The sequence below is a fragment of the Adiantum capillus-veneris genome, chromosome 22 (assembly GCF_014529385.1).
Source record: "Adiantum capillus-veneris isolate H3 chromosome 22, ASM1452938v2, whole genome shotgun sequence".
Taxonomy (NCBI): Eukaryota; Viridiplantae; Streptophyta; class Polypodiopsida; order Polypodiales; family Pteridaceae; genus Adiantum; species Adiantum capillus-veneris.
Genome location: NC_140952.1, coordinates 15,677,537 through 15,821,715, shown reverse-complemented (window position 1 = coordinate 15,821,715; position 144,179 = coordinate 15,677,537). Strand labels below are relative to the sequence as shown.

General features: G+C 43.0%; 1 protein-coding gene across 1 annotated transcript; it reads left to right on the top strand.

The window, feature by feature from the left end:
• Nucleotides 1–80,759: 80,759 nt before the first annotated feature.
• Nucleotides 80,760–142,051, top strand: LOC147428959 (pre-mRNA-processing protein 40A-like). Its single transcript, XM_086494960.1, has 22 exons — nucleotides 80,760–81,013; nucleotides 95,392–95,471; nucleotides 95,543–95,596; nucleotides 95,683–96,084; nucleotides 96,167–96,349; nucleotides 96,472–96,548; nucleotides 96,694–96,763; nucleotides 97,661–97,713; nucleotides 97,807–97,864; nucleotides 99,352–99,635; nucleotides 99,719–99,824; nucleotides 136,732–136,839; nucleotides 136,913–136,981; nucleotides 137,056–137,133; nucleotides 137,195–137,281; nucleotides 137,367–137,401; nucleotides 140,696–140,801; nucleotides 140,882–140,962; nucleotides 141,041–141,133; nucleotides 141,221–141,274; nucleotides 141,824–141,951; nucleotides 142,048–142,051. Exons 1-22 carry the CDS (start codon nucleotides 80,923–80,925, stop codon nucleotides 142,049–142,051), a joined length of 2,301 nt encoding a protein of 766 aa, XP_086351086.1. The 5' UTR covers nucleotides 80,760–80,922.
• The last annotated feature ends 2,128 nt before the right edge of the window (nucleotides 142,052–144,179 follow it).

The window sequence follows — 144,179 nt, the reverse complement described above, 5'->3', positions numbered from 1 at the left end:
AACGGGTTCAATGAGATACGATATAACCTACACTTTTCAAATACCTTCCGCAAACATGATAGATGTTCTTTCCAAGAAGAGTAAACACAAAGGTCGTCTAAGAAAGCTTCACAAAACTCTCTCAAATATTCTTTAAAAGCAGTGTTTATTAATCGTTGGAATGTAGCAGGGGCATTTGTTAAGCCAAAATCCATCACACGAAATGCAAACACGCCACATTCTGTGATAAAGGCAGTTTTAGCTTGGTCCTCTAGTGCTATCGTGATTTGGTTGTAGCCTGAGTACCCATCTAGAAAGCTATAAGCTTCCTTGCCTGCAACTCTTTCGAGTACATGTTCGGAATATGGTAGGGGGTAATGGTCTCTTCTAGTAGCTGCATTAACTTTTTTGAGGTCCACGCACACCCTGAGTTTTCCATTCTTTTTTGGCACGATAACTATTGGAGACACCCATTCAGAGTGTTCAATAGGATATATGAACCCACATTTGATAAGCTTTTCTAGTTCTTCTTGAATGATCTTTGAGTACTTAGGATTCATCGAGTAGGGTCTTTGTTGTACGGGCTTCGCAGTGCTAATCATAGGGATCGTATGTTGGACCACAGAAGGTGGAACACCTTTCATATCATGGTATGTCCAAGTGAATATGTCCTTGAATTCCTTGAGAAGCTCTTTGAGGACCGCCTCTTCAACTTCTGTGAGGTCTTGGGCAATAAAAACAGGTTTTGATTCTTCACTGGGGTCGGCTAATTCTATTTCTTTAACTATTGCCGGACCATCATAGATTCCATTATTCCCATCGATAGGTATTCTTTGGGCTTTTGTGTACACAACCTTTGCTTCCCCTGTGGTGTAAGATTTGAAATGTTCTGGTACAGGATGCAAGTCTGTGGATTCTAGTTGTGCTTTGGTCTGTGCTTCCATTTCTGCTTTCTTGTGTTGTCGAGCTAACTCTTGGTTTTGACGCCTCCTTGCAGTGCGGCTAAACTGTCACCCAATATCATCCAAAGAGAGATAGAGTGAGAAAAAAAGGAGGGGGTTTAGTAGGGAGGTAAAAATGGAGGTGCTGGCTAAATAATGATGAGAGAGAGAGAGAGAGTATACAAAAGAATCTACGACTTTCTCTTCTTTTGATACGGGGCTATCATACTAGCTCTACTCTCTTGTTTATTACTCAATCTTCAAAGGTCCCCCTTCTTGGGGATGTTGATCTATAATTTTAAATGAATGACTCGAACCTAAGTGCATGAATACATGGCTCTATCAACATTTGAGTAGCCACTGGCACAGGAGTTTCCGTTGTAGCATGTATGCACTTTGCTTGTTAAAAAGTTTCTCCCCCTGCCCCACCCAGGCTCCTTCTGCCTACCCTCTATCATTAGTGGAGTAACCATTGGTGTAGCAATTGCTGCTACGACGTGTATGCACGTTGCACATTTTTAAAAAACGTTGCTCCCCTAGTCCACATGGGCTCCTCCCATCTGCCCCCAATGCATGCCTGCCACTTGCACCAAACCTTTCTCTTACCCTTTCCTTTCTTCTTCAACCAGAAGCAGATCCGCATGAAATTCCCACTAATGAGCATTTTCAAAATCGTGGTCACATACTGACATGTTGTAGAAGGCCGGAACAACCTCTAACAAGTGGGTGAAGAATACCAAAGTCTTCCAGAAGAGGTAACTGGAGAGTTCTAATGGTCACTGACAAATCACAGTCAGTCAGACACTAGTTCGAGGACCTATAAATAGGACCCACTATTCATTTTTTGGGTGACATTTTCATACCTTGTAATCATGCGCTCTCTCTCTTCTTGAGCATTTTGATCTTTGGATCTCTTGTAATCCCAAAGTTATGTTACTGTATCTGAAGCCATTCACTAGCATACTTTGTACTTTCCAATGTTTATACCAGTTGTACTCTGATCAACCTTCTAAATATAATACCAGCTCTAGTCTCTGTGTCTCTTGTCATTTTATTTCTAATATTGTCTTCTAGTATTTTGAAGTCTCATCTGATCCTTCTAAGTCTGACATCACTAACTTTAATTACCAACCTGAAATAGCTGTCTGAACATATCCAGCTCATTGCATTTTGGCAATCACGATGGTTTGAGCTAAGCTGCTCTAAGACAGACCAAATACCTCCCAGCTAGTATTAGAGCTATTGCAGGTCAGCGATGCCTCTCAAAAGAAGCACATGAGGGCGATGACTAGTCACTCAATTCATGGAAAACCTAGATCAATGTAAGGGTGCATGCCATATTGGTCATGCACGAGGTGCTGCCCATTTGTGCACTAATCTTATTCTTTAATATCTAAAGCAATAAGGAGTAGTGGTAGTTATCCATTACACCTCCACCCACATCAAATGTACTCTCTCTTGCACCTCCACTCCTGCATCCACACGCGCACGCATTTGCTTCGCATCACAAGTGGTATCAGAGCACGATGGCTCTCTCATGGCACAAGCTGTAGTTATCCACTATAGCTTCACCCACACCAAATGTATTCTCTCCTCCACTACTACACCCACACGCGCACGCATTTGCTTTTCCTCACAAGTGGTATCAAAGCACAATGTCTCTCTCGTGGCACGTGCACAAGCTATGTCCTTGAGCTAAGGCTCAAGGCCTTACAACAAGTGGAAATTGCATAGTTTTGTGTAGCAGTTCGACTCTCTACCTTTGAAGCTCTTGAAAATAGCATTGATTTTGATTAATGCTAAGAGCCCCCTGTAGATTGCACTATAGTAGCAACATTGGCAAGGTTTGGATCTTTGCATATTTTGGAGCTTTGCAGATTGTGTTAATTTCCTCAGGAGGGACTACAAAAAGCTAATAAGTAGCATTTTTAATTCTAACACTAAGGCAACAACTTTAAAAGATAGAGCTACACAAGACATTGCAACAAGGTGTTAAATTTTAACACTTAATGATTTTGTAGAATAGTGCTACAGAGAAAACCATCGTTGGCATTTTCTCGACACTACATTGTGTGTGTGTGTGTGTGTGTGTGTGTGTGTGTGTGTGTGTGTGTGTGTGTGTGTGTGTGTGTGTGTGTGTGTGTGTGTGTGTGTGTGTGTGTGAGAGAGAGAGAGAGAGAGAGAGAGAGAGAGTTTTCTCAGCCATGCATGTGAAGAGAGAGAGAGAGAGAAGATATTACTGCTTCTTCGACATCAATTTCATCTCTTTGACTCTAGATATATGACATCCATTCTCCAACATCGACACGCACAGAGTGTGTGTGCCCACTCGGCTTCATCCCCGCATCAGCTTTGATTTCTAGCATCGAGTCTCATCAACATTGGTTTTTGACATCGACTCTACTTGCTTTTAGTTTCGGCATAGGTTCTTCCCAACATCTCTGACATTTTCGACATCAACTTTTATGGCATCGACATCACTCTCAGACACAAACAGGATTTGATGTATGTCTTTTCTGGCTTACATTTGCATACACCTGTGGATTTCACTTGATTCCATGATTCGTAGCGTGAGCCAAACTTTGCTTGATTAGTGGGACACGAACAGATTCTACTTTTTGTGCTTACGGTCTCTTGAGAGATGCGGTTTCTTGAGCACGCTGCTTGGAAGCGTAGATTCGGCATCGATATTATAGGTGGTTTTATTAGTGGAGATCCGATCGTTGATTGTTCTTTGGTTGAGGCGTAGCGTTCTGCATTGACATTACATGTGGAGTTTTATAGGTTTACAGGTTTTTAGATACGCATAGGTATAGCGTCTTCTAGGCGATTTTGGCAATCATTTTTGGCAACAATTCTTTTGCGGATGGTTATGCATTGACATATACATACTTCTTTTGAGCACATACAGTGCCATTGAGCTCTTTTGGGAGCAGATATCCCCACAAAGATTTGTCTATTGTATGCAGCAATTTTTTGGCACCTGTTTGTGCGTGGTTTTCTTGCTAGCACTAGAAAATGCAACATACTCACCCTTAGTGGTGGAAGACAATGTGCAATTTTGGAGACATGCTCTCCAAGAGTTTGTCGCTCTAGCAAACAAGAAAATGTAGCCATATGTGGATCTCCTAGTGTCCACACAATCCACATAATTTGGATCAGTGTATTTGACTATGGATACATCACTGTTCCCAAAGCATAAGCACTTGTTGGCTGAACCCTTGATGTATCTCAAGATACGTTTCACTGCTCCCAATGCTTTTTTCTTGGATTTTCTATATACCTGGTGACCACTCCTATTGCAAATGTAATATCTGGTCACGTGCTAACCATTGCGAACATGAGACTTCTAACTACCAAAGAATATAGCACCTTTTCCATCTCTGCTTTTTCAGCATCCGACTTGCGACAATCATTCTTGCTAAGTTTTACATATGCAGCCATTGGGGTACTCAATTCTTTCCCCCTTGCATGTTAAAATGTTGCAAGACCTTGTGAATATACTCTTCCTGTGATAGTTCAAGTATTCCATACTTACAATCTCTCTTGATATGTATACCAAGAAAATATGTGCATCACCCAAATCTTTCATGGCTTAAGGTATCCTTGAGAAGTGCAATCTCATCCTTTGAATTTTTTGCTATAATCCTACCATCCATGTAAAAGATGAGAATGATAAGGGAGCCATCGTTCAACCTCCTTGTGTTTAATTAGTGATCCTCTTGGCTCCTTACATAACCTTGGGATTGGATGTACCTATCAAACTTGATGTACCATTGCCTTGAGCCTTACTTTAGTCCATACAAATATTTCTTACGTCTACACACTAGTTCTACCCTTGTTGACTTCTCAGGCTTGATCTCAAAACCTTCAAGTTGCTTCATGTAGACATCTTCCTGAAGATCCCTCTAAAAGAATGTCATCTTCACATCCATTCGAACCAATTCCATGTCCTCAGTGGCTACTAAACCAAGCACAAGACGTAGTGTAGTCATCTTGACTACTCAAGAAAAAATCTCGTCCGCAATCTATGCCTTTCTTCTGCGTGAAGCCTTTAGCAACCAATCTAGCCTTATACTTAGGCTAGGGATCTTCTACGTGTACTTTGTTGGGGTATAAAGCCCAATGTGGTCGCCCAGGTAAGTGGGCGGCCCGCCAGGTATGTACACATATTCTTTTGTAAAAACCTAATAAGAACTCACTATGCTCTACACATTATAGTAGAGCGAGTTCACCATATCGTCGTGCTCTTCTTCTCGCACTCTCTCTCGCGTCGTACTTCCGCTCGTACTCCTTCAACTGGTATCAGAGCTCACATCGAGGCTCGGGGCAGCACTGCAGGAAGCTAGAGTCACCAGCTCAGATTGGAGTGAAATTTGACAGGCAAAGACACGGCCCCAAATCTTGTGGGAAAGCGTGTAGGGCTTGGTGTGCTCAGAATTTCATTCTGAGGTCATCTCGGTTATCGTTCGGCTTCGACAAAGTTCTGCGCAGGCCATTTTCAACTACGTGGTCTCAGCAGGTGCAGATCCGACTGTGCAAATTTGGGGTTTTCGGCTTACGAGTGCAGGTGCTGAGGATATCCGCACTCCCAGAGTGCTAATTTGTGGCTATCTACACATCGAAGGACGGCTCACAGTTCTTGGAGGCGTGTCACATACGACACGGGTGCATCTACACACAGACTGTAGGCGACATCCACTAGTTCATCAGGTAGCTTGTGTTTGCTGCTTGATATTCCAGATTTCATCTTGACATTGCATGTACTTCCACATGGGATGTATTGTCAGAGATGATGTATGTCTGTTGAGGGTTTGCTGGCTGTGAGTTACGCAGCAAACAACCGCCGCAGCGGTTACAGCATACAGTGGGAAATTTGTGGATGTATGACTTTGTGGGAAGTCTATGTACTGTCAGATTTACTGCAGCCTTTGTTGAGGGTCGAGTGAGGTTTTATTGAGCTGGGGGATTCTCGAATGTTGAGATCCTTTCGGTGATACAGGTCTTGGAGCGATCCCTCGAGCACCCTTAGATAGGCAGCTAGGATGTATTGACTGTGAGTTAAACAGTTGGGATTGCATCTTTGCTTTACTACCGTTGAGGCATTGTCGCAGTCTATGCTTACAGGACAGTCAGAGACAGTACAGGTGCAGGACAGGTTTACCCACAGCTTACAGTGTCAGAGAGACAGTGTTTTTAAGCTGTTTTTGGTCTGTTTTGTAGTACACCAGAGCCATTTTACATAGGAGACTCTGCCAAAATTTCTGCAGAATCTGAAGCTTTCTTGGTTCATTTGACAGGTTGATATTGGTTCAGAGGTCAGTTTACAAGGGAAACTCTGCCGAATTTTTCCCATGAAAGTAAACTACTGTGAAGCGTAGCTATGGCTGGATCACCGGACACTGCTCTTTACAATATCAAGAAGCTGGATGGAACCAATTTCCCATTGTGGAAGCAGCAGATTTGGCACGTGTTGGTACAAAAGAAGCAGATAAAACCTATAAAGCTCAAGGGGATAAAACCAGAAGATATGGACGAAGATGAATGGAGCGAAATGGATGAATTGGCACTTTCTACCATTATGCTGACTTTGGCAGAAAGCTTATACTTCAATGTAGCAGACGAGATGTCGGCTTATCAAGCATGGTTAAAGCTGAGTGATCTTTATGAGAAGCAGAGTGCAGCTTCACAGGTATACTGGCTTAAGAAGCTTGTTGACTTGAAGATGAAAGAAGGGACACCTATGTCCAATCATCTGAATGAATTCAACACAATCTATAGTCAGTTGTCAGCTCAAGGTGTCAAGTTTGATGAACCTGTTAGAACTATGTTCCTGTTGATCACATTGCCGAAAAGTTGGGACACTTTTCGCACAGCTTTGAGTAATTCTGCACCTCCATATGGTTTGAACATAGCAGGTGTAGAAGGAAGTCTGCTTACTGAAGAAACCAATAGAAAGACAATGGAAAAAGGCAAAGGAACAGCCTTAGTTGTCAGGGGAAGGACCAAAGAAAAGTACAAAGGTGGAAAGAGGAATCAGTCTCGTAGCAAGTCCCGCAGTGCTAAAGGCAAGAGTGAAAAAGAATGCTACCATTGTGGCAAGAAGGGTCACATGAAACGAGACTGCAGAGAATGGAAAACAGAAAAAGGCAAAGAGAAAGCTGAAGACCATGGTGAGAAGAACAGGTCCTCAGTGAAGATTCAAGAAATAAATGTGACAAACACTGTTGTAGAGGATGACAGTCTAGTGTCAGGATACATCTACTTCTTGAAGAATACAATGGACTCAGCTCTTCTTACAGCATCTGATGGAAATGCTCTGAGTGACTGGATTATAGACTCAGGGGCATCACTTCATGTGTCTCCAAACAAGGGGTGGTTTACCTCTTATGTGACCACTAAAGATCATGTTTGGCTAGGCAATGGGCAGACATGTGAGATCTTAGGTGTTGGAGATGTTCAATTGAAGTTTCAGAATGGCTCTTCTTTCACGCTGAAGAATGTGAGATATGTTCCCGCAATTACAAAGAGCTTGATCAGCACAGGTTTACTTGATGATGCTGGCTACGTCACCACTTTTGGACAGAACATGTGGAAGATATCCAAGGGTTCTATGACAGTAGCACATGGAGTAAAGTCTGGAGGACTTTACATGATTTATGTATCAAATGTCTCTAAAAATGTAATCAATGTAACCGAGCAGCCGAACGTTTCTTTGTGGCATAGCCGGTTAGGACATATGTCCAAGAAGGGAATGGAAATCTTGTCTCGTTCTGGTTATTTGCCTAGCTTTTCATTTAATGATTTTGAATTCTGTGAACATTGTCTGTATGGTAAGCAAACACAGCAGCCACATAAGCATAGAAGCAGTAGAAGAGATACACAGTTGCACTTGTTCATAGTGATTTGTGTGGACCTATGCCTAACCTATCTCTAGGGGGAGCTTCTTACTTTATGACATTTATAGATGATTACTCGAGGAAAGTATGGGTTTACTTTCTCAAGCACAAGGATGAAGCGTTGAGTGTTTTCAAAACGTTTGTGACACTTGTGGAGAATCAGAGTGGCAAGAAGCTTAAATGCTTACGCACTGACAATGGTGAAGAGTATGTTTCAAAGGCCTTTCAGGACTTTTGTGAGTCAAAAGGTATAAAACGTGAACTTTCTGCTCCTTACAATCCTCCTCAAAATGGTGTTGCTGAGAGGATGAATAGGACCATACAAGAGAAGGTCAGAAGTATGTTGTCTAATGCACAGCTGCCAAATGGGTTTTGGGCTGAAGCTGTATCAACAGCTGTTCATCTTGTAAATAGATCTCCTAGAAAGGTTTTGGAGAAGGATTCAGTGCCAGAGATGGTATGGTCAGGCAAAATGCCCCCATACAAGCATCTCAGAGTCTTTGGCTGTGAGGCATATACTCACGTTCCAAAGGAATTTAGGAACAAACTTGAGCCAAAGAGTAGAAAGTGCATCTTTCTAGGCTATGGTAATTCTGGTGAGATGGGGTACAGACTTTGGGATCCCGAATCCAGAAAGATTGTCCGCAGCAATGATGTTCACTTTAATGAATCCAAAAGAAGAGTTGTCTTCCAAGAAGATGGACCTGCACGTGCAAGACAAAATGTCAGGGCTCAAGAGGAGCAAGGATAGGATAGATTGGAACCACAGGTTGTGGCCGAGCCTGAGCCACCTATTGTGCGTGGATCTGGATGTGTCACGCGACCTCCTGATAGGTTTGTTCCATCTATGAACTATGTCATGTTGACTGATTGCAATGAGCCTTCATGTTACAAGGAAGCAGTGCAAATGAAGGACTCCGGGAATTGGCAATTGGCCATGCAGTCAGAGATGACAGCTCTGCATAAAAACCAGACATGGAAGCTAGTTAAATTACCACAGGGCAAAAAGGCTCTACCTTGTAAATGGGTTTACAGGTATAAGATCACCACTCATGATAGTCAGCCAAAGTACAAAGCAAGGCTTGTTGCCAAGGGCTTTAAGCAAGAACAAGGCATTGACTTTGATGAAGTCTTCTCTCCGGTGGTCAAGATGACTACATTGAGATGCTTTCTTGCATTGGTTGCCATATTAGATTTGGTGTTGCACCAAATGGATGTCAAGACAACGTTCTTGCATGGTGATTTAGATGTGGAAATTTACATGCAGCAGCCAGAAGGGTTTGTTGAGAAAGGCAAAGAAGATTGGGTATGCCAGTTGTTAAAGAGTCTTTATGGCTTAAAACAATCACCGAGGGCATGGTACCATAAATTCCACAAGTTTATGCTTTCTCAAGGCTAAAAACGTAGTGAGTTCGATCACTGTCTATATACAAAGAAGGCTAAGGATGGTAGTTGGCTGATCCTTATTTTGTATGTGGGTGACATGTTGATTGCTGTCAAGCACTTGGAAGAAATTTCAGCTTTGAAGTCAAAGATGGAAAAATCATTTGACATGAAAGATATGGGTGAGGCAAGTCATATACTTGGTATGCGCATTGAGAGAGATAGATCAAAGAAGTTGATTTGGTTATCTCAAACAGAGTATATTGACAAGGTTTTGCAACATTTCAATATGGAGAAGGGAAAGGCACTGAGTGTTCCATTGCCACCATATGTGAAACTTAGCAAACAAGATTGTCCTGTGTCTGAGGAAGAACAGGCTGAAATGGATAAGATTCCATATGCGTCTGCAGTGGGTAGTTAGATGTATGCAATGATTGCTACTCGCCCAAACATTGCCTTTGCAGTGGGAGTATTAAGTCGATACATGTCAAACCCAGACAAGAAACATTGGGAGGCAGTGAAAGGAATATTGAGATACCTGAAAGCTACAAAGAGTATGCGTATATGCTATGGGAGTCAGGAGCTAAGTGTAAAGGGTTTTACAGACTCAGATTATGCAGGTGACTCAGACAATCGAAGGTCTACTTCAGGGTATGTCTTTACATTGGCTGGTGGAGCAGTATCATGGCGTTCTAGATTACAAGATTGTATTACTCAGTCTACTACACAGGCTGAATATGTTGCAGCATCAGAGGCATGCAAAGAATCAGTTTGGCTTAATCGACTAGTAACATATTTGGGAATCAAAGAAGAGATGCCTGTGTTATATTGTGATAGTCAAAGTGCTATACAATTGGCTCGCAATCCAGTTTATCACTCAAAGACAAAGCATGTGGATGTGAAGTATCATTTCATCAGGGAAATGCTCGAGGATAAGCAACTTCAGCTTGTCAAAGTTCACACCACAGAAAATCCTGCTGATCTACTTACAAAAGGACTTCCCTCAGAGAGCTTTGCGCATTTTCGCAAGCAGTTAGGTGTAGGGTAGTACATCACTTCTCTACATCTCTTGTATATTAGCTTGTATAGTAGCTTCTCTCACACTTAAAGTACCACATTGGACTTTAAGTGGGAGGTTGTTGGGGTATAAAGCCCAATGTGGTCGCCCAGGTAAGTGGGCGGGCCGCCAGGTATGTACACATATTCTTTTGTAAAAACCTAATAAGAACTCACTATCCTCTACACATTACAGTAGAGCGAGTTCACCATATCGTCGTGCTCTTCTTCTCGCACTCTCTCTCGCGTTGCACTTCCGCTCGTACTCCTTCATTTTGTACAGTGGGGATTGAGATTTTTCTCCCCGTGCAGAGGAGACTCTTCCATATTTTCCCCGCGAGTCAACCATATGCGTTCTTGCCACTTTTGAGTGGTTACAATTAGTGATTCTGCTACACTTTGTTTTGAGTTTTTGCTCCTATTATGAGGGAAGCTCTACCAAAATTCTCCCACATTTTTTGCCATAAATATTTGGTGATTTTCTTGAGTTATGCCTGCTATAAGTGCTTCAAAGAGGGAAGACTACTACATAAAGAAGTTCAATGGCACCAATTTTGTGATTTGGAAGTAGTGTATGCTTGATGTTATGGTCAACAAGGGCCTGGAAGTGCCATTGAAAGAGCTTAGAGAGCATGCTTACACTGATGATCAATGGGAAAATTTGGATGCACGTGTTATAGCCACAATTAGATTACATCTTGGTGAGACCATATTCTTCATGATTATGGGCAAGACTACAACACAAGAGTTTTGGGATTCTCTATGTGAAGCTTGGGATCAAAAGAGTCTTGACGTGGAGCATCCGTCAGCCGATGTACTTGTTTTCACTTTTGATTTGAGTCTTGATGTGTTATTGGCTGTTGACAAGTGTTATTGTTAAGGCGGTTACGCCGCTAGCGAAAGCTAAATAGCGAGAACTCAACCAACAACAGAATTTGTCAGACGAGGACGGAGCTTGACCCGCAGGCGCATGGAAACAACTAGGTGGGTGTCAAATCACCTACTCGACCTTCTAACGACAATCACTACTAAGGAAATCAAATCTAAGTTCTAAAATACGCAAGTGACTGAAATCCGTACTACGAACGAATGCTATACGAAACAGGATCTAGAATCGTTGAATCGATTTCAAACTCAAGGGGAAGTCTATACACTAGGTAAGAACAACACCCTAAAGACTTGAACTGCAAAATCAACCTATAACCACTCCGTGCGGTAAACGCGTATGAAGACAGGCCGAAAAATACAGGTGATCGAAACTTGACCCCAATGATACCAATGTGTAGCTCTACTCGTTGTGGTTCTATAGATGTGCTGCACGCTCCATTCCGACACACGAGTTGGAAGAAAACTCACACCGAAGCTCGTAGGAACTTACCACACATAGAAGCCGATAGCGCGCACTCTTGGTATCTGTGCGTAGCTCTCGCCGTTGCTAACACAATGGCGGTGTCGCTTCTCCAATGGCGGCTCCGTAACTCGCGTAGCAAGCAGATAAGACTCTCTCTCTCTCTCTCTCTCTCTCTCTCTCTCTCTCTCTCTCTCTCTCTCTCTCTCTCTCTCTCTCTCTCTCTCTCTCTCTCTCTCTCTCTCTCTCTCTCAGACACAGTCACGGCGCTCAAAAACTCACTTTGATTAATAATCTGAATCTTCTTAGGTTACAAAAACTTTGGCTTATATACCTCAGCCTTGGAGGTGAGAACATCTCTAACTAATTACATCAGCAAGTGAAATTACTTCGGGATTACAAGCTGGAAACTCAATTGAGTCCCGTTACTTAATGAATGGCTCAAATCAAAATCAATGTCGAAAAGACATTTATTACAATCAATGGTTACAAAATGATGAGTGTGAGCAAAAATGTGGGTGTGATCCTCTGCTGGCTCAACACTCCCCCCCTCCGTGTTCATGTCGTCCCTGACATGACTTTTATGCTAGGTCAATAAAGTCCTGTCGTCTTGAGCATGTGCAAATGTGATTCGTATCATAGGTTGCCGATGGTCAAGGTTGGGCCGAATATTTTGCTTTCGTGGGTGAAAAAGCCGGTGTAGAAAGCTTCTTCGAATGTTTGCATGTGGAAGCTAGGCAAAAACATAATCCTTTGGTATAGGAGGTGTAACACTTTTGGAGAAGGCTGCAATGAAAGATCGTACATCATATCAGTCACTGTGTTGGCCGTCGATAGTAGACTCGAGGTTGTGGCTTTATCTGGCGCGAACACTTCAATGCAAGCTAAGAGAGTCCTGCAGATTTTCTTGAGCATCTGACATGAAAGGTCAGGAGAGCCAGTAAAGAGCTTGATGGTGCCCGTTAGGGTTTTCACCATGTAGGCTTTACCTATTCTCTCTCCTGCCTTTGGTCCTGGCATCCTGGGATAATTAAGCCAACTTGGCTTCTTTTCTGCAATCTTGCCATGCTCTTTCCAGTTTCTGACTCTTGGCACCGGGCAGAAGGTTGCATCCTCTCGAATCTCCTTTGGTGCCTCTACCAAGTAGATGAGGTAGGCTGGGTATTTGTTCAGCCAACCTTTCCTCCATCTAGGTTGTGAATCTACTATCTTCTTTGATTGTTCCTCCTTTGTGATGTCGCCTTCGTAAAGAGCGACATACTGCTCCTCCTCTATTCTCTTTTTCGTCTTTAGCACTTCAAATTTCATCAAAGGGAAAGGCAGGCTGGGTTGCATCCACTGTTCATGGAGCACTTTTGTGTCAAGTCCCTGAAGTCTAATGGAGATTAGGAGTCTCCTCTCCCATTCCATTTCCGCCTTGGCACTCTTCTCTGCTGACTTTTCTATTTGGTCATGGAGCCTTTGTTCTTCTTCTTCAGTGATTCTTGAAGTCGAGGCCACCTCTTGAGCTAGGGCTGGATCTTCAATTGTGGTTGCCTCTCCAGTTTCTGGTAGCTCTATGGCTGCTCCACCTGATTCTTCGTGTGGTGTCTTTGTTGCTCTTGTAGATCTTGGAGTTGTTTGCGGAGGGCCTCATTCTCTGTCCGTAGTGTTTGATTTTCTAATGTGAGCCTCTCCTCTGCGGCCAATGATCCCTCCGCAATGTGCAACCTTTGCACTTGCTCTAATCTCAGCTCTCTTTGTAAGCTTCGGACCTGGTCTTCCAAAGCTGGTATGATAACTCCCTCTTGTTCGGTTCCTGCTCTGCTAGCTCTAGGGGTAGTCCTGAGTCTAGTGATTGTTCTTTCTTGGAGCTCGACTCTCTCCCTTAGCTCAATGAGCTCATCCTTAGCCGCCTCTAAGTCATCCTCTATCCGCTCCCTTGCTTCCTGTGCACTTGTTACTTCTCTTGAAGCCTCGGCTAGCTGGAGTATCAAGCCGTCTCTCTCGTTTTCTGCGTCATAGAGTGATGCTTTATGACTTTCAGATTCAGTCATAGCATTCTCTAATTTCCTCTGCAACTCCGCTTCCCTTTGTTTGGCTGTCTCCATCTCTACTTCCTTTGCCTTGGATCTTTCTTTTATCTTGCTGAGCAGTTCATACACCATGTGCATGTCTTTTTCATCTTCATCTGTCAACTCTAAAGCTCTTTCTGCCCCCACCTCCACTGGCTTTGGCTCTTCTAGTACGTTCGGTTCGTCCAGTTTCTCTTCACTTTCTTTTTTACTCTTTGTCTTTTCCTCCGTCCCTCTCCGTTCAACTTGTTTTTGTAGGGTGATCCCATAAACTGCCTCAAGGGCCTCTTCTTCGCTGTATCCTATAGCTACCAGATCCTCATAATCATTTCTCTTTTGCTGAACTGGATCTATCTTCTTTTCTTTGGTCTCGGCCTCTGGCTTTTCCAAATCATCTGTGTCCACCTCTACTGTGGTCTCCTCCACAATTTTTTCCGTCTTCTTCGGGCTTGGTACATCAGTCATAGAGGGATATCTGTCCTCAGCTTCCTTGGCTTTCCCTTTGTCGGCTTGCCCGTCTATCTCTTGAGGCTTAGTAGACTCATCTACTTTCCTTTTTCCCTTGTCGTCTTTTTTCAGCTCAGCTTTTAATTGTTGTACCTCCTCTTCAGTGTATGGCTCGACAGGTTGCTACTCCAGAATAGCCTCTGACTCCTCATAAGCTTTAATATATTGATCGTATTGATCAATATGTGGCCTAGCTGAGCTAGTTTCGACTTAAGTGGGGTCTGGAACCCACTTTTCTTCAAAGTCACCCTTTAGAGCTCTTTCCGCTCTAAACTGTTCCACTAGTCTTTCCATTCTTGCCGCTTTCTGACTTTTGGTTTGCTTGGGAGCAACCTTCTTCTTTACTTTCTTCTTAAGCGGCTCGTCCACATCCTCTTCAGGTTCTGAAACTATTTCTAGCTTCCGGCGTGCTCTTGTGGATGCCCTCTTGGATATTTCGGGTTGTTCTTCCTCCTCGTCGGCCTCTCTAAGCCACTCATTCTGGGAGGGAACCTTTGGCCACTGATCTCTAGCTCCAATAGCTTCATAAGCTATTCTTGTCAGAATTTCCGCTCCTCCTATGTACTTTGGCTTCTCGTTGCGCATGGCAATTACTTGCTCGTGGATGTGTTGAGAGTAATTCACCTCTTTTGGCATATTGCTCTTTAATGCCCATGTGATGGTGGTCGCAATGGCATGGGGTGGTGTCGTATACTTTTGCGGTCTTTTACTGCAAACATGGAGAAACTGGTTGTACAGTCGGCAAAGGGTTGCCGCTCTTGGGTCAACCATATCTCCATAGGTTGCATTCTGTTTCTTGGGCCCATAGACCTCTATGGCCTCCCTTCTTTCCCTGACAGAGCTCCCTTTGTTGTGCAGCTTCAATGCGTCTGCAATGAGCTGTGGAGTGATCTGTACTTCTACTTTCTCTCCATCCATGGCTGTCAATGTGGCTTTTCCATCCTTCTGAATGGATGTTGCCAGCTCGTACACTCTTCTTTTATCCACACCTGATGGTCTCGAGGCGAAGAAACTGTGCAAGTCTACCCTTTCCAGGTACCTGCTGATGTCTTCTGACCTGCTATAATCTACCAATTCATGTGGGATCATCGGTACATCCACCGCTTGCCCTTGAGGATCTCTAAAAGTCCCCTGGTAGATCTTTATTCCCTCTTTCTCCAATACTGCTTCCTCCACCCAAGTTTTTGTTGGCTTGAGGGTTTCTTCTGGAATGTCAAAGGGTTCCGCTTCTGCAAGAGCATCTTTGATTGTCGGTCTTTTTCTCTTCGTTGCCGATGACTTGGCGGAATCCATGGATCCTGTAACTCCAATTTCAGAAGTTAGCATCTTTTTAGTACTGAAAGCCGAAATGAAGCTTTTAACTATCCAAATGACTTGAAAATTGAAACATGAGCTATTCAGGGCCTAGGTGAAAAAATATGCAAAATGGGCTCAAAATCATGCTGGAGACATCATACGCGTATGATGTCTTTTGTGTCAAAATGACTTCATATTGGTTGTGCTTGTAGCTGATAGTGTATTTATGAGTATCATATGCTTGGATTTGAGTTTGGATCCCATTTGGTCAAGTTTTGGCCAATTTAGTCCAGTTCCGGCTCTTGGCAAAATTTTGAAAGGGAATTGGATTTTATGATCCAAATTGGATAAAACTTGGTGGTTCACTTTCAAATGGCATGTAGATCACTTCTGTTTGGTGGTTGAAGCCCTGAGGTGCCAAAATCACATAGTGAGACATTATACGCGTATGATGTCTTTTAGTGTATTTTTGGATCAAATTTCTCTAGAAGCTTGGATTTGGCTTTAGATAGGCTTATTCAGTGGATTTATGAAGTTTGGATAGATTTTGGGCTAAAAATGGCTCTGGAGACATCATACGCGTATGATGTCTTTTTCATCAATTTTGCATGGGATTGGTTCTGTGGACTCCCCATGTACTAGTGAAGGACTATATCTACTCAAATCTTGGTTTGGACTTGAGTATGTTGGATTTGGGCCAAAAATAGGCTTTAGGTGAAAGATTTTCCTTCAATTGGGCTAATGGGGTGATCCTCTTGACCAAATGGTTCCAAATTTCATATGTAGCATGTATTAGATATATATAATGGATGTATGATGACAAATGAGCAGTTTTGGCTTTGTAAGTGCAAATAGACATCATACGCGTATGATGTCTTTTGTGTCAAAATGGTGCTTTTTGGTTCCAGATAGCTTGTAGATGTGTTGATCAACAATCCTACAAAGTTTCAATGAGTTTGGAGTTATTTTGATAAAATTAGGACCAAAAATCAATTTTATGGCCTACTTTGCGTCTTTTTGGTTTTCCTTGGGTTTTCTAACTCCAATTCCCATGATACTTGGTTCATAGGATGTGATTAACATGTGGAATGAGGCTATGCACTCAAATGTTGAAATGGATGTGAAATTCATGTTGTGAGACATCATACGCGTATGATGTCTTTTATTGAAATGTTGGTCTTTTTGTGCAAAGAATGCTTTGTGCTAGTGCCCTAAGCCCTGCTAACTAGTTTCCAACTTAAAAAGTCATCAGTTTAGCTAAAAAGCCCCCTTATAGGCATTTCAGTCTCCGAAGTCGTCTTTTTGCCTTGGAGTTGAATTTCTTCAACTTTTCTTCTCGAGAGTTGCATTTCCAGCTCATTGGATATGTTGTGAAGCCATCTATTTGGTTGGACTTGACTTTGGCTCCCCGTTCTCCATCTTTCTCCTTTTGGTTGCCCGAAAGCGTCTTTTTCACCATCGGTAAGTGAATCAGCTTTCTTTTGGGTTTTGCTTGCAAACATAAGTCATCCATGTATATTTGAAGCTGCTTGTGAAGTTTCATTTCATTCGGTCGTCAATTTCAGCCGTTATGCCAAAATGACGCTTTGTGTGTTCGCAGCCAAATCGGTTGTTCCGACCTACTTTTGGTGGTCCAAACCTAGAGATACTCCATGGTTGCATTGCCCTCAATGTTGTTAAGCTTCCTGAGAAGTTTTGTGTCGTTTCGACAATTTTTTCCTGTTTGCCTCTTGCAGGCTCTGTTGACCTAGGGTTTTTTCAGTCGTTCTTTCTCGAGCTTTGAGTGTTAGAAACCCATCTTCTATACTAGGGTAACCCACCTATAAGTTCTTGCAAGGTTTGGTTAGGCGGTTGTGCCACTACCTAGCGTTCTTCCCCATTCCCCGTCTGCTCTTGTTTCTTGGTTTTGGTCAGTTTTCGCGACAAAAGTTAATGATAATCATCAAAAGCTTATGGCAACGAGTCTACCTCTCATGTCTGGTGTCCTCTGAGCTCTCGTAGCATTCGTAGAAAGCTGTAGAAGGTTGGATGCTCCTGTGTGCTCTTTGCTCTCTCCAAGAAGGTAATAGTGGAAATGAGCTTAAAAGTGATGTGAAAAATACTTAACTTCGGACTTCCCGGATCACTTGTTACCAAATTTGACATGTGCTCCTATCTCGTCGTGAAATGCACTTTAAGATTTGAAATTTCTCAATTTGGACTCCGTTTGACCTGTTTCTGAGAAATTTGTCCACTTGCCAAAATTCTGTCATTTCGGGCTTTCCGTAACTTTTCCCGAATTGTACTCAATTTTTACCATGGGTTGCCCTTGTCATTAGGATCATCACCATCTATTCTTTTCTTTTTTCCGATCTCATTTCACCTGCTTTTTTATTTTTCTTTTACTTTTATTAAGAAAATTATAAAAAATAAAGGAAAATAGCAAATTGAAGCCAAAAAATTCCAAACATACACGATAAATAGCTGGTAACCCTGTGTATATGAATATACACTTATTTGTGATTTCTGGACTTGGATTACCACTTTTTCCACTTTTTAGCTCCAAAAACACTCTTATTTAGTGATATTTACACGTCTAGAGACCCAAATTCATCATTTGATCTCTTCTTGTTGCAAAACAAGGTATATAAGGGCATAAATATTATCAATATCCGCAATCAAACATAAAAATTGCAAAATCATGTAAGACACTGCCCTTGTAATATAATTTTTGTTTTTCTTTGTTTTTGTCGCTTGTAGCTGCTTTGTAACTCCTGTATACCTGTATACCTCCCCCCCTCCTAGTCTGAGTCCTCCCGGACGACTATGAAGTGTCTGTGGGCGAAGCATTGTAGTTGTTTTGGTCATAAGTTCCCAATGCAATTGTAGAGCGATGATACAACAGTCTTTCCAATAAAGCTGCTCTTTGTTTGATTGAAGGATTGGTGGTCGGGTTTTGGGTTGGTTTTGGCACTTCGGTAGTAGAATCAGTAGATGGATTCTTCTTTACTTGTTGTTCTTTTTTACAATCCAAATCTGCTTCCGCTTCGCTTGTGCTTGCCACAAACTCTTTGCGACCCAAACCTGCTTTGTTCTTTGTGTTGATTTCCTCGACTTGAAATACCTAGGAGTTTCCGTTGATTGTACTGAAGGGAGTTCCTGTTTACAAATCTTTGGGATCCAAATTTGCTTGCTATAGCTTTATGCCGTCATGAACTTCTTTGGAATCCAGATCTGTTTCACTGTCCTTGATTGTCTGGAATCACTCTGTTGTCTGGTATTGAAGACTCTGTTTTCCACCTTTGTGTTCTCTGGCACAACCTTTTTTGGTCTCCATACCAACTTTGACTCCGTTTTTTCCCAAGGTTGAGCTGTTATATTATTGCTTGTCTTCCTTATCCAGTGTTGAGAATTCCTCGCCACAGAGTAATATAGAAACTTTTGGTTGCCATTGCTTCTTCTTTTTCTCTGGTTGTTGTTTACCTTTGTCTTTGGATTCGTCCTTTGGAGTTGGCTCTTCTCCTTTGGTGAACTTAACTGATTGACTTTCACCTTCGTATTTGATAAGCACTGATTTAGAACTCCAGTCAATCATTGCATTGTATTGCTTCTGCCATGGTTGTCCTAGCAATAATGGATGTTGTGTAGCTTGGTCTTCAACCACGTAAAACATATGAGGATACACATACTGGTTAATCTGTATATGTAAAACTGTGCATCCGATAGTTTTGATTGAATTCTCAGAGTAACTCTTTAACTCTTGCTTGGCAGTTTGCAATTTAGTGTCATTTGTCAATTGTCTATACAAACTGAGTGAAAGTAGGTTAGTTTGAGCTCCTGAATCCAATAGTGCTCTGGCTTTGATTTGGTTGGTTCCTACTTTGCATTCAATGATGGGTTCTTCTTTGTCATTATCCATTTCTGTTATACTGACTGCGTTTATTCGTATTGCTCCTTCATTGCGCTGTTTCTGACGTAGTAGTCTTCTTTTCTCCATTCTTTCCTTCGCCTCGGCTTGCGCTTCCTCCACAATCTTTTTCTTTTTCTGGACACGCAGCTTTTCTTGATGTATTTTGAGAAGCATGTCTTGGGTTAGCGGCAAAAGATACTTTTTCACTCTGCATCCACTAATCCAATTGGGCATTTCTTCTCCGTCTAATGTAGCAAGCTTGACGGCTCCACTTGGTGATAGATCTTTAATCACCAGAGGTCCCATCCCTCGCTTTTTAAGCTTCTTAGCATGCTGTTTCAGAGTGTAAACTAGGACATAGTCCCCAACCTTAAACTCTTTAGTCCGCACATGCTTATCAAAAAATTCCTTTTGTCGCCTTTTTTGAGCGTAGATAGAAGCTACTGCTTTTAGGCGAAGCTCGTCTAGCTTTTCCAGGTCATCTATTCTATCAGAAAGCTCGTGCCCTGTCCACTCTAGATCCTTAGCCACCCTTAAGGTTGAAATCAAGAATTCTATTGGTAAGATAGCATTTAGCCCAAAAACCATGTTATATGGGGTCGTTCCTATTGATGTTTTATATGCTACCCTATATGCCCATAATGTTGAATGCAACTTCTGGTCCCAGTCAGTTCTCGACTCAGATACAATCTTCGTAAGGACCGTGCATATGGTTTTGTTTGTTGCTTCAGCTTGTCCGTTTGCTTGTGGATGATACGGGGCTGATTTCCTATGGATTACCATGAATTCATCTAGAAGGATCTCTATCACTTCATTTATAAAATGTGTGCCTCGATCACTCACAATTTCTATTGGCAATCCATATCGTACAAAGACGTATTCATATAGAAATTGTGCCGTGGTCCTGGCATCTGCTTTTTGAGTTGCCTTTGCTTCGACCCACTTTGTTAGATAGTCTGTAGCCACAACGATGTATTGTGCATGAGTCTTATATGCAGGAGGTGAAATGGGTCCGACATAATCAATCCCCCATTTTGCAAAAGCTCTTGCCCCCATCATTGGTCTAAGCGGCATATCATCTCTTTTAAGTGGTACTTTGGTCCGCTGACAGTCATCACACCGTTTAACGTATTCCTCAGCGTCCATATGTAATGTTGGCCACCATATTCCTGCGGCTAAGACAAGTTTTGTTGTCTTATCACCTGAGAAATGGCCTCCACCTACTCCTCCATGAGCTTGCTCCAGGATTATCACATACTCAGACTCTGATGCGCAAATCCTAAGCTGGTTGTCTTTACCTCTCTTATAGAGTTGATCTCCTATTAAAGCGTAATCTCTAGCTTCTGTCTCTACAGATTTCTGACGAGCTTTTGACGTTCCTTCTGGGAAAGTTCTATTTGTGAGATATTCAACAATATACTGACTCCATTCCGGAGCGATCATTATCTGATATAATGTCGAATACTCTGCTGGCGGTTTTGATGAACATACAATACATACAGTGACATATTCATGTACGCTTTCTTTCATTCCTGGCCAATAGACTCCCAATTGTAACAAATTCCTATATGTGTTCCTTCTTGAACAATGAAATGCACATTCCTGAACATGTGCTTCGCGCAGATATATATTATATTCCTCAGGATTGATGCATAGTCGTAAAACATGATCATTTCCCAATTGATACAACCTTCCTGCAACCAATTGAAGATTCTTGGATTGCTGAATAGCAATATGTTTCTGGTTGTATTCTCTTCTATCAAACTCTCCTCCATAGGTTAATAGGCTTTTGAGACCACTTCGGTATCATTTCTATGTTGAACAAGTACGCGTCTGGCATGTCGTCATCTACTCCTATAGGGTCTTCTCCATTCGTCAATCGCGAAAGATGATCAGCTCTAAGATGTGTTTTTCCTTTCTTTACTACTACCGTGAAGTCGAATTCCAGTAAGATAATGAACCATCTCACTATTCTCCCGGTATTGCATGGTTTATTCACTAGGTAGAGCAAGGCTTGGTGATCCGTAAAAAACACAAACTTGTTGGCTAGAAGATAATGCCGAAATTTCTTCACAGCATATATCATTCCTAATCCCTCTCGCTCTGTTGTGGTGTAATTCTTCTCTGCATTGTTGAGCTGTCGACTGGCGTAACAGATAGGAAAATCCATGTTTCCTTCTTCTGGCTGAGCCAGAATGCATCCTATTGCATATGCCGAAGCATCTATATGCACATGGAATATCTTCTCCCAATCTGGTGATTTCAAGACTGGAGCAGTAATGAGTGCCTCTTTCAATTTCTTGAATGATTCCTCACACTCCTCTGTCCATTCAAAGTTCACTATTAGCCTGTAAAGTGGTTGGCCTATTATAGCGTACATGTAAATGAATCGTCTATAATATCCGCAATGTCCCATAAAGCTCTGTACTTGTTTCGCATTGGTTGGTCTAGGCATATCCACTATAACTTTTATCTTCTCTAAATCCGTGGATATTCCGTTTTGTGAGACAATATGTCCCAGAATTCTGCCCTGTCGGACCATAAACACACATTTCTCAGGATTGAGACAAATGCGATATGTCCTACATTTCTCAAATACTTTTCTTAGGTGTTCTAGATGCTCATCTCTCAGAAGAGAATGTACACATAAGTCATCCATGTATATTTCTAGAAACAACCTTAAGTATTCTTTGAAAGCATGCGTCATCAGCCTCTGGAAGGTTGCGGGAGCATTGGTTAGACCAAAAGGCATAACCCGATAAGCATAAATTCCCCACTCCGTTGCAAAAGCTGTTTTATGTTGATCTTCCGGTGCTATGGCTAGCTGGTTATATCCTGAAAAACCATCAAGAAAGGAGTATGTTGTTTTCCCTGATACACGCTCTAGAACATGATCAGTTATCGGCAGGGGATAATTGTCCCTGATTGTTGCAGCATTCACTTTCTTTAAGTTGACACACACTCGGAGTTTTCCGTTCTTCTTGGGTACCACCACAATCGGAGATACCCAATCGGTGTGTTCAATCTCGTATATGAATTCAGCTTCCATTAGCTTATCTATCTCTTCTTTGATTCGCTTAGCAAACGTATCATTATATGTGTATGGTCTCTGTCTGCTAGGCTTTGCGTCTTGTTTTAGTGGGATTGTGTGTTGGCATATCGATGGGTCAACTCCCTTTAAGTCCTTATAAGACCATGCAAACACATCCCTGTACTCTCTGAGAAGACTCAAAAGTCTCTCTTCCTCGCCTGGAGACAAATCTGTGGCTATGTACACCGGTCTAGGTGTCTCACCTGGAGCTGCTAAATCAACTTTTTTTGCATCCTCCGGTCCGTCATAAGATTCGTTCTCCCTTCTCTCTCGAATAGGTTGGGTTAATACCACCTTCCTATCCTCTATTGTGAATTTCCTGTAGTGAGAGGGAACATCCATGTTTTCCTTGATTTTGGCGTTTTCGTCCTCTCCACTCTCAATTTCTGTCGTCCAAACTTCTTTCAGAGTTTTCTTGAGCTCTCTGTACTTGTTTCTACGTTCTAACTTGGACTCCGTGTGTTCTCTGTTGCGCTTGTTCTTTTCTGATTTTTCTGTTTCAGTTTTCGTTCCATTCCTTTGAACTTGATTTCTTGAGCCTCTTTTGTCTTTTCGTAAGCTCTTTTGATCATTGCCTCTCATTCTTCCAGAAATCTTGTCCTTAACACAATCTTCCGCCTTTACTAGCATTAGGAATTGATTTTTTCCTCTTATTCTAGGCATCGGATTGGTTCTAACCCCCTTTGTTTTTCTCTTTGCTCTATAGCGTTTCTGGCGTTGTTTAGTTTGGTTCGGAAAATCATAAAATCGGACATCCGTTATAGTTTCTTCGTTTCCGCTTGAATTGTCCGTTGACTCGTTGTCTGCTTCATTTCCCCACTCTGGATGATCGGGAATGTCGTGAAACACCTCTTCTTCATCTTCCTTTTCCAGTGTATCGTTCTTTTCAGTTTCTTTTTCGAGTACAGTTCTCAACATGAAGTACGGAACCACGTCGTACCCGTCCTTGTCGCAAAATTTTGTTGTGGGACCATCCGGAATTGCACAAACATCTAGGGTTGCTAGAATGTGTGTCCATTCTAATGGTTCAAGCGTCCTCTGGAAAGGGTTCTCCTATATAAGCTTCGTCTTCGATAGCCCTTTCTAAAACACATTCTTCTCGCCTCAGACTTCCACATTTCGAGGCTCCACACATCCATAACTCCTTGGGCTTACCTAACCAAGCTGGAAATTAGGATCCCGCCAAAGTAGCTGAATCAAACTCCTCTACCGGTGCTCGGTTCACATCTTTGTAGCTATGGTCTTTCAGGTTCACACGTGTAGTGGTTTCCATATTTCTCAGGTATATGTGATCGTAGCCCCAATCCTGGACCATTTTCAACTGTCTCATGAATGGTCTTCCCAGTATGATATCATAGTTATTCTCCTTGCCAAAATCGACAATAGCAAAAGTATGTTCGTATTCAATGCCGCAAGAAGTCACTACGACTTTCTCTAATAACCCCATAGGTTTCTCCATGTGTCCATCTGCTAATTGGGAGTTTCAACCTAGTCTTCCTTATTGCTGGTTTCCCCCATTTTTTCCAGATTTCTTTTGTAGCAATGGCTACCCCAGCTCCGCTGTCTAGTATTGCCATCGTGTTCACGCCTTGGAATTCAACTGGTAAGGTTGTATTCCCCTCTTCACCTTCGCAATACTCTCCAACCTTGTTTAAGGGTACAGGCTTAGCGTTCTTTTGTGGTTTTCTCAGCTCTTGTATACCCTCTTGCAGTCTCGATGTTGGGTCTTTTATCCCAAATTTCTCTAAGCATTTTCCTACAGTGGTCCACATATGTGGTCTTAGCCTCAAAAGCTCAGCTAGAGTGATAGTGCATGTCACTGGTGTTGACAAGATCTCTATCAATCCTTGCGAGTCCATGACTTTTTTTGATGAGATTCTTAGTGAGGGAAGTGCTCTAATCTCGGATTTTGCTTCATACTCTCCTAAGTATGAAGGTAAGGTATTCAGTGAATGAGGTTTGCTCTCCATTGTTCTAACAGAGCCCCCATCTCCCCAGTAAGATTGCAGATCCAAGTCCACTTGTGATCCTGCCTCAAATTCCACTATGGGAGGATTCCTAATGTCCTTTTCCCAATTTGTCTGATTAGCTTGGCAACTTAGCTCGTTTGCAAAGTTTGCCTCTCTCACTTGTTTTCAAAATTCATTGTAATCCTCATCTCTTCCGTAAGACCTCTGTATGACTGGATGAAAACTCTCTATCTCCTGATCGGTTGTGTTCAATACTATGCGGTCATCCTTGTGTGTATTTTCAGGCTTTTGTGCACTGGGAGTCTTTTCAGCTACCCGTGAAATGATAGTCTCTTGCTGAATTGGGTTTTCCGTTCCACAATTCATTGTTTCTCTTGGTGGTTCTAATAAGGCTTGTGCAGTCTCGATCATTCTCTGGCACATTTCAAGTCTCTGCTTTTCCAATTCCGCGTTTGGGTATGTCATCCACCTCTGTTCTTGTGTTTGGTTGTTCTTTAACCTAGCTTCGTAAGCTCTCATCAGTGCGTCCAATGGTTCGTGTACTTTGTCGACTAGCACTGATCCCCCTGAGCTTAAGCTCGTTGTTTCTTTGATACTCTTTTGTTTCGTTCTTTCCGGGCTCATCTCTCGTTTCCCGTTTTGACTCTCAAGTTTTTCTAATCTATCTTTAGTTCGCTTTAGTTCCTCAGCTAGAATAGCGTCTTCACGTTCTTTTCTCAACTTCATGCGTGCTTTTCTAGCTTTCCATGTGTTTCTCTGACTCCGCGGTCCTTGACTAACCACTTCAGTCGCTAACTTTCCATTCTCAGGTTCTCTAGTGGTTTTCTTAGCTTGAGCTCTAGTAACAACTTGCGTTGGTATCAGAGTTTCATTTTCAGACCCACTGCTGGTAGGAATAGTTTCTAGCATATTCAATGTCGTCTTTTGCACTTTGTTTGGATTCTTTGAACAATCCTCAATGAAGTGAGTAACCCCACACTCAGTGCAATAAGCGTTAATTCTAATGATTTCCGTATGTGGAAAAACATTCATCAGATGGTCACCTCCACACTTGTAACAGGGTCCTAGTGCTGGTCTTGGTCCCACTTGATTCGTCCTTTGTGGATAGGATGGTCTTTGTCCTGTTAATCCTCCATGAGCTATGAACATCAATGTTCTTGCGTCCAAATTGTATCTCTCTTCATCAAAAGCACTTGTAATTGTTGGTGTTCCAACATTCCCAATCATGCCCCATGGTTCTGGTTGTTTGGGTTCTTCTGGTGGGTAATACACAGTTGGAGACATGTGTGCACCAGATTCTTCATAATAGGCTTGAACAGGCACTAAGGCTTGTTCTTCCTGATTCTCTAAGGTTGGTGCATATCTAATGCCCGCTGGTCTTGCCCCTGGTAAAGGTGGTTGTTGTCCCAATACCGGTTGCGGTCTTTCTATCCCCATAGGTCCTGGTACATTTCCCGTTGGGTATCGAGGTACTGGATGTACCTGAGGTGGTGCTAATTGAGCAGGAGGTTCATACTGACGCTCCCTTACATACTCTTTGTTGTAATAGCACTCCTCTGTTGGATGGTTTGTCCATTTTCGTTCAATAGCACACCATTTCAGTGGTTTTGGCAATGGTTTTTGGTATGGTGCCATCCTTTTTAGAGCATCTTCTATCATTTGCTCTACATTTGGCATGGTTGTTGTTTGAACATTCTTTTTAGTGGTAGTCTCGCTCGCTACGGAGGAAGAGCTACTGGATGCAAAATCTGTATCCGCTGACACCTCTCCATAAACCGTACAGTTATCCACTAAGTACAATGCTTCTCTCGTTACTTGCTCGAAACTTGTACAAGCTTTCAAGTGCAAGTCCTTCTTGAGAGTGTCGTTTCTCAATCCTTCAATAAAGAGAACAGATAGTCTGTCATCTTGTGGTCGTTCACGTACTGGACATCTCTCAATGTATTGTTTGAAGCGAAGTGAAGCTTCCTTCACTTTTTCGTGTTCTCTCTGTTTAAAAGCATATATTTGTGAGACCGTATTGTGCTTAATCCCTCGTTTTGAGAATTCCTCAGCAAACTCTCTTAGCAAATGGTCAATGTCATGGAATCCCCCTATGTTCAGTGGTTGAAACCATGTCAATGCCGTACCTTCTAGAGTAAGACCAAATCCCTCGTATTGTGTATGGAAATCTGTTATCTGCTCAGCTCTTAAGACTTGCTTAAAGAGTGACACATGTGCATACGGATCTCCTGAACCACCATACTTCTTTGGCATACACTTGGCTACTTGAGATGGTCTCATACGTCTATGGTCTGCTACCAATCTCATTGCTCCTGTGTCCGGCTAAAGCTTTCTCTAGCATCATGGACTTCATGGGTTACCCTTGTCGGTTCCCCTGCCCTGAATCTACTACTAGGAGGTAAATGTGATGGTTCCGCTTCGAACCTTGGACCTGGAGTGGTATATGTGGGGATTGGAACTGCACTACCTCGATTCGTATCCATTGACTCTCTGGAATGTAATGATCCCATTGGTCCGGGCTTCGAGTACTGAGGTTGACTGAAAGAGTCAGCAGCCTGAGTTCTTTGTCCTCCTGTCGTCATTGGGTTTTGCACTCCATTTGTTGGTGCTGGTCTTTGTGAGCTAGAAGTAACATAATACTGATGTAGTGGTCCCCCAAAGTATGTATATCCTTCTAATTCTTTCTTGCCCATTGTTGAGTATTGCCTCCCATACTTGTCGTAAGCGGCAATTTTCACTTCCGATCCCTCTGTGTAGGTAAAGACATAAAGTCTTTTTTGGTCTGTCAACTCTCCGGTGTAGGGTTCTTCACATCTATAATAGAGATCTTGCTCCCCATTATTATATTTGTATAGCCCCACATAGATGTTATCAGTGTTGATCCTTGTAGTTTCATTCTCTCTTCTTAACCTCGCATCAGGGAAGTTCATTATTGGTGCTTTCTCCTCAAGTTCTTCATCTACTTTGGCTTTGGTGCCCATCAATCCCCACTTGTCCACAATGTTAGGGTTTAGGACTACCAAGTACATGGTACCCTCGTCATCTAGATATCTATCTCCACTATAGCTCACATGCACTAAGTCCTTGAACTCACTAGGTCTCTCTTCTATCTTTACACAATAGCGGTCCATTCCATCTTTGTAGATCTTGGCACCTTGCTCATTGTCGTACTGATATTTTATGAACAATAGCTTCATTGTGGCGGAAGGGTTTGATGATCCTGCTGCCATATTTTCTCTGTTGTTCAGGTTCAAGTGTTCCAAGTGTTCGGTGAAAATCTCGTAAGATCTCTCCGAAGAAGTATCAGAAACACTTCCTTCAAAGATCGGCCCAACTTTGGTTTACACTTCCCTCGGTTGATATGACACTTGCGTGTTCCCCTTGTTTTGGTTGGTTATTCTGGAGATTCCTGCCCGATCTCAAATTCATCAATTCCCCTAAAGGACTTTAACTTTTCCGTCTCGGCAATTTGTTTTCCCAAGTTTTTGTGGTCAGAATTGATCCAAACTGATTGATACTTGGTCAATTGTTTAATCTTGTCAGTTGGACAACTTCTGTTTCATCAAGTGAGAATTTTGTTGCAGTTATGCTGAAAAAGACATTATACGCGTATGATGTCTTTTTTCACAGATTTGGACAATTTTGGTTATACTCACTCTCAGTAGCCCCCTTATGCTCTGTCCACTCACAAAATTCAGTTTGAACTCTGTTTGAGCAAGTTATGGCTAATTTAGGCTTTTCTTGGCAATTTTCCGCTTTTGACTTGTTTTGGGTCAATTGTGATCCAAATGGGATGAAACTTGAAATATAACCTCTAGACAGCTATTACAATGGATCTGTGTTGGCAAAGTATCAAAATATGTCCAAAATTAGGTAAAAGACATCATACGCGTATGATGTCTTTTTCCTCAATTTGGGTCAAGACTTGATATTTATGCTTTCTACAGTGTTTGTAACAATCTTGTCAGGTTAGATATCAAAATTAAGCAGTGGATGTGCTAAACGACATTATACGCGTATGATGTCTTTTTTCCCAGATTTTGACTATTCTTGGTTTTAAGCCTTCTCCAATGTTTATAATTGAGTTTCAAGTGTTTTTGTCAGGTTTGAATGTAAAAACAAGGTCTGAATCCAAAATTTCCTATTCTTTGCGTTTCTTGGACTCCGACTTGTCTTTTTGGGTTTCTTTGAGTGTTAATGCTCTTGTTTTAAGTTGAAATTAGGGTATAACCCCCCTTTTGAACACTCTGGTAAAGTCAAAATTTTTGTTTTGGTCTCTGTCTGGTCATTTAGACATCATACGCGTATGATGTCTAAAGTTGCAGATTTCCAGTTTTTTGGCACAGAATCCTTCCTAAAGCTTTCTCAAGTGTTCAGCAACTCCCAGATACACAGAAAATTTCTCTGACTTTTGTTTATTGCAAGTTTCACTACTAACTCGACGGTTTAGTGATCTAACATGCAATCAACCATATCAAGCAAATACTCCAATGATTACTAGCTCTAGATCAGGATCAAATGAAGTCCTACCTAAGCTATTCCTAATCATAAAATGGGTTTGGTAATTGTGATTTTAAAGAGATCCACTGCCACTCACGGACTAGCAAATTCTTCTTCTATCAACAACTACTCAACACCAACAAAACAACAAACAAATCTAAGCTAAACTAAAAATACTGTCAACACGGAAGACCCAGGAATACCCCACTTCCTAGTATCTCTCGAGATCTTCGGAGTCCACCACTCCTAGATCTTTTCTAACTAAAGTATACAAAGTAGTTTATACGACTCACCTCGTAGGATTAGTCTAAGGTCACCTACTTAGGGCTCTCGTCCCCGGCAGCGGCGCCAAATGTTAAGGCGGTTACGCCGCTAGCGGAAGCTAAATAGCGAGAACTCAACCAACAACAGAATTTGTCAGACGAGGACGGAGCTTGACCCGCAGGCGCATGGAAACAACTAGGTGGGTGTCAAATCACCTACTCGACCTTCTAATGACAATCACTACTAAGGAAATCAAATCTAAGTTCTAAAATACGCAAGTGACTGAAATCCGTACTACGAACGAATGCTATACGAAACAGGATCTAGAATCATTGAATCGATCTCAAACTCAAGGGGAAGTCTATACACTAGGTAAGAACAACACCCTAAAGACTTGAACTGCAAAATCAACCTATAACCACTCCGTGCGGTAAACGCGTATGAAGACAGGCCGAAAAATACAGGTGATCGAAACTTGACCCCGATGGTACCAATGTGTAGCTCTACTCGTTGTGGTTCTATAGATGTGCTGCACGCTCCATTCCGACACACGAGTTGGAAGAAAACTCACACCGAAGCTCGTAGGAACTTACCACACATAGAAGCCGATAGCGCGCACTCTTGGTATCTGTGCATAGCTCTCGCCGTTGCTAACACAATGGCGGTGTCGCTTCTCCAATGGCGGCTCCGTAACTCGCGTAGCAAGCAGATAAGACTCTCTCTCTCTCTCTCTCTCTCTCTCTCTCTCTCTCTCTCTCTCTCTCTCTCTCTCTCTCTCTCTCTCTCTCTCTCTCTCTCTCTCTCTCTCTCAGACACAGTCACGGCGCTCAAAAACTCACTTTGATTAATAATCTGAATCTCCTTAGGTTACAAAAACTTTGGCTTATATACCTCATCCTTGGAGGTGAGAACATCTCTAACTAATTACATCAGCAAGTGAAATTACTTTGGGATTACAAGCTGGAAACTCAATTGAGTCCCGTTACTTAATGAATGGCTCAAATCAAAATCAATGTCGAAAAGACATTTATTACAATCAATGGTTACAAAATGATGAGTGTGAGCAAAAATGTGGGTGTGATCCTCTGCTGGCTCAACAGTTATGCACAAAATTGGATCATCAATTGAGGTGTCAGTTTCCATGTTACTCCCCATATGGAATGGTTCTCCACATCAAGCTGGTAGACTCCTACCAGCTTGATGTATGCAATATGGGAGATGTCAAGTTATGCATGATGAATGACATTGAATTTATGGTTTGTGGAGTTAGATATGTTTCTAAGCTAACTAAGAGTTTGGTGTCATTTGGTCAGCTTGATGCTCTAGGCTATACTACTGTTTTTGGCAATGGTTCTTGGATGGTGCGTAAGGCAAATTTAGTTGTCATAAGAGGTCACAAATTTTGGATCATTGTAATCTTCATATGTCTCTTCAGTCAAAGAGAGTTCTATCTATGTAGCCGAACACTCTTCTACTAAGTTGTGGCATAGCTTGCTAGGCCATATGAGCCATGAAAATCCTTCAACGTTTGGGCTACTTACCTGTGTTAAGCTATTCTAATTTCAATTTATGCGAGCATTGTATCTATGGCAAGAAAACTTGCCAAACTTCCTTGCGATTACATTGAAAGTTGGGAAACCCTCTAGACTTGGTTCATAGCGATCTATGTGGGCCTATGCCTATGACATTCATAGATGACTCTACTCGAAAGGTGTGGGTCTACCACTTGAAGGGGAAAAACAAACTGTTTTCTACATTCCAAAAATTCTTATCCATGGTTGAGAACCAATCTAATAGAAAGCTCAAAGATTTTTGAACGGACAATGTTGGAGAGTATATCTCCATAGAGTTCACATTTCTATAGCAAACAAGGGATTCAATGACAGTTTACTACGCCATACACACCTGCTCAGAATGACATTGCTGAGTGTATGAATTGCACGATTCAAGAAAGAGTCACAACTATGTTATCTATGGCGAGTTTACCTCCTTAGTCTGTTATGACAGTTGTACACATCATAAATAGATCACCTAGTACTCGGTTCAATTTCAAGATTCTACAGGAGATGTGGACTGGAAAGAAGCCAACTTATGATAGATTACATATGTTTGGGTGTGAAGCATTTTCACACATTCCCCCAAAAATTTGCAAGAAGCTAGATCTGAAGTCACACAAGTGCATCTTCATTAGTTATGGTGCAGATGGAGAGTTGTCTCTGGCACCCAGAATCTAGAAAGGTTATTTGCAGCTCACAAGTGATATTCAGTGAGTCTAAAATACATAGACAGCCTGTTAAAGAGGTCAAATATTAGAAAGTCATCTTATAGGATGTAGCCTCCACAAATCTGGAAAAACCAAATCAGTCTACCGGTGATGTCCCTACCGCTAGTAGTGCTTCAGAGAGAGAGGAATCTAGTGAGACAATGAGGAGATCTACGTTTATATCTTGTGCGCCTTAGCATTTTGAGCCAAGATTGGACTATGTGTTAGTCACTGATTGTGATGAGCCCACTTGTTACAAAGAAGCTATTCAGATGGAAGATAGTGTGAAGTGGGAGCAAGCTATGCAATCCGAGTATAACTCGATTTTAGCCAATGAACCATGGGAATTGATAGAGTTACAAGAGGGTAAACAGTCATTGCCTTGAAAATAAATGTACAAGAAGAAGTATGAAGGAGTACGAGCGGAAGTGCGATGCGAGAGAAAGTGCGAGAAGAAGAGCACGACGATATGGTGAACTCGCTCTACTGTAATGTGTAGAGCATAGTGAGTTCTTATTAGGTTTTTACAAAAGAATATGTGTACATACCTGGCGGCCCGCCCACTTACCTGGGCGACCACATTGGGCTTTATACCCCAACAACCTCCCACTTAAAGTCCAATGTGGTACTTTAAGTGTGAGAGAAGCTACTATACAAGCTAATATACAAGAGATGTAGAGAAGTGATGTACTACCCTACACCTAACTGCTTGCGAAAATGCGCAAAGCTCTCTGAGGGAAGTCCTTTTGTAAGTAGATCAGTAGGATTTTCTGTGGTGTGAACTTTGACAAGCTGAAGTTGCTTATCCTCGAGCATTTCCCTGATGAAATGATACTTCACATCCACATGCTTTGTCTTTGAGTGATAAACTGGATTGCGAGCCAATTGTATAGCACTTTGACTATCACAATATAACACAGGCATCTCTTCTTTGATTCCCAAATATGTTACTAGTCGATTAAGCCAAATTGATTCTTTGCATGCCTTTGATGCTGCAACATGTTCAGCCGCTGTAGTAGACTGAGTAACACAATCTTGTAATCTAGAACGCCATGATACTGCTCCACCACCCAATGTAAAGACATACCCTGACGTAGACCTTCGGTTGTCTAAGTCACCTGCATAATCTGAGTTTGTAAAACCCTTTACACTTAGCTCCTAACTCCCATAGCATATACGTATACTCTTTGTAGCTTTCAGGTATCTCAATATTCCTTTCACTGCCTCCCAATGTTTCTTGCCTGGGTTTGACACGTATCGACTTACTACTCCCACTGCAAATGCAATGTCTGGGCGAGTAGCAATCATTGCATACATCAAACTACCCACTGCAGACGCATATGGAATCTTATCCATTTCAGCTTGTTCTTCCTCAGACACGAGACAATCTTGTTTGCTAAGTTTCACATATGGTGGCAATGGAACACTCAGTGCCTTTCCCTTCTCCATATTGAAATGTTGCAAAACCTTGTCAATATACTCTGTTTGAGATAACCAAATCAACTTCTTTGATCTGTCTCTCTCAATGCGCATACCAAGTATATGACTTGCCTCACCCATGTCTTTCATGTCAAACGATTTTGCCATCTTTGACTTCAAAGCTGAAATTTCTTCCAAGTGCTTGACAGCAATCAACATGTCATCCACATACAAAATAAGGATCAGCCAACTACCATCCTTAGCCTTCTTTGTATATAGACAGTGATCGAACTCACTACGTTTGTAGCCTTGAGAAAGCATAAACTTGTGGAATTTATGGTACCATGCCCTCGGTGATTGTTTTAAGCCATAAAGACTCTTTAACAATTGGCATACCCAATCTTCTTTGCCTTTCTCAACAAACCCTTCTGGTTGCTGCATGTAAATTTCCACATCTAAATCACCATGCAAGAACGTTGTCTTGACATCCATTTGGTGCAACACCAAATCTAATATGGCAACCAATGCAAGAAAGCATCTCAATGTTGTCATCTTGACCACCGGAGAGAAGACTTCATCAAAGTCAATGCCTTGTTCTTGCTTAAAGCCCTTGGCAACAAGCCTTGCTTTGTACTTTGGCTAACTATCATGAGCGGTGATCTTATACCTGTAAACCCATTTACAAGGTAGAGCCTTTTTGCCCTGTGGTAATTTAACTAGCTTCCATGTCTGGTTTTTATGCAGAGCTGTCATCTCTGACTGCATGCCCAATTGCCGATTCCCGGAGTCCTTCATTTGCACTGCTTCCTTGTAACATGAAGGCTCATTGCAATCAGTCAACATGACATAGTTCATAGATGGAACAAACCTATCAGGAGGTCGCGTGACACATCCAGATCTACGCACAATAGGTGGCTCAGGCTCAGCCACAACCTGTGGTTCCAATCTATCCTGTCCTTGCTCCTCTTGAGCCCTGACATTTTTTCTTGCACGTGCAGGTCCATCTTCTTGGAAGACAACTCTTCTTTTGGATTCATTAAAGTGAACATCATTGCTGCGGACAACCTTTCTGGATTCGGAATCCCAAAGTCTGTACCCCATCTCACCAGAATTACCATAGCCTAGAAAGATGCACTTTCTACTCTTTGGCTCAAGTTTGTTCCTAAATTCCTTTGGAACGTGAGTATATGTCTCACAGCCAAAGACTCTGAGATGCTTGTATGGGGGCATTTTGCCTGACCATACCATCTCTGGCACGGAATCCTTCTCCAAAACCTTGCTAGGAGATCTATTTACAAGATGAACAGCTGTTGATACAGCTTCAGCCCAAAACCCATTTGGCAGCTGTGCATTAGACAACATACTTCTGACCTTCTCTTGTATGGTCCTATTCATCCTCTCAGCAACACCATTTTGAGGAGGATTGTAAGGAGCAGTAAGTTCACGTTTTATACCTTTTGACTCACAAAAGTCCTGAAAGGCCTTTGAAACATACTCTCCACCATTGTCAGTGCGTAAGCATTTAAGCTTCTTGCCACTGTGATTCTCCACAAGTCTCACAAACGTTTTGAAAACACTCAACGCTTCATCCTTGTGCTTGAGAAAGTAAACCCATACTTTCCTCGAGTAATCATCTATAAATGTCATAAAGTAAGAAGCTCCCCCTAGAGATAGGTTAGGCATAGGTCCACACAAATCACTATGAACAAGTGCCAACTGTGTATCTCTTCTATTGCTTCTATGCTTATGTGGCTGCTATGTTTGCTTACCATACAGACAATGTTCACAGAATTCAAAATCATTAAATGAAAAGCTAGGCAAATAACCAGAACGAGACAAGATTTCCATTCCCTTCTTGGACATATGTCCTAACCGGCTATGCCACAAAGAAACGTTCGGCTGCTCGGTTACATTGATTACATTTTTAGAGACATTTGATACATAAATCATGTAAAGTCCTCCAGACTTTACTCCATGTGCTACTGTCATAGAACCCTTGGATATCTTCCACATGTTCTGTCCAAAAGTGGTGACGTAGCCAGCATCATCAAGTAAACCTGTGCTGATCAAGCTCTTTGTAATTGCGGGAACATGTCTCACATTCTTCAGCGTGAAAGAAGAGCCATTCTCAAACTTCAATTGAACATCTCCAACACCTAAGATCTCACATGTCTGCCCATTTCCTAGCCGAACATGATCTTTAGTGGTCACATAAGAGGTAAACCACCCCTTGTTTGGAGACACATGAAGTGATGCCCCTGAGTCTATAATCCAGTCACTCAGTGCATTTCCATCACATGATGTAAGAAGAGCTGAGTCCATTGTATTTTTCAAGAAGTAGATGTCTCCTGACACTAGACTGTCATCCTCTGCAACAGTGTTTGTCACATTTATTTCTTGAATCTTCACTGAGGACTTATTTTCACCATGGTCTTCAGCTTTCTCTTTGCCGTTTTCTGCTTTCCATTCTCTGCAGTCTCTTTTCATGTGACCCTTCTTGCCACAATGGTAGCATTCTATGTCACTCTTGCCTTTAGCACTGCGGGACTTGCTACGAGACTGATTCCTCTTTCCACCTTTGTACTTTTCTTTGGTCCTTCCCCTGACAACTAAGGCCGTTCCTTTGCCTTTGTCCATTGTCTTTCTATTGGTTTCTTCAGTAAGCAGACTTCCTTCTACACCTGCTATGTTCAAACCATCTGGAGGTGCGGAATTACTCAAAGCTGTGCGAAAAGTGTCCCAACTTTCTGGCAATGTGATAAACACGAACATACCTCTAACAGGTTCATCAAACTTGACACCTTGAGCTGACAACTGACTATAGATTGTGTTGAATTCATTCAGATGATTGGACATAGGTGTCCCTTCTTTCATCTTCAAGTCAACAAGCTTCTTAAGCCAGTATACCTGTGAAGCTGCACTCTGCTTCTCATAAAGATCACTCAGCTTTAACCATGCTTGATAAGCCGACATCTCGTCTGCTACATTCAAGTAAGCGCTTTCTCCCAAAGTCAGTATAATGGTAGAAAGTGCCAATTCATACATTTCGCTCCATTCATCTTCGTCCATATCTTCTGGTTTTATCCCCTTGAGCTTTATAGGTTTTATCTGCTTCTTTTGTACCAACACGTGCCAAATCTGCTGCTTCCGCAATGGGAAATTGGTTCCATACAGCTTCTTGATATTGTAAAGAGCAGTGTCCTGTGATCCAGCCATAGCTACTCTTCACAGTATTTTACTTTCCTGGGAAAAATTCGGCAGAGTTTCCCCTGGAAACTGACCTCTGAACCAATATCAACCTGTCAAATGAACCAAGAAAGCTTCAGATTCTGTAGAAATTTTGGCAGAGTCTCCTATGTAAAGTGGCTCTGGTGTACTAAAACCAGACCAAAAAACAGCTCAAAAACACTGTCTCTCTGACACTGTAAGCTGCGGGTAAACCTGTCCTGCACCTGTACTGTCTCTCACTGTCCCGTCACTGTCCTGTAAGCATAGACTGTGACAATGCCTCAACGGCAGTAAAGCAAAGATGCAATCCCAACTGTCTAACTCACAGTCAATACATCCTAGCTGCCTATCTAAGGGTGCTCGAGGGATCGCTCCAAGACCTGTATCACCGAAAGGATCTCAACATTCGAGAATCCCCCAGCTCAATAAAACCTCACTCGACCCTCAACAAAGGCTGTAGTAAATATGACAGTGCATAGACTTCCCACAAAGTCATACATCCACAAATTTCCCACTATATGCTGTAACCACTGCAACGGTCACGCTCACAGCCAGCAAACCCTCAACAAACATACATCATCTCTGACAATACATCCCATGTGGAAGTACCTGCAATGTCAGGATGAAATCTGGAATATCAAGCAGCAAACACAAGCTACCTGATGAACTAGTGGATGTCGCCTACAGTCTGTGTGTAGATGCGTCCGTGTCGTATGTGACACGTCTCCAAGAATTGTGAGCCGTCCTTCGATGTGTAGACAACCACAAATCAACACTCTGGGAGTGTCGATATCCTCAGCGCGTGCAGTCGTAGGCCGAAAACCCCAAATTTGCAGAGTCGGATCTGCACCAGTCGAGACCACGTAGTCGAAAATGGCCTGCGCAGACCTTTGTTGAAGCCGAACGGTGCCGAGATGACCTCAAAATGAAATTCTGACAGCACCGAGCCCTTTGGGCTCGCCCACAAGATTTGGGGCCGTGTCTTCGCCTGTCGAATTTCACTCCAATCTGAGTTGGTGACTCTAGCCTCCTGCAGTGTTGCCCCGAGCCTCGATCTGACCTCTGATACCAGTTGAAGGAGTACGAGTGGAAGTGCGACCCGAGAGAGAGTGCGAGAAGAAGAGCACGACGATATGGTGAACTCGCTCTACTGTAATGTGTAGAGCATAGTGAGTTCTTATTAGGTTTTTACAAAAGAATATGTGTACATACCTGGCGGCCCGCCCACTTACCTGGGCGACCACATTGGGCTTTATACCCCAACACAAAAATCAATGCATAAACTAACCACAGTAGCCATTGGGCATGAAGCTGACGTAAAAAAACTTTCATGTGACCGCCAAATCGGCGTTCAAAAGCAGAAGAGTCCGTCCACATACATGGCCTACTACGAGGATACCAAAAGAGGGGTACTCCAGCAACTTGTATCACCAAAAGTGTCTCAACATTTGAGAACACCACATCTCAAGAAAACCTCACGCCAATGACCCTCCAAAGTCTAAGAAGACTCAAGACTAGCTACAGTCTCAAAAAGGGCTCTTCCGGTCCGAGTCTCAGAAACATCAGGGAAAAATGTCAAATAGCCAAAAGATGGCTCCACAGAAGTATAATAGGCAGTAAATAAAACTCAATGTACATGAGAAATTGCTCAAATAGGTGCCAAAAAATTGTTGCATGCAGTAGACAAGTCCTTGCGGGGATATCTGCTCTTAAAAGATCTCAATGGCACTGTATGTATACTCAAAAAAACTATGCATTTGTCAACGCATAACCGTCTGCAGAGAAACTATTGCCAAAAATGACTGGCAAAATTGCATGAAAGGTGTTGTACTTGTGCATATCTAGAAACCTATAAACCTATAAATATTGACCTGTAATGTTGATGCAGAACCCTACACCTTGACCGAAGAACAATCAACAATTAGATCTGCATCGCTAACACCACCTATAATTTCGATGTCAAATCTACGCCTTTGAGGAGTGTGCTTAGAAAATCATGTCTCTTGAGAGACCGCAAGCACAAAAAGTAGAATCTCTTTGTGTCCCACTAATCAAACAAAATCGGGCTCGCACTAGGAATCATGGACTCAAGCAAAATCATAGGTGTATGCATTTGTAAACCACAGAAGACCTACATTGAATCCTGTTTGTGTTTGAGAGGGATGTCGATGCCGTAAAATCCAATGTCGGAAATGTCAGAGATGTCGAGAAGAACCAATGTCAAAAATAAAAGCGAGTAGAGTCGATGTCAAAAATCGATGTTGATGAGAGTTGACGCCAAAAACTGAAGCCGATGTCGAGGATGATGCAGAGTGTGCACACACTCTCTGTGTGTCGATGTCAAAGAACCGATGTCGTAAATCCGGAGTTGAAGAGATGAAACCGATGTCAAAGAAGCGATAATATCTGCTCTCTCTCTCTCTCTCTCTCTCTCTCTCTCTCTCTCTCTCTCTCTCTCTCTCTCTCTCTCTCTCTCTCTCTCTCTCTCTCTCTCTCTCTCACACACACACACACACACACACACACACACACACACACACACACACACAGTAGTGTTGAGGAAATGCCAACAATGCTTTTCTCTGTAGCGCTATTCTATAGAATCATTAATGTCTAAAATTTAACGCCTTGCTGCGATGTCTTGTGAAGCGCTATCTTCTAAAGTTGAATTAAAAATGCAACTTATCTGCTTTCTATAGCGCTCCTGAGGAAATTAATACGATTTCCAAATCTCCAAACCTTGCCAGCATTGCTACCATAGTGCAATCTATAGGGGGCTCTTATCATTAATCAAAATCAACACTATCTTCAAGAGCTTCAAGGCAAAGAGCCGAGCTACTACGCAGAACTATGAAATTTCCACTTGTTGTAAGGTCTTGAGCCTTAGCTCAAGGTGTGGTTTGTGCACGCGCCGTCAAACCCAAGAGAGCAATCATGCTTTAATACCACTTGTGAGGCGGAGCGGATGCATACGCATGCGGGTGCAAGAGTGAAGGTGTAAGAGAGAGTATGCTTGGTGTGGGTGGAGCCGTAGTGGATAACTACCATTGCTCCTTATTGCTTTAGTTGTTAAATAATAAGGTTACTGTATAGATGGGTGGCGCCCGATGCCCGACTAATATGACATGCACCCTTATATTGATCTAGGTTTTCCATGAATTAGTGGCTTAGTGTACAGATGGGTGGCGCCCGGTGCTTGGCCAATATGGCATTCACCCTTATATCGATCTAGGTTTTCCATGAATTGGGTGGCTGTTCCTCAACCTCGTGTGCTTCTTTTGAGAGGCATTCTGACATACAATAGATCTAATACTAGTTGGGAGGTAGTTGGTCTGTCTTAGAGCAGCTTAGCTCAAACCACCGTGATTGGCCAAAATGAAATGAGCTAGATATGTTCACACAGCTATTCCAGGTTGGTAATTAGAGCTAGTGATGTCAGACTTAGAAGGATCATATGAGACTTTAGACAACTAGAAGACAATACTGGAAATGAAATGACAAGAGACACAGAGACTAGAACTAGAATTATATTCAAAAGGCTAATCAAAGTAACATTGATATTAACACTGGAAAGTATAGAGTATGATAGTGAATGGCTTCAGATACATTATTAGGACTTTGGGATCACAAGAGATCCAAAGATTAAAATTCTCAAGAAGAGAGAGAGCGCATGATTACAAGGTATGTAACATTTAATGCACTAGTAACTTGTGTGTAGCAGAAATTGATAACATAGTGAGCATTTCATTAAGAACAAGTTCCTAAACTGCATAGAGAGAGTACTTAATTGAGAAAGAAACATAGCAATTTACACCTAGCTAACTTAGCATTAACAATACTTGAAAAGAGAGAGAAATAGAACAATTGACGACATTTGAGGACCGGATTTTCATGGAGCCAGTCCCCCCTCCATAAAGGCTTTGTATTATAGCTTCTCCCATCAAAGGAGACTTTTTTACAATACAATATTTGTGTTCCTTGATAAAATTAGTTGGTGTAATGAATATGGAAGCTTCATACACCAAATTATGCTTGAAAAACACACCTAGTGTCCCTAGCCTCAGTCCCAAGACCTCACACAACTTCAAAAATGGTGAGAGCTAGTAGGGAATGAGGATAGATTGAGAGGAAGAAGAGGTATCTTACAAGAAAGAAGTATTCTCCTCACATAGTCACTCTAATAGCATAACTTAGCTTAGTAATTAGCATGGAGAGGAGATGAGCATGCCATTGAAGCTTGGCTCTTGGTTGGATTTGCATTCCATAGCCAAGAGTTGTTGGTGTAGGCCTCTACTTCTCAATGCTTGGAGAAGGAGATGGGGTTCTTCTTGCACACATGAGTTGCGTGTGTGCATGTGTCTAGCAATGAGTTAGAGTAAAAAGCAACCTTCTCTCTCATCTTGGTCAACCCCTCTTGCTAATTGCTCATGCTGGCATCCCATTGGCCCCTGTAAAGCTTAGCCAATCATAAATTAGAAGCATAATTGCTAGCCTTATGACATGTTTCCCCCTTTGTGAGAGCTTAACGTATTTATATAATTCAATTAAACTCTCATTGGACCTCTTATTCTTCTAGCCAATAGGAATCAGGCAAGCCATTGGGCTGTTGAATGCTCATTGGACCCCTTGGTATATTGTCCAATAGTCTTCTAGGGAGTTAATTTCTATTGGTTCTTTTATCAAGCATTTTTAAATTGATTAGACTAAATTTACACTAGCCTAATTCTCAATGGTCCACCTCTATGGCCATCCAATAGGATTTGAGGGGAGGTTGGGGGCAACTGGCCTAGGAGCTTGACATGTGTCCAGTATTCCCTTTGGGTAAAGGGGGAGCCTTTGAGTGTGTGTGTGTGTGTGTGTGTGTGTGTGTGTGTGTGTGTGTGTGTGTGTGTGTGTGTGTGTGTGTGTGTGTGTGTGTGTGTGTGTGTGTTTCTCTCTCATCCCCTACAATTGGGCTTGCCCCCACCTTCCTAGGGATGTGGGAAGAGTTTTTATTCTTTCCATGACCATCCAATTTTCCCATACATTGGCCTTTGGACAATTGAATAAAAAAATAGGAGCCTTAGCCTATGGAAGTCTCAATGGAGCTGAACCTTAGGTCTTTTAAGCCCCATTGAAGCACATTTCTCTTTTGCAGACTGTCCCCCTTTGGATCCCTATTTTCCTTCCTTTGGATCCCTGACAGAGACCGGTCTAGCAGCTTTACCAATATTCTAGCTCTTACTCCCCTGGTCCTTCCCCATTTTAAATGATCAGTTTAGCATGAGAAAATAATTTGGGAGTATTAGATATTAGTTTCTATGACATTACCTCTGTCTCTATCTCATAGTCGTCCTAGTCTTCCCATGACCATCCAATTTTCCCCTACATTGGCCTTTGGACAATTGAATAAATTAGAAACCTTAGCCTATGGAAGTCTTAATGGAGCTGAACCTTAGGTCTTTTAAGCCCCATTGAAGTACATTGCTCTTTTGCAAATTGTCCCCCTTTGGATCCCTGATAGCGACCGGTCTGGCAGCTTTACCAATATTCTAGCTTTTACTCCCCTGGTACTTCCCCATATTAAATGATCAGTTTAACATGAGAAAATCATTTGGGAGTATTAGATATTAGTTTTTATGACATTACCTCTCTCTTGAAATCATAGTCGTCCTCGACTATGAGGTAGAGAAGATAAATCCTAGTCATTAGTCCATTTGTTAGCGGGTAGAGGACCCCTATTTTACCCTACGACATTGTCCTAGAATGGATGACTAGTCCATTTGATGCTTGAGAGCATTAGCTGCCGCAAGCATGTCTGCACATTAGTCTGTATCAATCTTCCATAATAGAGTGACAAGCTCTACTTGGTGTTTGGGAGACGTCGTCTCCACAAACATGATCCTAAGCATGCATACTTATTAAAATTTGTGCACAATAAAGAAAAAGAGAGTCTTATAAGACAAAAACTTTGTTCATTTATACATATTTACATTTCTTTACTCTAGGGAATCATTGTAAGCATTAACAAGGTTTAGGTTATCCTTTAATTGTATGCCTTGCATCCATCTAGCATCTTCAAAAGGATAATTTTTTAACTTGATAAGATATTGTCAGATAGTCTTACCGCCTCGTAATACCTTGTCTTTGTGTCGGAGAATGGACTCGGGCTGCAGCACCTCTTCTTGGTCCTCGATCTCCGGTGGGTCTTCAATAATTGCTTCTTGAGATGGCTCTCCTTTGTAAGGCTTTAGTAGGCTCACGTGGAAAGCATTGTGTATGAGCCAATGGCTGGGCAGCTTGAGTTCATAGGCCATCTCATTGGTTGGTCTAAGAATCTAGAAGGGACCATAGTACCTTTTTGCTAATTTAGCATAGTACTTTTGGTGTCACGTAGGATTCTTGCCCGTTGTGTGCCTTAATCAAGCCTTGGGAAACTAAAGTAAGACCCAATCATTTTGTTTAAAGGCTAGGGCTCTTCTGTGCTTATCAGCAATAGCCTTTTGCCTTCGCTGAGAGATGGATATAACATCCTTAATCTTTTGGAAAGATTCTTGCAGGTCTCGGCTATATTCATCTGTAGCGAAGATCTTCCCATGTACCTTGAGTAGCAAGGTACTTTTTTATCTTCCCTCTATCACCTCAAAAGGTGATTTTTCCGTGGAAGTATGTACAGTGTTATTGTAAGCATACTCCACTAAGGGTAAGTACTTCTCCCATTGGGAATTTTGATCTACTTCTTTGACATAAGCTTCTAGAAGATCAAGAATTGTTAGGTTAGCTATTTCATTTTGGACATCCGTTTGGGGATGATAGGCCAAAGAGAAGTTTAGCCTTGTACCTGAACTCTCAAAGAGACCCTTCCAAAAATTACTGGTCATTCTAGGATCTCTATCCAACACTATGGACATTGCGTCGCAAGCCGTGGTACTTGAAGATTTGTGATATAAAGAGGGCTGCCATTTGATTGGCTTTGATAGTCTTTTTGACAGGTATAACACGAGCTTGTTCGTTAAACTTGTCTACTATCGTCCATATTTTTGTATTCCCATGGATCGACTTGGGCAATCTAAAGATCAAATCCATGGATATGCTCTCCCACTGATGGTGAATTAGGGATTGGCAAAGGTTGAAGCAACCCAGGTTGCTTCCCTTTATCAAACTTTGTCTTTTGGCATACCACACATTTTGAAACATATTCTTGTATGTTTTCTTTCATGGCATGCCAAAAGAAATATATTTCTATCCCTTTTAGGGGAGACTAGATCCCTCTATGCCCCGCATAAGGAGGAGCATGAGATTCATACATTACTTTCTCACGTAGTGAGTTAGTAACACAAATTCTATTGCCATAGAGAAGATAACCATCTTGTAGGATAAATGGTTTTCTTTCTTCCCTAGTGCAAGGGCTGAAATCACATCTCTAAAATCGAGATCGATAGCGTACTCATCTATCCTAGAAGATAGATCATTGTTAGTTGCTATGGAAACCGCATTCACTCCCGGTCGTCTTGAGAGTACATCGGCTACTTGATTATGCTTGCCAACAATGTGAGCAATATGAAAATGAAATTGCAAAAGGAAATTTTTCCACCTCATTTGTTTGTCTGAGAGCTTGGCCTGCGTCATGAAATACTTAAGGCTTTGGTGATCCGTCCGCAGAATGAAAGGAGTCCCCAATAAATAGTGCTTCCATGAGTCTAGAGCATGTAGAACTGCTAAGAGTTCCTTCTCATATATGTCTAGAGCTTGCTCAACAAGGTCGAGCCTTTGACTTTCATAAGCTATGGTGTTCCCTTCCTGGAGCAAAACAGCTCCAAGGCAATCACCACAAGCGTCGCATTGGACCTCAAATGGCTTTAAGAGATCTGGAAATGTAAGCATAGGTTGAGAGATAAGCTTCTCTTTAAGCTTTTTGAAAGCATTGTTCTCCTTGGTGGACCATATATACCTAACATTTTTCTTTGTTAGATCATGTAATGGTCCCACGATTTGTGAGAACTTTTCTATGAAGCATCTATAGTATGCACCATACCTATAAAGATTTTTAGTTAATGTAGATTCCTTGGATTAGGCCATCCTTTTATTACCTCTAGCTTTGACGGATCCATTTGGATGCCATCTTGAGAGATAATGGGACCTAAATATTGAATCTCTTGTAAGAAAAAATCACTTTTCTTTCGATTGATATAAATTTTATTCTCTTGTAAAACTTGAACTATTACCTGGAGGTGTTGCTTGTGTTCGTGTAGTAAATTAGAGTAGACGATTATATCATCAAAAGGATTGGTGTGGCCTGAATAGCTTCTCCATCAAGCAGTTAAATGTGGCTAGTGCATTGGTCAAGCCAAAAGGCATGACAATGTACCCGTAAAGACCAAATGTAGTGTAAAATACGGTCTTTACAATGTCTTGATCAACTATCCTTATTTGACGATAGTCACTTTTTAGTTCAATCCTACTGAAGTAGGTCGACCCTTGTAGCTTGTCAAATAGGTCTTTTACCCGCGGAACGGGAAACTTATTCTTGATAGTGATCCTATTTAGTGCTCTATAGTTGACATACATACGATATGTGACGTCTTTCTTTTGCACTAATAACACTCGTGAACAAAATGGAGATGAGCTAGACCTAACCATGCCCTTCTCAACTAACTCATGCACTTGCCACATAATCTCCTCTTGTTGAGCTTGGGAAACTTTATAAGGAGGTTTATTAGGCGGTGAACTACCTGGAAGAAGTTCAATTGCATGGTCGTCACTACCTCGTTTTGGAGGTAGTTCACAAGGGATATCGTCAATAAAAACATCTCGAAACCCCTTGAGGAAATTGGATAACTCTAATTCCTTTTGATTATTTATATTTTCTTTTGCTAAAGCATTAGGTTCATTTTGAGAATCTTTAACAAAAGTCATGTACATGGAAATAGAGCTCTTTATTGACTTATTGAAAGCTTGCTTATGTACAACAAGTATGGTACTACCCAACTCCTTAGCATCTATGAACATATCTTTTTCCTTGAACCTAAAGTAGATTTGCCTTTCAGGGAATTTAACATTGGCAGCCATGCGATCAAACCACGGTGCCCCTAGGATTACATCCTCATGCTTAAGAGGAGAGATAAAGAAATCCTCCTTGACCACATAGCTTTGGACATGGAGCCTCAATTTCCCAATTAAGGGACTGACTGAGGCTTATTGCCCCTTGAAAGCACCATCGGCAGGTAGGACATCTCCCATCTCATAGGCTTGGTGGCCAACTTTGTGGATATGAAATTGTGAGTAGAACTAGTGTCAAAGAGAATAAAAGCATCATGTTCTCTTACCTTTCCCCAAGCATGGCATAGAGGAGATCCTTTGTGATGAGCATCCTCTTCTTGAATTTCGACCAAGGTAACTCTAGGAGGCTCATTACGTGTATTCTTGTGGGGGCAAGAACGATAGACATGCCCTTGCTTCCCGCACTTGAAACAACGGTTATCTTTTTGATAACGCTCTAGCTCTTCAGGAGAGAGTTTATTTTTGCTTTATAAACTCCCTTCTCCTTAGCTTTGTTGTTGTTGGTGTTGCCTTTGGGAGACTTTTGGACATTGTCCTTCCCCTTAGGCTCATTACGGTCCTTGTTTTCCGTGGGCTTAAGATTTCTCTTAGCCCCTTGTTGGAAATTGATTTGTGAAGCCACCATGGTATGGTGTATGACCGCAAATATGGTGTGTGGCCGTGGGAGTTAACATACTCCGCCATATCCTCAATTAAACCCGCACAAAATTGTTGTTTTTGCTCTCCAAAATCCATCTTTTTGAAGACACTGGCTTTGAGATGTAAATCCCAAAACTTGTCTATATATTTGTGAATAGATTCGTAGGGAGAGAGCTTCAAGCTTCCCCATTCGGTGAGTATTTTGTCTTTGGCATCGATAGCCAAAAACTGCTTCATAATGGAAGCTCTTAAAGATTTCCATGTTTGTGGAGCTTCACCGTTTGCTCATAGGCTAGACCACCATTGCCTGGCGTACTTTTGAAAATGCATAGCTACATGGTGTAGCTTAGAGGACACCGTGAAGCCCTCATCTCCAAACGCCGCATTAGGTGGTTCAAGAGTTGCACCATCACTTTCTTTTGAAGAGGAAGAATATGAGGAGGATGGAGAAGAGGGTGACCTCTTTTCTCGCCTTTTACTTCCCTTGTTCCTCCTTGTCTGCACCATCACTTTTTTTAGAAGTGGAAGATGGTGACAAGGGTGACCTCTTCCTTGCCTTTTTCTTGTCTTTTTTTCTCTCGTCCCTCTTTGAATAATGGTGTAGAGAAGTATGCCAAGAAAGTGTGTAGCATCCCCCAAATATTTCATTGCAAAATTATTGCTAAGTGTTTTCTTCAAGTTGGCAATTTCCGCAATGGATTTCCAGTTATAAGCATGTCATCAACATACAAAACTAGAATGATCATAGAGCCACCATCTAGATTTCTTGTGTACAAGCAATGATCCTCTTCGCTCCTTTTATATCCTTGAGACCTCATACATGCATCAAATTTATGATACCACTGCCTTGAACCCAGCTTTAAGCCATAAAATGCCTTTTTGAGCTTACATACTAGCTCCTCACGAGATGCATTATCCTGAACAAACCCTTCAGGCTGCTGCATGTAAACATCCTCATCGAGATCCCCGTGAAGAAATGATATCTTCACATCCATTTGGACAAGTTCCATGTCCTCGATCGCTACAAGACCAAGTACGGTTCGAAGTGTTGTCATCTTGACCACAGGCAAGAAGATTTCATCAAAATCGACTCCCTTTTGCTGTTTGAACCCTTTGGCTACAAGTCTAGCCTTGTACTTTGGATTTAGATCACCTAAGGTAAATTTCTTCTTGTAAACCCATTTGCAAGGTAAAGCTTTCGCATCATTTGGCAGTTCTACCAAGTCCCAAGTGTCATTAGCCAGAATCGAGTTATACTCAGATTCCATAGCCTGCTCCCACTTCACCACATCATATGTCATCATGGCTTCTTGGTAGCAGCTTGGCTCACCACAATCAGAGAGAGTCTTATTTTGGAAGTCTCATTAGGGAGCTTCCTAGGTACTCTCTTTTCTTGGTGGGGAGTTTGGAGAATACCATGGGTGCACAATTTCTGTAGCACTTCACCTGGCAGGGATGGGTTGCCCAGGGCTTGTTGAAGCCTAGAAACAAGATAGTTTACAAGCATAGGGGCATCATTAGTTTCTCTTTCATTAGCAAAATCAAAGCTATCAACATTCATTTTAATCTCTTTTCCTTTGTCAGCCATACTAGCAAATTTTAGGTTTAAACTTTTACTTGTACTTTGGCACTTCAAGCCCTAGTTGCAACTCCTCTTTACCTTCAAAGATAAGCACTCAATCATCTATACCCGTGGCTCGAATATTATTACTTGCAAGGAGTAGAAGAGAGTGCTCAACAAAGCCAAGATAGCAGCGGTTCTTGTCAAGCTTCTAATAGCTCAATAATGTTTAAGCCATAGCAACCTTCTCTCTCATCTTGGTCGACCCCTCTTGCTAATTGCTCATGTTGGCATCCCATTGGCCCCTGTAAAGCTTAGCCAATCATAAATTAGAAGCATAATTGCTAGCATTGTGACATGTGTCCCCCTTTCTCCTTTTGTGAGAGCTTAAGGTATTTAAATAATTCATAAACTCTCATTGGACCTCTTAGTCTTCTAGCCAATAGGAATCAGGCAAGCCATTGGGTTGTTGAATGTTGGACCCCTTGATAGACTGTCCAATAGTCTTCTAGGGAGCTTAATTTCTATTGGTTATTTTATCAAGAATTTTTAAATTGATTAGACTAAATTTACTCTAGCCTAATTCTCATTGGTCCACCTCTATGGCCATCCAACAGGATTTGAGGGGAGGTTGGGGGCAACTCGCCTAGGAGCTTGACATGTGTTGAGTATTCCCTTTGTGTAAAGGGGGAGCCTTTGAGTGTGTGTGTGTGTGTGTGTGTGTGTGTGTGTTTCTCTCTCATCCCCTAGAATTTGGGCTCGCCCCCTCCTTCCTATGGATGTGGGAAGACTTATTAGTCTTCCCATGACCATCCAATTTTCCCATACATTGGCCTTTGGACAATTGAATAAAAAATTAGGAACCTTAACCTATGGAAGTCTTAATAGAGCTGAACCTTAGGTCTTTTAAGCCCCATTGAAGCACATTGCTCTTTTGCAGATTGTTCCCCTTTGGATCCCTATTTTCCCCCCTTTGGATCGCTGACAGAGACCCGTCCGACAGCTTTACCAATATTCTAGCTTTTATTCCCCTGGTAGTCCCCATATTAAATGATGAGTTTAACATGAGAAAATCATTTGGGAGTATTAGATATTAGTTTTTATGACAAGGTATGACAACATCACCCAAAAATGAATAGTGGATCCTATTTATAGGTCATCGGACTAGTGTTTGACTCACTGTGAATTGTGAGCATGGTAACTCTCCCGTTACTGCTTTTGGAAGCCGCTGGTATCCATCACCCACCTGTTAGAGTTTGTTCCCGCCTTTTACAACATGTTAGTATGTGACCATGATTTTGAAAATGCTCTATTAGTGGAAATTTGGTGCAGATATGCTTCTGGTTGAAGAAGAAAGGAAAGGGTAAGGGAAATGTTCGGTGCAAGTGGCAGGCATGCATTGAGGGAAGACGTGAGGAGCCTAGGTGGACTAGGGGAAGCAACATTTTTTTAAAACGTGCAACGTGCATACACTTGTAGCGGCGATTGCTACACCAATGGTTACTCCATTGCTGATAGAGGGTAGGCAGAAGGAGCTAGAGTGGGGCTGGGGGAGCAACTTTTTTTTAACATGCAACATTTTTTTTTTTAACTTGCAAAGTGAATACATGCTATAACGGCAATTTTTGTCCTTGTGGATACTCCAATGCTGAGGGAGCCATGTATTCATGCACTCAGGTTTGAGCCTTTCCTTGAGAATTTTAGATCAGCGTCCCCAAGAAGGGGGGTCTGTGAAGATTCTGGGTAATAAACATGAGAATAGATCTAGTATGTTTGCCCCGTATCAAAAAAAATAGAAAATTGTAGATTCTTTTGTCTATACTCTCTCTCTCTCTCTCTCTCTCTCTCTCTCTCTCTCTCTCTCTCTCTCTCTCTCTCTCTCTCTCTCTCTCTCTCTCTCTCTCTCTCTCCCCCCCCTTGTAGTTTGCACGCTGCCTGTGCAAGGGGTAGGTAGAGGCTCTCTCTTTCTCGTTCTTTTTCAATCAAATCTGCCAAGTCCAGTAGGAATGTCTTCTCCAGGCGGAGAGTTCTAACAAGGTCAATTAGACAGCTAAGTAAAGTTGATAGAGTAAGATAAGGGTTTTTAGGAAAAGTGGGTAGTTTAGTCCTTTAGCTAGGATTTTTTGGACTGTGGTATTCTTAACCAGATCAAGATTACAAGTGCAGATATGCTTGCCATAAGTATCAAAATCTTTACAAAAAGGGAAAAACTTATCACAAGTACACTTAGGACCGGTGTTGTGTCTTAAAAAAACATTACAGTAAACAAGATTCTTAATAGGTTGTTGATACTTCTAGCCAATCAATACATTATCAAGTAGTTCATGATTTCCAAAAAGTAAGTCAAAACACTCACAAAAACGTATCTTTGGGTGTATCCAATCCAGAAGTTCATTTTGAAAAAGGCAATGTTCGTAAATATAATCTTTGCAAGAAGTCATTTTGATAAGATGCTTCCTTCCACAAGGGACAATAGCAACCTGCACATCATAAGTGATCATACGACGTGAATAAATTGGGGGTGGCAAGAGAGTTAGGTCTTTTTAGTGAGGGGGAATCATCATCCTCAATGCATGGCTTGAGTAAATTGGTAATAATCTTAACACCTTTGTAGTTTGCATATGTAGTCAAATAAGTCCCAGGTTCATCTGATTTCAGTTCTTTAAGAATATCGAGTATAAGCCCATGAACAATATTGAAAGCAATCTGAGCAATCACTAACTATTTAGCTTGGCCACCTAACCAAGAACAGATAAGGGATAGATGAAAGTCCACCCGCTTTTTAGGGAAGAGCTGGTCCAGATGGTTGAGGATAAACCAAATAGCATGGTCAAATCACATAATGTTGTATTTGCAAGATTCTTTAGGGTCCAAAAATTTGCAATCACACTTAAAATATGGTCAAAAAACATTCCAAATTGATTCTGTGTAGAAGTCAGGATTACTTTTTGCAAACTCCATGTTCCCTTTTGTTTGAATGTATAAAGCTATATTGGAAGAACATTTGGAATGGTCAATAAGGTTAAGGTTAAAAGGGGCTTTAATGAGTTCTTCTTTTTCTAAGTACTGCCCTCCTTTTAGAATTATGAGTCTACAATCCTCAACAGTGGAGGTGGGAAAATTAGCCAGATAGACCCAAGTTTCATTAAGAATTGGTGCCAGCAAGGCTTTGTTAGGAATAACCTAGAGCTAATAGTCTATACCAAAGGATTTAATTTTTGTTTGTCTAACATATAAAAAAGGAAAGACTCTGGACACTTTGCGTACCATTTTTAGGAGATTAGAGTCACTAAGGGAGCAAAGATTGTTTTGAAATTCCTTGACAGCTTCAAGTGTTGCATTATCTCTGCAAAAGATACCACTAGTTTGAGGGAAAATTGGAGCACCATGGGTACTGATAAAAGAGGGATTAAGGCCACATAGTTTTTGCAAAAAGTTAAATAATTTAGTCCCAAGTGAAGAAAATAAGGCCAGCTCTTGTGATCTTGTACAAAAAGTATGGGTCGTTGGGTTATGTAGTGGGAAATCATATTAACCCCATCTTTTGGATCCTTGTCCAAGGTGGCCAAAATCTTGACCCAATCATTGAAAGACAGCATGTGTAAGATAGATAGCTTTTTATCCAAAGTAAGAGCCGAATCATATATTAATTGAGAAGCATCCAGACTACCAATACATCTTAGAACAAGAGAGGTAGCCACAGAGAGGAGCTCAGAAGATAGTTCCTGGCCTCGTGAGAGGGCAAGGGTCTGCAATAGAAAAAATTATAGGTAAGTCAAGGATTATTTCTGGTAATATGTAACACAGCATTTGGCCCGTCGAGCCAGAAAAGTTCTAGTTCTAATAGCTAAATCTTTCTTTGGAGAGTGGTCCTTTAGGTAAAACCTATTTTTTTCTAGAATACTTGTATGTTTCTCCAGGTCGTGGTTTACTCTCATGCAAGCTATCAATTTAAAGTGTTTGTGATCCTGAAAGAAAATATACAATTAGTCCTGTAGGTTGGGCCTACAATCCTTAAACCGACAAAGTCAGAGACTATAATAGTCATGAGCACATAACCCGAACATTAGTCTATGCAAGACCACCTAGCACCTGCCAACCAAAATCGGATTTAAAGGCAGTGAGTTCAGCCTAGAACTAAGATTCATACTAGTTTCCAAAGCCAGCGTCCTGGTTTTTTTCGAATGAATGAAAAAACCTTAGGTATAGGACGTGTGTATAGCTGTTTTTAATTTAAATAATAAGACATAAATGAACTTTATCATTCAAAAGACAACTAGCTTTAGAGAAAGGGTAAAGATTAGTATAAAAACAACTCAGTCTTAGAATTATCTTTGCACATGGTATATATAAATAAGTCCTCATTCCAGTATACAATGATAGTAACCTATTAAAGAAGTACTTCCCAAGTGGTATGAGACAATGTAATCATGGACAGACAATTGCTTCAAGCTAAAAAATTCCAAGAAAGGATAGAGTCATCACCTGCATCCATTCAATCAAGACAACATATATGTTAGTCTTGAATGCATTTTACAGCTGTCAATGGACTATATCAGTTGTTATCCATGTCCATCTTACTTGATTTTTTATCTTCAAGCAAAATTCCAACGTGTAAATGCTCTTCATTTTTGTCCAGCCTTCAATAAAACTTGTAAAGAAACCATAAACCCAATTAATTATGTGTATGGTTTCTAAAGAACCCAGTTTTTGTTATTAAATAGTTTACTTTACCTATGTGTTTTTTTTATATTTGAAGTCCACCTTCCTTTCTGAATAAGTAACATAGTACCATCTTTAGTTCAAAGTTTTGTTTTTTCTTCTTCAAGATTTTACATAGCTTTTTATTTAGCCAAATACCTATCCTAAAACTAATAAGGTAAATGGTATATTTATCTTTAGAACCATTAGTCAAAATATATTAACTTTAAAACACTTCTTTCTAATCTTTTAAAGCAATTAGTTGCTTGGTTTAATCATAAAAACATTCATAAAAAAACAATTTTTCAAAATTTGATTCGAGTAATGTAAGTAAACAATGCCTTAAGTCATGCATCCATACTTTTTGTCATGTGTCTCCATCCTGGACTTCACATGATTTTCATACTATGGTCGAATCATCGGAGACTTTGTTTGATGGATCAAATGAAGTACAAATGACTTGAAATTTCAAGGGTAGCTTTCTATACTCATGTCGGACAAGGTTTGATGGCCATTTCTCCGACTAGAGCTAGAGAGAGAGAGAGAGAGAGAGAGAGAGAGAGAGAGAGAGAGAGAGAGAGAGAGAGAGAGTACGAGCGCACACTTGTCCAACCTCCCATAAAGTAAGTATAAGCTAGTTTGGACATGTAGCCTAGCCAAGCTTAGACGAGAAGGACTAGAGTCAACTTTCTAAATAAGAAAGGACCAATATAACCTTATACTTTAGCTTTTCACTTTCACTTATTAAAAATCATAAACTTATCCTTTTAGTTCACTAGCTCGGGTGCAAGATCTTTGCACAATTCTTTGGAGGCTTTATGAAGCTGACGCGGGCTAGAGCCTACCTGCTTATTTAGAACCGAAATTAGGACATACTTTGGTAAAATTAAAACTTACCCTTGAGCTTTAAAGCTTCACCTCCTGCGCAAAACCTTTGCATAATGCTTTGGAGGTACAACAAAGCTAGTCCCAAAACTTGTTAAATTTAGACTATTTGTGGCCATTTAAAAATTAACCCTAAGGCTTTCCAAACTTCATACTTAGAGTCTAATGAATAATTTTAAGTACTTAAAACTAGCACAACTACTTTCTATTTTTAGATTCCTACCGTTGATGAAGGATTCTCGGGATATATTAAATCTTCCTTGACCTATATCTATGCCTTGGATAACTAAACAAGAATTATCCTTGCTCTTCTATGGAATGATTACAACAATGTTTCTATCACATGAACCCACTTGGCCCTCATGGATCTTTTGGAGATCCTAGTTGTTGAATGTTGAAAGCATTGTCACAATATCAAAAATCAAAACACATTCTTTTAACAATAGTGAAATTTCCACAATGTTGTTGTCACAAGAAGCCATTTAGTCTACTCTCTGTCATTGATCTATTATGGATCTCAAGTGTCAATTATCAAAAGCAATGCCACATGACCAAAAGTCAAAACACATTCTTTTGTTTATCATGTTGTTTTCAACAACATCGATTTCAACAATCCTTTTGTCACATAAAGCTACTTAGCCCACTATATATCATTCATCCATTGTGGATCTCAGTTAGAAAATATCAAAATCCATGGCACAATATCCTCCACTGAGATACACGCTTTTTTCTAACGATCGCATGCTTTTTCTAGTAACATGCATATTTAGTTTCCCTTGTTTCCTACACAGACCAACCAAGAAAGTTCAAGCACAAAAGTGCAGAACCTTAGGGAGCTCTGTGCGTGTGTATGTGTATGTGCGTGCATGTGTGCATGCAATAATATTTTTAATTAATCATGTGGCATGTGTGGCCAGTTGTAGGAAATTAAATGTCCAACGGAAAGAAAGTTGCACTCCATCTGGAAAGGCGAGAAAAATGCATGTTATTTTCCACAAATCTAAAGAGGATTTTTGGCCAATAGTTCATGGATAGAAATCTTGGACATGGCAATGGCACTTTGCTTGGCTACATACAAGGTAAGTACCTAGTGCCTATAAATTACAATAGAGATACGTACTTTGACAATGATGGAGTTGAATATTGAGTTGTGTGACCCTTACATAGTTAATATGTGAGATATTACTAGAAGTAAAGTAAAAATAGACAAGGAACCATAGAAAAAACCTCTTTTAATCAAAAAAACCGTATGCGAGATGAAGGGGATCGGGGAGCACCACAGACGGAGAGTGAGAGAGAGAGAGAGAAGGAGACACACACACGATGTGGGTGGGGAGACTGTGAAGTGGGAGCTCCCCCTATACAATATACTCACTATAAGTATAGGGTAACAGTGGGCCGGCGCCCATGACCTGGGCGACCGGTCAAGGCACATAGGCCTTAACCCCAACAACCTCCCACTTAAAGGCCAATGTGCCTTTAAGCAAGATCTACTAGTGTACAACTAATAGAAGGTGAGATATTCTCTCAACCTATGCCCACTGACTCTCGATGAGCTAGTGCATCCGGCTCTACTGATAGACAAACCTCCCATTGCGGAAGCCACACAGAGCTAGCTCCAAGCTCTGCAAATAGTCTACAAGAGCTCATGCACTCCTGCAAGTATCGGTCCAATACCTGCAAATCTCCCCTATGCTCTATGCCGAGATAAATCATCGAACAACTAATCAACCCTGCTGCAAATGCTCCCATTGCAGCTGCTATGTCGGGCCTCGAGATCAGCATCTCGTACATGAGGACACCGAACGTTGATGCAACCCTGGCAACCTCTGCCACCTCCAACTCAGAACTCAACTCATGGCAATCCTGTCCCCTATCATAGAGACCATGGCACTCTAACTCCGAGCTCTGGAGTGACTCCTCGTGCCCACCACATATCACATGTGTACCAAGAGTATCCATCTGTCTTGAATCTGCATCAAGCTCTGGCATAAGCATATCAAGAAATGACTCCACAATAGCCAGCATTTCAGCATCCATGTGAGTCATCTCTGTCATCACCTCTGATGACTCATCATGTTGTGACTCACTAGAGCTATCCCACTCTACCTGTGCATCCGTAGACGCAACCTGCACAACAAGGTCACTGCTCTACACTCCATGCAAAGCATCCTGCAACCCACAAGCAAAAGAGACTCGCCTGCTCTCTTGCTCTCTACATGGCTGCATGACCACAGAGACAACACCGTCTCTCCTGTGATCCACATGCAATGGGTAACCTGTACCACTCCTGGCACCTCTCGCAATCACTAGCGAACCCAAATGCATCACAAAATCTCGCTCTCGTAGCGAAATCTGACATCCACAATCTCTAAGCTGACCAATCGAGATCAAACTCACTGTCAAATCTGGTACATAGCGCACATGTCGTAACAAGTAAGATGCACCACTCGGTAATGACAGTCTCACATCTCCTGCACCTGCTATCGCATGCACCGATCCATCGGTCAAACGTACACTACCAAGCATCCCGCTAGAATAGCTACAAAACCATTCACGATGCGACGTGACATGAAACATAGCATCTGCGTCTAGCAACCACTGCGAAGGGAGTGCACTATCCACATGTATAGCATCTCCTGCATAGCTCGAGGTAAAAGTGACATCCCCATCACTAGTATACTCCGACACTACATCTGCCTCAACTGTCAAAGCAACTGAGTCCATGGCATCACTACATACATCTCTGAGACTGCCATGTCTCCTACGATGTCGCATACGACGAAAACAGCATCGTCTAACATGTCCAGAATGACCACAATACCAACATGTCACCTGTCGGCGTACTCATGAATGTACATGTCTCACACGAGTCCGTGATGACTCATACCTATCATACATTTCATGTAATCTGCACCAAAGTGCTCTCGAAGTAGTCTCATACATAACAAGAGCATATACAGATTCCGCAAGGTGCAAAGAGAGTGTAGATAGTGCCATCTCCTCTAGCTCCTGCCACTGATCGTCAGACATGTTTGAAGGTCTACCTACATCACCACTCAATGGTCGATGCAACCCTCGTTGTGTCAATGCATCAAGCATACACTCTCTCCATGCTGCAAAGTCTGACCCATCAAACATGCACATTTCGGAGAGATCATAATCTGAGCGATCACCTATCTCTGCCATGAGCACAATATAGCAAACTAGAAAGCAAAACCACCTCACCAACAACACCTAGAAACTGTCTACAAATATGGCCAGAAACACAATGTAAAACCTGTGAGACACACTCCAAAATAGAGCTCCCGCAATGTCAATACAAGCCTCACCTGCTCTAGTATCACACTGCAATCTGTGAGCTAATCACACTATGCGGTATCGATGCATACACACGCACAAGAGCTCCCGCAATGTCAATACAAGCCTCGCATGCTCTAGTATCACACTGCAATCTGTGAGCTAATCACCAAGCCCACACTGTGCGGTATCGATGCATACACACGCACAAATCTCCCACCTGCAAGAGAACACCGCACGCAAATGCTGAGTGCAACCCACAATCTCTACCTAGATCGCATAAATGATACGCATAAAACTCCTGGGAAAATTTCGCCAAAGTTTCGACGTACAATGGCTATCAATACAAAATAACCATTGTCCTGCAAGCTCAATACAATAAGCAATCAATGCGCATCAAACTACACTCAATATACATGCATAAGCTCTACAAAACTATAGCAAACAATGCTCGAGATCACAAGACTCTCCCACCTGAGAGCAAACCATTGTCTCAAGCAAAGAAAGATACACAACTCCTCACTCTTGCGAGAGTGGATACAAAAACACAAAACTGTGTACAAACTGACAAAACCTGTCAAAGTGAGAGTAAACACTCGATCACAAACTATGGCGAGAATCCGGGAAAACTCCGACAGAATTTCCCCTCAAAACTGAGCAAAAAACTCAAGTACAATCTCTACCATAAACCATAACACTACTCAATGCCAATGAGTAGAAATGCCAAAATGGATCCACATTTTCACATACAATGGCAATCCGCACTCAACGTACATCAACGGAGTGACTGCGCATAAGCAAACGCCAAAAGATTTGCAATCCGAAAACTTGATCAATGCAAAAACAATGCTCTCAAGAGAGCTTACCAGCACTTGAAAGTGCTCGCCAAAATGCATATATGATGGGCATCAACCATGTGCCATAACCATATGCAAACTATCCGCAAAGACCATGAATCCAAGCACAAAATCACTGCCAAAGTATTTTGTGAAAACCAGTGAAAGAAGCTCCACCTGTGTGCTCCAAAAACCTACGTCTCTCAAGAGACCGCTTCGGTGGTGTGTAAACGCCTCCGTACTTCGTTGCCCAAGTCTACCAAAAAACCCTCAAACCACAAGCTTAACACAAGCTGCAATTGCATCTTCAGCTCAGAATTTATGCACTCAACTTCAAGCATCTCCCGTGCTTCCAAAAGTGCATCAAACTCGCACACAATGCGACAACAGAAAATCTGGAATTTCTGTATACAGTCAATCTGAGCTGAATATCAGCAAAACGGTGAGGAATTTGCAAAAAGTTTCTTCTGCAAAGTTGTAGACCACGTTGAAACGGATGGGCATGATTGACAGAATTCTCAGATCTGCATTCTACAAGGAGAAAAACGAATCTGAAAACAGTGCCGCTGCACACACAGTTTTAGGACAGCACCTTCACTTACACACAATCTTCCACACTCCTTTCTGAGCTTCCACAAGAGCATACATCACTCTCAACTAAGCTCACAAGCTCCCATTGCATTCTCACAAAGCTTCCAAGCTTTCTTAATCTCTCTACCGTCGAGAGCGAGCGAGCTATCGCCTCGAAGCTCTCAAAGCCGTCGTGCTCTCCGCGGTCACCATAGCTCTGATACCAATTGAATGGGATCGGGGAGCATCACAGACGGAGAGAGAGAGAGAGAGAGAGAGAGAGAGAGAGAGAGAAGGATACACACACACGATGTGGGTGGGGAGACTGTGAAGTGGCAGCTCCCCCTATACAGTATACTCACTATAAGTATAGGGTAACAGTGGGCGGGCGCCCATGACCTGGGCGACCGGTCAAGGCACATAGGCCTTAACCCCAACACGAGATTCATCAAGACCAACAAATCAATGAGAGTCTAAATAGAGTATGCTTATATGGGTCCAGGTGCTCGACCGTGTTGTGCCCAAAGAGCAATTTTTTTGCAGATGGCCCAGCTCCATGATACCTACCCTTGACAAAAGCAAGCATCTTGACACTTTGTAGCAAGGCATTTGATAGATCAAACCGACATGCATCGTACAAGCTAAGCATTTCTTTTGTTACCCTTGCCAACAAGCTAGCTCGCGTGCTTTGTTTCAGCAAGGTTTGTAGTTGGAATGAACAAAATATCACCCACTTCCTGCAATTTAATTTTATAGGAAGGGACTGCACTTGCACTCTAAAATACAAGACCCCCTACAATAATTGACTGACAATATTTACCCCAACGAAGTGTTTCCTCCATCGAGGGGGTAAGACAGATGCCACCAACTTAGCCAACAATCCATTTGCGACAAGTTACTGTCAAACACTTTTCCAGAAGCCCACCAAGCTCGTGTAGTCCCATAAAAGCTTTTTGAATCTTCTTCGCTCCTTGTGCAACGCCATATTTCACACATACGCTTGTGTCCATCTTGGAAATTTTTATGCACGTACTGTGTAGTGTGAATGTGCAAGCTCTAATGCCAATGAAACAAGCAAGAGCATTCCCTTCCTTCCATAGCATTGTAAGGTTCTTCATTGAATACAGTTCACACAGTTTTCTAGTTTGCACCAGCCTCATCTACCCCATGAATCCTCTAGAACATGGATTGAAATTGTTTGCATTTCTTGAATCCTGCACAGATCAATGATAGATCAAATCTACAGAAGAAAATGGCAGTAGCATGATGTCTTCTAAGTTGGTTAAACAGGATTGTAAACATGTGCTACCATTGTTGTCCACCCCACTACTCTACGGACATGATCAAAGCAAACCCAACTTCTTTGCAAGTCTCCATTCCCATCTTGTTGCATTCTATTTACCAACTCGACACCACATTCGGGCCCATCGATCGACATCTCAAACACATGATAGTGCTTATTGTGGTCTATGGATTGCCAAGAAAAAGCATAACATGGAAAAACCTGTAGCCATAATTTTTTTTCAATTGAATCAGTTGGGACTCTACACCAACTCCAATCCGTGTAGTTTTCGCCTCCCTCATCCAATGCTTAAACCTAGGGCTAATTTCACCAAAAACCATGTGAACTAGGTTGTACAGACGGCACATCTGAAGACAAACACCGAAATTGGCACCTTTGCGTATGGATCAACGATCACATCTCCTCTAGTATAGAGAGGAGCTCATTGCTATTTAGTTGTTCCCTGTTCTCTCAAACAACCACCCCCATTACCATCTGCTTGGAAAGACTCAATTGTAAATGCCTAGGTCTAGTTGTTGTTGACTCAGACAACACACAAGACATAAGTTCTCTCGTATGTTGAACCGCAAAGCACAAAACTCCCTTTGCGACTGGATGATTATGGTTTCCAATGTGGATAAATAGCCGAGTCTAGTTATAATTGGTGAGCAAGTAATAGACGGTACATGAACACTCTTGAAGCAGAACTAGGCTCTTACGAGAGTGGAAGCATCTTAGTGTCCCATTGCTAGAGCTTAGCATACCAATTAACGCACTTAAAGTCATTGACTTCCCTTTCCAAGGAGTCTCATTTGAACTTTTGCTCATGGCATTGATCGAGCATGAGCTATCTTTGCAGATAAGATGTCCTGCACATTTACTTCTCTTGATCATAGTTGGATACCTCATTCTTGAAAGAATAGGCTTAACCCAACAATGGCCATCGTACTTTTGATCCATCCCTAACATCCTGGGGACACCATCCAACACAGCGTCCATTTCATAAACGCAGTTCCCATTGTATACTCGAGGGACTTCAGGCACCTTTTGCTTAATCAAGCACCCAAAAATCATTCGATTCAACTTCGGGTACTTGTGGCTGTTTAGAGAAACGAACTCCAAAGTACCTTGTGCTTTTTCAACTTGGACAAAACCCAATGAAATTTTTATATTTTCTTTTTTTTTCTTGTCAACCATCAACTTCCAATTTTTGTCGGCAAGCAGAAATTGAATCTCCATATATTTTTGCTTGGTTTCCACCAACAAATCCTTTGTTTTCATCAGTGGAGGTGTCAGATAAGTCAACCACTGCCACATTTGATCCAAGTGACGTATCCACACCCCTGTCTATGATACAATGAAATTTATGCTCTTGGACCAAACAAATGTTCATACACTGGAGGGAAGATGTTTACATCCAACCCTTGGCCTCAGCTATGTTTCTTTAATTGCGTTCGTATACATCCAACCCTTACCCTCAATTACCTATTTCATTGCTTCTCCTTGCTGCCCACAAATCCTTAGCCAAAACCAAGCTCTGATACCATGTAAAGAGATAGAGGAGGAGGAAGCTTGAGCTCTTTCAAGCGCACGTCACACACGCGGGCACACACACACACACAACTAAGAGAGAAGCTTCGACTTCACTACACAAATGAAAGGCCTACAAAACATAAATACGGAAATCCAACATCATGAGACAAATATATACAACAGGCAATGTGAAATCACTAATGAGTGAGTTGGAAAGATAAGGGCCATCATTGTTGGTCCTCTAGAACACCACCATGTAGTGCCTTCTTTGGTGATTGATGTTTTCATAGGTTCAATCAAAACCGGTCTAACAACTTAGCATGAGATAACATATTGCAAATTGTCTCTTGATTGTGTAATTCATTCTCTCATCGACTCTATTTTAGGCAGACGTATGAGGAGTACCAAGCTCTCTGAATGCCATCTATATCATGCCAAGGTTGGAATTCTTGGGAGATATATTTTCCACTATTGTCAATCCTTAATATTCTTGTCTAACTGTATCTAAATGCATGAAATCCATGTACAAAATACATCACTCTTTTTCTTTTTATGTATGTCCAAAGCTTACAAGTTGTGTCAATGTGAAGGTAATAATGTAAGCAACACCATCTAATGACCTTAGTAAGCAGAGGCCCACACACATCCAGATACATTAGGTCCACTTATCAAGCAACACCACCTAGTGACCTTAGTAGGCAGTGGCCCACACAGATCCAAATGCAGTAGGTCCACTTATCAAGCTTCTTCTTGCCTAAATTATTGGGATGAGCTGCTCTAGCATACTTACCATAGACGGGTTTTTTTAACTCAAACTTCAAAAAAATTGAAGAAATGAAACAAGATGGGGATTTTGCTCCATTTTGGTTGAATGGTTGCCCAATTATGTTTACAACATGTATACAATTGAAGATCATGTTTACAACATGATCTTGAATTGGAGAAACATGGAATGGATAAATTGTACCAAACTCGTCTCCTTTAGTGGTAGCAACAATTTTTTTGAAAATGAATGCATTTTTTGGATAATATGCAAATAAATAATTGATTAATTTTTTAATTGATCAATAAGTTTAATGATTGATAAACTTATTGATCAATAACTTGCAAATATAGAGCACCGAATAATTGTTTTTCGATAAACTTATGGATCTATATCTCACTCTCTCACACTCACTGTAGCCACTTACAAATACACACTATCTCTCTAGATACTTACATGCAAACACTCTCTCTTTCTAGCTTATACACACTCTCCTTATCAACACACCCTTTCTAGTTTTTAATCACTCTCTCTCTAGCTTACAATCACACATCAACTCTCTAGTTATACATAGGTGAATAGTTACACTTTAAACTGTAAGAATATAAAAATTCTAAATGTTTCCAGTTTTGTGTACCAGTATGCCTATTTGATGCATCTCTACTGATGTGTCCTACTCGCATATGGGGTGTGTAGAGTAGGTAGACACTACCTGCAAGGTTTGATTCACCATCCGGTGAGTCCTACCCCAAAGGTAGTTTAGGGGTTGGGGTTTAGACATTATTGTGGGTTTTTTTGATTCGATACAATCTCTTACCCCCACAGTAATTTAGGGAAAATTAGATAGGACACCTTTTGTTTGACTCATTTGTTCTACTTGAGGTGTTGCTTTTGGACAATATAGATAGCATGAACGTTGTTTGATTTTCTTACGGTGTTTCCTAATTTGTGCACTGCATTTTAGGGTTATAATAGATCCAATATATTGTGAGCTATCAAATTACATGCTTCTCTCCGCTTTCTGATCCTCAACATAGCCTTGTTTTTTAAAAAGAAAGAAGCAGCATTGCTACTTGTAGTGACTTTCTTTCAATGTAATTTTCTCGACATTCAAATCTATGCTTACAATGGGATTAAAAAACCCATGCGTTCAATCTTGGAAGTGTCTTAAGTACTTAGATAGAGCAAGATTACATGCACTATCGTTGTTTTACTATTTGTGTTTGCTTGGTTTATGCTCGTAGTGACTTGTTGTCAATGTAATCTTTCTTGGCATTCAAATCTATGATTACTCCATTGATCTTACAATGGAACTAAAAACCCCTGCATTCAATCTTGGTAGTGGGTTAAGTGCTTACAATGGGCAAGATAACATGTAGTATCATTGTTTTATTGTTTGTGTTTGTTTGGTTTATGGTTGTGTTTAGGGTAAGCACTTGACCATGTTATATTTACTTGACCACATTTCAATTTTCTTGATTGCATTGTTGTATGGTAATAGTGTATCTCATTAGCTTGTAAGTTGTCATCATGTCACTAGAAAATATCTTGTAATTATCTATTGCTTACTTTTTTCTAGATTTATGACTTCGTGAACTTTGCACATTTGATGTAGGTACTCCATACATCATGGCCGACAAAGTCACAAAGTAGTAGAGCATCAATTTACGGAGGAGTTCATATGCCTCCAGCTTCATTATGCTTGAGAGGATAATCTTTAGTGCTTATTAAAGGCCTTGGAATTCAAGCCCTTTCTAGACGTTTTATGCTAGGATAAATACAATGCTTTGGTTTAGAGAAATGGCAAAGCATCTGGCAGCATAGAGATTTAAATAGAAGGGTAACTAGCAAACAAGATCTTACAAGTTTTGGGACAAGTAGAGTCTCTTGATTCAGTAGTGAAGAATCAACCAAGCTTTATGGATTACATAAAGCAAGTTGAAACTCTCTATGACAACTGAAAGAAGATGGGCAAGAATCCACGCATTGATGATGAGCCTCGTACTAGTAGAGAGGCACAAGCACCAGTGGTAGGAGCGTCCACTGCTTCATCACCGTGAGATATAGGTAGCCTTTTGTCTCGTATGCTTTGTATTTTGTGCCATGCCTACATTGAGTCCTTGCCAGTTGCCAATGTTGGTGAAGGTAGATTTAGCATCATGTTAAATTCAAGGTGCTTAAAGACGAAATTAGAGATGATGTCTATGTACCAAATATTGTAAAAAGACAATCAAATGATGTTGTTGTGCTTATGGCCTACCGTGAGGGAAATATTGTGCCTATTGCACATGCAAGAATCATGTCACTAGTAGGGCTCCCCACCCTTCATGCTCGCCTCTTTCGGTTTTTCACTTTTGGAATGGAGGGACCCTTTATGGCTAGCTAGAGAGATTACAGAAGGATGGAAAGAACCTGGAGTATAGCAAGGCCTTAAAAGATATCAAGGGAAGTATTGACCAAGTTAAAGCCAATATCTGGAGCATTGTCCATGGACCACTACACACCATCTACTTTTTGCATGCACAAGATTTCACACATAATGACATCCATAGAAGAAACATCATGCTTCCCTTAAATGGCATTTATGTGGGATCTGTGATTGGGAACAAGCTACCCTTTATCCCATTGAGAAGAAGTTTCCTAATTTGCCAAACCTATTGTCATACACAATTAAAGAGTGGACAAAGAGGTATTGGCAAATTGCATATGAATGCATATCTACAAACCTCTTTTTGTACACACGTGAAGAGTGGACGAAAAGGTATTAGTGGATTGCACCTAAATGCATATCTAACAAACCCACCAATTTTCACCAAAATCCTAGGATACATATGCATTGGTGAAGAATATACTAGAGTTGTTGAAGTATCTACCTGAGGATGAAGACGCCAATTATCTTCAGTGGGTGTTTAAGTACAAGAAACACCTTTGCTTGGCCCTAGTCCCAATTATAAGCGATCATAGAGATGCACACAATCTCTTGTCAAGCTTAGGTGGTCGAAAGTGGATAGGCTTTGGATTGTTGCCCTCGGTAGGGTTACGGTGGCCATATGACGATTGCCAAAAAATGGCCACTCTGGCTTCATCACTTCACAAACGCCATTTTTGTAACCCTCAAGCATCATTAATGAGAGTACAAATCTATTATGTGTCTTTTGATTGTCATCAATCTTTATGATGATTCTAATTGAGTATTAACCTGGTCAATCTACTACATCTTTGTTTCTTGGATTAAGTACTTCAAGTTAATGGTGTAGATTTTGTTCTTCTCTTCAAAATTTGGATTCCTTCAATCATGAACTAATGTTTCATATGGTTTTCCTTGACAGGAGATCCTGGACATTGGCACTAATATTGATTATGATAAACTGCAATACATCCTCCAAGAGGAGTCACGCAAATTTTGCATGGAGGGACTATCATGCTTTTTTGACCAGAATGTGGAGCCCAAGGGGCTCCAAGGTGAGCCTCTTGACCACAAGCAGTGCAAGGAGCTCTTTTCAGATTGCAAAAATCAAGAGTGCACAACAATCAACTTGCAAATGTACTTCATACAACACGTTTTTACACAAGATAAATTGGGACTCATAGTGAACTGGGCAAACAAGCCACACAATGCAAGTGTGGGCTTGGGAAGGGCCAAGGAAAGGTCCAAACAGTAAAGAGAAGAGCCCCCCCCCCCCCCCCCCCCCCCCCCAACACACACACACACACACACACACACACACACACACACACACACACACACACACACAAAGAAATAGGTCTATTGTGCTCTTGCCACAAGGAGCATGACCAGACGTTGGAGATGGCCACCCAAGGGGCCACATTGGCAAGTCAAGGGGAGAATGCATCTTCTCTACAAACCAAGCTGGTAAAGAAAGAGGCATGGATAGCAGAGTTTGAGGCAAACATAGCTTCTCTCAAGGCCATTCTAGCATGATACGAGGCAAAATAAGGGCCTCTTTCGCTACATTAGAGAGCGATATCTTTGGCATCAATGATCTATGGGATAATGAGTATGAGTGCCAAGGCATATGAACCATCGTATGTTGTAATTGATGGGAATGGGATCGTGCTAGCTAGGGTTGATTAAATACAAACATGGTGCACACAAGTGAGTGTGTGTAGGCTAGATTATCACTCAAGACAATTAGGTTCCAAGATCAATTAACTTGGACTTATAAACACGATCTTGAGTAGTTCCTAACCCCATTACAAGCTCACCATAAACAAGAGAGATGTAATGCAAAATGGAATGTGTTTTTTTATTCATGAAATGAGCTTTAAGTAGTTCTAGAACCTTGCACCACTACATGTGGGATAATTCCACCTTTTCTCTCCTTGACTCATACTCTAGTGACTCTAGGACAAAGCTCACACCTTATAATCCTCCCCTTGAGGTTTGGACTAGAAGAAACTGTCATCTCTAGCACACTCCAATGCAGGAGCAAAAATAACATCGCCAATCGAGGAGACCATCCCCAATCTAGGAGACAAATGATCCCTAATCCAAGAGATACTCAACACCTCCCCTTAAAAAGATGTATAAAACTGAGACTAAGCTAGTCCAATTTATCTCCAAACAAATGTAATTGAATGGAAAAGGCCAAAACAAAAAGCTAGAGAATGTCGCTGTAGACTAGGAGGCTATTGCCACCTTCTTCTTCATCTTCATATTTTTCTTCTTCTTCCAAATAGACTTTGGCCCTTGGATTTCTAATGGTGTTGCCTATGTCCTTGTTGAAACACTTGGAAGGAAGATGACCCTTCTTCCCACAAATGCTACAAGTCTTATGCTAGACAATCCTTTCTATATACCCTTCTTTGCCACACTTGAAACAAGTTTTGTTACTAGAGATAAGTGCAAAAGCCCCTCCCCTTGAAGTAGCATTCCTCCCTTGCTTCTTCTCCTCGGACATTAAAGAGTTGATTACATTGTCCTCCTCTGGTACTGCACAATTTACATAAGCTAATTGCATAGTCATGCTTTTAAGGTGATTGACCAAGCTTGCAATATCTTTGTTATGTTCCATTTTTAATTTATATAGAATCTTTTTTAAGCTCACTTTGCTCTTCTTTTTCCTAGCTCCAAAGTTTTTTTCTACTGCTTTCCATGCAACTCATGAGGTTTCACAATCATCAGTAAAGTGTACATAATTGTCATTTAGTGCAGTGATTATGATTCCTAGTCCCTACTCGTCCTTGGCTTGATTTTGTGCGCTCATAGCTCGTGTCTGTATGTATGCTCCATCAATGGATGACGGGTCAATGATCGTTGGATTGACTACTCCCCACATCTGCTTTTTCATTAAGAAGCCTTTCAACTTGGTTTGCCAAGTGTGAAAATCCTCTCCATTAAATTTCCTAAGCCCTTTCTCTTCCATTGCGCTGATAGAGGGGTCTTAGCTTAGGAGACTCTCTTAGCCATTGCCTACCTCTTTACACAAGCACAACCAAAAAATTCATCCCCAGTGAATGTAGATTATGAAATACATTGCAAATGGTGCTTGGTTGCAAAAAAAATCAGAGTTTAATTGCTAGAGAGAGAGAGAGAGAGCACTTGCCACAACATTCGAGAAATCTAAAAAATTTGCAAAGGAAAAGCTAAAGTGAAAGAAGGAGCGTCTTCTGGATTTGTGGAAGACAAGTACAACTCCGATGAGGAAATTGATGATAAAGAAATGGAGGCTTATATGATTGTAGAGGCAAATGCTGGAGGAGAATTTCCCAGCAACAAAGACATAACAGTACAACAAGATATATTATCAAAGCATATGGGAAACTTGAAGGTAAATAAGAGCTTTTAAGTTTGAGGATACTATGAGGGTCCTTTGGTTTGGTCTTTGACATATATTGATGATTTCAAGTAGAGCATGAATCTCCGCTACCGTGGGTTCCTCTTTGCCATTTGGTAAAGCTAGAAGAAATAAGACAAGTCAATTGGGACACCAAGCGGCTACAGCCTCTGGCCGATATATTCTTATTGAAGGGGTACTATGAACCCAAGGGAAGCTTCATATGCTCTCTTGATGCACCGGGATATCCTCCCATCAATGTAGATGATGACATCAAGAAGACATGGGATCCCCTTTGGTGTGCAATAAATGAAGAATTTGAGGCTCAAATCCAAGGCATTTGTTGGAGCAACCTATGCAAAAAAATGTTGTAAACTTGGGATGACAACCATAGGCTAGCCTCTTGGATGGGAGTCCTAAAAGAGAGTAAGTTATGTTGTTAATGGTGTTAATTTGCGAGGATGTTTAGAAATGCATTGAATGTGTGTCTTTCTTATGATGTTAGGTGTTGCATAAAAAAAAGATGCAAATTTGCACCCTTGAGTTCGAGTGGAACTAGTGAAAGTAGATTCGTCCAATGAGTCTGACATGTTAAGCATAATGATCCGTATAAACAAGTAACATCTCTCTTGTATATTCGAGTGTGCAGTTGCCTAGATTTGGTGTAAGATTGACTTATGGGTCACATTGCTTCGATTTCTTGTAGATCGAACGAGTCGGGATACATTTCCACATCATACACACTCATGCTATGGATGGTGCGGGCTATGGGTCTTGCTTCAAAGGAAGCAATCATGGAGAAACCTCCATGTGTAGTGTACAACTGGATGCAAGCAGACATTGATAAAAGGGTGGGAAAGCAGTCTTGGTATAATGTGCCTGTCACACTAATGCCTCACCTTCTTCATCCAGTGCGTGTTCTTGGATTATTTTGATTTTTGAATGACATAAAATGTTGGGATCATAAATTTGTTTGATCATTGTCACCATGTCTGTAGGAAAAATATACACTTGCCCAGGAAAAAATTGTGGCTGAGAAAAATAGAATGCTGTCGACCAAGTTTCAAACTTGATTTAAAAAAATCATTCTTTACCCATTGGCAATTGTTGACTCTACTTTGGGAGATGAATGGTGGAGGTGGGTTGGTCTTGGATCTCTTTCAAAACTAGAACAAATGTTTAGAGTACATGTTTCCAATAACCCCTTTGGACTATTGTGTAGGACATTGCACGCAATCGAGTGGACCAGTCGACCAAAGTAGATAACAGAGGAAATATTATATAGGTTGGCACGTGTAGCTCTTTCAACCGACAAAAAAACATTCATCTTGTGCGTGATGGCCTCTAGTGATTTGGGAGATGTTAAGAGTTTGGACATTTCTCAAACTGGTGAGTGCATTTGATTGCCACGTTGTTGAACAATTGAGTCATGGAGATAGATTGTGTCAATTTGCCATATTCTTGTCACATGAGAGTCTGTTGTTTTTCAAGAGTGGTTGAGGATCAAAGTTTTTTTATCTTCCATTATTAGAGAGGCAGAGAATGTGTACACATGTACCCGCAATATACATTTTCAATCGATGATTGGGTTGGACTTAGAGTTGTTCATCAAGGACGTTAAATTGATACGTAACAGCAAGACATTTTCTTATGAGCTGGGTGTGATGAAAAAGGAAACACAGTTTGAGGTGAGCAAGGCATTGGCAAATGCAAAAAAAAAGGTGTCTTTGCAGGTATGCACACTTGACAATTGCAGTGCAACCAAGATCTAAAATATGACGCTACCAATACTCTTGCTTGTGTTAGATGGTTGCGGATGCACAAGTTTAACATAAAAGGGGTTAGGAGCTTGTAGGCAATGCTCAAAATTGAAAACTCGGGGCATATTTTTAACCCAATGCAGATAGCATGCAACTTTAGGAGCAAAGTCTACCAGGATTTTCCTTGGTTCTTGGAGTATAGTGAGGGATAATTCCCTCCAAACAAAGAGAATCAGACAACAATGCGGTGAAGGATAGAGAGGAAAGAGCAATGAAGGTGCACAAATAAGTTGTTGCCTTCATAATTACATGGTGCATGTCCCCGTTGTTCGAGTTAGTTTTAAATAACCTATTTGATACTGCTTATGGAGCAGCCTAGGGAGGCATCAGGTTCGCGGGGGGCGGCTCATGTAAGAGAGAAACATGAATATGTTTGACTAGCCTCCAAATCGTGAATATTTTTTGTTCACTTGAAAATTTGTGCATTTCTTGGTGACCAGGAAAGAGAAGTGGAATGTCAGCAAAGGAGGTTATAGACTTCGCAACGAGTTTAAGGACATAAATATTGCATGTGTCGGATCTGCCTTTGGTTACATACCCATCAACAGGTGAGTGACAAACTTGAATGAGAGTTGCGATGTGTTTCAGAATCTTGCTTGATCCGTTCAAGGGTTTTCGCAGATGGCGTTGGCGACCATATTCAAATTGTGCATTTTGATTCAGATAAAATAGAAGACGACTTGAAGAATGCCTTGCTAAGCACTATGAGGCCACACGTCGTGTAGAAATTTCTTCATCCGACACGTAATGCCATAGATTTTGTAGTAAACGCTTCTATCTTGTTTTTACCGACCAATGCACTTGTGTATGGGCTATCTGATTCCAATTTGCTAGATTGGAATAGAATGGAAGTATACAGGATTGGACAGCTTGCTCATCTGGCTTTGTCAAAAGCAGATGATAAAGGTGTGTTCGTGGTTGTCTACCAGTCAGATAATTATGGAATGGTGCATGATATAGCCCCTGCCTGCTGGATGGCTTGAAGACCACATAAATGTGGTTGTTTTTTAAACACCGATATGCAAGAAGGAAAGTAGGACTCTGCACACAATGTTGGTTTCTGCAATGAGGAAAGAGTACAACTGGATGTTAGAGGCAATTGACATACCGTCAGACGATGCATGGTTCGATTCGCTAGAGGAGAGTGATTGGAGGAAAGAGGTGGATGGGACACCTATGCGAGGTACACTTTGACACCCTCTGTCCCTAGAAATAGTTTTTCTGCTATCTTTGACATTCGGTTGATGTGCAGGTGGTATGGAACATGGGCATTGGTTAATATGCAAATTGCTTGCCCAATACACAAATGAGAACGGCATTTTGTCTAGTACGGAGGAGACTATGGAGCACTGGCTTTGTTGGGGATCCAGATTGGCCGAATGCTTATGATATTTGAGAGCAACGAGGAATTCTCGACCAAACTATGCTCTCTTCTTGAAATCCAAGCCCATCGGCTTAGAGAGATGCAAGAGCGAGAATAAAACATACAGATGAGGTAGATCGTGCCCTGAAAGCAGCATCTCTACTGGAGCCGCATCCTAACATTGTGGAGTTAGATCCTCCACCCACTGACCTAGAGTAGTGTTGGAATTAGGGTTGCAAAGAAATGCACACATCTTGGAGAAGACGAAGGAAGCTCAAGGCACACAACTGAGAGTGTGTTACTTAGTGTGCAATGGAAAGATAGATAGCCCTAGAGTGATGGGCGTATATACAATGCACGGGGGAAAAAACCTCCTAAAGAGGGAAAAAGTGCCCCGACGATCCTAGTGTGTTCACACACATCACTACCACATGTATATGGTAACAAATCCCCCCTGGAGTGATGTGGTGAATGAGAGCTAGCACATCATTAAAGGGAAGTGCCATGCCCTGAGGACATGATCAGTCCACAAAGGGGAGTAGCCCAAAGCTTTGCGGAAAGCTTCGAGCTTCTCACGAGACAATGCCTTTGTGAAAAGATCTGCAAGGTTGTCCTGTGTTGGCACATAAGCCAAGCTGATCTCTCATGCTGAGAGCCTCTCCCTAACATAGTGGTGATGCACCTCAATGCGCTTTGTGCGAGCATGAAAAATTGGGTTCCTCGCAACTGCCAATGCGCTCTGATTGTCAGTGTAGATAGTGTTGGCAGTGTCGTGTCCAACACCCAAATCAGCCATAAGGCATCTGAGCCATACACACTCAACCGTAGCTGTGAAGACTACCCTGTACTCATCCTGACAATTCAAAGTGGCCATAGTAGGTTGCTTTTGCTCAACCATGATATACACGAACTTCCAAGCATGAAACAAAAACCACTTGTGGACACTCGCGTGTCAAAACAACTAGCCCAATCTGAGTCCGAAAAAGCATGTAAGTTTGGCGGCAATGATCCCCCCTTGGGATAAAAGAAGCCAAGATGTAAAGTGCCACTAAGGTAGCGGAAAATCCTCTTGACAGCCTGCCAATGCTTAGACCCTCGGCTATGCATAAATCTGTTGACCTGTGAGACTGCAAATTGAATATCTGGCCTCGTGTTGCATACATAAATGAGGCATCCAACAGGAGTTTGGTAAAGAGTGACATCAGCAGGATCACCAACATCATGAAGACTCAATTTCAAACTTGTTTCCATGGAGTGGCAATAGGTTTGCAATCCTCAAGTCCAAACTTACATAGCAAAGTCTCTATGTAACTTTTCTGACACAAGGCAATACTACCATCACACTGCTTAAACTGTATACCCAAGTAATGATGCAACAGCCCCAAATCTTTCATCTTGAAAGTAGCATTCAAATGAGCTTTGAATTCAGCAATATGTCTCTCATTAGGTCCAATGATAAGCAAATCATCTACATAAAGAACCACAATGAGAAGTTGGGAACAGAAGCATTGGGAACAGAAGTTTTGCCACTCGCAGCAAAACCATAAGAAGTGGTTGCATTGCTATTACCACCCTTCCTTCGAGACGCAATAAAAGCTTGTTCAACTGCACGCTGTCTAGTCCTGTTTTTTCTAGAAAGTGACTCTTGCAACAACAATGTGCATAATACATCAAACTTGACAACTTCAGGATTTCCTTGGGTCATAAGTCTCCAAGTACTAGCAAAAGTCTAGTAAGAATCTGGTAAGGCATCAAGAACAGTCTGCACAAGGGAACTATCTGAAATGACCACCGAAGAAATAAGTTGCTCATTGATATCCTTCACACTAGCAAGAAAAGTCTCCATATCATCTTCCTCATACAAAATCTTCGACTCCAGCTATTTACGTAGCAAAGCAATTTTAGCTTCATTGCAACTTGCATAAAGACCATCCAAAATATCCCAAGCCTGTTTTGTAAATTTCGTCGTTCGAATGTGAGGAACAATGGTGCGCTTCACAGACAACGCAATCAATGCATGAGCCTGTGCATCCTATACATTCCAACGAGATTGTTCTATCGTAGGCAAAACAACTCTAATAGCAGCAATCCTTGCAGCAAGACCTGCCACATCCTCAACATCGCCTACATCCTCAGAACCAGGACGTACATCAATGCCCTGCACAATATTCTAGACGCCCTTTGACACAAGAACATGTTGGATCATATAAGCCCACACAGGGTAATTGTCCCCATCCAACCTGTCCTCAACAGCAAACATCTTGAATATATCTGTGTTGTTGTTAGCCATGGTAAATGTTGCACCTGATGTGAAAACTATCCAAAAAGAGGAGAAACAAAGCGAGAACAACACGTGCTATATAGCACAAACCATAGAAGACTGTAAGGCACCTGTTATGCAAAAAACGGCACTGACAAAAATTCTACACAAAATGACAAAATAGCCTATGCAATACTGCTTGTAGTGGAAACGGAGGCCAAAATGAGCCCAAATCAGAAATCTGAGCAGACTATCTCTACGACCATATCTGAAATTTTGTCGACCTGCGAACGCTTGCCAGGGCTCACAGAAATCAAAGAAAGTGAGCAGGCGTGTGTTGGAGCTGCTGGCGACTAAGCCCAGGAGGACGCAACCTGCTCTGAGCAATTGTTGGAATTAGGGTTGCAGAGAAACGCACATGCTTGGAGAAGATGAAGGAAGCTCAAGGCACACAATTGAGAGTGTGTTACTTAGTTGGCAATGGAAAGCTAGATAGCCCTAGAGTGATGGGCGTATATACAATGCACTTGGGAAAAAACCTCCTAAAGAGGGAAAAAATGCCCTGGCGGTCCTAGTGTGTTCACACACATCACTACCACATGTATATGGTAACAAGTAGATATTTCAAAGAGCACCTCAGATAGTGTGTTGAGAACTCATTTTTGTAAATCGCTATGAACAATCACTTTTGATATTCTTTTGAATAGAGAGAAATGGTTTTTCTCAAGTGTTTATGCTCTTGTAATTGAGTGAAGGGGCTGTAACTTTCTATCCATGTGAACTTATTTGTCTACTATGATTTACATTAATGGACTTGTCTGTTTTTGTGATTAAGTGAAAATTTCGTATTCCTGCAAGTCTTCTCAATAAACTTGCAAAAACTCGAGTTCTCTCTTGGTGATTGAGCTTACAAAACACAAATTACGAGCTTCAATATCTTAATTCATCCTATCTCATCTAGTCTCTCTCTTTGCCTCTCTCTCTATCCACATTTGTCTGGGCAAAACAACATGGACGGTGTTGCTGACACTCACACAGATGCAAGATTGGCACCATATGATGTGTAGTTTGCTAGCTTAACTTGTTATGTACATCTCTCCCCTGCCTCTACCACTCTGTAAAACGATGTCTTGTAATGTGGTGACTTAATTTTGATTGATGGCTGAGACCTCTAGCAGCATTTGGTGGAGGGAGCTTTTTGCATAAGATTAGAGAATCGAGCACAAAGTACATAGAGAGCTTTTTCATTAGATTTGCCAAACGGTCCATTTTCCAAAAAAAGCTCCCTCCAAAAGATCTCTCCGTTTCCCAACTCTTATAAGATATCACTTTCCCAAGGAGGCTTTGTCATAATAACTAATATCTAATTCTCCTAAATTATTTTCTCATGCTAAACTGATCATTTAATATGGGGAAGTTCCAGGGGAGAAAAAGCTAGAATATTGGTTAAGCTAGCAGACCAGTAGGGATCCAAAGGAGGGAAAATAGGAATCCAAAGGGGGGGCCATCTGCAAAAGAGCAAGGTGCAAAAATGGGCTAAAAAGACCCTAAGGTTCAGCCCATTAAGACTTACAAAATGCCAAGGTTCCAAAAATTCAAAGGTTGTGTCCAAAGGCCAAACACTAGGGAAATTGGATACTTTGTGTGTGTGCCAAGAAGTCTTCTAAAGTCCTACATAGGAAGGGGTGAGCCCAAGAAGTAGGGGATGAGAGAGAAACTCTCTTTCTCTCTCTCTCTCACACACACACAAGCTACCTTTACACAAAGGGAATGAGGGACACACGTCAGCTCCCTAGCCCAGATGCCCACAAGGTGTACTCAAATTCTATTGGATGGCCATGGAGGTGGACCAATGAGAATTAGGCTAGAGTAAATCTAGTTTATTTAATTTAAAAACACTTCATAAAAGAACCAATAAGAATTAAGCTCTCTAGAAGACTATTGGACAGTCTCCCAAGGGGTCCAATAAGCATTCAGCAGCCCAATGGCTAGCCTAATTCCTATTGGCCAGCAGACAAAGGGGTCCAATGAGAGTTTAGCTACATTAATTAATTACCTAAAGCTCTCACAAAAGGGGAAAGGGGGACATATGTTAGAAGGCTATCACTTGTGCTCTAGAAATCCTATTGGCTAAGCCTGGGGAGGTCCAATGGGGTGTCTGCTTGAGCAAATAGCAAGAGGGGTCGACCAAGAGAGAGAGGGGGCTGATTTTCTCAAGGATTATTGCATTACACACTCACACTAGTCTATGTGTGGAGTAAGAAGACTCTCTCTCTCTCTTCTCAAGCTTTAATGGAAAGCTTATCACCTACTCCAAGCTGGTGACAAGGGAGGCCTACACCAACAACTCTTGGCTTTGTGATGCAAATCCAACCAAGAGCCAAGCTTCAATGCATGCTCATCTACTCTACCATGCTAATTACTAAGCTAATCTATGCTAATATGAGTGATTATGTGAGGAGATGTACATCTTTCTTGTAAGACTATTCCTTCTTCCTCTCAATCTACTCTCATACCTTGCTAGCTCTCACCATCTTCGAAGGTATGTGAGGTCTTGGGTAAGGGAATTGATGTTGTGTTTAATAAGTGTTTTGCTTAGTGCTTGAAGTTTCCATCTTCATTGCACTAGCTAGTATTGAAGAAACACAAAGAATTGTATTGTAAAATGTCTCTCTTGATGGGAGAAACCATAACACAAAGCCTTTTGGAGGGGGGACCGGCTCCATGAAAATCTGGTCCTCAGTTGTTGTCAATAGCTTAATTTCTCTCTCTTTTGAAGTATTGTTCATGCTATCTAACTAGGTGTTATACTTTTTGTTGCTCTCTCCACCCAAGAACTATTGTTATTCTCATTAGGAATCTATTCTAATGAAATGCTCACTATGTTTATGTTATTTTTTGCAACACACAAGTTACTAGACCATTAAATGTTACATTGGTATCAGAGCACAAGGTTTCTCTTTTCTTGCTCAAGAAGGGAGGTCCCCAAGCTAGCTATAAATGGTTGGTATTATTCATTGCATGTGAGTAAGTAGAATAGGGATTTTTCAGCCTTGCAGTGCACCTTCCTTTGTGCAGTTAACGGGGCATCAATGTCGAGAGCTATGGTCTTAATAGTGGAGTCCTACGGGGCTTGCCTACGGCTTAACCACTATTGAGCTATTAGAAGCTTGACAGGAGCCGGTGTTGTTTTGGTATTGAACGACCCTCTCTTCTATTCCTTGCAATTAATGGTATTTGAGCCACGGGTACAATAGCTTGAGTGCTTTTTCTAAAGGGATAAAGAGGAGTAGCAACTAGGGCTTGAGGTGCCAAAGTACACCTAAAAATTATACACCTAAAAGTTGTTAGAATGGCTGATAATAGTAAAGAGAGTAAAATTAATGTTGATAACTTTGATTTTGCTAATGAGCAAGCTACTAATGATGCCCCTATGCTTGTTAATTATCTTGTTTCTAGGCTTCAACAAGCCATGGGTAATCCATCCCTTCAAAGTGAACTGCAACAGCACCTTCGTGCTCATGGGATTCTCCAAGCTCCCCACCATGACGAGAGAGTACCTAGGAAGCCTCCTTGTGAGACTTCCAAAAGAGGCCTCTCTCTGATTCGGGAAGAAGAAGAGGATTCATACAAAGGCCTCAAAAATTTTCTTCTTGATGATTCATCTCCTTTCCAAAGGAGAATTCAAGAGCCTCCACCAAAGGAACGAGAAAGAAGTGAGTCTCCTGCCACCTCGGTGGAGATGGCTCCACGAAGATGGCAGGCTAAACGCTCTCCATCACCTACTAAATGGAGAAGACTATCGCACACTTCTCCCCACCATAATTCAAAGAGGGATGACAAAAAGCAAGAGAAGAAAAAGGCAAGAAAGAGGACACCCTCTTCTCCATCTTCTTCATCCTCTTCCTCTTATAAAAGTGATGGTGAAGGCAAGAAAAAGGCGAGAAAGAGGTCACCCTCTTCTCCATCTTCCTCAAATTCTTCATCTTCTGAAGAAAGTGATGGTGCAACCTTTGAACCATCAAAAAGAAGAGGCCATAGGAAATCCTATGCCGTGTGGAAGAGGTCGTCCAAGCTCAAGAAGTTCAAAGAGGGAGGGAAGAGCATCTCTTTCCTTACCTACAATGGCACCTTTGGTGCTACGGACAAAGTCTTGGCCTTTATCCAACAATTCAATGTGGCGTTTGGAGATGAGGGCTTCACGGAGTCCTCTAAGCTACGCCATGTAGCTATGCACTTTCAAAATTCCACCAGACAATGGTGGTCTAGCCTACAGGCCAACGATGAAGCTCCACGAACATGGAAAGCTTTAAGAGCTTCCATTATGAAGCAGTTTTTGGCCATCGATGCTAAAGACAAAGTACTCATCGAATGGCATGTTGGGGTATAGGCGTCTGTGCCTTGCCCGGCCGCCCAGAATCTGGGCGCCCACTGACTTGTATACCTTATACATAGCATAAGTGTATAGGGGGTTGCTCACTCTTTGAGTCTCCCCACCCACATCGTGTCGTGTCTCCTTCTCTCTCTCTCACTCTCCGTCTGTGGTGCTCCCCTATCCCCCTTTAATTGTTATCAGGGCTTTGGCTTCGCGACAGATGGAGTGCTACAGAGAAGTGAGCTTTCAGCTATGGTGAGCTCGCTTTCGGTGGAAGCTTGAGATCGGTGAGCAAACACCAGACCTGTGCTCATGGAAGCTTGAGGGGAATTCCCAAGCTTGAGGAAAGAGTGTATTGCAAGTGTGTATGGTTATTTGCGGCCATACTTGCAGGAAGAATGCAGATTTTCATTTCCGCAGGTCATTTTTCGGGCCTCAAAAACAATGTTTTTTGCATAACTTTTGCATACGGAATGCGATTTATGCAAGGTTAAGGTGTAACCTGGGGTTTTGGCACGCTCCGGACGCAATGGTGATGTCCATTTGATCTGATTTTGACCTCTGAAATTTCTGCAGCAGCAGCAAGTTTTTGCTGCGTTTTTGGGCCGAAAACAGTGTTTTTGGCATATTTTGCACACTCGGACTCGGATACATGTGATCCAGGAGTCTACCTTGTGGTTTTGGCATGCTCCGGACGCGCTCGTCATATCAGAATTTTAAAATTCTGAATGCTGAATTTTTTGCAGTAGCAGTTGTTTATTGTGTGTCGAGGATTTCACACATGGCTTGCTCTGAGATGTGAGAGTGATATTTGCTGCAAGTTTCCTCACAGGTGGGAGGATACAATGTATGCCTTATGTGGTTTGATGCTCAGGGAGACTAATGTGATTGCATTTTGAGCTCAGCAATGTATGCCTCGAGCATGTTTTTTGGCAGTCATCATGGGTAGAGCAAATATTTGTGTACTAGATTTGCAGGTGTTTGCAATGATGTATGCAAAGTATGGAGATTGGTGCATGCATTTGGAGTGTGGTTTGATGCGCTTTGGTTGCTCATGGTTTTGAGCATGCAGTCAGTTTGGTTACTGGTTTTGTGGCCGTTTTACTGACGAAACTCTGGCGAAATTTTCCCAGGAGTTTTATGCGTATCATTTATGTGATCTAGGTAGAGATTGCGGGTTGCACTCAACATTTGCGTGCGGTGTTCTCTGCAGGTGGGAGATTTGTGCGTTTGTATGCATCGATACCGCACACTGTGGGCTTGGTGATTAGCTCACGGGTTTGACAGGCGTACAATTATCTTGGCACACTCATAGGAGTGAGTATTGTGATGTATGCTTGTGTGGCTACGAGCTAGGTAGCCGGATTCGAGCACTTATGGCTTGAGGTTTTTCAGCAGGTTTCAGCTACAGGTTTACAAGTTTACAGGCAGGTTTGAGGGCTTATTTGGGCGCTGAATTTTTAGCCATTGTTTCCTCTTTGCAGGTGTCCATGTATGACTCAGTTGTAGGCTGATTTGGGACACGTTTGTGACTTGTTTATGCAGCTGTTTAAGAGCTGAATTTTGGGGCTGATTTGCAGCCATATCTTACAGCCATATTTGCAGACTTTTGTTGATGCGATTCGAGCCAGTTTAGGGCTGATTTGGTTGACATTTGCTACTCATTGTTGGTTGCTCTCTTGCGAGCATTATGGCTGATTTTTCATTTGACTTCCAGCGTTATGGTCTGACACAGTTTGATGGTGTAGATTTTGTTGCTTGGAAGGAACATATGCTTGTTGCATTGGCGGATTTGGGGCAGGATAAACCCTTGCATGGTTTATCGGCGAAGCCCAATTCTATGCGTGATGATGATTGACAGGATCTTGATGAGTTAGCCATGTCTACGATTTGTTTGCATCTGGTTGAGTCTGTTTACTGGCAGGTCTCGAGGGAGACTACAACTCATGCTTTATGGCAGAGTTTACATGCTATGTATGCGACATCCATGTCTACATGGGAGTCTAGTCCCACTTCTATGTCCATGGGAGAGATTGGTCCCACACGCAAGTCTCGACGGCATAGAGACTTGACATGTTGGCATTGTGGACATAGAGGGCACATTAGGCGTCGATGTTTCAGGCGTTTGAGACAACGGAGGCGACAGATGCGTGATGCAGATCTGGGCATGACAGATGCTAGTGAGATCAATACGGTGGTTACTGAGTATGCTTGTGACGGCGATGTCACATTTACATCTAGCTTGTCTTCAGACGATCTTATGTCTACGGATTGCATATCGGATTGCACATTGTCTTCACAGTGGTTACTAGATTCAGATGCTACATTCCATGTCACGTCGCATCGTGAGTGGTTTAGCACGTTTTCTAGTGGGAGACTTGGTTGTGTGCACATGGCTGATGGTGCTGTGTATGACATTGAGGGTACAGGAGACGTATGTTTGTCCTTGCCCAGTGGTATGAGATTTACCCTGTGTCATGTGCGTTATGTGCCAGATCTGAGACGGGATTTGATCTCAATCAGACAGTTACGAGATAGTGGATGTCAGATTTCACTACGAGAGCGAGATTTTGTGATGCGTTTGGGTTCGCTAGTGATTGCGAGAGGTGCCAGGAGTGGTATAGATTACCCATTGCATGTGGATCACGGGAGAGACAGTGTTGTCTCTGTGATCACGCAGCCAGGTAGAGAGCGAGAGAGCAGGCGAGTCTCTTTTGCTCATGGGTTGCAGGGTACTTTGCATGGAGTGTAGAGTAGTGAGCTCGTTGTGCACACAATTGGGGCACGACTTGAGCAATCACACAGAGAGGTGACAGAGTCATACATGCATGCTTTGCTAGTGACTGAGCAAATCAGAGAGTCAGTTGTGCGAGATACTTCTATGCAGGATAGACAGGTAGAGCGGTCTTGCTCTAGTGAGTCACGACAGGAGGACGTTGTGCAAGAGTCTATGCATATGGAGTTAGAGCATGAGAGCTCTAGTGAGTCACAACAGATTGAGTGGTCATGTTTGCAGTGGATGATTGCAGAGGAGACTGAGATGTCAGCGATTATGCAGTCATTCCTTTCTATGCTCGACAGTGAGCATGGGGATATAGTTGTGCAGGATATGTCTTCCAGCAGACGCCTAGAGCAGCTGGTTTTCTCTAAGGTTGCACGACAGGTTGATGCGTCTTTTGTGGACAGTCAGGAGATGCATGTGGCTGACACGCCTTGTCAGTCAGAGATGCCTATTGCCAGGGATATATATGTTGATGCATGCTCCGTCGAGCTAGCAGAGCCCGCTAGCATTGCATCGGCATTCGGTGGTCTCATGTATGAGATGCTGATCTTGAGACCAGATATCGCAGCTGCAGTGGGAGCAATTGCAGTTGGGGTTGTCAGTCGTTTGTTGACTGATGATGGCATAGTGCACGAGGGAGATATGCAGGTATTGCGTACATACTTGCAGTACGTGTGCGGTACGTCTGGTGGTGTATGGACTTACACGGGAGCAGGACAGCCGAATGCACACGATCACAGCTAGCCAGTGGGCATCGGTTGAGAGTGTACGAAATCCACTTTTGATATTACAAAACACATCATTCTTATGGTTAGTTGGATATGCCCAAACCTTATGAGTTGCATCATCTATGAAAAGTCGTAAAGGCAACACCATAGCGACTTGGTAGGCATAGACCCATACACATCCGAATGCACGAAGTCTAATGTTTCAAGTCTTTTCATGCCTATAACAAACTGGTATGAGCTGATTTTTAAAGAAGTGCTACTACTTGAAGCGACACACACGCCCGAAATATAATAATCTGTTTACCGATTTTTAGAACCTGCCAGATGATGCATGCACCCCAACCTATTCTAACTTCATAGTAGAGGCCTTCTTTATAGCTCATGTTGGTTCTCTCCATATGTTTCGTGTACTCGTTAGGGTGTAAAGGCATCATCTTGCTCGTTGTCTATTTGCTTCACGCTCCATAGCCTAGTTATAGACGGTACACGACTAAGACGAGATTACAGTATTTTCTTCATTCAATTCTCAATTCGAGAAGAAGTCGCTCTGCAACCGGAGCAGCAGCAGAAAGAACGTAGTGAAGGGGGGTTTCGGTGATGGTGGGAATGTCGCCCTCGCCCCCTCCGCCTGTTGATCTTGCGGCTGCTCGTGCACGCGGTCTTCCTCCGCCGCCGCCATGGATGCAAGGTAGGACTTTTTTCCCTCTGTCCCTTGCAAATTCTGTTTCTGTAGTTGGAAGTAGCCCGCCACAACAATTTTGTTCCACATAGCTGTGCAGGTATATTGCCATCGTATAAACTGTGCCATGTATTCCTCAAGCCCTTAAATGGGTTGCACGAAGTATCTATATTGCCATCTGTATATTTCAGCATAGATGATACATATCGCATTGGCTGAAGATATCTTCGACCAGGTGGAGGTGCTATGTTAAGTTTTTGCTTGCATTAGAGAGGTTTGCAATAATAGGTGTGCAGCTGCGTTGTGCCCCAGGGTGGTTCTTAGCGAGCGAGGGCTGTGTCCATCTGTAGTGAGGTGGTTTTCTCATGTATTGCATGTGTCATGTATGCTATTTGTGCTGGCTTGTTGGCTGTGCCAAGTGCTGTCCAGTTTGGGCTGTTTTTGGTCAGTTTAATGAGGACGGCCTAGTTTAGGGCTGTTTTTACGTTTTTATCCCTTTTTTGGGTCGTGGATTTAGCGGAGCGGAGTTGGGCAGTCTATTTGGGGTGTTGCATTGCCTCCCCTCTCTGGTATGACTATTTTTTAGCAATATAATGCTTACGTTTTAGGCTCATGTCAAGTGCAATGAAATAGAGGGAGAAGGTTCTTCTTACATGTTAGCTCATGTCACATTGCGGTTTGGAATTGCAATGGACACACCTAGAGCGACCAGAGGAGGTGATGAGCTTTAGAGACATTGTCCTACTCACAAAGACATACGAGAGCCCAGAGAGGGGCCTATCTAGGATCCATGGATTCCAGTGGGAGTCTACCCACGGAAAGTGTATAGAGGACTCATCATACACATGTTTGATGGAGGGGATTAAAGAGTACTCTATACTCGGGGAAGCATTCCTCATGGGAGACTTCAATGCTTGGACATGTAGCCACTAGTGTGAGACCTATGGTGCCGCGGACCAAGAAATACTACATACTACAGAGGAGGAGGATTTCATCCAAGTCTTAGCAAACGATCCACTCCACTGCGTATGGATGCCATTTACTCAGATTGGGCTCCTAGCACCGTCTTGGTATATATAATGGGATCGCACTTTGGTTGCTCACTTCCGCTGAGTGATTTGATGGAAGAACCAGAGAAAGTGTCAAAGGTGGCAGTGGAAGATGCAATGAAGACAAGAACTGGCTCGTGATCTGGTGGGCACCTTGACTCCAATCTAGAACACCTATAATACCAAACACATGAATAAGGCACACCCTGCGGAGAAGAGAGATCACTCAGATAGATAGAGACAGGACATCTGAGAGAGAGAGAGAGAGAGAGAGAGAGAGAGAGAGAGAGAGAGAGAGAGAGAGAGAGAGAGAGAGAGAGAGAGAGAGAGAGAGATGGGAAAGGCTCTTCATGCTGATAACAATCTACTCATACAAGTGATCAAGGGTGGTCCGGCATAGAACTGACATGCCCAATGGATAGACCCGAGGTGCACACAACTGCAACTGCTATTGACAATGCCAACTGCTCCTGCACACGAGACCACTGACACGGTCTCCACGTGTGCATCACCTCCAACATGCTCTGAGAGTATAGATTTGGTGCATCTCCTCTTGGCTAGATCTAGATGTGGATCTAGGTCTCGGATGAGGAAACCTGCCAGTACATGGTCACAAGGGCTATGAAAGGCTGCCTTGAGGTGGTGCTACACTATAGAGGAACTCCATGCACTAAGCCTACTGCCCACCAAAAACATTGGGGCTGAGTGCTGCCCAAAACATTGGGAAAGGAAAAGTGCTGGGCTGAAAGCTCTCCTCTTTGCCCATCTGCAATCCTAGGGCTGCCCACTAGGGGCGCCCTACTCCCAAGAGCATTGTGCACCACACACTGACTGTGCTCCCGATCACATCTATATAGACTTAAGAGTCCAGGTCGGCTAGGTAGTCAACACCCATGACCCTGAATAAATGGGGAAAATAGGGTAAGAGTGGAAAGAGGCACCAAATGTCTAAGGGGGGCACTGAATTTGTCACGGGGATGGGCACCACGTGCCAATGGAAAAGAACATACTGAACAACTTTAAGCACTTCAAATAACAACTAAATTGAAAGAGATGCACTGTAAGGTGCAGCGGAAGTGAATGTTGAACTTTGCTCAAGATGAGTGCTCCGAACTGTGCTCAAGGTTCCTTTTACTTACGGAAGGGAGAGCCTTCCGTTCCTTTAGTGAGAGAGTGCAATGGACACAAACAAAGTGGATGAACACTGTGCGTGGAAGTGCATGAGACTGAGAGAGAGAGAGAGAAGAGAATACGACACCGGAGATGTCAAACCCTCCTCCGAAGGCCCCACTCTCTATGGCGAGAGCGGTCTACTTATGATTGCACAAATCTCTACAATGCTTGGACTTGCCGACGATGTCGACGACGATGAGGACGACGACGAGATGGGCTGAAATCTGAAAATGCTAAGGGCTGTAATCTACAAATCTTTATCTGCTGAATTCTGACTCTATGTTGGTGACAATGTCGATGACGACGGTACGACGACGACGCGTTGAAAACGCAGATGCTGAAATCTGCAATTTCTGGGCTGAAATTGTAAACCTTGATGAATCTCACCGTGCGGCGAGGATCTGCTGTGGGAAGGTGAGATCTGCGAGGTTCGGGGGTTCTACTGATGTGCTTGACTGCTGAAAACTGAAAACGCTGGTCTTCTTGTTGGTCTTGTCGCGAAGGTTTACAAAAACGCTGATGGCTTCAGATTGAAGGATCTTCAAAATCTTCAACGTATCTTGCAACTTCAGTCTGAAGGATACATCATTTAGGAAAGGGCCATAATATCTCATACTTAGCTTTGGAAAAAGCCACTCCTTTCCCTTTCTTTTCCCGAGGCGTGCCTTCTTAAATTGTAAGAGCACCCAATCATTTTCCTTCAACTGCAAGTCGCGTCGATGTTTATCGACTGCCTTGTTATGCCGTGCTTGAGACTTCTCAAGAGCCTCGTTTTCAACCTTGGCAAAAGCTGTCCAAATCTCTCGTATACTGATCTGCTTCAAAAATCTGATCTTTGGTGCTTAGAAATGGAGGAACCTTCTTAGCACCCTCGATTAGTTCAAATGGCGCCTTTCCCATCGATGAATGAACCATGTTGTAGGAAAATGCCACCAAGGGCAAGTACTTTTCGCATTGAGTCTTCTGATCCGAAATGTAAGACTTTAATAAATCCAAAATCACTAAATTGGCTCTCTCAGATTGCCCATCTGTCTGTGGTTAGTGTCACCAAACGGGAGCGCATAGCAATATAAAATACATTCGGATAAATAGGATTTATTACTTATTACTGAAGCTAGAGGATATATATATATATATATATATATATATATATATATATATAGAGAGAGAGAGAGAGAGAGAGAGAGAGAGAGAGAGAGAGAGAGAGAGAGAGAGAGAGAGAGAGAGAGAGAGAGAGAGAGAGAGAGAGAGAGAGAGAGAAGATTGACACAGTACTGGGGACCAGAAGATGGGCCTCCCCCCCCTCCCCCCCGTAATAGTATCTTTATTACTGAGGAGGAGAAGTCTATACAAGCACTTGAACCGAACGTATTACCACGTTCGTTCTAGAATAAGACTTGATGGTTCCTGGAAGCCTCAGCTTCCAATTCCTAGGGCAAAACCCTATTCCAAGGAACTTCCGTTCCTTATTCCAAATCCTCGAGAACTAAGGTCTCGCCTTTGGATCTCACCTTCCTGACTCAGGGCATGGCATCCTCGCAACTCTCTTTTCCCACTCTGTTTCCAAAGTCCTCTTCCCGCAGAACAACTCTGCTTTCCCGAACACGAAGTCCTTACTTGGGAATCCCAACTTCCGGATCACAACTCGAGAGACTACCTCTCTCCGATCCGTGGATCTACTTCCCAAACTTGGGTACGAAACCCTTGGGCTGATCTGGCTCTAGCTCCTCAGAGCGCTTTCTACTGCAGAGGCTCATGCCTTCCTCTGCTCCTACTCCCTCACTAAGAGGAAGTACACCTGCAAACAAATACTTAGAGATCATAACATGAAAATCGTTACCTTCAAAGTCTCGACGCTCGAAATGCAACTTGGTTCTCGAAAAAGCAATTCCCTGGAAGAGATCTCTACATAGAAAATCCTCTCTTCCAATCCTACACACAAAAGAGGTGTGTTCTCGGGATCCTTCTCGTAAATCAGCCCCGTCTACGACGTCTGTGGGCTGAAAACAGAGAAAAACAGCAGCGCGTCGCGATGGAAACACACTCCGTAGGCACTTCTTTGCGAGGGAACTCGCGCATTGGGTACTGGCGACATCTGGTACACTTGGGGCAGCCATGGGCATCACCCGCAACGTCTTCTTTAAGGCTGACATTTGCAGCAGCATCTTCTCCTTGCAAAAATTGGTCTTCCCTCTGGGAGAGGGAGTGTGATGCTTTTATAGCTCCTTGGCCACGACAAAGATAGCAGAACATTGACTGCTCGCGTAGAGATCGCATCCGTTTTTCTTTTTTTTTTTTGTTTTTTTTGGTTGCGCTCTTTTGTCAGAAAAAGAGAGAAAAATTGTTGGTTGGCTTTACTACTTTATTTAATCGTAGGCTGCCCACTTATTAAGTGGGCGGCCGGTCACCTTTTAAAAATGGTATGAATATGTCCAAAAACTCAATAAAATCTTCTAAGTTAAACACAATGCTTTCACAGCACTTCCCAGGCGTCCCTGGATGCAATCACATGCACAGTTGCAATGCAGACATAGACTTCCTCGTGGGAAAGCATTTGCTTTCCCGAAAAGCAATCTCGCTTTCTCAGAAAGCATCCGTTTTTCCTCAAAATTTCCTCTGAGCCCATCTTCATTCAAGCGCTTGCTTTTTCCTTGTACACAATTCTAACACAGTTCAAAATTTCCTCTCGACTATGGATATCCCCTTTCCGATGCATCCATCACCCACCTTGTGACGCATCAGGAATACCCATCACCTAGTCACTTCCTACCGAACTTACAGTACAATCTCCTTTGCGATGCTCTATGTCACCCGTCCTATGACGCATCAGAGATGTGGGTTCCCGGATGGTCGGATACTTCTTCCGAATGCTCCTTGTCACCCATCCGATGTGACGCATCAGAAGTACCCGTTCCTGGTGGCCTTACAGATATTCCCGTTCCGAGTGCTCGCGTCATTACTTTGAATGACGCATTAGGAATACTCTGTACTCGATGTCTCCAGTGAGAAAAATCCTCTCACTTAAAATTCCAATAATTCATTTAGAAGTATTTTTTCCTTGGTGTTCCAAGCGAGAAAATCCTTTGACTTATAAATCCAATAATTCATTTAGAATTATTTTCTTGTCAAATAAAGCCAATTTAGCAACATCCCTCTCACTTATAAACAATTGTCCTAAACTGTGGAGATCCAATTGAACTGCCGGGGAGAAATCAGAAAGATTCCAAATCTTGCTCAATGGTGAGTTGAGCTAGTCCTTTCTCAAAAAATAATTAAAAAATTAAATTACTTAAAAATTCAATAATTCAGTACTTACCTTACCAGCTCATGTCTTTCCTCTAGTACCTCGAGGATATCCTTCACCAATCATCAAACTTACGAGCCCTATAAGAACTTGTCATTCGCGTCTTTCTAACAAATCGGAAGTTTCCTTCTCTGAAAATCTGTTAAGTCAATTCCGCCTTCTGATTCCCGAGAAGAGTTATTCTCCTAGAAATCAAGATAGGTGTCTGTGTTTGCGCATAACCTTGCGCTATTATTTCTGAGGATATTAAACCTCTTGTATCCTCCCACGTAGGGCATGTCGAGAGCATTAAGCTCATGTGAATCTTCCTGTGGTAGATAAAGTATGCCATCTAACCATAGTAAGTTCTTATTCTGGGCCTTTGCTTTGGGTAAGCCAATCGTTCTGGTCCGAAGATCCCTTGTGCATTGCCGCACGTCTTTCCGCGTTTTTCCTCCAGCGGGTTGTAGTGTTTTCTTTATGCCTGCTTGCGTCTATTTCTTGCGGAAATCATCAAGAAATTTTTACTTAGCAAGCATCTAGGACTGCTCGCAAAATCTTAGGCAGATAAAAATTCTAGCCATACCATTCTGTGAACGTAAGTTTAAACTCGGCCTACTTAAGGGCGAACCCGCCGTAGATCTCAATGATGTTCTCCCATATGTGGTTAATGTAATTCTTACCATTTTAAAATGGTTGGCTAGTTTTACTCTTACAAACAAAATAGTTCGAATTTATTCCAGCAGCGTGTAAATGCTACTTGACCTGCTCATGGAGAAATCTATACCGCAACCAAAAGTTGCTAGTGTAATTGTAAAAGCACATAGTGTACTCAATGATCAACGACCATCAACAAACCTCTTCTCCGTAGAGAAACTCAAATTTCTTCTACCGAGCACATCTGAAATAGAGATTCTTGTGTCGGAATATCCTTGCGCGCAAAAAGGCGCTCAAGAGAGTATAACAAACTCCCGTCCAGTTATTCAAAAGGAAGTTGGTTCATCTTATTCTGTTCAGTAGAGAAGTAATTCGATTGGTAAATGACCCACCTTGGCATAGGTCTGCATCTTCGTGTGTTATCCTTGTATCCAATGGTGTACATAATTCTTAAGTTGTGTTAGAGTTTTGGTGACCTGGGAACTTACCTGCCCTTCGTAAGATCCTTAGAGCGAAGACGCTCACCTGACTATGCCTTGGCTGGATTTTAGAGCAAAACCCGATCATCAAATAAACTAGGATTTCAATCCTTGGAGTCCTCGGTCACAGGCTGTAGTCGTCACTTGTTCCTTCCCTCGTAAAGAGAGTGTTGATTCACTTGTGCGAAAAGCACTACCATTTGGTAAATGACCCACCTTGGCATAGGTCTGCATCTTCGTGTGTTATCCATGTATCCAAAGGTGTACATAATTCTTAAGTTAAGTGTTAAGAGTTTTGGTGAACCTGGGAAATTACCTTTCCTTCGTAAGATCCTTAGAGCGAAGATGCTCACCTGACTATCCCTTGGCTTGATTTTAAAGCAAAACCCGATCATCAAATAAACTAGGATTTCAATCCTTGGAGTCCTCGGTCACAGGGTGTAGTCGTCACTTGTTCCTTCCCTCGTAAAGAGAGTGTTGATTCACTTGTGCGAAAAGCACTACCGTGTCTTCCCTGACCGGGTAGGGGGGGTTGGTTCATAAGGTACTCAAGCTTAGTGAAATCTTTTCTTGGTTGAAATCTCGGAATGGTTCCTTCCTTTCTGCCGTCCTACCCGCAGTAGCAGGTAATTTGTTGGTGAACTACCGAATACAAGATCAATAGTTGACCTTCCGGATGTTGAGCAAACCAATCCATCGCATAAAGCAATGTTTCAACTCAATTCTATTCCCATAAACACTCGAGAGTGATTGTTTTGGTTAGACACATGCATATCTCGTGCATAAAAGCAATAAGCAGTTTATGAATTCCTGTTGCCAAATTGGCTTTATCTTACAGAAAAATAATTCTAAATGAATTATTGGATTTATAAGTGAGAGGGTTTTCTCGCTTGGAACACCAAGGAAAAAATAATTCTAAATGAATTATTGGAATTTTAAGTGAGAGGGTTTTTCTCACTGGAGACATCCGAGTACAAAGTATTCCTAGTGCGTCATTTAAAGTGATGACGGGAACACTGAGAATGGGAATATCTGTAAAGCCACCAGGAACGGGTACTTTTGATGCGTCACATCGGATGGGTGACAGGGAGTATCGGAAAGAAGTATCCGACCATCCGGGAACGGACATCTTTGATGCGTCATAGGATGGGTGACATAGAGCATCGTGAAGGAGATTGTACCGTAAGTTCGGTAGGAAAGGACTAGGTGATGGGTATTCCTGATGGGTCACAAGGTGGGTGACGGGTGCATCGGAAAGGGAATATCCATAGTTAGGAGGAAATTCCGAACTGTGTTAGAATTGTGCACAAGGAAAAGCAAGCACTTGAATGAAGATGGGTTCAGAGGAAACTTTGAGGAAAAACAGATGCTTTCTGAGAAAGCAGGATTGCTTTTCGGGAAAGCAGATGCTTTCCCGCGAGGAAGTCTATGTCTGCATTGCAACTGTGCATGTGATTGCATCCAGGGACGCCTGGGAAGTGTTGTGAAAGCATTGTTTTTAACTTATAAGGTTTTATTGAGTTTTTGGGCAGGTTCAGATTATTTTTAAAATACGCCGGCCGTCCACTTAATAAGTGGGCAGCCATCTGATAAATAAGGCAACAGATCAGCCCGTTTTCTCTCTCTCTTTTTATGGCAGAACAGAAAAAAAAAGGGAAAAAAAAAAAACGGCCGCGATCTCTACGCGAGCAGCTATTCGTGCCCGTGGCTAGGAGCTATAAAAGCATCACATGCCCTCACTCAGAGAGGAGGACCAATCTTTGCAAGGAGGAGATGCTACTGCAGACTTCAGCCATAAAGAAGACGTTGCCAGTGATGCCCATGGCTGCCCCAAGTGTACCAGATGTCGCAAGACCCAGTGCGCGAGTTCCCTCACGAAGAAGTGCCTACAAAGCGTGTTTCCATCGCGACAAGTTGCTGTTTTTCTCTGTTTTCAGCCCATAAACGTCGTAGACGGGGCTGATTTACGAGAAGGAACCCGAGAACACACCTCTTTTGTGTGTAGGATTGGAAGAGAGGATTTTTCTATGTAAAGATCTCTTCCGGGGAATTGCTTTTCGAGAACGGAGTTGCGTTTCGAGCGTCGAGACTTTGAAGGTAACGTTTTTCATGTTATGATCTTTGAGTATTTGATTGCAGGTGTACTTCCTCTTCGTGAGGGAGTAGGAGCAGAGGAAGGCATGAGCCTCTGCAGGAGAAAAGCGCTCTGAGGAACTAGAACCAGATCAGCCCAAGGGTTTCGTACTCGAGTTTGGGAAGAAGATCCACGGATCGGAGAGAGGTAGTCTCTCAAGTTGCGATCCGGAAGTTGGGATTCCCAAGTAAGGACTTCGTGTCCGGGAAAGCAGAGTTGTTCTGCGGGAAGAGGACTCTGGAAAGAGAGTTAGAAAGAGTTGCAGGGATGTCATGCCCTGAGTCTGGAAGGTGAGATCCAGAGGCGAGAACCTTGGTTCTCAAGGATTTGGAATAAGGAACGGAAGTTCCTTGGAATAGGGTTTTGCCCTAGGAATCGGAAGCTGAGGCTTCCGGGAACCATCAAGTCTTATTCTAGAACGAACGTGATAATACGTTCGGTTCAAGTGCTTGTATAGACTTCTCCTCAGTAATAAAGATACTATTACGGGGGTGGACCAGCCCCTCTTCTGGTCCCCAGTACTGTGTCGATCTTCTCACTCTCTATTTATTTCTCTCTATATCCTCTAGCTTCAGTAATAAGTGATAAATCCTATTTATCCGAATGTATTTTATATTGTTATGCGCTCCCGTTTGTGACAATTCCTCAAAGATTTAACTTTGATTAAAGACCTGCTTGAGGGTCTTCTATTCAAGAACTCAGGAGTTAGATTGAATTCCCTTACTCCAAACTTTCTCCGGATAGCAACGTATCCTTCGAGGAGAAATGACAAAAATCCGTTGTTTCTGTGTTCAATGGTTCCCGTCCCACTATGGGGATTAGATTCTCTGTACACTAAGGTGTACACTTTCGGCTTTTATTGCTGACTCCACCATTTGCTGCAAAATATTTTGCAGATGCGTCTACAAAATTCGGGCAAAAGTCCTTCGTTGAATTTCTTTATCTTTCTTTCCTTAGAGAGGATCAAGAGTGGAGCTACCTTGGCAAGAGTGAACCACTACTTGCTTTGACTCGCTCGTGTTCCTATTGGGCAAACCAATCCCAATCTTCTTGGATGCCTTCCTCAAAGCGTAGAGGAAAAAAAATTGTCGGAAAATTCAGCCTTGAATTGAATCCAATCTTGTTGTAAGTTCCTTGTAGAGCTTTGGTATACCACCAAGTACTTGCAATTCCCTTGAGGTGTTTGGTGACATGCCTCATCTTCGATGCTTCGTAGAAATAAGGCAACTTCAGACTGTCGAATGAAAGCTACAGCTTTCGGGACATCTTCTTTTCCGTCAAAAATATCAAACTTGATCGGAGTGTTCTGAGGTCTAAAGACCTTCATATCCTTCCCGAAAAGACGAGTTTTCTTGGCTATGGTTCTGAATTGATATTCATGGATATTTTTTGGGTTCTGAAGTATCTTGAGCATTCCGCTCCTCGGATTCTCTAGGTTCTTGAGCATCATGCTCTTGCCGCCTTCTTAGAGAATCCCAAGTCTTGTGCCGACTTCTTGCAGAGAGAAAAATTTTACCAACTCTGCGAGCTTTTTCCTGCAGGACTTCGTGTTCCGCCTGCTTACTTATCTCTTGGCGAAGCTCTTCTTCTTCGAGAACATTTTGCGATTGCACCTCTGCAAGCTCTTTCTTGAGTAGTGCGATTTCCTCATCGTGGGCCTTCACACGATCCTCAAGTGTATGTATCGTGCTTTCCTGTGCCGACACACGCTCGTTGAGTGCCTTTATAGTACCTAGAAGGTGGCGATTAATCTTGTTGATGGACTCGCTCATTTCTTCCTTGCATTTTTGAATGGCATCCTCCATAGGATTATCTTTGCCATTTTGTTTCCTCATGATTGAAGGCCGCAAAAGGAGAGGGAGAGGAAGAGAATTTTGAGGTTTGTTTGTTTTTTTTTTGTTCTCTCTCTTTGCATGCAGGTTCTCTCTCTATCTCTACGCTTTCTCTCTCTACGTGCTCATGTTTTCTCTCTACTCTTTCTCTATCTACGCTTTTTATTTCTCTCTCTACGTTTTCTTTTTCTCCACTCTCTCTACGTTTTCTTTTTCTCCACCTTGTAACTTTCTGGTCTCATAGGTCACTATGGCCTTTTGAAGACGTTAATATAACATTTCATTTCATTTCATTTCTCTCTCTCTCTCTCTCTCTCTCTCTCTCTCTATGCACGAGGTAGCAAGGGGTGGGGAGCGTGAGGGGGTGGGGCTGCAGGGAGAGCGCGAGGGTGCAGGGGGGCGGGGAGAGAGAGAGAGAGAGAGAGAGAGAGAGAGAGAGAGAGAGAGAGAGAGAGGGGGTCAGGGCAGCAGAGGGGAGAGCGCGATGGAGGTGGGGCAGCAGAGGAGGGGGGAGCGCGAGGGGGCAGGGCAGCCGAGGAGAGCGTGAGGGGAAGCAGAGGGGGGAGCACGAGGGGGCAAGGCTGCAGGGGGGAGCACGAGAGAGAGAGAGAGAGAGAGAGAGAGAGAGAGAGAGAGAGAGAGAGAGAGAGAGAGAGAGAGAGAGAGAGAGAGAGATGAAATGAAAATAAAAATGAATTGATATATTAACGTCTACAAAAGGCCAAAATGACCTATGAGACCAACGAGTTACAAATTGGTGAATCTAGTACAAAGTTTGTGTGCTGAAAGAAAGACTAACATCCTAAACAAAATGTTGTAGAGAGAGAGAGGAGAAGAAGAAGAGTATTTTAACGTCGTAGGAAACTATCCCAAGAGACCTAAAGATCTATCCGAGAAGGAGAGTTGAACTCAAGACCTGTTATTCAAGAGGGAAATGGCATAACCAATCTACCACACTTGGGTGATAGAAAGGCTATACCATTTTCCTCTTTTTATTAGCGCGCACACACCCCCACACACACGAGAGAGAGAGAGAGAGAGAGAGAGAGAGAGAGAGAGAGAGAGAGAGAGAGAGAGAGAGAGAGAGAGAGAAATGAAATGTTATATTAACGTCTTCAAAAGGCCAAAGTGACCTATGAGACCAAAAAGTTACAATGTGGTGGATCTGATACAAAGTCAGAGTAACAAAATGACAAAACAAATATACTATGGAATCTTGGACTGCTAGGTGTGAACGGGGCAAAGCAGCCAGCTGGGGTAGCTAAATCACAAGAGATCTAGCATCGGTCACTGGCGGATCTCATCAATCTCCTCCATGGTCAGTAGTCTGACCGGGCGTCGTGCATGTCGGGCCAAAGTGATCCGAATCCTCTGATGTAGCCTCCGTCGGTGCTGTGTAGTCCTTCGTAGTCGTGGGCGTCTGGATCTCCCCAGCTCGGTCGCCCGATCGATCAGTGTGCCTCTGGTGTGAGGCGACGAGCTCTGCTGTGGTAGTAGCTCCTCCGGGTGTCCAGTGTCTACTCTAAAGAAGTCCGTGATGTGTCTCTGAGACTGGCTAGCCTCTCCTCTCATCAGGCTCTCTCTGTGCCGGCGCAGCTCGAGTAGAAACAAACCCAAGCATCTTTGATCCTCGTACTGCATGACTCTGGAGAGTGGTCCAAAGCCCTCTCTAAACAAGCAGTGGAAGCGGCCTCATATCTCGTAGTAGACGGGGCAATGGCATGTGTAGTGCAACTCTTGTCTCTGGCTCCATGCCACACAGGGGGCATGCCCTGGCCTCTGCTGGTACTCCACTGTATCTCCCAGTCTCGATCCGCAGCTGGTGTGAAGATGTGCGTATCTGGCCAATAGCACATCGTATCCCATGAGACAAGTGAGTGTCCATGTATCTAGGCCTCGTCACAAAACCGTCCTCTGTAAGCTGGAGAAGATGCTCTCTGTAGAAAGCCATCTTCGTGCCCAGCTCCTGTGCTGGTTGTATCCATGTCCTCCTGATGTCTAGCTGAGCGAGGTCCTGTCGGATGAGCCTGGTGATCTCGGACTGTGTAAGAGTCAGAGAGGGTGCCTCTAATGACTACTGGAAGGGGGGCAATCTGTCTATGCTGAACCCATGCGCTTGAAACCATGATGTCATTTCACCATACCAGCATGCTGTATCTCCCTGCATGGCTAACTGTCGAGAGGACTCAAGTGCAAGGCGGGCATATCTGTCTCCGGGAAGTTCCCACATGCGGTGTATGAAGGAGACAGATCTGGTAAGCGCCTCGACTACCAGTGGGGGAGCAGCTAGCTCTGCTCGGATAATGGCACGTGGTACTGAAGCCTTGCTCTAATGAGCCACGAGATCATAGAGACCAGAGGCTTCTCCATGTCCCGCCACCCATCAGTGCGACCTGTCCTCCCGTGATGATCCAATGAAGGTCCCCATATCTCAGCTCCATAGAGCAATGCAGACGCCACTAAAGTGTCAAATAGCCAGAGCTTCGTCCGAGGCTCCTGAAACTGGAGCTGTGAACACATCCTCTCCAATCTGCCCAATGCTGCATGGGCTCTGGTCAGTCTAGTCTCTGCTGCTCTCCTCAGTGAAAATGCTGGTCCACTAAAAACCACTCCAAGGTAAGTGTAAGCATCTGTAATATGTATACTCCACCGTCTCCTGGCCGTATGTGAATGCGGGCGCTGACCTCCTGATCCACTGTGGGGTGGTATTAAATACCATGACCTTGGTTTTACCAAGGTTGACAGACAAACCACTTTCGTGGGCAAATCTATGCAGAGCATCCAAGTGACGTTGCATCCCCTCTGGAGAGTCGGAGATCAACACAATATCATCAGCATAAAGCAATAGTGGAATCCATGTCCCTGCCAGCTGTGCACCTCTATCACCATCTCTCTCAATGTAGTCAGCAACCTCATCCACATACATACCAAATAGAGTAGGAGAGAGCGGGCAGCCCTGCTTCACACCAATAGTGGAGTGAACCGGTGCGGACAAACCCTCTGAGGTGCGTACATGCCCCACTACTGACCTGTACAAAGCCATGATCCCCCAAATGAGCTCTGTGGTACTCCCATCTCCTGTAATCTGCGCATCAATCTAGCTCTGGGTACTGTGTCAAATGCTTTGCGGAAGTCCACAAAGCTACAATAGATCTGTCTCCCATGTGATCTGCCCTCCTCAATGATGGCTCTGAGTGTCAAGATATGGTCAAGAGTAGAAAAGCCTCTCTTGAAACCTGCCTGCCCAGCTGCACGTATCCCTTCCCTCTCTGCCCATCTAATCAGCCGCTGCTCAAGAATGGATACATACAACCGTGCCAATGTGTGTCCAATCATGATAGTGCGATAATTCCCAGGCTCCATAGGGTCTCCTGACTTGAAGATGGGTACAATCGTAGAAAGGCTCCAAGTATCAGGTAAGCCCTCACACATGGCACGGTTAAACATAACTGCTAGAAGCTCTGCTAGTAGATCTCTGGCATGCATGAAATGCTCAGCCACTAAGCCATCATGATCATATGCTCTCCCAGTCCTCATTCTGTCAATGGCCTTCCTCACCATCTCAGCGGTAAAAAAAGCACATGTTTGTGGGCATGGATTGGGGGGGTCGGGGAGGGACGGCTGTCCAGAAACTGTGTACAGAGATGATGCATACTGGCCCCAAGTCTCTGTAGAGGTAATGGCAGGGGGGGGGGGGGGGGACTGCGAGAGAGAGAGAGAGAGAGAGAGAGAGAGAGAGAGAGAGAGAGAGAGAGAGAGAGGTTTTTGTTTGGTTTGCAGGTTTGGTGCCGACTGTGTCTGCTCCTCCACCTACAGCACAAGCTCCACTTCCAAGCAATCCTATACCCACTAGTTTGATGGTAATTTGAACTGTGCTTAATTATGGACTTTAGGAGGACTTTGTTGTGATGGTCTTCGTTGCTGTGTGCAGCCTGGAAACTCGGGTACACCTGGACCACCTCCAGGATTCGTTCCTCCCATGCAAGTGTGTATGATCAGTGCCTGCATTTGTTTTTAAATAGGCTGCTAGTGGGAGTCTATCTCACCTTTTGTCTATTTTGGCGAATGCAGTTCAGACCAATACTCTCTGTACAGCCACAGCAGGGTCAAGGTGTACTTCCAGCAACTAATGCTCAATTTCGACCAGTAGTTGCTTCAAGTATGTCGCCTAGCATCTCCATGCATCCACCAAGCATGCCTGGAGTGACTTTAACACCTGCCATAAGTTCGCAGCCTCCAAGTATTCAAGGCCCTCATAGCATATCACCTAATTTATCTGTGCACCCGCCAGTGATGCCTGGAGTATTGACATCGCAACCCACTCAATATCCACAGAGTTTTCTGCCTCCTCAAGGGCTTTCTTTTAATCAGCAGCAAAGACCCCTTTCTGGAATTTCAACACAAGCTCAATCTCAACCTTTGAATCTACCGCCTCCGGGGGCTGTGAGAGTCACACCACCTCCAAGCTTTACAGTATGTTGGTGTTTTGTAAACGGCAGAAGTGCGTTTGTGCTTGCATTAGACTAATTTAATAGTACTTCACGTGTTTTTTCAGTTTGCCGCCTCTGCAGCCTATTCACACCAAAACATAGGTGCCGTTCCAGGAATGTCCATGGCAAGGCCACCATTGTCCATGACAAATCACTGGACTGTAGCTTCAAATCAAAATGCTCCTTCGGGTGTTTCATCATCAGGACTAACGGGTCAGCAAAATTCTCTTACAGTGAACTCAGTCTTGGTAAGATTTTAATGCTGGATGTCGGATAAGGAGAACCCACTTGTTTTAACACTACTAGCCCTATCCTTTTTTGGGTTAATCTGTGAACCATGTCCTTACGGTGGTAGTTGCTTCTGGCTCAGGCACAAACGCCAGCAGTGTTCACTCCATTTGCTTCTGGCGCAGAATGGCAGGAGCATGTGGCTCCTGATGGAAGAAGGTAAAATGATGCTGGGAGTTCTAGATGCAATCTTGGCTGTAGTGAATGCTGCGTTGTGCATTGCTCATTATCTTCATGCTTTTCTATTTTTTCAACACAAGTCACAGAAGTCATGTAAAGGTGGCTGCATTCTGGAAACATGCAGGTACTATTACAATAGACTCACGAAACATTCGAGTTGGGAGAAACCTCTCGAGCTCATGACCCCTCTTGAGGCAAGTGCACAAAAGCTGGCAAAGTTTCACTATCCTCTCCTTTCTGATGTGTTTTAGGAAAACGGAATTGTAAAGAATGAATCATCAGTTCTTTCTTTTGCTTTTTATTGTTGTAAGCTGAAGATTCTCATGGTGAATTAGAACAGAAGAAAACTGGCTACCAATTAGTGACTGTTTCATAATGTCATTAACTTTCTGAATCAGTTGTGGATCAACAAGAAAGCCCGTTTCACATGCATTTTGAACCTCTCAGACCTTTGCAAAACATCTCTTTCATTAGAAAAATCATGGCACTCGTCCGTCTTGAATGGAAAACATCTCTTCCAATGGAAAATGCTATCATGGCTCTGTTCAGTATTGAGTGCACATCTGAGCGAAGTGATAGAAACCCCAATGCTTTTTCTTTGTATGCCCAAGGCCAGTCCACAAAAGAAAATGGCCAATACTGGGGTGCACCATGCTGGTGAAGTGGGCTCTGTGTGCAAAGGCTAGTAGAGCATGCATAAACTGAAGAAGACGCAAAACTGCTAAGGAAATCGAGGCAAGTATTGCGGACAGGGCTTTACAGTCACCCATCTGCAAGGAGATTATGAATGCATAGCACATCTTGCTGCCAGGAAAGGTAAAAGAGCCTGAGGCTTTGACTACCCGCAAGCTGCTACACTTGCAGGCCACTCATTCCCTCATCATGCACTTTTATTTTTTCAATGAAGATTGACAGTAGGGTGTTGATATTTGGTATCGATTGTGATTATGTAGTCTTTTGATCAAGGTTGAAAGTCAAACATTTTATGTGTCCATGTCGTTTGCACACTGTTTGAAGTCAGTCCTGGTTTTCGGTCTGGTTAAAAGCATCTGGCTTGGAGGTCCTAAATTTAGACTTGCTTTCCAATGCAGCGAGCGGACGCATCAAGCATCTGGAAAGAGTTTACAACGGCTGACGGGAAAAAGTAGGCTCATAGTTTGCTTTAATTGAATGCTTGTTTTTCTATGGGATGGCGTTTTTCCTCTCGTGCTGAACATTGTATACTGTTGATGTTCAGGTATTATTACAACAAGCTGACGAAACAATCCAAGTGGACTTTGCCTGAGGAGTTGAAGGTGTACTTTACAATCTATTATGGTTCATGCACATATCTACATTCTCTACAGGAGACTCATTGTCTTCATCTTGCTTTGCCTGTTCTTGACATTTGGTATCAGAGCCCTTGCGCTCTGCATTTGTGTGCATCTGCGTGCACGCAATTGTCAGGGTGCTTTTGGGTTTGGAGCTCACACATCGTGATTCGGAAGTGTTTTGACTAGGCGACCTGGGGTTTTAGCCCCCTTTTGAAGCTGTTTATGCCCTCAGAATCTCCATCTGAGCAATGGGTCAGATGCTAGGTTTTGGCCTCGGTGAAAATCTCCTCCGTGTAGTTTCTACAAGCAACATGTATAAGATGCGGTAGACGTACACATGTATGACATCTTGTAGATGTAAAGAGAGACGAGATTTGGCAAATTCGTGCAGAGAAGTTGCTTTTGGTTGTTAAAGTTGTGGATTTTTGCAAGTCTCATGTGGTTTGTTATTGTATGTGATATGGCTATAAAGTTTTTCTCCAAGAAACATGATAAGACAAAGATGAGTAGTATCTCCTCGGATCATCTGATTAATAGCACACTTGTTGGAAATAAAGTTGTGTCAATTTTGGTATGTGTATAGCTTTTTGTCATGTGAGTAATTTGGTTTTAAGTCCTGAGAGGCTACTGTTCCAAATTACACAGCTTATGGGCTTCCTTTCCCAATATCGCCAAACCGCTAATATTAAGTGCAAGACTGTAGCACAGGAGATGTTGGGAGTGGTGTATTTTGAGAGTCTCAGAGTAGTACAATATTAAACCAAAAAAGGGGAACCGTAATGGAGAATGGTATATGGAGGCCATCCCGTTTATACATATTGGAGAACCAATGATAGAAAAATACAGAGAAACATGCAGTCGTAGGTATGGATATTCATGGCAAAAGATCCATGTATGCAACAAACTTGTTCACTAGGAAACAAGAGCCAAAAGGTGTACGAAACAAGAAAACAAAGGAAAAAAGATTTCTTCCAGAGGGATAGAGTTGTCTTTGAGGATTTTAGGACACCTCAAAGTGGGCTAAGGTTGAGTCTTTTTTGGGTCTTCTCTCTTTTGCAATGCAGTCATGGATTTACTATTTCTGCATGGGCTTAGGTTTCTTGTTTATTTTTCCGTTAGCAGATGAAGTGGAACGTACCGAAACTTTTGTATGTGATTTGATCCAAGGTCTGTTTGGCCTCCCTTAGGCATCAGTTTGTTTCTTTCTTTCTATTTGGCCATAGATTCTGCGTGGACCAAAAATTCAGTGTGGGTGTGTCTAGAGCTTGGTTACTAGAAGAAATATATTTTTTGTCCTCTAAAGGTGTCTGTAGTTTTCTCTCTCTGACCAGTTTGTAAGTTCATATTATTTTGACTTCAGGAAGGTTAAGGTTATTTTGATGTGTGGACAAGACTTTTAGGTGGTCAATGTGTTTGATTTTGTAAGTTTTGTTTGTCAAGTGTCAATTTTCACACTTTTGTGCAAACAGGTAGCCCGTGAGCAGGCTGAAATGGCAGCAACTCCTGCTTTGGGTTCTGTGACAGCACCTGTTACAGAATTCGACCCTGTTTCTGCTTCTTTGTCAGTGTCCCCAGTGGTAATTGCATCTCCTCAAGCCCCACTTATCAATACCATATCTTCTCCCCAATCTCCAATACCTGTGTCGCCAGCAAGGGAGGTATCTGAGCCATCAGAGGCTGTGTCTCCTGTGATCGTGGAGGCTCCTCAGCCAGTAGTCGATGTTCCTACCTCAATTGACAATGGCACAGCAATGTAAGATTTGCAATTTCTTACTTAAAAGCTTCCAGTCTTTGTTGCTCAATTTGTTGTCATTTGTTCCTCTGGTTGTTGACCAGAACCTATCAAGAAGCTGCGGTTCAACTTGAACCCGAGCAGAAATCTGAAGCTACAGCTGTGCTAGCAGATTCAGCGTTAGAGGAGGCATCAGCAAAAGACATTGAGGTATGCTAGAGCAGTTAATTGTCCTGTGTGTGCGCATGTGCACATGGGTGTGTTTTCAATGATCTCTGGGTTGGCTACAAGCTCTTACCAACAAAGGTAAAGAGAATGACGGTTGGCAAGGTGGATCTTCTTATGAATATATCATATCTATGCTCATAAACTCACAAACGCAATTAAAACATCTCTATGTATCTCTCTGTCTATTGGGTTTTGTTGATTGAGCCAAAAGGGCTACTCTCTCTCTCTCTCTCTCTCTCTCTCTCTCTCTCTCTCTCTCTCTCTCTCTCTCTCTCTCTTAACCTGCAGCGGGCCCCTCCCTCGCGTAACCTACAGCACACCCCCCTCCTTTCGCGCGTAACCTGCAGCCCCTCCCCCATCGTGTAACCTGCAACCTGCAGGCAGTGCGCAACCCACAGTGTGCAGCGCCCCCTCCCACCGCCCACCAATTTCCGCATACTCCCCCCCCCCCCCCCCCCCTAGGTGCAGGTTTTTCAGAAAACAAAGTTTCAAAACAGTTTTTTCAGTCCTGCAGATAAACGGAAATTGCAGAAAATAGAGAGCGCAAAATTCAGAAATTTATAGGGAATTTACAGAAAATTCGGAAATTGCAGAATTTACAGAAATTGCAGAATTGGCAGTTGCAGAAAGCGGGACTTTGTTTTGATTTGCAGAAATTGCAGGATGCAAATGTATGCCATGTATGCTTAAATGTGGGAGAACATGTATGCATAATGTGGTGCGTGTAGTGTAGTCTCCTACTACAGTTGCAAATTTTCTCTCGTTTTTTGGCGGCGACCAAGCATGAGGAAACTGAATGATAAGCCCGACCCCTTAGAGGACCCCTTAGAGGATGGAGTTCAAAAGTGCAAAGAAGAAATGACCGAAACCATTAACAAAATCAACCCCAACTTATTGGGTACAATAAAAATGCTCGACGAATGCGTGTTGGCCTAAGAAAGCAAGATAACTACACTGGGAGATCGTGTGATGGCCCAAGATGAAGAGATTGCGTCACTCAAGAGAAAGCTCGCTGAGGCACAATCACGAAATACACTTGAAGAACGAGAATTGCAACCTTCAGTAATAGAAGAGCTCAACACGATCAAAGAGCAAGTGTGAGCCATTAAAGAGGAGGAAGAGCAACACAAAGAAATGACGACCTCTTGGGTGGACGTTATTACAAAAACTCAACGGAAGGCAGATGAGGCTGAGAAATGGATTGAGGTTGCCAAGAAAGGGAAAAGCAAGGAAACAACAATGTCCACACCCACCATAATTAACCTGACACTAGAAGAGGAGCAAAGAAGGTGTGTGCGCTCTCTACATGTGAGAATTTGCGGCCTTAAAGACAAAGATAATGTGGACGAAGAGGTAAAAGAACTCATAGCTTTGATGGGGGTTCATGAGCGGATACACTCAAAAGCTTGGAGAGTGGGCAACAAGAAAAATGGGAGCAAGGGGAAACATCGAAAGAAAGGGCACTCATCCTTCGTTTTTCCTCCATGGAAGCGAAGGACTTTTTGAAGAAGAGACCAACTCTTAAGAAAATGGGCATCTTTCTCGGGGATGATCTTACCCTCTCACAGATCGCTCATATGTAGGAGGTAATGCCAGAGATTAGAGCGGCAAGAGAAAAAGGTAAGATTACTTTTTACCGAGATGGAAGAGTGGTGATATTGGACCCACTCTCCACATGATGGTGTGAGACCTATGAGACCACACTCAAAGTTGCTACCTGGAATTGTAATGGATCTATGCATCTGGATGTGGGTGCTTTTGAGGAAATTTTTAGTGGGAGAGACATCATTTTCTTAGCTCGAGGGGATGAGCAAGCTAGGTACATGTGGGTGAGATTGAGAGCAGAGACAGGCATATATCTTTACATTGCTATTTGCTACTTTCCTTCGAGTACGTCAATGTATACACCACCCAGAAGACAGTCCCCCTTTTCTATTTTGGATGATGACATCTGGGAGTTCTCTAGAGATGGTGACATCATCATTCTAGGGGACTTCAATGCTAGGACTACCCATCATTAGACATGATACTTCAGAGGAGATATTGAGAGAGCTGGATGTTGCAGAGACAGGCCTATTTAGACTATCATAGGATTGGGAACATATTGAGTATGGACGACACTTGATAGTCATGGGGATTGCACATAGAATGGTCATCTTGAATGGCCTACAGAGATTTCCCGATGCGGAGGGTTTTACATGCTTTCCACACAGACATGGAGCCAACACAGTGGATTATGTCATGGCACAGCCGAGTCTCATCTCTAGTATCCAGGATCTCATGGTTGGATCCAGACCTCTTGGTGTGACAGTGGATCCTGCTCTTGTATCACTGACCATCTCTTTTCAGTTTAGTGTAGCACATAGGTCACTAGCACCAGCCCTACTCCTACACCTTCACGTGGGAGACGGACTCTGTATACATAGATAGGATCTACAGACGTCTGTGCACTGAGGAGCCAGGGCGTCCTCTAGAGGAGCTTACTACTATATTGACACAGACATTACATGATGCAGCGGCAAAGGCATACCCACATACCCAGCCTGAGCAGCCGTCGTTCTGGGAGCATGCCCCAGAACAGCTGGTATGATGAGGAATGCCGCGAGACTAAAGACTTCGGAGGGAGGTTCTTTTGGGGGACATCCCTCACAGACAGTCACAGATTGACTTTCGGCGCCTAGTGTGGTGGAAGAAGAGGGCATTTTTGGCTTGCCTAGAGCAGGACCTATACCAGCTATTCTTGAGTCAGGACTCACGTGAGGCATGGCAGCTCTTTCATGAGCACCCCCCCCCCCCCCCCCCCTCCTTTAGCATCTTCTCCAGTTTACGAGGGACGGTTTTGTGACGAGGTCCAGATACATGGATACCCACTTGTCTCATGCGATACGGTGTGCTATTGGCCAGGTACGCACATCTTCACACCGGTTGCGGATCGAGAGTGGGAGATACAGTGGAGTACCAGCAGAGGCCAGGACATGCTCTCTGTGTGACATGGAGCCTGAGACAGAGTTACACTACACATGCCACTGCCTCGTCTACCAGGCGGCTCCACTGCTTGTTCAGAGAGGGCTTTGGACCACTCTCCAAAGTCATTAGGTACGAAGATCAGAGATTCCCGGGTTTGTTTTTGTTGGAGCTGTGCAAACACAAAGAGAGCCTGATGAGAGGAGAGGCCAGCCAGTCTCAAAGACACATCATAGACATCTTTAAAGCAGACACTCGACACCCGGAGGAGCTACTACCTCAGTAGATCTTGTCGCCTCACATTAGAGACACATTGATCGACCGAGCGACTGAGCTGGGGAGATCCAGACGCCCACGACTGCGGAGGACTACACAACATCGACGGAGGCTACATCAGAGGATTCGGATCACTTTGGCCCGACATGCACAACGCCTGGTCAGACTCCTGACCATGGAGGAGATTGATGAGATCCGTTAGCGACCGATGTTGGATCTCTTGTGACTTGTGATTTAGCTGCTTAGTTCACACCTACCAGTTTAGGATTCCATAGTATTTTTATTTTATCATTTCATTTTATTACTTTGACTTTGTTAATTGTATCAGATCCACCACATTGTAATGCTCTGGTCTCATAGGTCATTTTGGCCTTTTGAAGACGTTAATATAACATTTCATTCATTTCATCTCTCTCTCTCTCTCTCTCTCTCTCTCTCACACACACACACACACACACACACACACACACACACACACACACACACACTCTCATTGATACACAGAGGACATGTGTGACTCGTTAATAGGAGTTGGGGTAGAAAATAGCTTTTTACAAAAATCTAATTGCCCACATTACTAATGAGACACATGGATTCATGTCTCTAGGGGCTTCGATGTGTCAAAGGACAACTCACAGCTCCTTCATTAGCTGCAGATAGAAAGAGGTTGAAATAATTTCAGCAAAAACGTTTCAGCCCCGAAACGTTTCATAGCTGTATGTATGTATGTATGTATGTGTGTGTATATATATATATATATATATATATATATATAGAGAGAGAGAGAGAGAGAGAGAGAGAGAGAGAGAGAGAGAGAGAGAGAGAGAGAGAGAGAGAGAGAGAGAGAGAGAGAGAGAGAGAGAGAGAGAGAGAGAGAGAGAGAGAGAGAGAGAGATGAAATGAAATAAAATGTTATATGTAAGGTGCAGCGGAATGAATGTTTGAACTTTGCTCAAGATGAGTGCTCCGAACTGTGCTCAAGGTTCCTTTTGTTCTTATGGAAGGGAGAGCCTTCCGTTCTTAATGAGAGAGTGCAATGATTACAAACAAAGTGAATGGACACTGTGCGTGCAGGTGTATGAGACTGAGAGATAGAGAAAGAAGAGAGATACGACACCAGAGACGTAAAACCCTCCTCCGAAGGCCCCACTCTCGTCGACGAGAGTGGTCTACTTATGATTGCACAATCGGGTACAAACTAAATGCATGTGCTGATGCAAGTCTAGGCTATGTCGGCGATGACGACGGACCTAAGGGATGAAATCTGCAATCTTTTACCTGTTGTCCAAAAACGCTATGGGCTGAAATCTGCTGTTGTCGAAAACGCTAAGGAAAACGCTGATTCTTTTTTGTTCCCGAGAAAAAGATCCTTCTATTAGTTACTGAAAGTGCCCATAGGGCTACAACCACCTCTTCAAGAGAGGGCTATAACAACCATGATGGGAGACTCTCCCAATGAAAAAACCAGCATATGTACAATGGGGCTAAATCAAGAAATGGGGGGAGGGAAAAGCCACACAGGTGCTCGGTAATGCCATCGGAGTACTCCCTGGACCATGGTGTAAAAAAGCCCAGGACGCCAGAGTCGAAAGAAAGCCTCTCTGCGCTCCCGCATGCGGTCGGAGCTGCTCTATAGTCCCTCAAGCTGTCCTCTGAGAGTATGAATCAGCTCTAGCCAAAAATCGCGAACAGTCTCTGCTGGTGGCAGAGGGCGAGCCTCAAAGATGCGAAAGTAGCGGGCCCGCCAGATGAACCAGAGTGTCAGGCCACTAATGAGCTCCCAACACTCCTCTCTCTCATTGCCTCACTCCTGTGGAGTAAGCTCTGTAGCAGGCTAGAGTGTAGGTCGCCCCTCCTGCATCACTATCATCCGGCTGGTGGCAGATAGCTCAAATTGAAGTGCCGGGCCTGTGAGGGTGGACCAAGCCGTTGCTCCCCAAGTGTACTGTCGAGCCGTGGAGAGAGCAGGCATCGGCCGAAGAACTCTTAGCCACACCTGCTGTGAGGATTCTAGGTGCTAATCCTTAATTAAGTACTTAAACTCATGATTAAGACTTAAGAAACTTCAATTGTACTCGAGACAAGACTTAAAGGACTCTGTGTTGGATTGATTGAATGTGTGATACAAGGGCTCCTTATATAGGAGACGAAGAGACATAAATGAAAAGACACGTCTCTTGATGAAGAGACATGACTTTACACGTAAAGACACATCCTTTCGGCGAAGAGCTGCAACCATTGGGCGAAGAGTCGCACCCATAGAGCAAAGGGGTGTGACCAGTCGTCGAAGGAGTGTGGCTTTTGGCGAAGAGACACGTCCTATGGGCGAAGGGGTGTGACCATCCAAGCACAGGGGTCCTCCTTGGCATGGCACTTCGCGTATCTGCAACTAGGAGTAGATGTATTGCTGTTAACATAGTCACAATTGTGACATTCCCTCCCATTAAAATGAGAGCCCGTGTCAAAGAAATGACTTCTGATGTTGATAGAACTTTGGAAAAGCATTGAATCTTCGAAAATCTTCAATCTTTGAGTTATCTAAAATCTTTGTCTTTAACCTTTGCCTCTTCTGAAACCTTTTTGCTTTGACTGCTAAATCCCATGTCATGGCATTATTCAAAGACTTTTTAGAGCAATCTGGTTTAATCAGGTTGACTGCACCAAGAGATTGATCTTCAAAATCTTTCGTGCGATGTAAGATTTTTGGTTCAAAATCTTCCAGTAATTGCGAAATATTTGGGGAAGAGGAAATCTTCTCAAGGTACTCTTCAGATGGGGTGACTTCAACTTTAGTAATCTCTAGAGAGGATTTTGGCTTGAGACTGTAATCATCTTCCAATAACGAATCCCAAAATTCTTCAGAATCATCTTCTGGAATTGTAACTTCATGACTTGTAATTGGCATATCATCATCCAGTAAAGAATCAAAGAAAGCATAGTCGTCTTCAAATTTGGAATCTGCAACTATATCTTTATCTTTGCTTCATCAATTGATTCAGGAGAAGTTAATGAATTCAAAAATTCATCAATAATAATATCTGCATCTGCATCGGAAATCATATTCTCTTCATAATCCACTGTATCATGCTGTTTGACTTGTACACGTGAAGCTTGAATCACTCTTTCCACATGAGAAAGCCCGTGTAAAGTTAATTCTCGTCCATCTTTGAACAAATTGATAGTATGTCCGCGAAAGCTAATTGTTGGATCATATTGGAATAACCAATGCTGACCAAGAATCATGTCGTAATAAGATAAAGGCATGACTTCAAAATCCAATTGATCTGCATAAGTTTGAATCTCGAACTGCAACTGTCGAACTGTCTGATCACAAGTCAAAATTGATCCATCTGCTAATTCCACATCATATAAGTGAGATGTCTTCTGAGTTGGTAAGCCAAGCTGTTGAACTATCTGAGTGCTGACAAAATTATTGGAGCATCTGCTGTCTACCAAAATATTGATGGAACGACCATTGAGTGTTCCAAGAAGGCTCAAAACTTGCTTTGCGAGAGGCTCCAAAACTGAAGAATTGCACTGAGCATGCTTCATAAGAATACTCGTATCTTCTGAGACACGAATCGTATTGACCATTGATTTTCCTTTATCCTTAGCAGAATCTGGTTGTTCAGAATTCGATGATGTTTCTGCGTTGGAATTTCTTTTCAAATTAGACGGATTTGGTCTCTTTGGACATTAATACCATCTATGGTCACCACTGCAAATTGTACATAATCCTTCCTTCTTTGAAGTCGAAGATCCATTTGACGAAGAGCCTTGCTGAGTATTGAAATGTCGATCTTGAGAAAAATCACGTTCTTTACCACGATCAAGTGGAGGAACATGTGAAGAAGATCTGCTTTCAGATTCTCACTTTGGCTATAGTTGTCTCTACGATCGCACTGTGAAAAGCGAGCGCTATTTGAAGATCTGTTACCAGGGAGAACATTCCGTGTAGGGCGCTGATTATCGCCAAGACGCTCCACATAGGCAATTGCAGCATCCAAAGTGGTAGGGTTGTATTTGTGCACATCATCCTTCAGGTTGGGTTCGAGTCCGTCGATAAAGCTGTGAAGTTTATCAGAGGGACTAAGGGTCTCTATCTCCAGAGTTAGTCTTTGGAACTCTGTGATGTACGCGGCCAAGGAATCTGTCTGGTTCAGGCGGCGAAGAGAGGACCGGGCATGAAAATCCGCATTGGCAGGTTCGAACGCCTTGCGAATAGCACGCCGGAATTTATCCCAAGAAGGTGTGTGTTTACCATCAGCAACCCGTCGTTGCCACCAAAGAAATGCTGTGTCCTTGAGCACAGAACTAGCAAGTGCAACTTTTTTACTCTCGACCAAGTCCGTGTTCGATAAGTAAATCTCCATTTTGAACAGCCATTGGTCCAGCACGCGCTTGTCGCGGCGACCATTATACGGTTCCGGCAGTTTAACATCAAGCTTCTTCTTTTGTGCAGCATTAAAAATTTTATAAAGTAATTGAAGTTCGCGATTGTCTATCTCTTCAGTTGGATCTGGTTCGTTTGGTTTGTCCACTGAAGCTTCGGAAGAATGTGTTGAAGATGCTGCATTAGTAGTTCGAGAAACAGTAGGTCGACTTCGAGAAGTGTTTTCTATGTGCATCTCATCCAAGCGAGTGTGAAGTGATGCGAGGCTTATGGAAAGTGTGGCCATTTGCTCCTTGATAAGCGTAAGGGCATCGTCAGATTGACCACCTCCGTCCTGAGAATTTGGCATGGTTACGCCTCAAAAGGAACTCTTGAATAGATGTAGATTCTGGTTCGGGAACAGGTTCTGGGAATGTCTGCGGGAATTTCCGGAACTCGAATGGATTCGGGAACGGGCGCAGGAGTAGATTCTGGCAGAATGGGATTCTCTGGGAGAATTTCTTCTTGCACTTCGTCTACGTACGACAAGTACGGAACGGGAACATCGTAAGCGTCATCCTCCATGAAGAGTGCGAGATTGACGCGCAGAAATCACCGCAAGGGAGTGTGTGTGCCGGAAAGCCAGCGTTGGAGATTTGCCGTAAGAATGATTCGTTGCTGTCCATGTTTTTTTTAAAATATAACCTTTGGTAAATTAAACCAACTGACTTTGGGCGGCCGGTCAAACTTTGGGCGGACAGAAACTTTAATAAGTTAAAGTAAGTATAAGCTTTCCACCAACGTAATATTTTTGTTGCTGTAGCGTAACGTTTCAGAGAATCCAGCAATCAATAATCAGCCAACGAAGAGGTTCAGAAGGTAGCGTTTCAGCCCAGCGTTAAGGCAGCGTTTCAGATTTCAGCCTGACACTATGTGGGGAAAGGGTGCGCTAGTGAAGGGGCAAACCAGCAGCTAGCGTGTGAACTTTCAGCCCAATTGTGTACGGATAGTCCCGATTGGCAAGCGGCAGCACTGAATCATGAAGAGGCATGGCGAAGAGGCAAGCCTATGCAGGAAGGGGCAAGACTGAGAGAGTGCGGCTGTTCGCGAAGGGACTTCCGCGTACAAAGAGTCATGGCGAAGGGTGTCACCGAAGAGGCAAGTCACCCACGATTTTGTTTGCTTGCTGTTTGTGTTGGACCGGCTGAGATTCACAGCAAAATTCGCAAAGGGGTGCACTTGGTGACTCTGAAGCCTTCACACCCGAGGAGAGACTCCAATACAACTTCACACATAATTGGTACTTATGTAGTTAGTATCAGGATAACAAATACCATGTTACCTGATACCATCGGAGAAGAGATTGAATTCCATCTTTCTTCTGCTTCCATACAACTCCGGGTAGGGGGTAGAGGGTAGCGGCGAGGGTGAGAGGCTCACAACCTTCGGGTCCCGGAAAAAAATTGCTCTGATACCACTGTGAGGATTCTAGGTGCTAATCCTTAATCAAGTACTTAAAACTCATGATTAAGACTTAAGAAACTTCAACTGTACTCGAGACAAGACTCAGAAGACTCTGTGTTGGATTGATTGAATGTGTGATACAAGGGCTCCTTATATAGGAGACGAAGAGACATAAATGAAAAGACACGTCTCTTGGTGAAGAGACATGACTTTACACGTAAAGACACATCCTTTCGGCGAAGAGCTGCAACCATTGGGCGAAGAGCGAAGGGGTGTGACCAGTCGTCGAAGGAGTGTGGCTTTTGGCAAAGAGACACGTCCTTTGGGCGAAGGGGTGTGACCATCCAAGCGCAGGGGTCCTCCTTGGCATGGCACTTCGCATATCTGCAACTAGGAGTAGATGTATTGCTGTTAACATAGTCACAATCGTGACACCTCCTGGGCCGAGGGACAGTCCCAAAGACAGTGAAGCCGACTCTCCACGAGATGGTCACAAGCTGCACATGCGGTCGAGAGACCACTATGCACTAGCCAGCTTCCAACTGCTGTAGCTCTATGTGCGACCAGCCACTGAATCAAGGTGACTCGTCTCGGCTGTCTGGAGTCCCACAACCTCTCCCAGAAGGCTGCCAAGAACTCAGTTGTGAGACCCTCCTCTTGCCAATGAGGTGCTGCAGCGGGGCGGGCCTCTCTCTGTGCTGCTAGTATATGACGTCCCAGTCGAACAATGTACTGAAAGAAAGGGACTCCTAGGTGGTCTGCAGAAGAGAAGGGGTCCTTCCAGAGCCACTCGCCAAGATCCCACTGTACTCGTGCCAGTGGACAACACTCCCAAGCCCACAGCCTCCGGGTCAGGATCTATGACACAAGTCCTCCCACAGATGCCCACTACTCGGATCCTCTGAAAACAACACTCTGCCACCTGCGGGGCCTCTATTGCAACTCGCTGAAGACGTCCCCCACCCTGATTCTTGAAGAAAAGGGAGGGAACAGTCTTTGAGCAGGCCGTGACGGAGATGAGAACCTCCAGTTGTGTGAAGGCTCCCATCCACGTGGGTGCTATTGGCTCGAGAAGCGTGAGCCACTCAGCTGGAACTGCCTCTGAGATGTCCTGGCACATGCTCTGCACCCCTCTCATGCTCTGTAGCTGGAAACCCTGCACCTCCTCTGACAAGCCTGTGAACTCTAACTAGTCACCTAAAGAGCGCGTTGGACCCGCTGCCATGGGACCCCATGAAACATGAGGCCGACTACCAACCAAGTGGCCTCTCTGAGTGCTGACCATGGGGTTCCAGACAAGGGGCTGCCGTATGCGCTCCTCCGTGCAAGTCGGCTGTCTCTGCTCCAGGCCTCGCCGCAAGAGCTCCCAAGAGCGAAGCAAACTCACAGCAAAGCGGTCCTCCAGTCTCCTGCTCAAACCAACTCTGTGCATCTCTGTGAAGATCCATATGGTCGAAGGTTGCCAGGGGCCTCTTGCCTGAGGCACCCTAGCACGAAGCCGCTGTAGCAAGAACTCCTTCCAGGGCTCCTCACCTGGAAGAAGTCCTCTGACGATGAACTTCCCAAGAAGGGCTCTACTCTGCTGTGCTTGGTCAATGATCCCAAGCCCTCCCTGTGAACAAGGAAGAGTGATGACCTGTCAAGCCACTTTGGCTCAGGCTATCTGAGTGTCACGTCCTGACCAAAGGAAGTTCCTGATCAGCCTCTCTACCTGGCTGATACAAGAACTCGAGAAGATCCAGCAAGAAGTGATGTACCACATAGTCGCCAACAACACCTGGTTGGCCACTACTACTCTGCCAGCCAAAGAAAGTCGTGCTGAGCTCCAATGTAACAACTTTCTCTTGATAGACAAGAGAAGGGGAGCAATCTGCTGCTCAGGAGACAAGTCCAAACCAACCTGACAACCCAAGTACCGAACTGCAGTCCCTGGGGGAATCCACCTAAAACCCTCTCCTGGCATCCAATCGGGTACAGGAGCACTACCAACCGAGAAAGCCACTGTCTTTCTCCAGTTGATCAGTGCGCCCGATGCACAACAAAAGGTCTCCAAGCAAAACGCTGATTCTGCTGGTCTTTAGGGCTGAAAAACTGCATCTTATGTAGGGCTGAAAACTGATGATCTTTGGGATGAATCTGCTACTCTTTTAGGGCTGAATCTGCAGGTGCTTCATGGCTGAAAAACGCTGCATGGCTGAGGTTGTATCTGTTGAAAACTATAATCGCCAGTGTCTCCAAAAACGCTAGGACTGCCATCTGGAAACGGTAGGTGCTGGGACTTCTTGTGGTGAAGGTCTTCATGATGAAAATGCTAGGCTGATGCAGATGAGGGTGATGATGCTTGATGATGCAAAACGCTAGGTGCTTAGTCTTGCTTGGAGTGGAGAACCGCCAAGGTCTTGCTTGAGAAGTTGCCTACTGAGCTTGGCTCCTGTTGCCTCTTCTGCCATTTAGTGCTAGTCTAGGTTTGCTTATATACAAACTTACTCAATTTGCCCTACCTACTTTTCAACAAAAGTCACTTAAAAATAATAAGTGAAAAATGTCAAAAATAGGGAAAATAGGCTAAATGCACTGGAAAATTCCCCTGAAGGATTCTGATGGATTCTGATGGGAATGCTTATGATCATGTTGTGTGCAACTAGAGGATATGCATCTACACTAAGTGTATGGACATGCACGGTCTGCGAACAGACTCACAAAAGTGCCAGATCACTTCTAAATCTAGACTGACTAGACTGATTGAACCCTTGTCGTGCTATAGCTTGTCCACGGACACATAGGGTTGGATGTGTCACGTGACATCCCCTCCTTTTTCAAAGTGAGGTACTGGTACCGAACTGTATGGCATCGAGGGAGATCACCGGTAGCATCCGGAATCCTGGAAGGGACTCTTCGCCGGCCCACTCTGATGTGTGGGTCGTGCAATACTTGAACTTCATAAAGGTCTGCAACGCTTGCTTCTTTGGGCCGCGCCGAAAGCGACACAAAGTCTTCTGTGGCTCCTTCGATGCTTCAACTTCGTCTAGAGTCATGTTTCTTTCTTCTTCAAGAATCTCCATGGCTGAAAATTCTTGAAACCATTTCCAACACAAAACCATGAACATACCTATTCCATGTAAAGTGAGTGGAAAAAATCCTGTCTGCCTCAAAGACTGTGCATGCAATGTAGATGAACAAAGAGACGGAGTGCCAAACCGTTCACCACATACACGCAAACAATGAGATCGAATCTTTCTCTTATGATCTAAAGCAATCAACTGTGGCAATTCTAAACGGAAATGCCCATGCTTGGTGCTCATACTTTCGTGTGCTCTTACTACAACTGTGTCATGCCAAGGAAGAGACATGGAACGTGACTTCCTTACATACATACTTTTCAGGTTTTCATGAAAAATCCGCATACATTTGAGTGAAACGTGCTCAACGTACAATATGTTGTGCCTAATAAAAGGGATCACATAAAGACGCTGACTAAAATACAAGAAACGATCACGAATGAAACACTCGAACAATGCGTGCGTATCAATCATGCGAACACATAATACTTCCTGTGAGGGTTCTTGAGACCTACACTCGAGAGCCAAGATTGGTTCTTCCTGAAGGGGTTCTTTCTGAGGAGGTTATTTAGACCTTGACTCGAGAGCCAAGATCGGTTCTTCGTGATTGATCGAATGTGCAACTAGGTTAGCTTCGCTAGAAAAAGCATCAACTAACTCATCATCCTTGTGAACAATCACATCATCTTCATGCAAATCATCATGCTTGTGAGAAATCACATCTTGATCATGCGAATCATCATGCTTGTGAGAAATCACATCTTGATCATGCACATCATCATGCTTGTCATTGTCATCTAAATCATCATGCAAATCATTGCCATTCAAATCATCATGCTCATCATTATCATTCAAATAAGCATGCTTCTCATAATCATGCAAATCCTGTGTGTCATGCTTGGGAGAAGAAGGGACTGAGAGAGTCTCCGTCTCCTAAATATCTTGCATCTGTGCCTGCACTTGAGAAAAGAGTCGCAAGAACTCTTGCATGTGTCGGTTTCTCTGTTCGGCCGCCACGCACGCTCGCTCACGCTCACGCTCACGCTCACGCTCACGCTCAAAGGCTACCATTCTTTCTTGGTGTTTGTGCTCCATTTCTGCTTTTCTTTCTGCTCTGCTTTTTGCGTGTCTGCGTTCCATTTCTGCCATTCTTTCTGCATTTCTTGCTTCGCGTTCTAACTTCCTTTCCATAAACATCTGGTCCAACTCCTGTAACAGACTTGGACACTCCAAGTCAAGAATCAACCGCGACAGCACCAAATAACCACTTCAAAACAATTTACAGATCACAATAGATTTGCAATGGCCCGGCGGAGTTCCGTGCTTGGAGATATTGGCCCCAAAGACTGGCGCCCCTTTCGGTATTTCTTTTTGTATTAATCAATCATCAAAGTACAAGAGTTTCACTCTCAGACTCTGCGTCTAGATGCTCTGAGAAGTGAGGCCCTCACCACTAATTTAAAGGTACAAGGGATGCCCAAAAGCAGAGCCCCAAAAGATTTTAAAATAAAAAGCATCAGTTCTCTCTCTCTCTCTCTTAGAGAGTCTCTTTTTTTTAATAAAAAAAGCAAGTTCTCTCTCTTTCTCATGGCATGGAGAAAAAGCAAGATTCGGGTCGCTCATCATTAAAAAAAAAAAAAAGTTTTTTTTTTTGCCTCCGCGATTTCTGGAAATTAGGGTTTTTGGTAGAAATTAGGGTTTGCAGGAATTTTAGGGTTTCTGGCAGAAATTAGGGTTTCTGCTGTCCGCCACATCATCACTTTGTGACATACCCCCCTCTTGAAAGCATTGTAATCGACCGCGATTACGCCTGCAAAACCGACAAAAGCCATAAACCGTCTTAGCAGACACTGACTGTTAGTACCTACGTACTAGGAACACACATGTAGCACATGTACAAAATCGACAGTCACATCACACGACATCACAGGACATCACCAGACATCACAGGACATCACATGACATCCAACATTCATTCGGATCTTAGACCATGATTTATCGGCAATGTAGCTAGCAATCACATCTAGGTCTAATCGGGACCTCATCGATGTCTGATTGACTAACCCCTATTGCAACCATGTCTATTCGAGATCAATCAGACCAAAATGCTGCAGTCATTTCGGCTATCAGTTCCTGCACTCAAAAGAAGTCAAGAACAAATCAGTATCATTATTAGGAATTCCATTTCATAAAGTCATCCAGGAGAATACTGTCAGCTCTCAGTATCCCTGAAGCTCAAAGAGACATCAGTGACTTTAGTATCAAAATCGAGGCATCTGTTGACAAGGGAGCGGAGTGACTCCCCTCTTGTGCATCCCACTGCACCAGATCTCCGGCGAAGCTGAATTTCTGGGTTCTGTTTGGAGTAGACTATGCTAAACCAAAACATCGAGGTAAAGTTTCACAATCCGAGGAGTATCTGCTAGGTCCTCCTCCTCCATCCACTTCGCATCAAATGCAGGAAAGTTCTTGAACTGAACCAAGAACCGCCTTCGGACTTTACCTTTCTTCGTATCGTTATGTGCCAAAATCTGTTCAGGAACAAGGATCTCCTCGTTTTCTTCCACTTCGGGTTGCTCATCAGGCTCCCCATCATCAGGCACATCACCCTTAACAGGGATCAAGAGACTCACATGCAATGCATTATGAATCCTCCAAGTATCTGGCAGTTCCAATCGGAAGGAGACATCTTTTATCTTGTCAGTGATCTGGAAAGGTCCGTAGTATCGCATACTAAGCTTTGGAAAAAGCCTCTCCTTTCCCTTTTTCTTTCTTAGGCGTGCCTTCTCAAAAGTAAGAGCACCCAATCATCCTCCTTCAGTTTCAACTTGCGACGATGGCGATCCGCTGCCTTTTTCTGTCGTTCTTGAGACTCCTGCAAAGTCTCGTGAACCTTGGCAAAAGCCGTATCCAAATCTTGCGAATATTCATCCGCTTCAAATATCTAATCTTCATGCTCAGGAAGGATGGAACCTTAGCAGCACTTTCAACAATCTCACATGGCGTCTTCCCCGTCGAAGAGTGTATCGTGTTATTGTAGGCAATTTCCACCAAAGGTAAGTTCTTTTTCCATTGAGTCTTCTGATCCGAGATACAAGACTTCAATAAATCTAAAATCATTGAATTGGCAATCTCAAATTGCCCGTCAGTCTGCAAGTGGAACGATGACGAGAAGTGCAACTGCGTGCCAATGTTCTCCCAAATTGCCTTCCAAAACAAACTCATAAATCTGGGGTCTCTGTCGGAGACTATCGTCTCAGACGTGCCATGTAATCGGAAAATCATCGTGATCTTTCTGTGTTCTCGAGAGATCAAAAATGAAATCCATTGCAATACTTTCCCATGGGTGGGTGGGTATGGGTAAAGGCTGTAACAATCCCTGTGTCTTATGCCTGTCAAACTTGACCTTCTGGCGTACCAAGCAACTGCGCACAAACTCTTCCACATCCTTTTTGAGTCTTGGCCCAAAGAAGTATCTCTCTACCCCCTTCATGGTGGTAGCAATGCCGCGGTGACCCGTAAAAGGTGGACAGTGGCATTCAGTCATAACCTTATCCCTCAGCGGCTGTGTAACGCACAACATAGTCTTTTTCATCAAGTAGCCTTCCCGAAGGGAGTATCCAGCTACTGTCTCCCCATCCCGTATCCGTGTGAAAATATCTGCAAAATCTGTACCTGTGGCATACTGATCGACCATATCCTCGAAGCTCCTATGATGTATCGCGGAAACAGCTAGAACCAACGGTTTCCGAGACAAAGCATCTGCCACCACATCCTTCTGTCCCTGCACATGGACAATCTGGAAGTGGAACTGTGACAAGATGTTCGCCCACCGCATCTGCTTTTCCGAAAGCTGCTTCTGTGAGAAGAAGTAGCGTAAACTCTGATGGTCTGTAAAGACAGTAAAATCCGCTCCGAGTAGGTAATGCCGCCACTGAGTAAGAGCATGGATAACTGCCAAAAGCTCTTTCTCATAGATCTGTGCTGTCATCTCCGGCCTAGAGAACAAACGGCTCTCGTAAGCTATGACATGGCCTTCTTGCATCAAGGCCGCACCCAGACTACGACCACAAGCATCACAATATACTTCAAATGACTTCTGCAAGTCCGGCAAAGTCAAAATAGGTCCCGTAGTCAATTTCTCTTTCAATGTCCGAAAGGCAGTCACCTCTGTGGGTCCCCACGAAAAAGGTACTCCTTTCTGTGTCAAGGTATGCAAAGGGGAAGCAATCTCTACAAACTTTCGTATGAACCGCCTGTAGTACGAACACAGTCCCAAGAAGCTTCTAACTTCATGGACATTCCTCAAATCGGGCCAATCACGGATAGTCTCTATCTTGGCCGGGTCCATTTGCACTCCTGCTGCTGACACAATGTGTCCCAAAAAATGTATCTCTGGTAGGAAAAATTCACTTTTCTTTGCATTAATCACTAACGTGTGATCTCGTAATGCCTGAAAGATTTGAAGCAGATGATCTTTGTGTTCTGCCTCATTCTTGGAGAAAACAATGATGTCGTCAAAGAAAGTGCCAACAAATAGCCCGTACTCTCGAAAAATCGTGTCCATCATCCGGTTAAATGTTGCAGGAGCATTGGTTAAGCCAAAAGGCTTACCAAAAACTCAAATAACCCAAAAGTCGTCCGAAAAGCTGTCTTGTAGACGTCTCCCGGCACTATCCTGATCTGATGATATCCACTCTTCAAGTCAATCCTGCTAAAGCACGAGGATCCCTGTAACCTGTCGAGTATATCATCGATCCTAGGAATCGGAAATCTGTTCTTGATGGTGATTTCGTTGAGAGTGCTATAATCGATGCACATTCTCCAAGATCCGTCTTTCTTCAAAACCAACAACACTGGAGAGCAATACGGTGAAGTACTAGGCTGGACAAGACCCTTTTCCAAGAGGTCTTTCACTGGGTTCATAATCTTTTCATTCTATACTCGGCTCACACGGTAAGGTGGCCGATTCGCTGGCGTGCTTCCAAGTATCAGATTAATGGTTTGATCTTCAGGCCCTCTGAAAAGCAATCGGCATGAGTGTGGAGAAAAATCTTGGCATTCTTTTGATCAGGTCAAAACATATTCAACCTTTATCCAGCGTTCAGTTCTCTCCCAAAAGAATGAGTAAGAAACTGAAGTTCATCAAGTACAATCTCTAAGCCCTTCATTTATCAAAGTCGCTTTCTCGGCCCGGTAGTCAACCACGGTGTAGTTCTTGTGGTACAAAGGGATCCTAAGTAGAACGTCACTCGCGTGCCCTGAACACCCCTATCATTGCAAACAAAGTTTGCCAATGCTCGGTGTAATGGCAACATCCCATCCGGATGCCAGTCGAACTACCACCGCCTGTGGCGTCAATCTGTTGGGCGTATTTCCAAATCGAGCCGCCAATTCCAAGTGAAAAGAAGTTGGCCTTGGCTCCTTCAAAAGAGCTTTCTGATCCTTCACTTTGCCCCAAAAGCGGCAAAGTTTGTACTTTCATTCATTTGGTTCAGGTCCCACGCCATGTGGCACCAGTTTTGCTTTTCTATCTGCCTTTTTTGCCACATTCCTCAGCTGCTCTCGAACTCTCAGGCCCGTCGTCGTTCTTATCATTCTGTTCTTTCTGTGCCTTTTTAGGGCACTTCGCGGAGATATGTCCATGTTCCCCGCATCCAAAGCACTTCCCCTCTCTAATGAAGCGAGCTCTCTTCTCAGGAGTCAGCTTGGGTCGTGCATCCTTTTTCTCTGGGTTGCTCTTTTTCTTTCTACTTTCATTCCCAGAAGTCTGTTCGGCTCGTTGTGTCATGGCCTCATCTGTGGGGTAGGTCAAAGCCCCGCTTCGCATGACTCATCAACTCCTAAATAGAAGCTGACTTCTATTCCAAGCAGTGATCTCGGATCTCTATAGGTAGACCCAAGGTAAACCGTTCAATCTGTTCTCTGAACAAGATCTTCTTGAATGAAGAGGCGGGTAGAAAGAGCTCCAGAATCTTTCACAGTAAGTATTTACTGTATCGCTCTTGGTCATCCGAAGATGGTTCCAAGCAGCTCGTATATCTCGTTCAAACTCTTGCATCAACCAAGAAGAAATAAAAAGCCTCTTAAATTTCAACCATGTAACTGGTGCAGTCTTGTTTAAAGGAAGCGTGGACCACCAAGTACGAGCATTCCCCTTAAAGTAAGAGGCAGCTCTCCGAATCTTGGAGTGCTCTGAATAGCGTCCTCCCGCGAAAGCAATGTCAAATTGCTGTATAAAAGACAAAGCCTTCGAAGCATCTGAGTATTTGAAACTTGATCGAGTGGCCACCTTCCTTAAACTCTCGGACTTTCTTGCTTTTATCTTCGAGAAAGTCATACTGGTTAGCTTTGTAAAAAAAATTCTTCTTGTTCGCATAAAACTTTCCGTCATCGGAATCTGAGCTGTCTGTAGACGAGTCCTCAGTAGAACTGTTAGTCTCTGGGCGAGATGTAGCCTTCTTTGCCTTTTTCTTGCCTTTCCGAAGCTTTGTTTCTTGCTTCGCTTTTTTACCTTTTCTGTCTTCTTTGCTCGAATCTAAAGAGCTAGAAGAACTGTCAGAAGAAGAAGAAGAAGAAGAAGAAGAAGAAGAAGAAGAATTGGGTACTCCTTCAAATTGAACACGCTTCTTCTGTTTCTTTGCCTTGTCAAAAGTCGACTGACGACCCAAATAACCTGGAAAGTCAGTGCTTTTCTTCTGCTTTTTGCCCTACTGTTTGGCTTTCTTTTGCGCGTCAAAAAGCTGAGCAATCCGTGCATCAACCACGTTCTCCAGTTCCTTTTCCGTATATTTTCTTGGAGGCAGAAGGTTTCTTGAGAGCGGGTTCGGGAGTGGTGTTGTGGTTCTATGCCACTCCATCTGTACCTCTTCCAAAGAGGTCTGGGTCACATATTTTGCCATCTTCGGGTCCTTGGCAAAATTGAGCATCATCTTTGTTGCATCGCCAATCAATCGACGACGCTCCATCTCTCTTTGCTCCGCCTGAGTAGGCCGAGGCGGGCCATACTCTCTGTCTGAATCTTCGTTGTGGTCCGAGCCCGCATCTCCAGATGCAGAGGGAGTCGACTGATCATTGCCTGAAGCCATAGGTACCGCGGAAAAAAATTTCGGGGATCGGATTTCCCGTAGAAGAGAAATCGGCCGTGCTCTGATACCACTGTAACAGACTTGGACACTCCAAGTCAAGAATCAACCGCGACAGCACCAAATAACCACTTCAAAACAATTCACAGATCACAATAGATTTGCACTGGCTTGGCGGAGTTCCGTGCCTAGAGATATTGGCCCCAAAGACTGGCGCCCCTTTCGGTATTTCTTTTTGTATTAATCAATCATCAAAGTACAAGAGAGCGGTTAGGGTTTTACTCTCAGACTCTGCGTCTAGATGCTCTGAGAAGTGAGGCCCTCACCACTAATTTAAAGGTACAAGGGATGCCCAAAAGCTTTTAAAATAAAAAGCATCAGTTCTCTCTCTCTTAGAGAGTCTCTTTTTTTTATAAAAAAAGCAAGTTCTCTCTCTTTCTCATGGCATGGAGAAAAAGCAAGATTCGCGTCGCTCATCATTGTTTTTTTTTTTTTGCCTCCGCGATTTCTGGAAATTAGGGTTTTTGGTAGAAATTAGGGTTTGCAGGAATTTTAGGGTTTCTGGCAGAAATTAGGGTTTCTGTTGTCCGCCACGTCATCACTTTGTGACAACTCCTCCATAGGAGTTAGTGCAATCCTTGACGTAGATGGGGAAGGGAGAGGGTCGGAAAAACCTCCTGGTGGGGAAAATTCTTCTTCGCCTCTCTCATGCTCATCACCTCCAAGCAAAGTATCCATTCCGCTTCGAGTGATGACCATTCTGAAGTCGTGGGTTCTTGTGGTCTTGGGTTCTTAAGTTCACGAAGTTCTTGGGGTTCTTGAGTTCTTGAGGTTCTTCTTTCGCTTGCAATCTGTGTTTGAGAAGGATCTTCTCTTCACCCGAGTTCTACTCTTTCCACGGGCGCACCCCTTGGTAGCCTTGCGCTCACACCAAGGTTGCTTTTTCCCACCTCACGTCAATTGGCCGGCCGCTAAGTGCACGGTCCGCTCTCAATGAGTGAAAAGAGGCACAAGGGGAGGCTGGACAAGCCCTTCTTTCTTGGGATTCCTGTCACTCTTCAAAAACACGATTAGGAATCGACACGCTCAAGCGAACTTGGGTTCATGCGATCGCAACAAGCAAAAAAATTCTTGTGATTCTTGTGGTTCTTTCATTGAGTGATACAGAACACTGCCAAAGCTCTGATACCAATGTTAGGTGCAGCGGAATGAATGTTTGAACTTTGTTCAAGATGAGTGCTCCGAATTGTGCTCAAGGTTCCTTTTGTTCTTATGGATGGGAGAGCCTTACGTTCTTAATGAGAGGGTGCAATGATTACAAACAAAGTGAATGGACATTTTGCGTGCAAGTGCATGAGACTGAGAGATAGAGAGAGAAGAGAGATACGACACCAGAGACGTTGTAAAACCCTCCTCCGAAGGCCCCACTCTCGTCGGCGAGAGTGGTCTACTTATGATTGCACAATCGGGTACAAATTGAATGCATGTGCTGATGCAAGTCTAGGCTATGTCGGCGATGACGATGGACCTAAGGGCCGAAATTTGCAATCTTTTACCTGCTGCCAAAAATGCTATGGGCTGAAATCTGCTGTTTCCGAAAACTCTAAGGAAAACGCTGATTGTGCTGGTCTTTAGGGCTGAAAAACTGCATCTACTGTAGGGCTGAAAACTGATGATCTTTGGGCTGAATTTGCTACTCTTTTAGGGTTGAATCTGCAGGTGCTTCATGGCTGAAAAACGCTGCATGGCCGAGGTTGTATCTGCTGAAAACTGGAATCGCCAGAGTCTCCAAAAACGCTAGGGCTGCCATCTGGAAACGCTAGGTGCTGGGACTTCTTGCAGTGAAGGTCTTCATGATGAAAACGCCAGGCTGATGCAGATGAGGGCGATGATGCCTGATGATGCAAAACGCTAGGTGCTTAGTCTTGCTTGGAGGGGAGAACCGCCAAGGTCTTGCTTGAGAAGTTACTTGCTGAGCTTGGCTCCTGTTGCCTCTTCTGCCATTTAGTGCTAGTCTAGGTTTGCTTATATACAAACTTACTCAATTTGCCCTACCTACTTTCCAACAAAAGCCACTTAAAAATAATAAGTGAAAAATGTCAAAAATAGGGAAAATGGGCTAAATGCACTGGAAAATTCCCTTGAAGGATTCTGATGGGAATGCTTATGATCATGTTGTGTGCAACTAGAGGATATGCATCTACATTAAGTGTATGGACATGCACGGTCTGCGAACAGACTCACAAAAGTGCCAGATCACTTCTAAATCTAGACTGACTGGACTGATTGAACCCTTGTCGTGTTGTAGCTTGTCCACGGACACATAGGTTTGGATGTGTCACGTGACATTATATTAACGTCTTCGAAAGGCCAAAATGACCTCTTAAGACCAAACTGTTACAAAATTGTGAATCTGATACCATGTTTGGGTACAAAAAGACTAGAACAAAAATATTACTACTACTAGCATATGCACTCTGGATGTCGGAGAGTATGGCTCGAATCCTCTGTTGTAGTCTTCATTGATGCTGTGTAGCCCCTCTCCTCAATCGTGGCCGTCTGGATCTCCGTAGCTCCAAGGCTCGGTCGATGAGAGTGCCAGTAGTGGTCGAATGAGTGTGGGCCGAGCTTTGCAATGATGGCTGCTCCTCTGGCTGTCTCATATCTAGTGAAAAGAAATCTGTAATCTGTCTCTCTCCAATAAAGTGTCTCTATATCCGTGTAACTCAAGTAGATATAGCCCAAGACATCTCTGATCCTCATAACTCATGACCCTAGAGAAAGGACCGAAACCCTCTTTGAATAAGCAGTGGAAAGGGCCTCGAATCTTGTGGTACACTGTGCAATGACATATGTAATGTAGCTCTGTCTTTGGCTCTAGCTGGCATAAGCGGCATATCCTGTTGTTTGCTGGTATCCCTCTGAATCTATGTAAGGTGCAACTGAATGAATGTTGAATTTTGCTCAAGATGAGTGCTCCGAACTGTGCTCAAGGTTCCTTTTACTTACGGAAGGGAGAGCCTTCCGTTCCTTTAGTGAGAGACTGCAAATCACAAACAAAGTGGCAAACAGTGTGAATGAAGGTACTGAGACTGAGAAATAGAGAGAGAAGAATACGACACCAGAATTTTGTCAAACGCTCCTCGAAGGCCCCACTCTCTATGGCGAGAGCGGTCTACCTATGATTGCACAAATCTCTACAATGCTCGGACTTGCCGACGATGAGGACGACGACAAGACGGGTTGGAATCTGAAAATGCTAAGGGCTGAAATCTGCAAATCTTTATTTGCTGAATTCTGACTCTATGTCGGTGATGATGTCGATGACGACGATGCGATGATGACGCGCTGAAAACGCAGATGCTGAAATCTACATTTTCCGGGTGAAAACTGTGAACGACACTGGATCGGACCGTGCGACGAGGATCTGCTGCGGGAAGGTGAGAACTACGAGGTTTGGGGGTTCTACTGCGGGTATTGACTGTTGAAAACTGAAAACGCTAGTGTCCTTGACGATTTTGTTGCGAAGATCTGCAAAAACGCTGATGGTCTCAGGTAGATGCAAAAACGCTAGGGCTGAAAATCTTCCTGCGGTGGGGATCTGCTAATGTTAAGGCTAATCTGTTGTGGTTTTGTCGCCAGGCTGATGCAGATGCAAAAACACTGGCTGATCTGGGTTCTGGATCCAGAAACGCTAGCCCATCTGCTGTGGTGCAAACACGCTAGGTATCTTGGGGTCCTGTCGAGAAGTTGCCTGTGAACACACTGGTTCATGTTACCTCTTCCGCCAGAAAGTGCTAGCGCTAGGTTTCTATTTATACAAACTTAGTAAAATTGCCCAACCTAGTTTCCAAGAAAAGTCACTTAAAAATAATAAGTGAAAAATGTCAAAGTTAGGGAAAATAGGTCTATGCACTGTAAAAATGCTCCTGATGGGTTTAGATGGAAATCTGATGATCATGCTGTGTGCAACCGGAGGATATGCATCTACTCTAAGTGTGTGGACATGCACTGTCTGCGAACAGACTCACAAAAGTGCCATATCACTTCCTATTCTAGACTGACTTCACTGAACTGAACCCTGGTCATGCTGTAGCTTGTCCACGGACACATAGGGTTGGATGTGTCACATGACATCCCCTCATTTTCAAAATGAGGTACTGGTACCGAACTGTATGGCGTCGAGGGAGATCTCCAACAGTGTCTGGAAGCGACACAAAGTCTTCTGTGGCTCCTTCAATGCTTCAACTTCGTCTAGAGTCATGCGTCTACCTTCTTCAAGAATCTTCGAGGCTGAAAATTCCTGAAACTACTTCCAACACAAAAACATGAACATACGCATTCCATGTAAAGTGACTAGAAAAGCTCTTGTCTTCTCTAAAGACTGTGCATGCAATGTAGATGAACATAGGGACGAAGTGCCAAACCGTTCATCAAACACATGCAAACAATGAGATCGAATCTTTTCTTTCTGATCTAAATCATTCAGCTGTGGCAAATCACAATGAAAATGCCTATGCTTAATGCGCAATCCTTCTTGTGCTGTTTCTAAAACTGTGTCATGCCAAGGAAGAGACATGGAATGTGACGTCCTTGAATGCATACTTTTCAGCTTTTCATGAGTAATCTGCATACATCCGTGCTCATTCATAAGCGAATCGTGCTCATCGTACAATATGTCATGCCTATGAAAAGCGATCACATAAGGACGGTGATGTAAATACAGGAAAGCATCACGAATGAAACACTCGAACAATGTGTGCTGACTAATCATTCAAACACAGAATACTTCCTGTGGGGGGTCTTTGGACCTAGGCTCAAGAGTCAAGATCGGTTCTTTGTGATTGATCGAATCTTCCTTTGGGGGTTCTGTGGATCTCAACTCGAAAGCCAAGATCGGTTCTTCGTGATTGATCGAATCTGCAATGAGGTTAGCTTCACTAGAAAAAGTATCCACTAAAGTCTAAACCATCATTCTTGTGAACAATCATATCGTGGTCATACAAATCATCATGCTCGTGAGAAATCACATCTTGATCATCATGCAAATCATCATGCTTGTCAGTGTCATGCAATTCTTCATGCTTATCATCATGCAAATCCTGTGTGTCATGCTTTGGAAAAGAAGAGACTGAGAGAGTTTCCAATCGCTTGCATCTGTGCCGGAATTTGAGAAAAGAATCGGAAAAAGGCTCATGCTCTATGGTTGCCATTCTTTCTTCGTTCTTTCCTTTCGTTGTGCTCATGCTCTATGGCTGCCATTCTTTCTTCGTTCTTTCCTTTCGTTGTGCTCATGCTCTATGGCTGCCATTCTTTCTTCGTGTTCACGCTCTATTTCTGCTTTTCTTGCTTTGCGTTCTAACTTCCTGTCCATCATCATCTTGTCGAAAGCCTCCATAGGAGTTAGTGCAATCCTCGGCGTAGATGGGAAGGGTCGGAAAAACCTCTTGGTGGGGAAAATTCTTCTTCGCCTCTCTCATGCTCATCACCTCCAAGCGAAGTATCCATTCCGCTTCGAGTGATGACCATCCACTGAAGTCGTGGGTTCTTGTGGTCTTGGGTTCTTAAGTTCACGAGGAACTTGGGTTCTTGGGGGTCTTGGGTTCTTGAGGGTCTTGAGGTTCTTGGGTTCTTGAGTTCTTTCGCTTGCAATCTGTGTTAGAGAAGGATCTTCTCTTCACCCGAGTTCTACTCTTTTCCACGAGCGCACCCCTTGGCGGCCTTGCGCTCACACCAAGGTTGCTTTTTCCCACCTCACGTCGATTGGCCGACCGCTAAGTGCACGGTCCGCTCTCAATGAGTGAAAAGAGGCATAAGGGGAGGTTGGACAAGCCCTTCTTTCTTGGGATTCCTGTCACTCTTTAAAAATACGATTAGGTTTCGACACGCCCAAGAGGTCTTGGGTTACGTGCGACGCAACAAGCAGAAAAAATTCTGTGGTTCTTTCCTTGAGTGATACAGAACATTGCCAAAGCTCTGCTCTGATACCAATGTAAGGTGCAACGGAATGAATGTTGAACTTTGCTCAAGATGAGTGCTCCGAACTGTGCTCAAGGTTCCTTTTACTTACGGAAGGGAGAGCCTTCCGTTCCTTTAGTGAGAGAGTGCAAATGATCACAAACAAAGTGACAAACATTGTGAATGAAGGTACTGAGAGAGAGAGAGAGAGAGAGAGAGAGAGAGAGAGAGAGAAGAATACGAGACCAGAATGTTGTCAAACCCTCCTCCGAAGGCCCCTCTCTCTATGGCGAGAGCGGTCTACTTATGATTGCACAAATCTCTACAATGCTTGGACTTGCCGACGATATCGACGACGATGAGACGGGTTGGAATCTGAAAATGCTAAGGGCTGAAATCTGCAAATCTTTATTTGTTGAATTCTGACTCTATGTCGGTGACGATGTTGATGACGACGATGCAACGATGACGCGCTGAAAACGCAGATGCTGAAATCTGAGTTTTCCGGGCCGAAACTGTGAACGACGTTGGATCGGGCCATGCGGCGAGGATCTGTTGCGGGAAGGTGAGATCTGCGAGGTTTGGGGGTTCTACTGCGGGTACTGATTGCTGAAAACTGAAAACACTATTGTCCTTGATGATCCTGTCGCGAAGATCTGCAAAAATGTTGATGGTCTCAGGTAGATGCAAAAACGCTAGGGCTGGAAATCTTCCTGCGGTGGAAATCTGCTAATGTTGGGGCTAATCTGCTGTGGATCTGTCGCCAGGCTGATGCAGATGCAAAAACGTTGGCTGATCTGGGTTCTTGATCCAAAAACGCTAGCCCATCTGCTGTGGTGCAAAAACGCTAGGGATCTCGGGGTTGTGCTGAGAAGTTGCCTGTGAACACACTGGTTCGTGCTGCCTCTTCTGCCAGAAAGTGCTAGCGCTAGGTTTCTATTTATACAAACTTAGTAAAATTGCCCTACCTAGTTTCCAACAAAAGTCACTTAAAAATAATAAGTGAAAAATGTCAAAGTTAAGGAAAATAGGTCTATGCACTGTAAAAATGCTCCTGATGGGTTCAAATGGAAATTTGATGATCATGCCGTGTGCAAACGGAGGATATGCATCCTGAAGTGCTAACTCTCTGGAAGACTCAAGGGCCAGTCTCGCATATCTGTCTCTAGTAGTATCCCACAAGCTGTGCACAAAGGAGACTGATATGGTAAGCGCCTCAATCTCCATAGGAGGGGAAACTAGCTCTGCTTGAATGATAGCATGGGGTACGGAGGCCTTGGCTCTGATCAGTCGAGAGATCATAGATACCAAGGGCCTCTTCATACGTCTCCAACCATCCTGGCCTACAGAAGGTCCCCATATCTACACACCATACAACATAGTTGAGGCTACTAAAGATCAAAGAGCCATAACTTTGTCTGAGGTTTCTGGAATAGAACCCGCGAACACATCCTCTCCAAGGCTCCCAAGGCCGCACAAGCTCTAGTCAGTGTAGTCTCTGCTGCTCTCCCCAAAGAAAACCTCGGCCTATTGAAGACAACCCTAAGCTAAGTGTATGCATCTGTATACAACCTCCTGACCATATGTGAAAGTAAGTCGGTACTGATCTCCTGATCCACTGTGCTGTGGTGTTAAAACACCATAATCTTGGTTTAACTAAGGTTTACAGACAATCTACTATCCTCTGCAAAAATGTGTAATGCATCCAACTGTCGCTGCATACCCTCTGGTGAGTCAGAGATCAACACAATATCATCAGCATATAACAACAATGGGATCCACGTCCCTGCCAGCTAGGCACCTCTATCACCCTCTTTGTCAATGTAATTAGACACCTCATCAACATACATACCAAATAGAGTAGGAGACAATGGGCAATCCTGTTTCACCCCAATGGTGGAGTGAACTAAATCATATATCCCCTCCGGGTGCGTACATGTCCCATCATTGATCTGTATAGAGCCATAATCCCCCAAATCAACACTATGGACACCCCCATCTCCTACAGTCTGCGCATCAATCCAGCTCTCGGTACCATGTCAAATGCTTTGTGGAAATCCACAAAGCTACAATAAATCCGTCTCCCATGTGACCTCCTCAATGATGTCTCTGAGTGTCAGAATATGATCAAGAGTCGAGAAATCCCTCCTAAAACCGGTCTGGCCCTTTGCTCGTACACCCTCACCCTCTACCCAATTACGCAACTGCTGCTCAAGAATGGATGCATACAACCGTGCCAATGTGTGCCCAACCATAAAATTGCGGTAATTCCCAAGCTCTATAGGACTATAGGATCACCTGCCTTGAAGATAGGCACAATAGTAGACAACCTCCAAGTCTCAGATAACCCCTCACACATGGCACGATTGAACAACACTGGAAGAACCTTTACCAGCATATCTCTAGCATGTATAAAGTGCTCTGCTACTAGACCATCATGTTCATATGCCCTGTTGGTCCTCATCCTGTCAATGGCTCTCTTTACCATCTCAATGGTAAAGAAGGTGCTGGTATGTGGGCATGGCTCTTTAGTTACTCGAAGGGAGGTCAAATACGACCTACGGGACGAAAGTTACATGTGGTGTAGTATGTGTGTGGCTGATAAGTGACTCTCGATGCTCCAAAATTGTGGTGATGAGAGTCGCAATGAAGAGCCCACAGTGTGGCACAAGGGGATAGGCTCAAGCATGTAAGGGTGAGTACGGTTTCCTCTTTGAGGAAAGAACATTGTTTTGTAGTTGAAGGCAATATGGGTGGTGTAATGTATGAAGCGTGACCCACCGGATTCCTCCCAAGCCGTAATACATTGGCGTTGTAGAAAAGCTTTATTTACTTGGGAGTCAATTGAGACATCTTGTAGCAAGTGTAATGCATCCCATCTCCCAAACCCCTCCTTGATGTTTTGCATCCATCCCGTGCTCAACATCTTGCTTCTATGCGTTTTTTGAACTTTTTTGCTTGCTTCCCATGCAATTGTAGGAAGTCGATGTGGGGTTTTGACGCTTCTTTTTTATGTACTCCACAACCCTTTTCGTGCCCGTAACCTCAATTGGAAGAGATTTCGACTCAAGAAGTAGGAGCATATATGGTGTTTATGTCTTAACTTGGAGAAAGTTTGTAAGAAAACGCTTATGGACGTTCTCAAACTCTTTCCAAGCAGACTTTGAGATGCTTCCGCCCCACACTTCAACTCCATAAAGAAGAACCGGTGTCACCAATGTGTCAAAAGGTACTTCTTGAGAATCCAACACTTAATGTTTCCCGCATTACACATGTTCTCAAATGCATAGTACGGAGAATACTGGGCCACCGAAGACCACCCCTATGCATCTATGTACTTCACAGTCTCTCGACCATACATAAAGGTGGGAGCTGACTTCCTAATCCACTGTGCCGTGGTGTTAAGCACCATTACCTTGGTCTTACCAAGGTTCATTGACATTCCACTATCCTTGGCAAACACCTGTAATGCATCCAAATGACGTTGCATCCCTTCTGGAGAATCTGAAATCAGCACAATATCACAAGCATATAACAACAGCGGAATCCATCTCCTTGCTAGCTGAGCACCTCTCTCTCTCTCTCTCTCTCTCTCTCTACATAGTCTGAAAACTCATCCACATACATCCCAAAAAGAGTCGGAGATAGGGGGCATTCTTGCTTCACCCCAATAGTGGAGTGGACCATGTTAGACATGGCCTCATTAGTGCGTACTCGGCCCACCACTGTTTTATATAAAAGCCAAGATCCCCCAAATCAGCTTTGTGGGCACTCCCATGTCTTGTAGTCCAAGTATGAGAGAGAGAGAGAGAGAGAGAGAGAGAGAGAGAGAGAGAGAGAGAGAGAGAGAGAGAGAGAGAGAGAGAGAGAGAGAGAGAGAGAGAGAGATAGATAGATAGATAGATTTTATTATCGTCCTCGGAGGTCAAATATGACCTATGGGACCAAAGTTACATGTGATGTAGTATGTGTATGGCTGATGAGTGACTCTCGATGCTCCAAAATTGTAGTGATGAGAGTCGCAATGGAGAGCCCACACTTTGGCTGGGAGAGGAAAGTGTGTAGGTCTAAGTTATGGCTGAAAATGTGAGAGAAGCAAGTTCGGATGTGATCAAAAGCTGAGCACTCTAGTAGTGTGTGGTACTCAGACTCTCGAACTTGCAATGAGCATAATGTGCACAATCGACTTGACTCTTCTCCATTGCCCCAACGCCCTATCTCGCATCGAAGGAAATGGGAGCTAAGCCGAATTGCTGCGATAGTGCGTATCGCGGACAAGGGAATAGGCTCAAGCATGTAAGTGTGAGTACGGTTTCCTCTCTCAGCGAAGAACATGGTTTTGTAGTTGGGGGCAATATAGGTGGTGTAATGTATGAAGCGTGACCCACCGGATTTCTCCCAAGCCGTAATACATTGGCGTTGTAGAAAAGCTTCATTCACTTGAGAGTCAATTGAAGCATCATGTAGCAAGTGTAATGCATCCCATCTCCCAAACCACTTCTTTATGTCTTGCATCCATCCCGTGCTCAAGATCTTGCTTTTATGCGTCTTTTGAACTTTTTTGCTTGCTTCCCATGCAATTGTAGGAAGTCGATGTGAGGGGTTTTGACGCATCTTTATCATGTACTCCACAACCCTTTCCATGCCCATAACCTCAATTGGAAGAGATCCCGACTCAAGAAGTAGGAGCATATATGGTGTTTGTGTCTTAACTTGGAGAAAGTTTGTAAGAAAACGCTTTTGGACATTCTCAAACTCTTTCCAAGTAGACTTTGAGATGCTCCCGCCCCACACTTCAACTCCATAAAGAAGAACCGGTGTCACCAATGCATCAAAAAGATACTTCTTGAGAACCCAACACTTGATGTTTCCCGCATTACACATGTTCTCAAATGCATAATATGCTCTCTTTCCCGCTTCCAAACGACGCATAGCACATTCATGCCACTTGTGATTGGATGGAACCTCAAGGCCAAGGTACTTAAAGCTCTCAACAACTTCAAGTGTCTCCTTGTTGTACACAATGCATGGCTTCTCCTTATGGTTGGTTTTCACAAGCATAACCTTTGTTTTGGATTCATTTACAATCAGCCCACTATGCAAGCAAAAGTTCTCAAGGACAACCATAAGCTTTTGTGCATCTTCTAAAGTGTGTGCTAGAAGCACTACATCATCCGCATACAACAAAAGCATGATTACCGCATTGCAAATAGTGACCTCTTCGAGAGAGAGAGAGAGAGAGAGAGAGAGAGAGAGAGAGAGAGAGAGAGAGAGAGAGAGAGAGAGAGAGAGAGAGAGAGAGAGAGAGAGAGAGAGAGAGAGAGAGAAGATTTTTTTACGTTTACGTCAGGCTGAAATCGGCCTATGAGACCGTGTTGACTGGGACTTTCTCGAAGGATATTTAGCCAGGATGGGTTTCCCTATGAGATGGATTTCAGGTATTTTTGCTCTCTTCATAACTGCCAGCAGCGCTATTACCATTGGTGGCCGTGTCAGTCGCAGTTTTGAGCTTTCTCGATCTGTTCGTCAGGGATGTCCTTTAGCAGCCTATCTCTATCTTTTTGTGGGAGAGACTATGTCTGACTTTCTTCGTGCTCAGAGTCATGCATTTCGGGGATTGACCATGCCAGTACCTATAGCTCCAGACCTTATCGATCAAGAGTTTGCTGATGACACTATCCTCATGTTGCGCTATTTGCTACCAGCTCTTGATGCAATGCGGGAGGCCCTACAGGTTTTTTGCATTGCTAGTGGTGCACGCATTAACTGGCATAAATCCTTTGGGTTATTGGTTGGCAGTGATGACATACCTACTTGGGGGGCAGCTAATAGTTTCACATGGCTACAGGCGGGTCAGACATGCCGATACCTGGGCTTCCACCGTTGGATTTGATGTTTCCTCACAGCAGCAGTTTGCACCCGTACTACAGTCTATTCGCAGGAAGCTATGCCATTGGTCTTCACGTCATCTGTCGTTGGCTGGCCGTGCATTGGTCGCCAACCAAGTCATTCTGGCTACAGTATGGTATACGGCTTCTTGTTGGATGTTACATTCTGGTGTGATAGCTCAGCTCCGCCGACTAGTAAAGAACTTTTTATGGAGTGGCACAAACGGGACTATTGATACTCGTGCTAGAGTTCGTTGGTCCACGATCATTCGTCCTAGGTCAGAGGGAGGCCTTGGCATCATTGATCCAGAGTTACAGAGCCGCGCACTTCTTACCAAGCTTATTGTTTGGGGTCTTTTTCTTGGCCAAGAACCTTGGAAGATGCTTCTTCAGGCTGCTCTTTGCACAGTGACTCCACGACTCGGCACTAGAGACGGTCATACTTGGCATTCAGGGTATCGTTTTCTCTTTACGGATGCTCCCTTGTCTACTTCCACCCTCTCACCCTTTCTCCGATCGCTCCTTCAGATTTGGGTTTCCATGAGACGGACTATCGTACGCTCACCTCCCTCATGTCGTGAGGAGATTGAGCACCAGCCTCTCATTTGGAATGCTACAGTTCTTGATTCTTCGGTTCATCCACCTCGTCATCTTGGAGAGAGGAGTCACATTGATTGGGCTGCTTGGGATTCTGGCCCTGCAACCTCTATGCGATTGTTTTATGAGACGTATGTTGGATGAAGATTTTGTGACAGAACATTATGACATTGGTCGCGGGGTGCCAGACAGACTGCTTGAGATCGATTCTGCCGTTCCTTCACAGTGGGATGCAGTCATGCGCGGCACGCTTCAGATGCCTCCTCATTGTGGTTGGGAAGGCCTCTTTGACCGTAGCACTCTCTTATTAGTTCGTTTGGACACCATGCTATTCACAGTTGATACTGACAACTCTCCGGGGATTCATGCTCGATTGACATACTCTGCCACTTCTCCACTACTTATCTCCTCCGGCGCTCGATGGGAGGCCATTCGAGTAGTTGGCTCACGCGGGAAGCGTCGTTTTGTTGATCCCCGTTTTGCTTCCGTTGATGCTGCACTTTGGAGGCTTTGGGTGTGGGAGGGTCGTGCCCTATCGCAGCTTTACTGGGACCCAGGAGAGTGGCATTGGCCTCACTTAGATCCCACACGGGCACCCGATCTTTCTTTGAGTACACTGTCCGGATTGGAACATTAGCATTGATGAGACAGCAACCTCAGCAGCCCACTCGAATGCGTTTCTGCTTACATTCAGGCCTCTCTCATGCCTATCTGCAGCAGTTTTGGTTCGCGATCTGGGATTTACATGTTGCTCGTCGTATTTCCTTTTTCATGTGGATGATTGCTCATGGGGGACTACCAGTTGGGACTTGGCTAGCTACTATGGGTCATGATCCGTTATGTACTCGCTGCCCTTTGCGTCAACTTGAGTCACCTGCTCACTGTCTTTGGTCATGCTCAGCTTCCCATGTAGTGTGGCTTGCAGTTTGCTCTCTACTTAGCAGATCAGGTGTTCAACATGGATTTCTTACTTGGGGATCTGTCTCATGGTTGATGTCGATGCCCGGCCCGCATCTTTTCTACTAGGGCTCAACCACAGATCCAGCCTTCATGCTTACCTCCACTCGTTATCGACGAGGGACTTTGGCTATGCTACCACAGATTGCTTGGCAGGGAGATACGTAGACACGTGATGCAGTTTTCTCAGTCATCACTAGTATTACACTATGGAATATTTGGAGAGCTCGTTGTCTTCACATTCTCAGTGCGGCTCCACAGCTGCTTCAGGATATCCTCGCTCCCATTTGACTAGACACCATTCACACCCTGATTTGGCAGTGGGATTCCTCCTTCGGTACATCTAGAGCAGCCGAGGCTCGTCGATTTGCCTTTCTTCGGCGTTGGGCACGATCCCCACTCTTCTTCACACTGACAGGTGGTCAGATTACTTGGCATTATGCCCCTCCTCAGTGGTTTCTCCGTCATTCCTCCCACCGACCACCATGAGATTGTTCTAGTCGAGTAGTCACTATAGTGGCTCTCCTCCTTTCATTCAGCTTGTACACCCCGCGTGATAGGCTATTTTAGCATCCGTTGGGATTATTTTGTACTCAGTAATATACAGCCCTGACTTTTCCAGAGAGAGAGAGAGAGAGAGAGAGAGAGAGAGAGAGAGAGAGAGAGAGAGAGAGAGAGAGAGAGAGAGAGAGAGAGAGAGAGAGAAGATTTTTTTACGTTTACGTCAGGCCGAAATCGGCCTATGAGACAAATCAAATATACATGGTGTGTATGTCATCCGTCTATCGAAAAAGGCAAATGAAATAAGGTTGATACAAAACTGAACTGAACTGAACTGAACTGGAAATAAGTAGTGATGTACTTAAGATGGTGGTGGTGATATATCCAGGGGATATCAGAGCGGGGATGGAGCTCTATCTCTGGGGGTTTATGCATGTCTATATGCTTAGGGTAGTGCAATCATGAGAGTGCATCAAGCTATCTAGCTCCATCCTGTACTAATGGAGGGGTGTAATATGTGGTACATGTGCGGGTGGGTCTGGTGTCAGGGTTGCCCGGATGAAAGCTGCAGGGTCGGCCCTCATCTGAGCCACTCGCTCCTCAGTGGCATGGCGCTCTCGGTCCGGATCTCCTCCATCTGTCGGTGGTGGAGGCTGGCACCCCTGTAGCCAGTGACTCGTGGTCGTCGTCTAGCTCGGCTCGCCTCGGCCTGTGGGAGTCTAACTCCCCTCTGAGTGTCGGATGAAGGGGGGACTGTAACTCTCTGAAAGAAGTCTTTGAGTTGCAATTGTCTATCCTATGTATGTGTAGCTGCGTGTGTCTGTAGTAGTGTGTCCCGATGGCTTTAACTAACTTGGACACTCCAAGTCGAGATTCTACTGTGACACCACAATAAATCACTTCAAAACAGGTTCACAGTTCACAATTGATTCGACACTGGCCGGACGGAGTTCCGTGCGTAGAGATATTGGCCCCAAAGAGTGGCGCCCCTTTCGGTATTTCTTTTTATATAAATCTGCAACTCAAAAGTACAATGCGAGTAGTCGGGACTCACTCTCAGACTCGGCGTCTAGATGCTCTGCACAGTGAGGGTCCAAAGACTCTTATAAAGGTTTTACAAGGGATGCTAAAAGCAGAGCCCCAAAAGCTTGGTAAATCAAAAGTCTTTATGAAAATAAATCAAAAGGTCCGTGAATCACGTCGCAAAACGCGGAGGCTGCCACGTCAGCATTTGTACCAATCGATAGTCACATCACTTGACATCACAGGACATCACTTGACATCACATGACAAATTACATTCAACATTCATTCGGATTTTTGACCATGATTTATCGGCAATGCAATTAGCAATCGCATCTAGATCCACTCAGGACCTCATGGATGCCCGATTGACTAATCCCTATTGCAACCATGTCTATCGAGATCATTTAGACCAAAATGTTGTAGTCATTTCGTCTATCTGTTCCTGCACTTAAACAAGTCAAGAACAAATCAGTTTCATATTTTTCGGAATTCCATTTCATAAAGTAATACAGCTGAATACTGTCAGCTCTCAGTATCCCTGAAGCTCAAAGAGACATCAACGACTCTAGTATTCAAAAATCGAGGCATCTATTAACAAAGGAGCGGAGTAACTCCCCTCTTGTGGAAACCCACCTCACCAGATCTCCGGCCAAGCTGAATTCGGGGTTCCATTTGGAGTAGACTATGCTAAACCAAAAGCTTCAAGGTAAAGTTTCACAATCTGAGGAGTATCTGCTAGGTCCTCCTCCTCCATCCACTTCGCATCCAATGCAGGATAGTTCTTGAATTTAACCAAGAACCGCCTTCTCACTTTAGCCTTATTCTTTCTGTCCTTATGTGCCAATATCTGTTCAGGAACAAGGATCTCCTCATTTTCTTCCACTTCGGGTTCCTCATCAAGCTCCCCATCTTCGGGCACATCACCTTTAAAAGGTTTCAAGAGACTCACATGAAATGCAATGTGAATCCTCCAAGTGTTAGGCAGTTTCAGTCGGAAGGAGACATCATTGATCTTTTCGGAGATCTGGAGAGGTCCGTAGTATCGCATATTAAGCTTTGGAAAAAGCCTCTCCTTTCCCTTCTTCTTTCTCAGGCATGCCTTCTCAAAACGTAAGAGCACCCAATCATTCTCCTTCAATTTCAAATCGCGACGGTGGCGATCTGCTGCCTTTTTCTGTCTTTCCTGAGTTTTTTGCAAAGCCTCGCAGACCTTGGCAAAAGCCGTGTTCAAGTTGTGGGTGTAGTCATCGTATTCAAAAATCTTATCTTTCGTGCTTAGGAAGGGTGGAACCTTTGCAGCACCATCATGACCACTCTGTGTTCTTCACTGGAATGAAATGAACCTGCTTGCTAAATCTGTCAATCACAGTCCAGATACCATCATGACCACTCTGTGTTCTCGGGAGATCAAAAATGAAATCCATTACAATACTTTCCCAGGGGCGGTTGGGTATGGGCAAAGGTTGTAACAATCCATGCTTGTCAAACTTGACCTTCTGGCATACCAAGCAACTGCGCACAAACTCGTCCACATCCTTCTTGAGTCTCGGCCGAAAACAAGTATCTCTCTACCCCTTTCAAGGTGGTAGCAATGCCGCGGTTATGATCTTCAGGACGAGCGGGTGGTAACTCGCCTGGCAGGCCCTCTGAGAAGCAATCGGCACGAGTGTGGAGAAAATCTTGGTGAGTTCATACGTATTTGTCCTATCCTCATCACTCGAGTAAACAAACAGACTGAATTTCATTAATTTTGAAATGACCGAAGCCGATACAATAGGGACAGACTCGCCCTTAAGTTTTACATTGAGTACAATGGTTGTGCACTTCTGTGTTGTCAAAGTCTCTTTCCTTGCTCGATAGTCGACCACGGCGTTGTTCTTGTGGTACCAAGGAATTCCCAAGAGGACATCACAACCTTCCAAAGGCATTATGTAGAAGTCCTTATGCCCCAAATACCCTTGACAATGCAACCGAAGTTTGCTAATGACAGGTGTAATGGCTACATCCCTTGCGGGTGCCGCTAGAACTGCCTCTGCAAGTGGTCCCATCCGATCGGGTGTGATCTCGAGCCGTGCCGCCAATTCCGGTGAAATGAAGTTGGCCTTGGCTCCTCCATCAAAGAAGATCAGGGCTTCTCGGTCTTTTATTTCAGTACCCACGCAATCTGGAACCAATTCTGTTTTCATCTTGCCTTTTTGTCCACGTTCCTCAGCTGCTCTCGAACTCTCAGGCCTCTCATCGTCCTTGTCTTCTTGGTGTGTGCGCGTCCCGGTTGAGTCCCTTCGATCAAGAGGTGGTCATGATTGATGTGTATGTATGTGTGGGTAAGTGAGTATGTATGTGTGTGTATGTGCACGAATGTGTGCTTGTGTGTGTGTACGTAGGTGTGTGTGTGTGTGTGTGTGGGTTGGGGGGGGGGTGTGTGGGAGGGGGATGGGGATGGGGATGGGAAAGGGGAATGGCTGTGTGCGGACTGTATGTGGACTGTATGTGTGTGGTGTGTGGGGAGGAGGCTTAGCCAGGCCAGATAGGCGGATAGCAGCACCAGGCTGTGTAGGTGGCAGGTCAGCAGGCTGTGCAGGTCAGCAGGGAGAGTGTGTGTGGGGGGAGACAGCAGGTGGGTGGCGAGAGAGAGAGAGAGAGAGAGAGAGAGAGAGAGAGAGAGAGAGAGAGAGAGATTCTTTTTGGGTCCCAGTATGGCATTTACTAAGTTTCTGAATTGTAATTGTGGCTCCCTCTTAAGGAGGCCAAAAAAGCCATGCCTTCTGCTGGAAAAGTCAATGTTACTCCTGTGATGGAGGACAAACCAGTTTTAGCTGTTGAGGAATCAATCGTATATGCAAATAAAGCGGTAAGAGCTCAGAAAATATTTAGTCTTATTCAGACGTCTACCTTCATTCTGAGTAGCGTCTGTTTGCACTCAGGAAGCTAAGAGTGCATTTAAAGAGCTTTTAGAAGCTGTTGGTGTAGAATCAAATTGGACATGGGAGCAGGTATCAAGAATCTTTTTTCTGCATTCTTAGGTCAATGGCTTTGTTTTCGTTGATCTTACTTGTACTTGTTCCAGGCTATGCGGCTTATAATCAATGACAAGCGATATGGTGCTCTGAAAAATTTGGGAGAACGAAAGCAGACTTTTTATGATGTAAGAATCTTCGTTTCTATTTGTGCTGGGCTGAAGCACATTCTAAATAGGAACTTGACAGTTTCTAGCCCAAAAGAAAAAGCAAGAAACCGAGGAGAGACGCACTAAACTGAAAAAAGCTAGAGATGATTTCATGATCATGCTACAGGTAGGCCATTTGTATGCTTTAATAAGTTGCTATTGTCTTGCAATTTTTTAATGGAGTTTACTGAGCGGAGTGGTTTGATTAGCAGGAGTCAAAGGAATTAAGTTCAAAAATGAGATGGAGGTATTTTCTTTGTTTCATTACATTTTCTGCTCGAGCTTGTTCAAAATCTCTTGAAACTTCCTAAGTTTCAGTAAACCTTGTTTCTTTTGCAATTGTTTTGCTTTAAATGTACTGAAGAGTACCTCATAGCAAAGCTGCAAAAATAACAATTAGAGTGTATACCTCTTTCAAATAAACCGTTGCTGTTTCCATCAACTAATGGCGTCTTGCTGATAGGCTAGATGTCTTGAGTGGAAGTTTAAAACCAAATTTAAAGAAAATTTCAGATGTTTAAAGTGCCCAGGGAAATGTAGTTTTTTGTGGAGCTTGGAAAAACAGGGGTAGTACCGGTTGATCATCACGGCTACCCAACACAAAAGGAAAGGTGCTTACTTTTGTTATTGGCCTCTTGCTTCTTTTCCTGAGGCAAAGCCTGTTACGAGGAGCACTTATTGCTGAGATCTCCTTGTTGATTATAAACCGATGCTTCTTTCAGCAGTAGGTACTGCTGTCCTGCTTTCACAGAGTGCATCTTGAGTATAGCTTATCAACGGGTATCACCAGGGTGTACCCCCTTTTTCTTTTCAAGATGAGACTAAAGACCGGCTTCAAATCTTCTCTTCTTTTCTTCACTAGAGATCTTTATTCATGGTGGAACCTTGAGCAAGGTTGACTGACCATATCCACATAGGCGGTGACTGTACTAATCTCCTTTTATTGAGAGCCAATTCCATTCTCTCTCAAAAATTGTCTAGGAAGAAATGCGCAGAAAGATGAGCCTTGAACTGATTCTTTTTCTTTGCTTCAAGATTGTTGTGAGCCACCATTCGCTAGCTCAGGTACATGTCAAAATATCCGCTTGCAGCTTTTTAAGGCGTCATTGGGAAGGCAACTGTAAATTAAAGAGAGTCTTCTTGGCTCCCATCATAGTGGTCAGAATTCATATCTTCGTCCCCAGCCATAAAACTTTTTTTTTTTTCCTGCTTTTCTTCTTCTTGGATCCCACTGGCTTAGTTAGTGAACAATGCCAAACTTTTGGATTGGGTTGAGAATAAACTTAGGCCTAAAATGCACTATTGGAAAATGTTTACTTGCCGCTGGATGTAAGACTCAGAATAGTACAGTCCATCTTGGTGGCGTATAAGTCACAATGGAATTGTTGTGGCATGGTCGAGATGACGTGAGTGGCAATTCACTTAGATTGGATAGTATGCATTGGAGTCGGGTTTTTGATGAGATTTTGGCTTATTTCCTCTCTCAAAAAGGTATTTAAAGTTCAGAGGATATCAGATGTGATCGACGCCAATGGACAAGTGCTCTTGTTTAGACAAGTTGCTCTTACCTTTGGGCTTGGAATGCACTATAGACACGTGGAATATCATCAAGGATCTGGTTGATTTTATATCTCCCGTTTCGTAAGTGCTTATGGAAGATCGACTATTTGATTGGCATTATGTTGGTTCTTCAATCCAGTCTATATTTGCAAATGTGTATGGTCATTTGCAGTCATCTTCCTGGATACAAGAACACTGTAATAAGGTATGGAATATGAATAAGGGTGCTACATGGTGGCGAAGTAAAGTTATGAAAGTGTGGCATGCCAAGCTTCCTCTAAAGTAGAGATTATTTATGTGGAGATGCATTATTGGGGTTCTCGCCACCGGCAAATTTTTGCGCTCAAGAAGATTAGCCTTCTTGCGATGTGTTCGTTGTGGTGCAGCCATTGAGAATATTCCACAGTTATTGTGGTCTTGTTCTTGTACGCAATAGTTTGTGGATTGCATCTCTACATCTCTTCGTATGCGTTTCCCTAGGATACATTTTGGCCGATTTTTCTGGCTTTTTGGAGTGCTTCTGCCATTACTCTAGCTTTTCGTCTGGGTTAGATTCTGGGTGCTATGGACAATGTGGAGAGCACATAATTTCCTCATGTTTCAGTAGATTTAAGTGGAGCATGTCTCTTTCTTCAAAACATCTCTTTAACAATCTCTTAAAGTTGCCTACAACTTGGATGAGCTCTTCGCTAGCCATTACCAGCTCTACTTTGACTGTTTTTGATTTACCGCTTGTAATATTTTCTATGGGTTTTCCTCGATTTGAGATTTCCCATTAGTAATTCAATTCGACATTATTAAAAAAAATAACTGTGTGTGTGTGTGTGCACGTGCGTTCATGCATCTCTACCTCCCTATCTCTTATTATCAACAAAACACCACTACAAGTGGTGGAGAAAGACAAATGAGCCCGTAGATAGTCTAGACAACTAGTGGTTTGTCTGACGTGTTACGTGTGTTCATAGGCGGTCGATATAGCTGGGAGATCCCCTCGTATTATCGATTTAGTACTTTTCCTTATATTAATAAGTCACAAAGTACAACTACAGGGAGTCTACTTTGTAATTGTGCAACCATGCATTGTTTTACCAGAGGAGGCCCCCAAGGCTCACTCTTATAGGCACTTGAGGCCCTAAAGCACAAATTAAAAAACAGGAGTCCCCAAAAGAATCACATGCTAAAAACACTTTAGCAAGAGATGTAGCTAGCATCCTCACGGACAAAAATGGAAAGAGTCACGAATAGCACATAGATATCTAGTCATTTAGATGTTTTTAAAGAGGCAATATAAAAGAGATGGCTAACATCAATAGTAATGCACACTAGAGTAACTTTTGCAAAGGTGAAGAAACCGAAGAGAAGAGGATAGAAAACCCATCGCAAGAAAGATCACTAAATCCAAGTGAAACCCTCATTTATGACTTTAATAATTATTTCAGATTTTCCACGCATACTCAGATAAGACTCAAGACCCTAGAAATCATCCATCTCATCCTAGTGCATCTCTAGTGCACAAGGGCTATTTCAACCCTCTATATTTACACTTAGATGGTGTCACAAAATGATGATGTTGCGTGACCCTGACCGTCCGCTATATGGACGACTGGCATGGCAGTTGCCTACAAATCCCGCCGCGAACAACGGGATGCTGATGTGGCAGCCTTTCTGACGTAGTTATCAAAACATTTGACTATGAGAAGCTTTAAGAAGGAAGAACTTGCAATTTTCCTATTCATGCTCTAGACCCTAGCAGAATCCAAGCAGGCTCCTTGCAGAGTGAAGTTGGCTTTGACTTCTTGCTGTTAGAATCCCTTGGATTCCTTTTGATGCTGAGCTTCAAATAACCGACCTGATGGAAGCAGATCCTATCGGGATTCACTACAATGCTTCTGTTATTTATATATAGTGCCAACTGTTGCATTTTATCGAGTAGCATCACAAGGCAATTTATTTATCATTGTAAATTCATATTTTTCTGCAGCAAGGTTGTTTCTCTTCTTGGTGATGATCCAAGGTTCCGTGCAATTGAGAGGGACCATGAGCGTGAGGAACTTTTTGAAGTGTACGCTGTGGAGCTAGAGACAAAAGTATGCGATTTTCTTTTTGTGGGGATTGGGACACGGATTTTGTAAGTAGGAAGTTCTTTTGAGTGTATCTTGCTTTGCAGGAGAAGGAGAGGGCTCGCGAGGAGAGGAAAAATAACATCGTCGAGTATCGAAAATTCTTGGAGTCATGTGACTTTATACAGGTGTGAAAAGCTTCGCTCCTAAAATTTCTCATTTTCTGGGGTATTAAGTGAATGATTTTTTCTTTTCTTTCTTCCCAGGCAAATACACAGTTTAGGAAAGTTGCCGATAGGCTTGTCGAAGACGAGCGATGTGCTTGCTTGTCGAAAAGTGACCGACTTGAGATTTTCCAGGTAGGTTAAAAGATTGTTTTGACAGATTTATGAACTTCTTAAAGCACGTTTGGAGTTATTAAACTGATGATTTCCTTTTCTTATCAGGAGTATGTGAGTGACTTGCACAAAGCTGAAGAAGAGGAGATAAAAATATTGAAGGTTTCTGACTTTTCATTTGCTGCCAATAATAGAAGCCGTTTTTTGATTTAGGGCATTTCCCATGGTAATCAATGTTCCAAAGTTGTCCTTGATAACCTTGAGTAACACAAGAGGAAAAAGAGACCCACGTTACAGTTTTTTCGTTGCTGGCGATGCGAAATCTCGCTTAATTATCCTATATCTTGTCCCAAGAAAACTTGCAAGATGGACTGAGGTGGATTGATTTTCCTCACCATTCATGTCGTGGAGGAGACCTTGATGATATATGAGCAGTAACGCACATGATATGTACCACTCACATTGATTGTCCCAGAGCTCAATCACTCCACTCTTTACATCAATGCATTGCGGATCACTGTGTAATCCGTCCTCAACAAGCTGCCATGCTTCTACCATTTGCATGATGTGAACTCTCTTATAACTCGTGCTGTGCTATATGCTCGTGATCTATAAGCTCATAGGTAGCAACAAGAAAGTATATCGAGGAATGTCACTCCATCTTTCTTTGTAATACGCCTGGATTCACACCGTTGTTTTAATTCATTTTAGGAGCAACAACGGAGAAAGGAGCGCAAAAATAGGGACGATTTCCGGAAATTGATGGAGGAACATAGGGTGACTGGGGTACTCCATGCGCATGTGCCTTGGCGGGATTACTTAGTGATGGTAAGTTTATGGTATGACAATATCGGGATCAAAACTTTTGTTCCACTCTTGCTCAGAATGTTTGTATTTCATTTTCGTCAGTTAAATTTTATTTTCTTAATACCCAGGTAACTGTGGTGTAAAGAACCTATGTAGAGGGAGATTATTGATGATTGAGTTTACTCTTTTTTGGTATGTTGAGTAGCTTGTAAGTTAACGACCTGGAGTGACAATTATTAATGCCGTTTGTGGCTTGTGTCTATGCGTCTCTTTGCAAGTTTGGAGATTGAGGGGGCTTCAGAGTATCTAGGTACCTTTTTGGATAGCTTGGTAACTTCGTCTGTAAAAGGAGGCAGAAGTATGCTCCTCATTCCGATCTGCTAACTCTTTATGAATTGGATAAGGCTATATAGATATGGTCGTACTCTCTAAACATAGAGTTTCACCCTCAGGGTTAAAGCTCCATCCCTCCTGCTAGGGAACAGTCTCAACACACCCGTTGCAATTCCATAATGAGATCCCCACATAGTGTCTCAGAGACTCAGCAACCTGATTCTGCATGTTGCTCTTTGTACATTTATTCCTTCACTGATATCTCAAGGAAAGCTACCTCATATTTTCCGTACCATTATGTAGTGCTCTTAGGTGATAATCTATAGCCCAACACAGTACATTGCTAATTTATATTTTTCTGTCCTTTTCATGTGCATCAGACTAGCTTAGTACAGGCCTACAATATGTTTAAAATTGACATCTGACACCTCTTCAATCTTTCATAGCTCTACTTCAAACCTTCATGCCTGTTTTGTAGCTCTTGCATCCATTGCTGTGCTATCCTGTGCGTTGGCAAGCACATAGTCTCCACCATAGTCTTCAAAAATATCATTCTTATTTTAAGAGATGTTCAATCTCCTCATATATATGTGTATATATACTATATATATATATATATATATATATATATATATATATATATATATAATATATAAATATACATATATATATTATATATATATGTATATATATATATAGATATATATACATATATATACATACATATATATAATATGTATATAGATATATATATATATACATATATATACATATATATATATAGATATAGATATATATATATATATACATATATATATATATATATATATATATATATATATATATATATATATATATATATATATATATATATATGTATATATATCTATATATACACATACGTATATATATCATAATCTATATATATATCTATATATACACATATACGTATATATATGTATATATATATATATATATATACATATATATACGTATGTGTATATATAGATATATATATATACATATATATACGTATGTGTATATATAGATATATATACATATATATATATATATATATATATAATATATATATACATATATATATATATATATATATATATATATATAATATATTATATATATATATATATACATATATATATATATATATATATATATATATATAATATATATATATATATGCATACATATATAAACTATGTGAATATATAGATATATATACATATATATATATAATATATATATAAATATATATATATACTATAATATAATATATGTACACATATATAATTAACATATATATACATATAAATATACATATACGTATATATTATATACATATATATATATACATATACGTACATATATATACATATACGTACATATAATAAAAATATATATATATATATATATATATATATATATACACATACGTATATATACACATACGTATATATACACATACGTATACATACGTATATATACGTACGTATGTAATATACGTATATATACGTATGTATACATATATATATATATATATATATATATATAATATATATATATATATATATATATATATATAATATATATATATAATATAATATATATATATATATATATATATATATAAACAGCCAGGCTCTATAAGTCATTTTCTTAGGGCAAGCAAGAAGGGACAGATGATTTGAATTGAAAGGGTCGATTGCAACGGTCGTTTCGTATTGTCGTAGGTTCATTTCTTTTATCACATAAATGTGGATTGATAAATGTCAATTAAACTAAGCCTTTCGCCATTCGTAACTTGATTGAATGACACTGTAATAGCTCGTAATTGTAGAGCTGCTAAGAGCATAATACGAAAGAGAGACCCCATCATATGGTATGGAAAGTTCGAAGTATGCAAAAT

Excerpts from the sequence above, each read along its gene's own strand:
- LOC147428959 (XM_086494960.1), top strand. The coding sequence starts at position 80,923 with ATGGTGGGAATGTCGCCCTCGCCCCCTCCGCCTGTTGATCTTGCGGCT. Across the intron at positions 81,014-95,391 it reads GCCGCCGCCATGGATGCAAG|GTTTGGTGCCGACTGTGTCT; the intron begins GTAGGACTTTTT and ends TTTGGTTTGCAG. Across the intron at positions 96,350-96,471 it reads TTACAGTGAACTCAGTCTTG|GCACAAACGCCAGCAGTGTT; the intron begins GTAAGATTTTAA and ends CTTCTGGCTCAG.